This window comes from Acanthopagrus latus, chromosome 3 (assembly GCF_904848185.1).
Source record: "Acanthopagrus latus isolate v.2019 chromosome 3, fAcaLat1.1, whole genome shotgun sequence".
NCBI lineage: Eukaryota > Metazoa > Chordata > Actinopteri > Spariformes > Sparidae > Acanthopagrus > Acanthopagrus latus.
The window spans coordinates 20,967,826-21,102,775 of NC_051041.1; the positions used below are offsets into that span (position 1 = coordinate 20,967,826).

General features: G+C 41.2%; 5 protein-coding genes and 2 long non-coding RNA genes across 16 annotated transcripts; 4 read left to right on the forward strand and 3 right to left on the reverse strand.

Moving 5' to 3' along the window:
- The first annotated feature begins 4,058 nt into the window (after positions 1-4,058).
- Positions 4,059-8,016, forward strand: c3h5orf49 (chromosome 3 C5orf49 homolog). Its single transcript, XM_037093451.1, has 3 exons — positions 4,059-4,289; positions 5,024-5,140; positions 7,754-8,016. The coding sequence occupies exons 1-3, from the start codon at positions 4,107-4,109 to the stop codon at positions 7,928-7,930; spliced, it is 477 nt and encodes a 158-aa protein (XP_036949346.1). The 5' UTR covers positions 4,059-4,106; the 3' UTR covers positions 7,931-8,016.
- Positions 8,017-9,924: 1,908 nt separating this feature from the next.
- Positions 9,925-64,633, reverse strand: adcy2b (adenylate cyclase 2b (brain)). 7 transcript variants are annotated; one of them, XM_037093444.1, is made up of 28 exons: positions 64,559-64,633; positions 63,431-63,540; positions 61,311-61,441; positions 60,639-60,802; positions 58,980-59,748; positions 50,639-50,836; positions 45,182-45,343; positions 44,074-44,223; positions 36,579-36,727; positions 34,555-34,666; positions 31,570-31,697; positions 29,884-30,042; positions 28,544-28,676; positions 25,479-25,655; positions 25,350-25,393; positions 25,176-25,256; positions 24,747-24,816; positions 24,364-24,461; positions 23,601-23,685; positions 21,593-21,733; positions 20,841-20,972; positions 20,204-20,388; positions 18,599-18,683; positions 16,402-16,560; positions 14,510-14,656; positions 14,214-14,321; positions 11,977-12,091; positions 9,925-11,879 (listed from the first exon to the last, which is right to left on the reverse strand). In XM_037093444.1, the coding sequence occupies exons 5-28, from the start codon at positions 59,241-59,243 to the stop codon at positions 11,518-11,520; spliced, it is 3,444 nt and encodes a 1,147-aa protein (XP_036949339.1). In that variant the 5' UTR covers positions 59,244-59,748; positions 60,639-60,802; positions 61,311-61,441; positions 63,431-63,540; positions 64,559-64,633; the 3' UTR covers positions 9,925-11,517. The 7 variants fall into 7 exon arrangements, with proteins under 7 accessions (XP_036949339.1, XP_036949338.1, XP_036949340.1 ...); XM_037093443.1 differs by having other exon boundaries at positions 60,639-60,812; XM_037093448.1 differs by lacking the exons at positions 60,639-60,802; positions 61,311-61,441; positions 63,431-63,540; positions 64,559-64,633 and having other exon boundaries at positions 11,518-11,670; positions 11,755-11,879; positions 58,980-59,243.
- Positions 64,634-73,017: 8,384 nt separating this feature from the next.
- tent4a (terminal nucleotidyltransferase 4A) lies at positions 73,018-91,923 on the reverse strand. 2 transcript variants are annotated; one of them, XM_037092335.1, is made up of 13 exons: positions 91,069-91,923; positions 87,882-88,005; positions 86,247-86,293; positions 86,028-86,148; positions 84,990-85,097; positions 81,240-81,368; positions 80,843-81,056; positions 80,054-80,180; positions 79,865-79,968; positions 79,417-79,598; positions 78,815-78,973; positions 78,654-78,707; positions 73,018-76,471 (listed from the first exon to the last, which is right to left on the reverse strand). In XM_037092335.1, exons 1-13 carry the CDS (start codon positions 91,896-91,898, stop codon positions 76,307-76,309), a joined length of 2,364 nt encoding a protein of 787 aa, XP_036948230.1. In that variant the 5' UTR covers positions 91,899-91,923; the 3' UTR covers positions 73,018-76,306. The 2 variants fall into 2 exon arrangements, with proteins under 2 accessions (XP_036948230.1, XP_036948229.1); XM_037092334.1 differs by having other exon boundaries at positions 78,528-78,707.
- On the forward strand, positions 90,689-91,549 carry LOC119016497. The gene is made up of 3 exons (XR_005074176.1): positions 90,689-91,151; positions 91,229-91,294; positions 91,418-91,549. It is a non-coding gene; the product is annotated as an uncharacterized LOC119016497 (long non-coding RNA).
- On the forward strand, positions 91,780-96,242 carry LOC119016495. Of its 3 annotated transcripts, none has more exons than XR_005074175.1 (3): positions 91,780-91,914; positions 92,980-93,118; positions 95,892-96,242. It is a non-coding gene; the product is annotated as an uncharacterized LOC119016495 (long non-coding RNA). The 3 variants fall into 3 exon arrangements; XR_005074173.1 differs by lacking the exon at positions 91,780-91,914 and adding an exon at positions 92,368-92,506; XR_005074174.1 differs by lacking the exon at positions 91,780-91,914 and adding an exon at positions 92,368-92,506 and having other exon boundaries at positions 95,945-96,242.
- Positions 93,466-104,610, reverse strand: srd5a1 (steroid-5-alpha-reductase, alpha polypeptide 1 (3-oxo-5 alpha-steroid delta 4-dehydrogenase alpha 1)). Its single transcript, XM_037092337.1, has 5 exons — positions 103,844-104,610; positions 103,545-103,711; positions 100,072-100,173; positions 96,854-97,004; positions 93,466-96,735 (listed from the first exon to the last, which is right to left on the reverse strand). Exons 1-5 carry the CDS (start codon positions 104,152-104,154, stop codon positions 96,669-96,671), a joined length of 798 nt encoding a protein of 265 aa, XP_036948232.1. The 5' UTR covers positions 104,155-104,610; the 3' UTR covers positions 93,466-96,668.
- Positions 104,611-104,706: 96 nt separating this feature from the next.
- Positions 104,707-116,273, forward strand: nsun2 (NOP2/Sun RNA methyltransferase 2). Its single transcript, XM_037092336.1, has 19 exons — positions 104,707-104,965; positions 105,633-105,790; positions 105,976-106,080; positions 106,166-106,271; positions 106,485-106,556; positions 106,737-106,821; positions 107,591-107,783; positions 108,438-108,512; positions 108,688-108,818; positions 110,469-110,542; positions 110,727-110,857; positions 111,708-111,804; positions 112,025-112,227; positions 112,685-112,777; positions 112,867-113,002; positions 114,051-114,131; positions 114,695-114,833; positions 115,300-115,339; positions 115,427-116,273. Exons 1-19 carry the CDS (start codon positions 104,903-104,905, stop codon positions 115,707-115,709), a joined length of 2,265 nt encoding a protein of 754 aa, XP_036948231.1. The 5' UTR covers positions 104,707-104,902; the 3' UTR covers positions 115,710-116,273.
- The last annotated feature ends 18,677 nt before the right edge of the window (positions 116,274-134,950 follow it).

Genomic DNA, 134,950 nt, shown 5'->3' on the forward strand with positions numbered 1-134,950 from the left:
ATAGATTTTGCAAATTTGTTGACAGACCCTTAACTTGATTGTCTTTATTTGTGCCAAAGCTATTATATAGGAACATTTTCAATGGAATGAATGCACATTCACTTATTTACAGTTGGTGACAGAGTTGAGTTCTTATCAAAATACAGCTTTGAGTTTAAGTTTGATTTTATTTACCATTTAAAAAATCTTTAAGATCCTAAATGACTGACCGCACGTTTATTAGAAAGAAACTCTTTTTAAATTGACATTTAATATTTCAATTTGTTGCTCCCAGTGTTCATGGTGTTTTGGTTGACAAGAGCAGTGAATGTATACGTTGATGTGTTACTTGTCATGTCCAGCAGGGGGGAGGCTGATACTGGCGATCACCTGGCTTTCATCCACACAATGATTTTGCTGCTGGGTGGTGAAAGAATGAGAAGAATATCCCTCCTGCTCTCCTCACAGCTAGAGAAACAACATCTTTAAGCATAACCTATTGTTTTCAGGTAATCTGTGTCCTCAGGGCGGCGTGGGTGCAGTTTAATCACACTGATTCACACATGGTGCCAACACAAACAGACAGCCTCTTAACTGTCATCGCGTCTTGATCGGGGCATTCTTAAGCCCTGAATGGTGGACATCGTGTTTTTTTAACCCGCCCACCTGGAATCGATGAGTAAAGACACAAATACAGGAAACTCATATGTAGAAATGTGTCAGTGTAGGAGGCCGTCATTTGAAATGTGCTGTTTTTCAGTGCAGTACGTTCTTATTTCGATACCTTCTGAATGTCAATGTTATTTTTGAGTGTGTCGTTGTATTATAAGTTTTATTGTTGAATAATCGTAACCATTATTATGCATTGTTTGTTCAGGTGTGCAGGTTCATCCTGATGACGACTTGTTAATGTGGGTTACTTCAGTGAGGATCACAACATTGTTACATGTTTTTCTTCAACGTACAACATAAAATTGTTGTGACATAATGAGTTTTGTTTGCAGTTGGCACCTACACTACGTCTGGCAAATTGTTACAGACCTGGGATCTGTATTTACCAGAATGGTGTTGCACTCAGAAACTGTGGGGGCACACAAAATGCAAATTTCTATGTAATTGTCACAGTTACACCAAAAGTGTAACTGCAGACAAACAGAGGCAGGCAGGTCGCAAAAACAATAAGTGAGCTTTAGTGAGCTGATATTCAGTATTCAAAAATCCCAATCCGAAACAATGAAATGGCCGGTGACAAAAACTGGCAACAAAAAGGCAGGAGAAGAAAAATATGGAGGACGAAGCCATAAAACCACGAGGAGCAAATTGGGAACACAGTGTGAACACAAGGAAGGGCAAACAGGCACAGATTCAAATACAGACTTAACTAATGAGGGGATAAGGAGCTGGTGGAGAGACACTGGTAACAGGGCAGAGCTAACAAGGCTGCCAAAAGACAACTGTGGGGGGGCCGGAGAGGAGCAGGGGAACACAGGGAAGGAAACAGAACACTAGGAACACAGGTGAGCAGGAAGTAGCAAGTAACAACAAGAAACCAGAGGATATAACTACAAAATAAAGCAGGAAATAACTAACCAAAACCCCAAACCATGACGGTAATGTTGCGTCAAACTGATGTCCTTTGTTGTCAGGGAGTCAAAATGGCAAAGACGAGCTTTGATGACAGAGCAAGAGTTCGTTTTTAACCTCTAACATGACAGTGCCGTGATAGTTTCACATTTTAATAGTATAAAAGAGAGTGCTTTCTTTACATTTTTATGTCAAAATGTATACCTTTTCAAAGAGTACTGCTAATAAACGTAATTTATTAATAGTCCAGAGAGTGCTCCCAACATTACATTTTTCAATGAGGACTTCTCTTGCAAAGAGGCCAGCGTAACATTCAAGTCTTCATGAATAAAACATCTGAAAGAGAAAGCAGAAAAAACACACAGATGGAAATGAGGCTCTGTAACACTGGTACCTTCCTTTAATAGCTCAATGAATGAGTGAACCCTGCCCTCAGGTGGTTTCATTCCCACAGTGAATCTTGCCAAATAGCAATATATCCCTCTGAAATGTCGCCAGTAATTACTCCTGTCCTCTGAGACAACCTCTAAAATGAAAAGAAAGCAGGTGTGAGCATGCTCCGTCTCCCTCTCTCTGTCTGTCTCTCTTTTCTCGTCCACCCATCGCTGCTGTCCTCGGCTACGTCACTGTTGCTGGAAGCCTCTTGAACCGCAGAACTGTTGGCAGTTTCATCATAATTTGTGCTGCCCTGCTCTCAGAGAGGTTCATGGCTTTGTATTGTGGTTCTGTGTGTGTGTGTTTGTGTGTGTTGCAGTCGGGGCCAACAGCACAGTGAGTGGCTCTTATTGGCCACCCCCTGCTGTTTTGCCGTAATTACGTGGAGGGAGAGAACAATAACAGCAGGTGGGACAGGCTGACACACACAAACACACATGCACGCACACACAAAATAAGGTGTATGTCACGGCTGTAATCTCCTAAATGGAAAAAAGCTTAGAGGTTAACTGTCCCTCTAGATTACGTGGCAATGTAAGCTTTCTGTAATGCAAGGCACACACACTCTGGGAGGTGTGAGGTCAAAGAATGTTTGTGCCTGTGTGTGAGGCATTGAGTCACTCAGACACACTCTGAAATAGTGTGCCAGCAAATAAAATTAAATGACTTTTACTTGGCTTTTCATTTTTAAGTCAACTCAACCTGTTCAATGAAAACAAACACAATGCTATTTACTGTTTTGTATGTTTTTCGTTTTAATGAGGAGATATAAGGACATTTTGGAAAATTGACTTATTCCCGTTCTGCACACAACTGTCACCTCTAGATCAGGCCGGCTCTGCAAGGCAGGTCTGCGCTCTGCTCTGACCAGCCACATTAGTTATGCTTTATTTTAATAGTGAAATCGTGGAGGCAGAAAATATTTATTGCGCATTTAAGCATGAAGCTACAATCAGCAGCCAATTAGCTTATTTTAGCATTGAAAGTGATAACAACTAGCCTGGCTCTGGCTGACACTCACAAAATGAGGACACCAGCACCTGATGGAAAAAAACCCCCCAAAACATAACATCATGAATTGGTCATACTCACGGAAGTTGTTCTGCAACTTTCCCAACTGGACTTGGATTACCATGAGGTGCGCCACCTGTACTGCTCAGGGACTGGGAAAGTATATACACTTTATCTGAAGTCCTGGCAATTGGACTTTAATGTGACCCATAACCAAACCAGATATTCCACACTGTGCTTCAGGCAGAGTCTGTCCAATGTTATAAATTGATTCTGCTGCCAGAGTCACACAGCAGATGCAGCGAGAGACCTTCGCAGGACCTTGAGGGGACAAGAGTTATTAGCATAAAGGAACATACTGGGGCGACTGTGCAAGGATGTGCTGTGTGCACTTTATTTTTGTGGTCCACTCTTGACCCAAAGCAATGATTTAAAAGTGAAACAGACAAACAGACAGTTTTAATTGGTATATTCCTACTGAATATCAGCATTCTTGAGCTATAATATAAAACTGCATAATTCTATAACTATTATATCTGCATAAATACACCCTCAACCAGACTGGCCCACTTTAATTGGTAGGTAATTTTGCATGCTTTCAGCCATCAGGGTTATTAAATAATGAATAAAAGTTTTTGCCATAACTTATACTAAAATTGAGGAATCAACTAGATAAACCTCATCCGTGGATTTCTCACTGGGTCAGAAGTGTGTCTATTGGCTAAATCTATTGAAATTAGACTTTTAATAATAAAGGGGAGCAAACTTGAAATAATGAAAGCCTAAAGGCTCAGGAATAGACTAATGCTCCCACAAAGTTTGCAAAAATGTGCATCATAATATGTCACAGTGAAAAAACATAACGTCCTGCTGCAATTATTAGTATTTCCCACTATATCAAAATATAAAATAACTTTATTTGGAGGATGAGCACTCACGATGTGTGCCTAAAAGCAAAAGCACTTGAGTTAGGTGACATCTGGCATTATGAAACTCTGAAGTACTGACAAACACAGAGGACTTGAAAGCAGCATATCAGCTGGCGCTGTCAGTAACCTAGCAACCACAGACGCGAGCGCTCTGCGTCGTCCAGCTCGATGTTTACTACTCAAATTTTTAATTTTTTTTTTTACTTTAAAAAAGCCTGTTTTTTAGCTTTTCAGATGGACGTGAAACTCGAGGCACAAAAGAGACCGCTGGCTACGTTGTCCTCATTCAGCTACATTCCACCACGACGAATGGGACCAAAAGAAATGTCAATCTTCAACAGAGACTCAAGGGTGAGGTGTCGGAGTTAGCAGTTAACGTAAAACTTTGTTGCCAGGCATGCTAAGCTAATGCCACTGCTAATAAAACTAGCCAGTTAGCTTAGTAGCTCATGGGACATATTTTAATTCATAATGGTACTGTAACAAAATCACAACTGAGAGTTGTGTATGAGTCTCCACTTAATGCTGGTAATATTTGGAAAGGTCACAGAATTGGGCTTAAGCTAAAGTTAGCTGTCTTATATATGAAATAAATATTTTTGAAATGTAGCTTAGATACAAGTGTCCCTAGAATACAGGCTACAGGCTATATGCTACAGGCTAGAGAATAATGTCAATGACTAACAACTTTGTTCACTTCCATTAAGATAATGATTTGCAAATGTTTCCCCTCACAGCAAACCCAGTTGTAAGTAAAGTTAGTGAATAATACACTTCTCTTCACCACTTCTCTATGAGCAATGATAAATCTAAAGATCATATCAACACAAGAGAAAGCTTTGATATTGCTCTCAATACCATTTGAGGGTTTCTTTTGAACAATTAATTGAAATACCACTGGTGACTGAGTGCTGTTTGTTTCGCTGTAACTCGAACCAATTTTGAGAAGAGATTGCTGTGATTGTTGGCTTTGGTTCCACCTCTACCTGCAGGCACCTTGCCCAAAGTGGAACAAAATGAACCCCCCTCTGTTTGAGCACGGGCTGTGAATGATAAACACCTGTTCGTTGCCTCTCTGTTGGCAGGTCCCAGAGGTCTCCATGTATGACCAAGTGTTCCACCAGGCCGAGGGTTATGATATGAGACTGCACCGAGACGAGAGGAACCACTATAAAGCAGGGGGATTAGAAATATACGAAGAGGTAATAAACATCATTTATTGACTGTTTTAGTTCTCAAACATCTCATCTAAAACTGTTTTAGCTGCTGATGAGCGCAGACTTGAGTTATACAAATCTGACTAGTGTTTAAGATCTATTTAGATGTTTTATTGAAGCAAATATATGAAAGCCATGAACAAAATAATGAAAATGAATGAATCCCCTCTTTTTGCCGTGGACCCTGTAGAACGCTGTCATTTTTAAGAGCCAGTGCACTAAATAAGCCTGGCTATTCATTAGTAAAAGCCCTTGAGCTGCTTTAAATGCACAGTTTCTCCCTTGTAGGACAGTTGCATGTGGAGCAGATCGTCTTGCCACATGTTGGCTAATGTGACCAAAGGGCCATCCTTGTTTGAAAACAGTGTGTATCTTTTAATCAATTTCAGAAATGATAGGCGTGTCATATTAGCACACATAAATGTGACTCATTTGCTTAAATTAATCCGACATGTTGATTTTCATGGACACAGACATGCTTCAAGTCATTCCTTCCTTTTGAGTTGACCCACTGTTGAATTGCTTTGCTGTCAGGGATGACTTTCATAATATATTACCCCCTGGAGGTAACAGGCTGAAAAGGACTGCATCACTTTTATCATTTTTTCTGAAATCACGTCAGGAACATTGTCCCAATCAGGGCCTCAACTAATAGTTATCTTTATTATTGAATTGTTTATTCAATAAAATGGAATGGAACATGCTCATCAAAATTTCCCAGAGCCCAAATTGACTTATCCACATTGCTTCTTTTGTCCCATCAACTATCCAAAACCCAAAGACTCCTTATTTACTGTCATAGATGACAAAGAAAAGCAGCAAATCCTGACATGTTAGGTTCCATACTGTAGAAAATAAGATTCCTATGTATTTTATTATTTTATTACAAAGTAGGTCTAGGTGCTAGGTTAGTTTACATGTTGAGTGCACCAGACGACAAGCACAAGTGAACCTTACATAGCTGTTTTTCAGTACGATGTAAAGCAAAACTAATGTAATTAGTAAATTAACAAATTTATTACAGTTCTTTGCTTCTCTTGCACTCATGACATCAGTGGACACTGTCTTAAAGCACTGACCACCTACACACTTGGCACTCAGACCAGTGTACATTATAAACATTACAGCTCTTCTCATCTAATAACACCTTCTCCTGCTGGGTTTTTCCTCAACACACTTCCATGCTCTAGATGATATTGGCAGGAAGGCTTTTGGAGTGTTTCAGAAATGTAAATGTCATTTCAAACTGTTCCATATTTATGTGTCTGTTAAGATCTTTTCTTTTTAGCATGCAGTGGCTGACATATATCTCCAAGTTTTATGACATTTGTTTATGGCTCGTTTTGAAGCCACTTCGTCTCCACAGAGCAATTATTCATGTCAAGAGAAGTAGCTCGCAGTGAGTTTCTGGGTCACTGAAAGCAGAGAGGGTGGTGAACAAAGCAGCCACACACACTGCTGAGCTTGTAATTACTGCTAGCTGAGCGTTCGGCTGACAGCTCCCGCCGAATTAGGACGTCTCTGTTGGGGAAATTCACATTTGAATATGGATTTAAAAGTTGTTTTTTTTTTTTTTATTGTTTTAAGTGTTGAGATGATAATGGGAATGTGTTGGGGTTTTTTTTGTAAATTTTTTTTTGTTCCACTAAAGCTTATGCAAATATATGCCCACCAGTGAATCTGCCACAGCCAGGAGCAGGTACTGTCTGTTCTACAGATAGTCAGTCTGACCTCCCTGAAGTCAAAAATCTGAGCGAAAGCTCACAATGACACACACTGCTGCCTCGGGTAACACATTTTGTAGCAACACAGTTTTCCCAATAAAACATCTCGGTGTAGCCAATAGTTTCATTAGCGGGTTGTGGCATTAAACAGACATAATGATGAAAGTCAAAGCAGAGACGGAGTAACAATCATCTCTTCACCTCAGTGCTGACACAGTGCTCCAACTGCAGTGATTATGGCTTCACAAAATCACATGTTGCCAGAGTGTTCTATATTGTACCACAACAATGCATCAGAAGAGTTCAGTGCAAGCACAGAATACAGCACCTGGAGCTCCATATTCCCCAACGTGAATATTTTCTGCATATTAATTGTTTTTTGTGCTTGTATGTGCTGCCAACACCTCACTTCCCTATCTGCACGTGTACGTACGCACATGGACACGCCTCCACAGCATCTTACTACTACACAATGGTTTCACTGTGCATGTTCACGCAATGTGAACTGGAGAGTGAATAAACTAAAAGCCAGCAGTATACTATGGAGGACCAAAATTGTCAAAATAACATATAAGTAAAAAAAAAAAATTACTTAGTAAATTAATTAAATGTTTCATGCTGTGTAGAATTGAAGTGATCGACCGCATTGGTCATAAATATTAAAGATGTCTTTTTCACAGCAGAGGATAGAAAACAAACCACCCCACAGCTGACACACCTTACTGTTCTGCAGCCATCATTAAAGCTATTAGTAACACCTGTGCTTTTTCCCTGCATGTCAAAACAAATTCTGTGAAAAAATGATCTGACTTCCTTTAATCATTTTTGATATTTATCCTGAACCTCTCTGCCTTGTTGTCCTCCTCGACCTCAGGAGAAGACTCGAGCTGTTCCTATGCGATCCTCTTCAGAGTACGGTCATCGTCCTGTTCCCGTCCTGTACCAGCCGGGCCGGCAGTACGCTCGTGTGGCTCGCACAAAAGAATTTTTCATGAAAAACGGGATCATCTGGAATGCGGCTGAAGGGTACGGATCAGTGACCCCTGTTTGAAAGCCTTGAAAGTATCACAGCATGAGATCAAAGTGTTTGTTCTCACTGTGGAAGCAATCACTAATAAACCAGTGTTGTAGAGTGTAGATTTGTAGCTTATTTGATAGGTCCATAGTTAACATACAAACATAACTGTATTATATGCTGGTGATCAGCAATTCATATAGCTATTTTCAGTATATACTTCATGACAAAACTATGTTGAAGACAGTGAGACTTTCTAAGAAGCTCAAGTTTTCTCATTTCAGACTGAAGTCGCTCCATCAGTCTGAGTGTCATTTACAGGTTCTGCTGGTGCAGACAGTCGATAAATCACAAAATGTCTTCCAGTTATTGCAGCTCAATATTGCGCTTAATGTCAAAGATTGGGGTGTTGCTGCTCAGACTTCAGTGTAATGGCTGTTTTTAATGATGAGACTGAATGTCCTGGATGACAGGCACAATGTGATTTCTCACTCTGGGAGGATTTCTCCATTAAGGATGCCACTTACTCCTGAAAGATGGGCTAATTTTGGATGAATTCACACAAACTGAAGAAGTTAAAAAAGGATCGCCTCAGCCAAACTTACAGTTAGCACATTCATATTTATATTTACCACTAAACCTGGCCTGTATTTGATCTCCTCTGTTTTCTCTCATGTACACTTTCTTTATGCAAACACAGCTCTGGTCGTGCATCACTAACCTCTCTGATTTGCAAGTTCTTGGATTCCTTTTTGAGTTTAAATTCTGAACCCACACAGCTGAGAATGACCTCCTACATAATAGGATGCTTTTGAGCACAGACATCTCTCATTCCTCTCGTTTGCCTCAGCCTTTGTACTCTGGCAGAAATAGACTCTTTATTCTTAGACATGATACAGTATTTGAATCTGTGTGCCGTTAGAGCTGCAGTGTTTATAAAGGAGGATTAGAAGCTAATTCATAAGGCCGTGTTTCCAAAGTAGAAAGAGAGAAAATAACTGAGTAAAATGAAAATGGTGAAATTGGTATTTGACCACAGAAGCCTTTAGAAAACAGATTCATCCTCAGAGATTTTTGCTGTAAATGTACCTTATTGCATCATAGTGCATTTCACCCAGGAAGCATATATTTTTACTGAAGTACTGGCTGTACATATCATTTCTGAATGTTCATATATAAAAGACCAATGTGTAGGATTTAGTCCATGTATAAGTGAGGCTGCAGATTTCAACCGAGACACCCCTCACCGTCACCCTCACCCTCACCCTCCCCTCTGGAGGCTGCTAAAAATGACAAAAACATGAAAAGTCCTCTTTATAGTCGGTCAGTTAGTTTGTACATTCTGGGCTGCTGTAGAAACATGGCAGCCCTGTGGAAGAGGACCAACACGCTGGCCTTTAAAGAAGTATTCTACAAGAAACGACAAAACTGCCTCCGATGAGTTATTTATAGTAAAATTCATAATGGAAATACAATGTAGTGATGGTAACAACTGGTATTTGTAAGCCAGAGGATATATTTGTAAATGTGATAGTTACACAGATGTTAACATGTCATCATGTTATATATCTAAGAATAGTTTCACATTCTGACACACTTTGTCCCTTTCTGTTGGGGAGTTGGATGAAAAAATGTCACGATCATATTTAGCCACTGAAGACAAAGCTCCAGCTAGCAGTCATATAGTTTAGATTAGCATAAAGACTGGAAGCTGGGGAAACACTTATCCTGGCCCTGTCCAATGCTCACAAAATCAGTGCTACTTTTTCTTCAAGGTTCCAGCATTTTTAAACTTGGGCCTTATATTTACATTTGTTGGTGTGTCAATGGTTCATACTTACTAAAAGTTTTGGCATCGGTCTGGTTGATCTCGTCAGTTGGCAGCCACAACACAGCCGCGACGTAATCCTTCAGGCAACTCCGACTGTCAAAGTTAGGTTTATTGTTTTTGTAACCAGAATCTCAAGTCTTGCTCTGAAATCTTGTGTGTGTGTGTGTGTGTGTGTGTGTGTGTGGGGGGGGGGGGGGTGTAACCACTGCTTCCTGGCAGTTCCTCTGGATAAACTCCTCTCTCCAACTCTTACTCACATTTCCACTGTCATCTTACTTCAGCAACTCATCTCTTGCAACATTTTCATATGAGATTTCTTCTTGAGCAAGAATTGTGTTTCTGGTAACAAGAAGGATGTTATTATTTAACAAGAAGGTCTATCTCTGTGTGAATCATTTCCTTAATGTAGACAGAAGCTTAGCGTAACAAACTCAGCCTGTCAGGGACAAAATTAGCTCTTTTTATAGACCTAACTTTGACAGTTACCCTCAAGGATTATGATGCAGCCAATTAAGCTGTGTCACAGCTGCCAGCTGGACTGGATTTATTCCAAAATCTTTGTTAAGTCTGAATAATTTACACACCAAAACATCTAAATAGGGCCCAGGCTTTTACTTATTGGAATACCCTTTGACTTGTTATAGCTAGCAAGTTAAATCTGTACTCAAATCAAAAGCTATAAAGGGATAATATGCCACTTTAGGCAGGCTGTTTTCCAGTCTTTGTGGTAAGCTCAGCTAACCAGCTGATGGCTATAGATTTATATTTGACAGAGTGAAATAAGAGTGGTATTAATCTTCTAATCTAAACTCTCCTACATATCACAAGACTCTAGATACTGGCCCTACTGTAAGATAGAGATCAGTATTATTAGAGCAGTCACTACGTCTGATGACTACATTATATACATCTGCCACATGAAAACCTGTATTGTCTCCAGTCATTCAAACTAATGATCGTACAAGCCTTTGACTCAATTGTGAGCACATCCTGTCAGTGTTTGTACTGTGACCAGCCTGTCACGGTGCACTTGTGTTTACAGCACTAAAACAAGCACACAAAGACAGATGAGGTCATTTTATATACAAATGTTTAATGAATAACAAAAAGATGGCAGTGAACATTTACACACATTGCTGATGGTCTGCTTCCAAATGAATTATAAAAAACAAACCTCCACTTTTCCTCTTGAATACTGTGCCTGAGTCCTCCTACTCCTGGGTGGGACACAAACGCAGCTCTAAAGCTATAAATACAATTCACAGGTTTTGGCAAACTATCCATCACGCTAGCGATTTGTTGGCGTCAACTGCTCTATATGACAATAAACTATTGTAACATCCATTTAGAATAAAATGGAAAAAACTGGCTCACAGTGCCAACCAGGCAGATAGAAAAAAGCTCGACAGGCAGCTCAGTTTGCTCAAGTGTAAGGCTCTGACGCACTGCAACACTGGCATGGTTAATTAGCTCCACACCACTACTATTGTACAGACGGGTGACTGCGATCCTTGAGAGCTGCACCAATTTAGTAAGACCTCTCTTTAGTCAGGCACTCCTTTAGACAGTGAAGAGACTCCTCAGAGTAAAGTCCTTGTTACACTTGATGTGAGTGTTGAAGGACTGGGGCGCGGCGCTTCGGCTCTCCTCTTCATTGTGTTGCTAAGGACAAAACTGGTTTTCCACAATTGTCTACTGCTGGCTTTTGGTAATGGGTTTTAGTTACGGAGCACGGAGTTACAGAGTGTGTGATTGTGTTCTCAAGTCTTATTTGTTCATTAGTGTTGCATGCTCAAGGCATCACGGTCCCTTGTGACAGAGATCGGGTCATCTCTGTGTGGACAAAGTAGGTCTTCAGGTCTCCTTTGCCCTTCACGTTTATGATGCCTCGACATGAACACATGTACCCTAGTGTTGATAAAATACCACTCGTCTCCTCTGTTACCTGGACAGAAAAAAACATGGGTAGAGTAAGAAGTTTACAGGCACGCTGGAGGTCATTCCCCTGTGGTTTTGTAAGACGTCTCACCTGTATTTTTCCCAGCACACCAGTGGTCTCCATCCTACTGGCCACATTCACACTGTTTCCCCAGATGTCATACTGAGGTTTCTGGGCACCAATAACTCCTGCAATAACTGGTCCATGGTTTATCCCTAAAAAACAAAAACAAATCACAAATCACATGGCTTTTACTTCAGCTCTTCAAATCATATTAATGCTCATATTTGTGCTGTGAAGAAATGTTCTCACCGATTCTGAGTCTGAAGTCGTTGAAGGAGTGTTTGTTGATGACATCCAGCTTCCCAACAAGAGCAAAGGCAAACTCCACCATGGTGCCGATGTGCATGTACTGTCTGTCATGTTCCTGAGGGAAATGCAAGGCGGGAGGAAAAAAGTTAAAAGAGCTATCTGACCCATGTTTATATATGTCATATTTAAAGCAATAATTTGGGGTGACTGATCACCGTGATTAACAGCCTCAATTTCATGCAGTGAATTACTATTATTGCTTGTATCTTTCAGAACTGAAACTTGCATATTGTATATTTATAGCTTTGAATGCACTGTGAGGAACATTGTGTCTTTTCAGTTTTGTGCTGCAAATCAATACACTTTTCATGGTTGAGCAACCATAATAGCCCCTGACAGACCTGTGAGGCTTTGGATCTCTTCACATTTTGAAGTGAGTGACACAGCATTTGAAGATTTTGGAAGTATTTTTGTTTTCATGTCACCAAAGCCAAATAAATTTGTAAGGGCTGTGCTCATTGTAATCCTTATTGTTTGCTGTGAACATTTACATGTTAACCTAATGAATCTCCTACCTACAGCGGTGACAGAGTGTTACTTCCAGCACCAGCAAACACATCATTAACTACAGTGACTTACAATGTTGAGGTTGTGTTAGTAAAAGCCCCAATCAGGAATGACACATTGTGCAGGAGCTGGATGCTATCAGGTAAAGTTAGCAGCTCTGTCCATGGTCTTATTGGACCCAAGCATATAAGAGAGTGCTACAATTTCCAAATTCATCACAACCCTTTCTCTTATTGTGAATGTATTTTTTGAACCAGAGTTAGCATTCAAATAAATCTGCATGTGAAAGCTGTCATTTCAAAATGGATGACTGAGAAACCTGCTTCTGTGTGAAATCAAACACAGCTAAGGGTTAGGGTCACTTTGTGTTGGAACGTGGTGGGGACAAAAGAGCTTGGATGAATAGACATTTCTTGAATGGTTTTCAACAAGTGCCATTTTAGGCAATGTAATGGAAGGATCATGTCAGAGTAGATATAATAAATAAAATAACAAAAGGTTACAAAAGGGTGTAATTAAGGCTAGTCCAGTGTCGACAATATGAAAATACTCAGCATAAAATGTTGGCCATCTATATGCATCAGATCCACAGCTCGCACCATATCAACTGAACAATGTTAATATTGTATCTACCACAGCGCACCAGTGCATTTCAGTCTGCCACTTGATAACTTTGTATATTCAGCATCACTGGCCTAAATACTGAGAGAAAAGCAAAGTGAAAAGAAAATAAATCAACCTCACCTGGATATGGTAAACCTACACACATTTCTTACTCAAGTAGATGTACAAATACATGTGTAAAAAAAGGCTGGTGAAAGTAGAAGCACTGATTCAGCTTCAAGTACAGGATCTGAGATGTTGTCAGAGTGTCAGAGTAAACATCATGGCAGGAAATTTCTTTCTGTGCAATGCCAACTGAACCTCATGTAAATTTAAAGGTAGTTTAGCTGTTCTTGAACTCATCAGAAAGAGAATGGATGGTTGAGTCTCATTCCCAGGATGTCAAATACTGTCAGTTTGCGTTGGTAATGCACCCTGAGCACAGAAAGACTATACCAACAAGTCTGTTCTAAAAATGTAAGGAGAGGAAAGTACAGATAGTTGAAGCTGAAGTTGTACAAGAAAGTAAAAAGTTGTCAGAAAAATAAATAATCAAACACAGATGCCTGATAAATCTACTTGAGTACAGTCAGACACAAATATTAGTACTTGGCTACTTCCCACCTCTGACCAGCATACTTTTTTTAAAATTACAGAATGAAGTTCACAAGAGTTCATGAGTCAAATGTCTCCGTGACAATTGCTTTTGCTTCCGGCGATGTATTCAACCCAGTGTAGTAATGAATCACTGATGCCTTAATGCTACGTGTGGCATTTTTATGACACAGCCCACACAAATTTCCAAATGTATTTGGACAGCGATTAATACTTCTTAAGTCTCATTGTGTTTTATTAACATTGATGAAAAATGACAAGTTGATTGGAAATGAGCTCAGGCTGCCAAAGCTGTTCTGGCACTCTGAAATGAGGTGAGAAGACTCTTGTTTTTTGCCGGATTTTTGATTATCAGATATGAGCTCTAATAGTTGGTTTGTCACTTTGTATCCAATGTGAAACACTGTGGCGCTGGTCTGCTCGTGTGTGTGCAAGTGTGTGAAAAAGCATGCCTGTGTGCACTCTGGTCCCAGTGTCACATTGAGTCCAGTAGCAGCCATGTAGGTGCTACCGATGGTCTTTATCTTCTCCACGCCGCTGAACTTCGGTTTGGACAGCAGCTGAGGACACACGAAGGATACAGAATGTAACGTACACAGCAGCAGGAAACCTCTCTTCCAACTACTGGCAGTATTTATGCTGCTATTTTAGAGCATAACCTTCCAGCGTGGCTGCTTCTCAAAAAATCAGTAGGACATTATTTTTTCACATCTTCAGGCAGCAGAGATTATTAGTGAGAGGAGTTTACCTCATCAAAGTCTGCTATGATCTCGTTGAGAAGACGGAGGCACTCCAGTCCTTCCTTATTGACATCAGACTCTGTATAAAACTCTTTGAAGTCTGGGATGGAGGCGAACATCACACACACTGACTCGTATGACTGATGATAAAGGTCCTGATAACAAGCAAGAAGAAGATATAACAGCTGGATGTGTTGTATTGATCGGGCACTAGGGAAGGAAAGTAAAAAAAAAAAAAGAAAAGAAAACAGATGGTCTGCAGAGGGAAGATATATGAGCTGAGTACCGAACTCTGAACAATGACACTGACTCTTTAAATATATAAAATGAAACTTTAATCATCTCTAGGAGGGGTCAGCACAGCAGCAAAATAGTAACAACATTCATCATTGGACACACACAGCGGAAGACAGATGTAATAATGGAGGAAATGAGGGTACCGGGTGTGAAGGAACACGTACAGCACTGGAACGAATTAGGAGAACTACAGGAATGGAAAGTGTGTTAGGCGAGCAGGCCACATCAATTACAGCATGTGTGCAGAGACAACATGCAACAGCAGCAGAGCATTAAAAAAAATTATGCATTCAACATGAAGCAGTCCAGAAAACAAAACTATAAGTTGAGTTTTTATATTAAATTTATATACACAAATGTGTTTTCTGCAGTATGATTTAGGAAGGCAACAATGAAACATAATATTAATATTTTATATGTATTATCTGTTTCTACGGTAGCCCAGAAAGGACAAGCTAAACACTGACTCTAGAGAGGGCCTTTGGCATTTTTCACAGGCACCATAGGGAAGGGTGAGGCGAGGGGTGTTCAGCTGGTTGCAATCTGCAACGAAACAGTGATCGATGCATCTAAATCCTACACACTGGACCTTTAAATGAGAAGGTCAATACCACAGCAGCCATTTAGCGTAGCTTAGCACCAACACTGGAAACAGGGCGACCGCCAACCTCGCTCTGTCCAGAGGTAATGCGACCTTACACATTCATCTTATCACTGTTTTCCCTACGCTTGTGTTCACATGTTTGGCAGGGGTTTGTGGTTCCTCCCCTAAGAAGACACCAAAAATTTGCAATTTAACATCAGTCGAGACTGTTATTTACCATATTTGTGTTCAAAAAGTTGAAAAAGCTACAGCAGATAATAAATTATTAACACCCAAAAAGCTTAATGATAAAATTTCTTAAATAAGTCCACTGTGGATTAAATCCATTAAATCTGTAATTTAGTTAGTTCTGATGCTCCCCACAGCTTTGGTGCTGCAATTAAGCCTCAAAAATGTACTTGTTGATCCATAAAAAAAAGGATGAATGACATATTGCTCTGTTACTAGAAGGTATGTGCCAGATGGGTTCTTACCCAGGCACAGTAACTTTTGAGAATCCCTGCTGGTTGCAACATGACAAAAATGCCACTGATTCCTCCTAATCCGGTCTATACGCTCAGCTAAATTAACCGGCTTCAGCTACTACACACACTCTTCAACTCACTGTTGAACTTTTCCTTTAGCATATAGATTTAAAGAACCCATAACATTCTCAATTACAGGTTCATAATTTTATTTTGGGTGTCTACAACAAAATCTTTTCATGGTTCAATATTAAGAAAACACATTTTTTATAAGGTCCATTGCTGCAGCACCTCTATTCACCCTCTGTCTGAACACTCCATATTAGCTCCTGTCTCTTTATAGTCCCCTTCAATCAAAGCCCAGTCTGCTATGACTAGTCAGCTCAGGCCCGAGCAGGCACCAACCAACGTGTTTCTGCACAATCTCTGCCAGTGTTTTTGTAAATATAGCAATACTGGGGCCATCACTTTTCTAGCATATAAGACCTATAAATAACGCATGAAAGCAGAGGTCCACCGCTCAACATCAATTCACCTCATTTTTCCAGTTGCGTCCCAGGAAGTGTTCAGCAACATGTGCAGGTAAAACGTTCTCCAGCAGAACCCGGTTGAGGTTCTCCATGGTTTCGATCTCCTCGCACTCCCTCTTGAACTTGTCTCTCCACAGGAAGTCCAACCTACAGTAATATTCATTCTGTTACAGAAGGACACAGAGTAAAGAGACACCTGTGTCATTTAAACCCCGGAAGCACTCTGCTCCAAAGCTACAGGCCGTAGAAGAAACCAAAAAAATCAAGAAGACATACTGAGTGGAAAGTTGTAATTTCCATGAAGAAATAGATCAGTTCTGACATTTGCTTACGACTGGAGGTTGATCAGAGAAGCGAGTCAGCCTCCTGTGCAGAAGTCCTGCAGCTACAGACATTTGTCCTGATAGCCGAGTGTTTCTCACAGATAGACTGCCTGCATTCTGCTCTAATCTTTGCCACTAAATTGTGCAGGATTCTGGGGAAACATAACCAAGTGAAACTGAAGGGCTTGCTTGATATTCATAGAAAATTAATGTCCCAATAACACAACAATAAAAACAGTTTGCGAAGCTCCGCTCTCACTGTTCAAGGAAATGGCAAGCAGGCAGAAGTGATTTGCATAAAAGATAGCCATTGCTCCTTCTTTTTCATGTTTTGGTTATTAATGCTAGAAGGACTTTTCTTTCTACATCCCAGGAGCGCGCGTGCATTAGACAGGGTCCCCTGAACTCGCCATCATTATGCTCGTATATATTTGAAAGCTCCAGGCTACTAGTGGGCTGACCCCTATATTGTGTGAATGGATGTGTGTGTGTGTGTGTGTGTGTGCGTGTGCGTGTCGGTGGGGGGTTAGTTTCAGTCTCCTGTGAGATATGTCATGTGTGTAGGCAGCAGGATGTATGTGCATACTGAATACTTTCCCCCTCGAGATTAAAGAATGGTGCCAATTTAGAAGCTTCCAACAGTGTAGGCCCATGCTGCTCTGTGCTGAGATCTGGTGCTACAGTGTTGATTGCTTGAGGCTGAAATAGAAATATAGACTTAAAGGCCTCTAAGGAACCATTTGTGCATGTATACATATGTGCATGTACAGAGAGGGGAACGGTACCTCCACGAGTCCAGAAAGTAGGCCAGAGGAAATGTAGCTCATTCCTGATGCCACTGAGAAACCAGCTAACAAGCCTGTAAATGAGCTTTGCTCCATCATGCATCTGTTCTTGAGGGATGAATTACAGATGCCTTCGTTCTCCTAACCTGCTTTCCCCTCCCTCTGACTAAACGGTTTGAAATTGGCTCATTAGGATTGATGATGGAAATTCTTGCAAGGCAAATGTGTTAATAGCAGACTAAAAGCTTGTAAAACGGAGGCCTCTTGCTCTCATATCTGGCACAGATTTATGTATTTCTGGGTCAACAACCTCAGATGACGCCACTGAACACCTTTTGACCTGTTTCCAGAATTATTTTCATGTTAATTGATGAATCATTTTACCTGTGTAATTTATACCCAAATTGCATCCAGAAGGGCGAACCAAATCAATCCTGAAAGACCTTGATAAAGTGCAGGCCGTAATAAGATTTGGAAGTTACAAAGAGTTTACCACAACAAAGTTATGTTTCCATAACAAATGCTCCCCTCCCTCCTGGAGACAGTGACCCAGAATGAGAACAACACATGGAGCTGTTTGAACCAACTGTGGCTCTCAGGGGAGCCCCAGTTTCTGGTACAGAACCTCTTCTGGGAGAATTTCTGTCCTGAACATCTGCTCTGGGGTCAGAGCTGACGGATGGCACCCCGAAAAAGATAAAAAAGATAAAACATGCACACTAAAATGTGTGTCAGCTGAGTTTTGTCTGCATGTGAAGTGAGGGTGGTGGACACAGAGGAGATGGAAGCGCTTGGCCTGACTGACTGCTTCATCACTGCAGGAATGTCCCTCTGAACAAGCGTTTTGATCTGTGAGCACACTGAACTGAATCCTGAAACATGGATTCACTTGCTTCCAAATTTAATTCTGGAGAGGAGTGACAATTAACTGCACTGGTATCAAGTGTCATTAACAAAAACCTCCTCATACAGCAATTTTTCAGTAAAACAAGATAAGATAAGAGAGTAAAGATACATAAAGTTATAATTATATATAGCTGTTCAGTAGTGAGTTCTATTGAGGTCATTGTGGCAGCTACTGTAAGTTTACTGACCTGCCTGGCTAACACCAGTAAAGTGATGAAGAAGATAAAAAGAGACACGGAGCCCATCGTCTTCAGATCCTTCAGTACTCCTGGTCTGCACAGAGAGAGAAAATACAATTAGCACGATGTTAGTTGTCGAGTGTGAAAGTCTGGTCATATTGTAGAATCAACAAATTCAATGATAAAACAGAACCAACAATGATTGCATCCTACTAACAGGTATTACCACTCCAGAAACCACTAAAAACAGATAAGTGACCCATACTATTACATGGTCGTTGTAGTTTACCTCGACTCGAACCAATGTATACTATCCTGGTGCCATAAATACTCTAAGTGTGTCAAATGTTTATCAGTTCACAGCTGAAAATAGCTAAAAACGACAGTTCCCAGCTGTGTTGGAAAAGGAAGTCATACCTGTGATACCTTTAAAGATATAGAAATAATTGAATGGTTTAAATTGTTCAATATCAAATAAATGCCACAGATGGGGAAGAGAAGTCAAAAAGTATTAAGAGACCAAGTAACACACTGTTTTGATATTTCTATGGCACTCGTTTACATGAGAAAATTATAGCTATGCTATTTTAAGCCTTACCTGACGTCCTTTATAATCAACTATAATTTCAAACATTAACAGAGTAAATGTGGACTTTCCAAGATAACCTCTTCATGGGTTTTATTTGTGTCAACTGCAGTGTAAGGCGGCATTAACGTGCAGTCATTAAAAAGGCATAGCATCATTGCCATAAAGAACTGTATATGATTACACTCAAGCAGTCATTATGTTTACTAGGATCGGTTACTTCTCTGCACTGTAAATAAATTGGACAGAATCCTTCCTGTATTTTAACTACAAACAAATTCAAAACAGTAAATGTCCCATTCAAATTACAAGAGGGGTTGAAAAAAAATCTTCTCGATTACCTACACATATAAGACTAAAAGATGATTTATTTATATTTGTTCTGTACTGTTTGAGTAGATCATATGTTGGCATGCATCAACTTGCTGATACTGGTGTACATGAACCAACGTAAAGTCAGTTAACCAAGCTGTTGTGAGCTATGCCAAGATATCTGAAGTGTAAACAGATGTATTACAAGAAATAAAAATATTAGACAGTCCTAGTCTATTTTCTTTTAATTTAATAGTGTATACCTATATTCTTATTCATATGTCTCAATGCTTTGGAAAAAATAATATATTCCTCATGCAAATGAAGTCAAGTTGAGAAAAAGAAATGAAGAGAGAAATATGAGGGATGGAAAAAGTATTTATTCACCAGCCTTTCTTTGAAATCTTTTTGCGTAATGGGATTTTTTCCGTAGTGAGACTCTTGCTGTCACTCAAATGTGAGAAATGAATTCAGCTCCACCATCACAACCTGCTGTATCTCATTCTGCCACAGATCATCCTCCTCTCCAGGGGTTACACTTAATCGACAGTCATATGGGATATTACTGCCTCAGCTCAACTGATGCAGGCAGGCTTCAGGGTCAGAGGGGGGTGGAATCTTTCAAACAGATAGTATTGACCTTAAGTGGGCTTAATAGTTCTTCCATTAATGCCTCATATAAAGAGGAGAGAGTGTGTGTGTGAGTTAACAGGTACCTATTCAGTGTATCGGTGGGGTAGGGTGCTTTGCTAAATCCATCCAGCAGGGAGGCGTGCGTCTGCAGGATGATGATGTTGTAGATCACCACAGCAACCAGCATCACTACCATCTTCAGCTCATAGTTGATCCTCAGGAACACAGAGCAGGACACCAGGCCCAGTATACAGCAGTAGATAAAGTACTGGAGACAGACATTCAGAATGGTTGTGTAAGGCCTCGATGTTTGTATGAATAAACAGGGCAATGAATGAAAGCTTTGAGCTCTAGCAATTCCCCCATGAATCTTGGTTTCTCTGGAGTGACTTCTAAAAAAATGTATATAATGAGCTTATTAGCTCCAAAACAGCAATACTAAAGTTTAATTTTAAAACTGGAATTAACTGACATAAGTACTTCTTTTAATATTTTTTTCTTTCACAGGAAAGAGACACTGGCCCAGCAGTGGGTTTCTGTTCTGTGTCACACCAACATGTGAGCATAATATGTCTATTTAAATTTAAAGAATGCCGTGTACATGTCATTTAAGCTGTTATTTTGGATACTGGTGGTCAGTAATTTGACTTACATGACAACATGACAACATATTTATCCCCTTTCAGGCCATGTTTGCTAACCGCACCCTATTATACTTACTGGCAAATAAAACTTGTGTTTTAATCCTGAGTTTCCCCACTCGTAGTCCGGCAGGCTGTCGTTAGTTAGATTCACAGGTGGAGTAGTTGTTTGGCTGTCCTCTGTGGATCCTCCAGGATCCTCCACAAAGAACTAACGAGCAGAACATAAAGGATTGAGGGCAAAAAGTTTGAGCCATGGTTATTCTGTCATGGCATCCAGGACTGACAATCGTAACATTTTCCTAGAGGATATATTATTTAGTTCAACACTGTGAGACTTGATGACGTTTTGATAATATGGACAAAGGACGAAAAGTAAGATGTGGTTCAGCCATATTATTCATTAAGTGATTACTTTCCATTTCTGACACAAATAATATATAGATTGTATTTACAACTAAACCACATGAGCTGTGGAGATTAACTTTTGATATAGTTATCTTTTATACATGTTACACTGCTGATGCATGTGAATCCATTAGTATCACAAGTATGTATGACGTGACAAGGACATGCAGAAGGGAACAAATGTTGATGATATTGAACATAAAGGCCTCTAAATATAATGTGAATGTATTACTGTTTGTGCATCTTAACAGGATACCTGACAACACTACTTCTCTGTCTTAGTGTGGTACCCAGGATAGCACCACCACAGTCTGGAGACTTTATCATGTCTCATGCAATTATCAAAAAGAGTAATTAAGACATCATTTTAAAGCCTTGTTATAATCACAACCACTTCATCTTAATCTGAAACCAGTTTCTCACCATATTGAAGACGGCCATCACCAGTATGAGAGCAGTGGTCGTCATGGTGAGGACCAATCGCAGCCAAGGATTATTGGTGACAATGATGCGAGAGGAAGTGGGGAACCAGGTCAGAGAGCAGAAGGAGCCCTTCCTTCCCTGCTGAGGATGCAAAGAAACAGAAGGAGTGATTAGAACAGGAGGAAGAAGCAGTGGATAGACCCAAGGAGCAAATAATACAGTATACAAGATGCAGTATACAACTATTCTGTATATATGACTGTATATTTATACAAATATACAGAGATTTTCTGCTTGATGGTTGCAGTGGCACTTTCTACTTAGCAACAGCTGAGCACATTTCATCTTGAAAAGAGATTTTCCAAGAAACGAGTTGGATAACGATAACCATCTAATGCAATTTTTATAGAGCAGAGAACATTATTTAACTATAATATGCTCCATTAAAAATAACTTATAACACAAACCCAGCACCTGGAGGTCAAGCACACACACAACCACACACACACACACACAATGAAAATGTTAAACACGGCTCATGGTTTATCTCTAAATTGAGTGCCCTTTAACAGTGACCACAACAGCTTTTATTATTCACCTATAAATTCCTGTTTCACAATCACTGGCTCTCTGTTCTCATTGAGGCAGTGTACGAATCTGATATCTGGGTCAGTTTTATTGATAACTCTCCATGACCCACTTACTGGGTGATGATACTCTCTTGAGAAGCAATAAGGAAGAAAAAGGGCTCTTAGGGGGGCAATCTGTTATTGACTGTCCATAAAACACATGTCACAGGAAGCCTGTAATTAACACCCATCCCTCCACTTGTGCTGGATAACAAGCAACAGCAGTGAACTGATGGATGAAGGAGAACAAATGGTAAATCAGCTCAAATAAACCTCCTATAGAGCGGCTGCTAGGCTCCAATGAGACATGCCATTGTTGAGTTGTGTTGCCGGTACAGAAGAACCGGTCCAGACAGAGAGCCAACGGAGCTTCTGCATGGTTTTTTTTGTTACATGGCTGCTGTCTGTCTGTCAGACTGGGAATACATACATTTGTGGAGTCTGCGGTAACTTTCCCACACTGGGGCACCAGTATATCAACCAACAATTACTCTTTTGCAAGAGGTGAAGGAGAGAGCAGCCTCAACAATAGAGCAATTAGGAACGAAATGTATGGATTCACGAGCAACACAATCTGACATGGTGTTAGTGCTGGTTCCTGGAACATCATAATTGATGCTCAAGGACCAGGATCACTAAAATCGACCAATCATGTTTTAGCAATGTCATTCGGGTAAAAATACACTCATGGGAGAAGCTATTGTTTCATTGTCTTTTTAAAACCAACCAAGTATGTTTGTTGCCTAAACCTAACTGAACAGCAACAGAAAATGAAAATAAATAAATTGAAAAAAAAAAAAAAAAAAGGGAATAACATAATAGGTGAACAGTACTATCATGCCTTCCAGCCAGGATCCAAGCCCCTGTCTCCTGAGTGAAAGTCCTATATTCAACCCAATTAACCATGACAGCCTGCTCTAGATAAAGTTTTGGTTGGTGTTTTGTAATTAAAAATGATGGTCCTGGAGCAACATTAACTGTGATATTTTAGGAATAACACCAAAACAACGGTATCAGTCATAAGCTTGTCAACAGTTGTTGCTTGTTTAACCACTCAGACTGCCTGAGGGGGGAGACGACAGACCCGCAATGCAGTTCTAAGTTGCTGACAGTTCTGCAGGAAACTTTATGACGTGTTTAGAAGGGTGTGTGTTCATGACATCAACCTTGAGGAAAATTATTGTTTTGTCAGCATTAGACCATCACAGCACCATGTGCGTACAGGATTTCTCTAATAAAAGAAAAAAAAGAAACAAAAAGAAAAAGAAAAAAAAGACAAGAAAAGGTGCTTTCCGTTGTTTTGTCTCTAACATACTTCTGGCAAAGGCACGTGCATACATGCAGGTATGTGTTCAATAATAAAATTCATACAAACCCACCAGAATATGACCAGCAAAGCAAAGCAGCAGGATCAAAGCCAGCAGCAGGAATGCCAGGCCAAAGGAGATCCCCAGCACAGCAGTTCTGAAACACACAGACACGCACACATTATTCTAAACCCTCTTGGCACCTCTCGGCCCTCTGCAGTTCCATTCAGGGCAATAAATGTAATGAAGGTTCTAATGTATTCTACCTCAGACCTGCAATCCATTTACATTAAGCAGCAGAACTGCGGACTATACAGCAGCATACTGTGTGTGTCTCATAATGCAGTTATGTTCATGTATCACTTTTCCTAAGGAGGAACAGAGTATGGCTGATGTAAGGATGCCTGCAATAAAAAAGATGATGTCACGTCTAAATGTGCGGAGCAATGCCACGACAAACAGAGCCAAGATAAAGAGAGTGAGAGAGGGAGGGGTGAATCAGACAATCAATGGCCTCTCAGATGCTGAATTACACCTTTGGCTCCCAGTGGCAGTAAATTAGCATGACTGTGAATTTCTCTCCTCGCCATTAAAGAGACGACACACTTTGATTCACCTGATCTATAATCACTAGCAGACATGGTGCCCTTTCATCTCCATCTGCTCTTTAGCATTCTGCCTCTTGCCCCCCTGCCTCTTTCATTTCAGCACCGTCCTGTTGATGAGACAGCTGGCGTCAAATGGCTTTTTCACATCAACCCGCTTGCCACAGCTGGAGTTTGCTGATGCTACGGGGACTGTGCAGTGTGAATCCTGTGAAGGGCTGCAGACTTACTTGGGCAAGACGAGGACCTGCACTATGAATATACAGCAGAATATGAGGCAGGCACAGGTGATGTAGTACTTGAAGGCTGGCAATGTTGTGGATCTGTACTGTTGAGACAAGAGAAGGTAAAACCTTAGAAAACTGGGGACGACCTCATGAGCATGTGTAGTGTCGCAGCAGGAAAACATGATTAGGCAAAGTGAAACTGACACTGAGCATGCAGTATGTAAAAATATACCAGACTTACATGTGAAATGAAACAAGAATCTATTGCTGACAGTCTGTGCCTGATAAGGTTGTTCAGTCTCTTGTTTCACTGACAACTATACAATCCCATTGATTTGTTTCCCCCGTGAACAATGCTGGCTGGTGGTTTGTATGCATTCGCCTACCTCTTTCTCAAGAGCTTTGTTGTGAAAGAACAATGAGATCCTCTGGATGTCTTCAGATTTGAGCCACTGTCTGGAGACACAAGCGAGCAGACAGATTTAAAAAATATAGAGGCACCAGGCTCTGGGTTGTGTCATTATTTTATCTGAAAACTATTCTGTTACCCTTCATGGTGCTGTAATGAGCCAAATGTATCTGTACCAGTTGGAACATAACATTACTGTTTTCAATCTTTTAATTATTAAACTTATCCCTATTTCATTATTTTATTAAATCTGCAACAATGCCTGATTTTCTAAAACCTTCTTTGACATGCTGACTTCTTGAAGATGTTTCTTCTAAGTTGATGTATGTACTATTCAGTGGATCTTTAACTTTATTTGAAGGGACAGTGCATGAGCTGTAATTGTGAAGAGTGATACAATGCTTACTTCTGTGAGTTGATGCCATCGATGGTGCGAATCATTCGCTCGTTGAGTTCTTCTTCAAACCTCCTCCTTTGAGATTTGGACCTGGGATGGAAGAGAGGGGAGGTCAGATTTAAAAAGCAAAGACAGATCTGTGAAAATAGACTGATTACCAATGCATTATTACCCCTAACTCACCTTTCTCGTCTCGTCTGGAAGTGGTACTGCCCCATTGGAACATCCTGAAACAGGATTCAGACCCTCATCTATTAATGACCAATATCTGTGTTTATGTTTAAAAGACAGAGAGCGCTGCATTGTACTTACAGTTGTGTTGATCTTGCCATTGTCTGTGGTCATGCTTTCTCGATGATGGAGGTTAGCGAAGGGCTTGGCAGCGCCCCAGGACTCCAGGTATCGTGTCATTCTGACAGACGCTCTCATCTTCCCGCCGTCTAGAGAGGGACGAGAGCGCACGCCCAACAGAGGGCTGTGCCTCTCAGTCTGGGAAATAACAACAAGAACAAAGAAACTCAACACAGAACTGTATGTATGTTTGCTGAACAGCCGTCACTGCGGTTACGTGGTTAAGTGTACATGGTGTACATAACAAATTCCAATGTTTACATCTGCAAACTTATTTCTGACCAAGCTGAACAGAAGTTTAGATTCACACTCACATAGTACGTGTTAAAGTAAAAGGACTGGATTCTCTGGTAAGAGTGGTCAATTGACAGCTCTTGACATCTGTGACCTTCCAGTCATTGTTTAAAGCTACTTAAACCACTTTTAGCAAGTGATGCAGCTCTCCCTCTCCCTTCACCTCGTACACTGAGTGCTTCGCTCTGACAAACACCACTTCACTGCTGACAGAAATACTACCCTGCACTGAACTGAACTACAGCAGTGACAGTCAAAGTTTTTTTGTTTTTGTTTTTCTTTTCCTTCTTGAGAAAGTAAACCTAGGAGGATTTTTCACACCATGTTCCTCTGGTGATTGATTTCAGGTATTTACCCAGCATGGCACATAAGCCTATCAGAATTGGAAAAGACACTGTCGATAAAGGCAGTGTTCATTTCCCATGGCTGCAATGAACAGCTCTGACAGTGACAATCAATGACAATGACAGTGAAGATGACACCTCCTGCGCCCCACGCTCCATATTTGGCCTTGATCCACTCAGGGGATTCTTGAAAATGTCAGTGAGCACCCACAGCCTTTTTCCAATATCTGATGGGAAATTGAAAAGCTATCTTCATTGCAGTAAATGGAGGAAGCAATCTGTCCTGTAAGGTCATTATGTTATACTGTAAGAAAACAAGTTACCGCAGTTTATACACCCAGAGGCTCAGCTTTGGTCTAAAACTGTTGGTTTAGTTAATTACTGTTGGGCTGCCTGGAGCCAGACTAAATTAGATTTCACAACTCAAGTGTTGCTACTCTGCATTCACAAATGAGATACCGTAAAATCAAGAAAAAGTCAGCTGAAGAGAGGCAGCTGATAATACGCTGCTGGTGTGATTGCCCAAATAACCTCTCATCGAGTAGAGTTATAACGGCAGATTGTGAAAACATGTCGCCTGCTGATAAAGTGTGTTGAAATATGTTATATATGATATGTTTTTGAAGTCAGGAGATGACCTCTTCTTCATTTCAGATTCTGACAGATGATAATTATCCCAACGTATCAAATTAAAATGATGCAGTGACTTTAGCTACCAATCCTTAGTCATGAGGAATTAGAGGGGAAACGGGAAGACTAAAGGGAGCCAAAGGACTGGATTTGGAGGAATCAAAGCTGAAAAGACCCTGTGGCTCTGCATGTTAGTTACTGATGGCATTTTAAAAACATTCACTGAAGGCCTTCATTCTTCAGAAGAGAGATGCTTCCCACAACCCTGAAGTTTATGAAGCAAGCAGATAGTAAATGCAGGATGCCTGAAGGAAGAAGGTCTTGGTGCAGATATTTAAGGAGGAGGGTGCATCTCAGCCATGTCATGGAGGGATTAAGAAGGCAGAGGGGTGTTTTTTGTTTGCCAAGCCAAAAACACTGAGCACGTACTGGATGCCAACAACATATTCTATATAAAGACTTTCTTGGCAGAAAGTTCACAGAAGAGACAGATCTCATAAAGGTTGTGAAGCTGTCCTTTATAACCTGGTTTGACAGGAAGAGCTGCACTACATCACAGGCAACTAACAACACTTCAAGCAGTGAAAAGGGAGCTCAGCGGAGAGATTGACAGAACACCGGCCCAGATGTTGTTAATTTGATAATACACTTTCATTGGTTCACCAAACAATCAAATTATTTTTGGATACTTGACATTCTCAGGTTGTTTAGCTGCCTACTGTGCTGCTGGCAAGTAAACCTGACCTGCACATCGAAAAGTTTACAGAGCTGTGGTGCTGAAAATAGACCTTTGTATTTTTACTTCCATGCTCATTATATCATCGTGACCACAAACACACACACTGTAAGCAGATACTTCATTGATACAACAACACAGATACAATACACAAAACAGAAACCTACCCGAATACACTATAAATAGCGCAGACAACAGCAGGACACTAAAGAGGGGGGAACATGGCGAGCACTTTTTTGTTTGGTTTAGTGACTCATGACTTTACTGAAGTGTGCTCCATGTACCAAGTCTCATTTTGTTTTTTGTTATTTTGTCTCGTGCTGTTTCTCTGCTGTTACGCTTGAATGCATTTCACTTGATTTTTTTATGTTCATGAACCAACTCCATGCGTACGCTGCTGCTGTGGGACAGTACAGGAGAATTAGAACAGTAACTTTTATCAGTATGGGCAGCCCCAGTGCAACAAAGAATTCTGAATGAAAGAAAAATAGATTCAACAAGAAATATATCAAGGTGCAAACAAAAGAGCCAACAGCCAGGCTAGTGAGTCTGTGAAGCTGTTTAGACTAGGGTCACGATTCTCCAAATCCACAATTGATTTGACTTTGATTTTAAGGTCACTATTGGATTCAGTTGGTTAGGGTTAGGGTTAGGGTCAATGTTGGAAGGTGGCTGGTTCAAATCCTAGATCCCCCCCAGCTGTAAGTCGAAGTGTCCTTGAGCAAGATACTGAGCCCCAAATTGCTCCTGATGAGCAGCTGGCGCCTTGCATGACAGCCTCCGCCATCAGTGTATGAATGTGTGTGTGAATGGGTGAATATGGCAAGTATTGTAAAGCCCTTTGAGCAGTTAGTACCCTTGAAAAGAGCTATTAAAATGCAAGACCATTTAAAACACTTTTTATATTTACCCTCTAAGTGACAAGCGCCCACATTCTCTGCTTTTTCTTGCATTCGAACATCCTATTCAACGATGCTTTCTGTATGTGAATGTGTAAAACCATGCCAAGGATGTTATCTAACCTTGGGGTTGATGACAAGGAAGGTGACCACTCCATGCTCCTTCAGGTAGGAGTCTCTGCTCTGTCCGTTTCCAGGCTCCACCTTATATGAGCCCTTCAAGTGCTCCAGTGTCACGGAGGAGATGTGGACCCTCCTGAGGACAGATGATAAGAGGTTAAGAGCGTGCGTCATTGTGGTATCAGCAGGTCTGTTAAACATTTTATTTACTTTCCAGTTCTATAATAACACTAATCTCCTTTGTTGTCATCTTACAAACAGTGACTGATGAGTGATGGGGACGAGAATGTGTTTTTTTTCAGTGGGCATATTTTTCAGATTCCTTTCAGCAGCATAAAAGGAGACAAACCATTAGCAGTCCAGCGAGACAACGTGGAGGCCCTAGAGAGCTTATTTTCAGTGTCGCACACTACATATATCCACTAGCCAATTTTCCCATGCTTGTTACAGTACTGGGATGGCAAACCTAATGGCCACATAACAAATTTGGAGCTGACTGGTCAAATGAGGTGGCTGTAATTGTCTAAAATTATAACTGGGCAGAATTAGAACAAATGTATCCAGTGTTCTGTGTCAGAGTGAAAACTTGTGTTTTTCCGGATGCAAAACAAGTTGGTATGGAGAAGGAAGAAGTGATTCATATAGTGCACTTGTATATAAATATTTTCAGCTGAGTGTTGTGTACGTGTGCTTGTTCTTGGTGCTTCTGCAAAACGTCAATATGTTGTTCCCTCAGGTGTATTTGGTTTTTAGGGGGTGGTGTACTAGGTTTCAGCCAACATTGATTTTAGATACTGATATGTATATTTTTTTTAGGTTGAACTGGTCTATGATATTTCATGCCAAGTACTTATAAAGTTAACCATTTCACATCCCAGAAGTTAAAAGAGCAAAAAAATTGTGAATTCCCTTCTTTTAAGGGTGAAAATGCCTGACTGAGACACAGACCCCCTCATGGAAACTCCAGATAATGACGCTATGATACTGCTAGCCTCTGGGACATGTTCACTTCTACTTCATGGAACTGCAGCAGAGCAGATGGGAATTCACTGACTTGCTAAAGTGCAACTCAACATTAATCACAGAGAGAGCGAATTGTGTTAGTCGATTCCCAAGGCATGGCTCCCTGTCTGCTTTACCAACTAAAACTAGCAACCTTGCAGGTACATCCCTCCAGTTTGCAAACTGCAAAATAATGCACACCAGCATTGCAACAGCAGTGAGATCAATGAATCATTCTTTGCAGTGTTGGTTATATCATACAACTGAACAGACTGTAAAGCCCACTGAGGCAATGTGATTGTGATTTGGGCTATACGAATAAAATGAATGATTTGATTTACCCTGGCAAACCTCCCGCCTCCATATGGTTGGCTAGTGTTACATCATGTGACCACACATCGTACTGCCACTTCCGTAGGCCAATCACACCACACAGGACATTCCCAGAATGAACACCAACACGCATGTTGATATCGACTCCAGTGGCGTCTCGGACCTTCCTGTGAAGAGTACAGAGCAGATTTCATCTTTTAAGGAGAAGTTCACCAATGTGGAGAATGTGCTCATTTACTTTTATAACAAGAGTAAGATTGTTGAGCATAGAGCTGGATTTGGGATGTAGGTAGCTTAGCACAGCATAAAGACTGACAGCAGAGGGAAACAGCTAGCCTGTATCTTTTCCAAAGCTACTAATAGACACCTTGAAAATATATAAACATATATAAACATATATGAGACATACAACAGTATAACACCCTTGATCATCTCATTTTCAAGTTGGTCCTGTTGTAATTAAAGAAATAAGTTCTTCTGCAAATGAAAATTTAGTCATAACTGTCAGGGTAAGTTTTAGAGTTCACAAACTTTCTGGAGTTTTAAATAGCGTTTCAGCATTCTTCTTTCTTGTAATATGCTTCTGGTTTTGTAATATTCGGTCGCTGCTGTGACAAACACATTTCCCCATCTGTGGGACATTAAAGGATTTCTGAGCATTCTCCTAAACAACTGAAGTAGATGGGGACCTATTTTAAAATGTAAAAAAACAACAAGCTAGACAAGCTGTACGGAGCAATTTTATGTTTTTATTTCCGTTTTTTTATCCAACTACTTCAGCTGTTTACAAGAATGTTGTTTTGCTGTGAAGCTCTGGAAATGTATGGACTATGAAACTCCATCAGACTTCCCTTTGGCATGGGGGTGAGTAGATAGTGACTGTATTTTCCTTTTTGGAGACCCTTTCCTTACATGTTTCATTTGTTTGTACACAAATCGATCTAAGAATGACAGTTTGGGGTTTTATTTGGAGCAAAACCAGCGAAATGTTGAACATATTAGTTTTTAAAAATAATATTTCCTAGTTTTTATATAATTCATAGACTGCCATTATCTAAACTACCCACAACCAGTAATGTAATTTGTTACAGATAATGATGATTCAGTATTTCCCTCTAAATTCAGGGTAGAAAAATCCTCCAGAACGGCACTGAAATACAGACTCCTTTTCATCATGTCGGAGGTGGACCACACTGGATAGGATCTTTAATCTGATTGTGATTAAAGGTCAGTCCCTGCAAGCAAACATAAAGACCTATAAATGTGTGTGTGTTCATGCATGAGTGAAAGACATCGAGGCAGAGAGAAGGAGGGGGAGGGTGTGTGTGGGGGGGCTGAAAGGGAATACTTTTTCATTTGTTTGAAATTTTTATTTGTTCAGTTGGGAGGCTTATCATATTAAATTCACATTGTGTTTACTCTCAAGTTCAAACAGAGCTGAAATCGAGTCTGGCATTCCTTCTGCTCAATCTGTTTGACAGGCGTGTGTTTGTTTGTGTTTGTGTTTGTGTTTGTGTTTGTGCATGCATGTGTGTGTGTGTGTGTGTGTGTGTGTGTGTGTGTGTGTGTGTGTGTGTGTGTGTGTGTGTGTGTGTGTGTGTGTGTGCGTGTGTGTGTGTGTGTGTGTGCGTGTGCGTGTGTGTGAGAGAGAGACAGAGGGAGAGAGAGGAAGAGAGGGAGATCTGGTATTTTACTTGATGGCCTCACACATATCCAAGCCCATCTTCACGCAGTTCCTGGCGTGGTGAGGCAGCGACTCAGGCAGACCAGACACACAGTAGTAACAATCTCCCAGGATCTTGATTCGCATACATTCATTTTCCTTTAAAGAGAGAGAGAGGGAGAGAGAGAGAGAGAGAGAGAGAGAGGGAGAGAGAGAGAGGGAGGGGATTAAGTGAAACATTTATCACCAACCTCCATTAGCTGTCAACATTCATCTATATCTGTACTAACAGTTAACTATTTCATTTATAAAATGCTTGTTCCAGTGCTCTGTCACCTCAACATGTGCACACACACACACACACACTAAAGGTTCACATCCATCAAGCCCAAAACCATACACCCACACACCTGACACATTAGCTCTTATTCCACATGTGGGATGTGTAACAGCTCATCGTTGGATCAGGTTTATGTAACGGCAGCTTCATCAGGCGGAAGGACAGAGCTGCCGGACACGGAGCTGAGAGAGCCTGACTCAACTGTTTAGTAGAGCACCCATGAGACGCTAGGTACACTCCGACCAGCCCACACGGCTACAACCTGAAGCTGTTAACAAGCACTCTGGGAAGGTACAGTACGGAGGCCGACACTGGCCGCGGGACACAGAAAACATTCATTTCAAGGTTCATCTGATTGACAGCACAAGAAAGGCTGTTGACTCTTCTTGGTTATTTTGTAATTAACCGAACTGTGCACAGTATTCAAATTAGAATTTGACTGTAATAGAATTCAGGTAACATCAGCTGAAAGCCGTATTTGTGAATCAAATCACATTATTTTATGTCCTGAACATCATCAATTCATGCCTTAAAACCAAATGAATTCTTGATGCCGTACTGTAATTTCAGAATGATGCATGTTCTGTACGGCTTACACAGTCACAAGGAGTTTACTTATCCCAAATCTATGGAATGGAATCAGTCTCACAAGACCACAAGCTTCTTCTCAAAACCTTAAGATAGTTTAGCAATTGTGGCCTCCCTGAATTTTTTATTAAATGCAAGGCTGTATTTTGTTGTGGTACAGTACTTGACAGCAATATACATGAAAATATTTCCAATATTTTGTCTCTGTCAATCACATCCTCTACAGAGAGGAATATAAACACTGCACAGTACAATATATCTCGATCCAATACATGACCACAAGAAAACACAGCCTCATACACAATAGGGAATATAAGGAATTACTCGAGATGGGTGATTTATTGGTTTCGTCACCTGTGTCAGGACAAGTCAATTGTGAGCTTTGCCATTGTTTGGGAACTGAAAGGGAATTGTTTACTGTTAATGAAAGCATGTTGGCACATTCCATAGTTGATGTGGTTACTTTTAAAGGACACTCAAGAGAAACTGTGTTAACATTTAGCTGATTAAACAGCCAGAGTGGCATGTTGAATGTGGAGAAGTGTTTGTCACGTCGCTCTTCATGGAAATGAATCCTGCAACATAAGCTCAGCTGGCTCTGTTGTTGACGTAACACAAAAGCTCCTTCTGGTCCCACATCCTTGTCAACATGCCACGTGTAACACTGACTATAGTACTTAAATATTTTTGGGGTTTTCTGCTGTTGAGATACCTAATCCTACCTCCAGTCTAACCCTGAGAGTCAATCAAATTATTGGCAGGCTACTCTTTCCAATACACATCTCATTTCTATGCACTTTGAAGCCAATAAACACACGTTTTCAATGTCATTAATTTCATGCTGGATTGGATTTGATTGGGAAGTCTTTATTGTCCCCTGTCCCCAGTATACATCATCCTAAAATAACACAATAAACAGTGGCATAATACATATTATATATAAAATACAGTGAGAAATAAAAATGAAGATCAAAGAGTGTATCAGTCCTTTTATTTAGTGCAACAGCAAGTGGACCTACAGCTTGTTTAGGAACCCAACAGCTGATGGAACAAATACTGTCAAGTATCTGTTTGATTTGGCCCTCCTAGGGAAAACATACCTCCTCCCTGATTGCAGGAGGGCACATCTCGAAAATGTGCACCCAAATGAGCATGAACAGCCACATCTCGACTCATATTTTTCACTGTCCGCCACAAGCTCTTTGTCTGCAATTCGACAAGAGGCGTACACGAAGAAACTTGCTTTGTTTATATTGTTCATACTGTATCAGTACTGTAATGAAATATCAGTACTGTAATCAGTATCATTGATGGCATGGGCTTCAGAGAGTTTTGTCAAATTATTATGTCCTGATATTGACATAATGCGCAAATATAGATATTTGAATTGTTCAAACCTATGTGTTTTTTTTAGAGCAAATATTCAAACGTCATTTTGGAGCAATTTTGACAGCCCTATCATCTATCTGACTGAAGTTTGTGCATATTAGAATCTACGGTCCCAACCATGGCTCAGAATTATAAGTCGCTCAACTGTGCTGTGTATTGAGAAATCCATGGCACTGTCCGTGGTGCTTAAATAACAGGCGGATTTGTTGTTCTTTTCCATTCCAGCCCTTCTGTCAGTTTTGTCTTGGATCAATTAGTAGCATCTGTGCTGCTGAAAATACATTCCTAGACCAAACCATTGCTTTGATAAAATATTTTAGGGGATATTTATGTCTTGTTATGCATTTTTGGTATAAGTAGTTATGCAAAAATGTCCTTTGGCAGCTGTTTATGGGTATGTGTGTGTTTTAATTAGTAGGAGCCCCCATCAAGAGCTTTGTTAAAAATGAACAAATGTTCAACTTCTCTTATCAACACCTCTCTAATACAGAGGCATTTTTCTAAACTATCATAATTTAGATTTGGGGAGAATGGGCATCCTCTTACAGTGTATGTATCTGTGTTTTAGGGCCCTTCTGGTTTACACGTTTCTATTCACTTCTGCTGTGATTGTTTTCATCTGAAGCACAAAGAGTGTCCTTGTGCATGAAATGTGATATAGAAAAGAATGAATGAATGAATTTGCTTGTTTTGAATTACCTTTGCAATCTGGTCAAATTTGCCGAAGAGCTCATTCAGCATGTGCACAAGTTCACCTGGGGAGCAGTCGCTGGCCAGTCTGGTGAAGCCGACAATGTCAGCATACAAAATGCTGCAAAACAAGGGAAAACAGTATCAGTTCAGTATCTTACCCAAGGACAAGTTGACATGCAAACCAGGGGAATCGAACCAGCAGCCTTCTGATAACAAGATGCTGGCTCTACCCATGAGCCCCAGTTGCCCCTTCATTCTCCGAATAGAACGCCATTACTCCACAACATTTTTATATGGCAAATAGTCAACTGTTGCTATATTGATGTTCAAAATCAAAATCATGTTCAAAAAGGTGAATTCCAAAGTAGGAATCATCTGCTAAAATTCAAGAAATTGGTAAGAATTCAATAGTTTAGAAATATATTTAAATTCAGTGACCTGCAGAAGTTAGACAGAAACTAGTTGGAAATTAAAATGGTCCAATCGCAAACATTAAGTAACTAGTAATGTAATACATAAATTACCATATATTCATAAATCTATTTGTAAAAAACAGAAGAATAGTATTATTAAAGCAACATTATGTCACTTCTTTAAATTAAAATAATGTCTTCAAAATCATTGTGATGGTACAGTGTCTTGTAATAGGCTGAATGTTGTCTCTGTCTCATCCACTCTGCCATCCCATCACTTGTATCTGCCTTGTGTAACCTCAGTGAGAGGGGAGGATCACAGCGTTACACACATGTTTATTTCAACATACACATTTTAACACAGGGCTTTGATAAGATGTAATGAGTTTTGCTTGTAGTTAGCAACAACAGTACATCTGACCAATAGTTACAGACCTTGGATTTGCATTTATGACTGTGGTGCAGCACTCAGAAACTGTGGCGTGCACCCAATCAAACAAATACCAGTTTCTACATAATGTTGCTTTAAATAATGTTGAAGTAAGGCTCAATTACATTTTGAGGTAATTGTTGTGGTCATGTCAAAGAAATGTACCACTTACTGTTCTTAAAATGAAATTTGTGGACATGTAAAATTTAGTGTTAAAACTTTTTCTTTCTCTTAATATCTGGCACACTGAGCACGACAGATAAAACCACAATGCATTTGCTGTTTGCAACAGAAATGATGTGCGTGTTTCTCACATATAGAGTGTGGAAGTGAGATCTGATCACAATTGGCCAATCAAGACACATGTGGAGGTTCGGTATGATGCAAGATGCACTGATACTAATACTTACAGCTGACACTGTCTCATTTCCAACTCATCAAATAATGACACTGTGGGATTGTAGGTCAGGTTGGCTACCATCCAGAAGAATCAGTATTTGAGTGAGACAAAGAAGACCTTTAATGTCAGGTGTAAACATGGCCAACGCCACCTGTCCTTGGGTGTCAGCTCTTTGTTCTCGAGAGATTGTCCTCTTCGCAGTGAGTGAGACAATGTGAGAATTTGTTATCATTGGGAGGATAATAGGCAGATCAACATGAGCACACACACATATGCACACACTCACCCACACACACACACCTGGTGCCTGTATAGCAGAGACACATTTTCTCCTGTGAAGCTCCAGCATGATGGGTTTTTCGAGGACAATCTATGGAGAGGCTCTTATGGTTAGCCTGGATTTGTGGCTATGATTATCACCAGTATAGAGAACAGAGGACATAGACTCCTCATCGTTTGGCAAAGTGACCTCAGAGCACAAAGGAGGTGGATTAACTCTCAAATGAATTTGGCCATGGTAATGAAAGGGAATATGAAGAAGATGGGATGTAGAGATGATGAAGTGAAAAAAAAGAAGAGGGGAGAAGAATATAAAAGGGAGATGACAGAGGATGAAGAGTATAGGAGCAATCCCATACTATAGGAGCAACTGTGAGAGCGGGCAGAGAAGAGTAGTAAAGAAGATGGGGGGAGGACAGGATGGTATAGGAGCAATCAAACGCCAAGATGAGAGGGGAAAATAATAACCTTTATGAAGTGGAGGGAGGCAAAGACAAAGGATCCTCACCTGACATTGGTGTGCCGTTGCACATAGAGGTTGTGGAAGTTGTTGGTGCTCTCAGTTCGACCAAAGTTTGGTCCCTGCAACCTCTGGATGATCTCAGCTTTCATCACCCTGGCTATGTGAGCCGGCAGTAAGGATAAGAGTAATCGCTCCTGGAGACAGAGAGAGGGGGTCATGGTAGGGATGAGGGCCAAGATGAGGAGGAGTCAAGAAACTCGGGTGTAAGATTGAAAGACAACTATATTGCCATGTTGAACACAATGGAAAAAATACTACTACTACTTCCAGTTCACAGTGTTCAGTTTGCCTCCTGTGCTCCTCCCCAGCCTAATTGTCCCCCATATAAGCCTCGTTAGCTGTGCCCTGTTCCCAGTCTCTCTCCACCTGCACCTCATCTCCTCATTGGTTAGTTTGTATTCAAGCCTGTTTTGTTCCCTCACTCTGTGTTGGTTCGTCTGTTCTCATCAATGCGTCAGTCCTGTTGTTATCCTGTTTTCCTCCACACGTCACCTGTGCTCATGTGCCTGTTCCCCAGTCCTTGTGTGTTTCGCTGCGTTCTTGATTTGTTCTTGATGGTTTTCTGCTTTTGTATTTTCCTTGCCTGCCTTTTTGTTTGCCAGATTGTGTCGCTTGCCATTTTGTTGTTTGCACTTTTGCCTTTTGTTTTACTACCTGCCTGCCAGTGTGTCTTGCATTTAGGTCTTTTCTGTGTAACTGCGACACAGATAAGTTACTGATGCCTTATTCTGCGTGACCATATTCTACAATGACTAGGCCATTAACCAAGAGTTTTCCCCTATTCACCTCCTAATTAATGCTTACTGAATGTGAGTAAGGAAGTTGTTAATTACCTTAATTATGATCTAAATATGCTTTGCTCAGCGTGGACCTATAAGGTTGTAGCCATTCTCTCTAAATAACACATTATACATTTTGTCTATTCCGACATAACAAAACACAAAACTACAAGGGTTAGTATTGTGCAAATAACTCTCAGTGAAGTCTTTCTAACTCTAATAATATTCTTGTTACACCCGCAAACGTAATAACTGCCCACAAACGTAATAAACCACAAACGTAATACAAATCTGCAGCTTTGAATGTAATAATCCCGCAAATGTAATAAATTTCCCACAAACGTAATAAAATTTGCCTACTGCAAACGTAATACTGAATTTCCTGCAAATGTAATAACTATTACATTTGCAGGAAATTATTACATATGTGGGAAAGTGAAAATCTGTAAATGTAATAACTTCCCACAAATGTAATATGAGACAAAATAATGATCTTTGTGGTTGTTGTTGTTTATTTGTTTACTTATAAACCTGCCAATAGTGACTGAATGTTGACAAGCAACCTGCAGGTCAGGTGGGGCAGGTCAGAAAGTGACAGAGCAGTGTTCTAAGTTATTAATAACACACACACACACACACACACACACACACACACACACACACACACACACACACACACAGGTCATGCTCATAATTTTAAGGGCTATGGCTACAAGCCTATGCTGGTGGCTTATGAGAGCCAATGTTTGAACCATTTAAGCTAGAAGATCCGCGGTTTGCGTCCCGGTTGGGACGCCTGGGATCTTTCTGTGTGGAGTTTGCATGTTCTCCCTGTGCAGCGTAGGTTTTCACCGGGTACTCCGGCTTCCTCCCACAGTCCAAAAACATACTGAGGTTAATTGATTATTCTAAATTGTCCATAGGTGTGAATGAGAGTGTGCCTGGTTGTTTGTCTCTATGTGTAGCCCTGTGATAGACTGGCGACCTGTCCAGGGTGTCCCCTGCCTTCGCCCTAAGTCAGCTGGGATAGGCTCCAGCCCCCCCGCGACCCTGCAGAGGATTAAGCGGCGTACATATAATGTACAGATAATGGATGGATGGATGGATATCAAAAGCCAAAAACTTGAATACATAGTCCATTCTTTGAAGTACGCCTAATGAAAACATTTGTCAAGATTTAAGACTGGTCCATGTTCTTTTTGATAGTAACATGGACCAAGACTGTCTGAACACTGACAATTAAAGTCTTGCAAATAAATAATGACTGTAACTTAAATTAATCTACCATTGTGAATGCAGGAAAGTGAGAATTGCCATGTAGGCTACCGTAAGTAACAGAAAAATTCCCAATGTTACATTATGTTACATTATTTTAAATAAACGGCCTTTCAATTAAGTGTGATGTAATTGTTGATGATTTGTTGCTGCAAATAAATGAATGAATGGGTATGCACCACCACTCTGCCAATCAGAACAAAGAAGACGCACTGACAGGCTACAACTTTGGCAGAACTTTTCACCCCTTTCCCGGTAAGTCAGCATGATGTATTTTGTATCGATGAATTCATTGAAATCTCAAGATATATGATGGTTTCGCAGTAGTTTTAAAGCTCAGTCCGCTATATTGTCAAAAGTGTCCCTCTTGTATTTTTTTCCTCTTATGTAGCATGATACTCCAACATAATTAGCTGCACCACATGCCAGCTTAAATAAAGGTCTATAGTCACTTCGCGGTAAAACAGCAACAACTTTTCACTCCTTACCCGGTCAGCAAGCATGATGTATTTGGTGTCAATGGATTCGTTGAAATCTCAAGATTCATATAATACCGCTGGTTTTGCGCTACCTTAAAAATTGAGTCCGCTAGATTGTCAAACGTGTCGATGTAGCATTTTTTTCATGCAAAGTTACGTGTTTAATGCGTATTATATTGCAACTTGCCCAATTGCACACTAGATATAAAGTGCTATTTTAATTGCACAATTCTCAATACATTTTACAATAATTAAAAACCAACAATGGTAATTTTATAATACAGAGAGAACTAGAACAGAAATATAAAGTGCTTGTTGAATTGCACATTGCTCTACTGCCTAAGAATAAAAGATGATAGAATTGCAGACTTATTACATACTACAATAATTCATTAACAGTTATAATTTGTGAGTACCCAACTATGTGGACATGTAAAAATTAAACATTATAATATACAATAGATAATAACACACAACAAATCAGCAGCAGTGGACAAGTTAAAAATGATCACAATTAGTGGCAACAGGTTTGATTTTCCAAAGTTTAAGATGCTTGGAAAATGAAGCAATAGTGGGTAGATCAGGCACTTGGTGTGGAGTTCCAAGAGTTTGCCGCTCGATAGGAAAAAGTTGCTTGACCAAAAGTACTTCTCCTTAAAAGAACAGTGCAATCACCCCTAGAGCCTGCTCACTTTCCTGCATTCACAATGGTAGATTAATTTAAGTTACAGTCATTATTTATTTGCAAGTCTTTAATTGTCAGTGTTCAGACAGTCTTGGTCCATGTTACTATCAAAAAGAACATGGACCAGTCTTAAATCTTGACAAATGTTTTCATTAGTCCATTCTTTGAAGTAGGCCTATCTATTCAAGTTTTTGGCTTTTGATATCCATCCATCCATCCATTATCTGTACATTATATGTACGCCGCTTAATCCTCTGCAGGGTCGCGGGGGGGCTGGAGCCTATCCCAGCTGACTTAGGGCGAAGGCAGGGGACACCCTGGACAGGTCGCCAGTCTATCACAGGGCTACACATAGAGACAAACAACCAGGCACACTCTCATTCACACCTACGGACAATTTAGAATAATCAATTAACCTCAGTATGTTTTTGGACTGTGGGAGGAAGCCGGAGTACCCGGTGAAAACCTACGCTGCACAGGGAGAACATGCAAACTCCACACAGAAAGATCCCAGGCGTCCCAACCGGGACGCAAACCGCGGATCTTCTAGCTTAAATGGTTCAAACATTGGCTCTCATAAGCCACCAGCATAGGCTTGTAGCCATAGCCCTTAAAATTATGAGCATGACCTGTGTGTGTGTGTGTGTGTGTGTGTGTGTGTGTTATTAATAACTTAGAACACTGCTCTGTCACTTTCTGACCTGCCCCACCTGACCTGCAGGTTGCTTGTCAACATTCAGTCACTATTGGCAGGTTTATAAGTAAACAAATAAACAACAACAACCACAAAGATCATTATTTTGTCTCATATTACATTTGTGGGAAGTTATTACATTTACAGATTTTCACTTTCCCACATATGTAATAATTTCCTGCAAATGTAATAGTTATTACATTTGCAGGAAATTCAGTATTACGTTTGCAGTAGGCAAATTTTATTACGTTTGTGGGAAATTTATTACATTTGCGGGATTATTACATTCAAAGCTGCAGATTTGTATTACGTTTGTGGTTTATTACGTTTGTGGGCAGTTATTACGTTTGCGGGTGTAACAATTCTCACTCAATATAAGATCTTGGCTCAGAATTGATTCACTAGTTAACTGGTATCAAATAGCTAGGGACTTAATTATGACTCACAATATACTTAAGTGGAAAAATTGTATGATCATGGAAAATTGTTTGGCTCTGTGACTCATAAGAATGTTCAGTTTGTGTGGTGACATGGGGAGGAAGTCACACATGCTCTGCCAAGATCTGCATTGACAGAATTGTGTTTAAATTAATTGTATGTACTTCGATTAAGAACAACTGAGGCTCATCCAATTTGGCATTTTCTAACTTGCTTATGTCTTTACTTATTATGACTAATCTCACTGTAATTCTCAAAAAAATTAGGAAATGCTTTTGCACGTTCAAACTATGTGTTGGGCTATATGTAGAATTTGTGTGGGAAATAAGAAAATGTTGCTTTGTAAGATGTTAATTTGTTATTTTTAATACTTAACCTACTAAATAGATTTGTACATCCCATTGGTAATGGTTCATTGGAGCTCATTTCTCAGCAATGAGTCAGCTAAAGTACATTGGAGTGACTGACACAGATACATCTTCCTTGCTGGAATCATGGGTCTAATGACAGAGGATGTAATTTGCTGTACAGATTGTAAAGCTCACTGAGGCAATGTGACTTATTTTGGGCTATAAAAATAAAATCGATTTGATGTGATTTGATTTACACCGAGCAGGCAAGATAACCAGTTTGTAAACACTGTAGCAAATCCCCATATGCAGGAGCTTCTCATACTTAAAGAGAGAAATTTCTCATGGTTTAAACACACTCAGGTGGCTGTGTGCTCTCTTTAGCATGTCTACCTCAGTTGATTTCCTCTCTTTTTGTAGTTTTAATACCGTTGCTGTAAAATGTGACATCAAAGTTTGATGGTTGATGTTAATGTTTCAGAAAGCTGACACAGAAGTTCACTGACGGTATAGCAGCAGTGGGAATATCTGAAACATGCCGTTGTATAATATGGTCAGTTAGCTGGAGGGAAAACAAAGATGGAGAACCAGAGATGCACTATCCATTACACATAGCTGTTGTGTAACCATGCATGTTGTGGGTTTTTGTGTGTTTTAATTTAGCACCATCCACTGGACAGAGGACTGTTTGAGGGCGATTTTCGTTTGCGTGTGTGTGCCTGAGTGTTTCAGCTCGTGCGTAAGTGTGTGTGTGTGCATATTAGACAGAGTGACTAGCTGCCTGAGGGGGTGTGACTCATAAATGCGGCTCACAGCAGAGAGGGTCATTACATTGTTCACACACCACGGGCTCATTTCCTAAAACACAGCAGCAAATTAAGTAGAGAGAGGAGTTTGGGGGGGGTGCGGTTGGGTTGCACTAAAAATAGTAACCCACACCACCTGAACTTATTTACTTATTCAGCACAGAAGCAATATGAACACTCCACTGTGAGCGTGCAGAGGGGGTATAATAGCCTGGAGAGATGTGGGTTTATTAATCATGTGTTTGATTAATGAACTCAAGTGATCTTCATTTGGCTATTGAATGAGATTTGGCATTGTTTAGTAAGCACTGGCATTTGAAAGCATTGTAACACACACACGTGCACGCACATAGACACACACACACACACACACACACACACACACACACACACACACACAGGTGGCGGGTGCAGGTGCTGAGAAACATACACCAGTAAACATGTTGTTGGTCAAAGTTACAACTCACATAATATTCAGAGTGTGTGACTGACCAGTGGGGAGAAATCTCTTACAATAAAAACAGCAGATGAACACATATTTGTCACGTATGAGACTGATGATGTACATACTACCATTAATTTCTGAGATAATAATACATTATAAATATTTCAACAGACATTCAATTAAAAATGATAAATTGTTGATTAAATATGCGCTTCACCATTTGCAAGGTAATACTTCAAATTTCGCAATTCAAAAATAATTATAGCTAATACCCACTGAGTGGACAATTATTTATTAATGTGAAATTTCATGCCATTTCCCCGGTCGAAAAGAATGGTTAATGTCAGGGCAAAGACACTAATGTCAAGTAAATGTCACTGCATAATGCCACTTTAGACATGACTGACTTACCAACTCCTCATCCCTGACAAAACTGATTAAATATTTTGGCAATAAAACAGAAAGAGTTTGAACTGAATTTCATATGGAGTTCTACCAGGGTCTGCAAGAGAGGTGGGACAAGATGAGTCTACAGCCAAGCTAGTTGTTCTGTCAGGCTGTACCTCTGACTGTATATAAAGATAATAGATTTTAAACAGAACCTTGGGCATACAATAAAAAAGTTTTCGAGCTTTCAGGTTGTCTGTTCTGTGCATAGACTTTACACTGTGATGAATCTATAATTCGTGCATTATAAAGATGGATGATTTGATTCCTCAACAGAGAATTCAAAATATCTTTATCGCTACCTAGTGGCTGGCTGCAGTGTTGGTATAAACCCTGTGCCCTCTGTGTTAGCACAAGGGACATGGGCCAAACTAAAAACCCCCAAAAATGTCCTATGCTTCCTGTCATTTTAAGTCATTCTTATCATACTTATGTATTCTGAAGTGTTCATTCTTCTGATGGGTTTAGTTCTAAATCTTTACTTGATGCAAATGTATGGGCAGGAGTTCTACACCAAGACTCAAACACACACGCTACTACTCATACTCTGACTCCAAATGGCATCACCATCGCAAGATGGCGGTGTTCTTATCCAGAAAATGAAGGTGCACCTTCCATCTTTATATACAGCAGTTGGGTTGTACAACTGTGCTTTCAGCTAATTGCTAATGTCAGCATGCTAACCTACTCACAATGACCAGGCTAACACTATGAAAAATGTCTACGAAGTTCAACATAGTTAAGTGTGTTAGCACGCTAACATACTCAAACTGACTATGGTAACACTATGAATAGCAGGTTTCAGGTTTTCATTGAAAATAAAATACTTAAGGACCTGGTGATGGTGCTAGATGACGAGTCAGTTCCTCACTTCTTTCCGGGGTACACCTTTACCAAATTTTAAAGCAATCCATCTGTTAGTTTCTGATTCATTTCAATCAAGACCAGAGCAATCCCGACAGCAAATAACAATGGAGTGTTTTAGTAAACAGATGCATAGGTAATCACTGTCTCATACAGTTCTAACTAAGGTGTTAAAATTGTCATTGGCTAGATTCAGATCAGTCTGGTTGTTTGTGTACCTGTTGGTGCTTCTCAAACTCCAGTTTAATGGGGGACTTGATGCAGTTGCAGGTGTCCTGATAAGTCTGTTTGAGAGCCAGGTCCATCAGGTGTTTGTGGTATGCCCCGGCAAGGTTTCCACAGGTGAAGATGATCACATTGGCTAAGATCTGCCACATATACCACATGCACACACAAATAATAAGGCATTAAAATAATGTCAGGAGGTGACGCATGTTCCAGATATGCCTGTACATGTAATCACCCCACTATCTGCCTGCTTCCACTCAAGTCTACATCATTACCTCGTAAAAGCTGGCCACAGCACACAGGACTGCGCTTTTACAACACCATGTCAACCTCGGGCTCTTTAAAATGTGTCCTTGCATATCAATAGGAGGTCCTTGGTGCTGTATCCAAGGGCAATGACTGTATTATATCTCATTTTTATTGTCGGTGTGCTTTCCACTGAGCATATCTGTGTGTGTGTGTGTGTGTTTGCGTGTGAGTGAGAAGAGGGCACCGTAGTTTGACTGTTATCAGTGTGTTTACTTTGGTGGTCAATTAGAAAGGGTCACTACGGGTGCATATGTGCGTGCGTGCATGTGTGTGCGTACGTCAGCCTCAGACTTGCACGTGGTGCAAAAATTAATTCAGTAAACAATTTGACAGAGTTTTTTGCTCATATTATTGCTGTGTGATGTTTGTTGTTTGGTGCCGTAATTGAAGCACTATGAGTTCTCTGTTTTGTGGAGGGACTGCTTTGTGTTGCTGTACCAAGAGTCCATTCATTTAGAGCCAGTATTGAGCTGAGTACATTAAAAGGAAGTTCATCTGACTCTGGGGACTCTGCTGAATGTGCAGTGTCATCGTGATACAGGACAGGTTCACTGTTTTACAACCGAGTCCTTATCAAAATATTGTACCTCATCATTTTTAATAGTGCATGGAACAGCCTAACCAATTTCTTCACTAAATCTAATGAGGCAATCCTTTGGGCCTCCAGGAAAAACAAAAAGGGAAGCTCATCTGCTGGAGAAGCAGGAATTTGTGTAAACTGTAATGTTAAAAAGTTCCATACTGAGTTGTGCGTTCCAAACTTTGTGTGTCAACAATTATCTGTCTTACCTGCCAGACCAAAGGTTCCAGTTCTGACACTTTGGAGGCCAGACAGATGCTGAGGGTGACGGTGTGCGAGGAGCAGGTGATAGCACTGGCGATGATGGCTCCTCTCATGGAGAAGGGCAGCATGGTGTAGACAACAAACACGATAAACAGGAAGAAGGACACCTGGACACAGGAAACAGGAAGATGCAGTTTGATAAAGGGGTAGATTTTTCTGAAAGAAACCAGATCTCAATAATTTGAAAAGTTCTGGTAACTTTTTTGATTTTTCTTATGTTTTTAGCTTCTTAGGTCTGAAAACACAAGTAAACAGAGAGAAACATTAAATCATTCATCAGTTATTTGAGAGAAATGCAGGCAAAAAAACCACCATCTTAAGCAGCAGTCTAGTTTACAGAATTGTGGGCACAGTGAGTGGACAGTAGAAATATTCCTTAACATTATCTAAGTCAGCATCACGTGTCTGCCAATTCTGGGTTGATATGCACAGTCATACAAGTGCAACTGCAGTGCCAAAATAACAACAGAACCATCCAAATATAGATCATAAAAATGCCTGCATTTCAATCCCACCAGAGATTTATGTTCTGTATCTTCTCTCTCTGTCTGCTTTTTGTACAAGCACAGAATATATTTTTTATAATTCAAGTGGGCATCCCACTCTTCTTCGTGAACAGATCCAATGTTTAACTGTTGATCCTATAATAAATTATTAGAGATGAGGGGGCTGCACACTCAGCATGACAAAAAAACTAAAACCTACCTTCAAGACCAAAAACAACACACTGCAGCATCTCACAAACACAGATATATGATGCAATGACTGCTCAAAGGTTTCTTTTTAATAAGTGTAGTACTGTGACACATATTAAGATGGCGTTTCCTGCTTGTTTATTTGCATCCATGCTTGCTCTTTCCAAGTTTCCATCAAAACCTCCTACTCTGACCTCCAATCTGATTGGACTGTGGACGTGTGTGTGTGTGTGCACGTTCCTGCGTGTGTGTGTTTCCTTCGTTCATTGATACCTTACGCCACGACCTCCTGCTTCGTCCCTGCTCACTTCCCCTGTCAGTCCACCCCTTCCTGTTATGGTGGCGACCAGCGTGAGTGTGTCACAGTTTCAACTGGGACACCAGATGAACTCTGACCTTCCTGCCTGTCTGTTTATTTCCTGTGTCTTTCAGGTTCAGAGTCTGTCTGAAAAAAGGAGTGACAGCTTGGAGTGGATCAGAAAAAAAACTTTGACAGGAACTGACATTGTTGATACCTGGACTCAATGTAACTTTCATTATATCAACATGTTCTCATTCCCAGCTTGTCAACGACAGTTGCTTTGGCTAGTGGCCCTATGCTTCAAGCTAGTACACTGTAGGGACTCTTTTAATTTGCAGGTGTAAGGCATGGTTATACTTGAAAAATATGTCAACATTGTGGTCAAAACAAATCAGTTAGATTTCATAAAAGACTGTAGTCTGGGCTAAAACAAGTATATAATAGGGTTGAGCCAATAGAAGATGCTATCATATATCACAGATGGCTGAAGTTCATCAGCTTCTGTGATTGTGAAGAGACAGTACATAACATAGTGTGCCCCTTTAAAGTTGCTGCCAGGCAGGAATTGTTGGCATTTGTGACATGTGGGAGAAAGAAATATGTTGCTGCTCAACGCACTGATCTCACATCTCCCTGTCCCGTTTTCTTGGTAAACCAGCTAAGTTAGGCGAACACAAGATGCTTGATTACATTGGTGGCAGCGGTGTTCTTTTTCTGTTACTCTCTGAATCGTGCCGTCGTTTCTTAGCTTAGCATCCTCAGTATAGCCAGCTGGTTAACTGACTTAAGGTTATAAATTATGGGTTAGGGTTGTGGGACACTTTTAAACCTGGCAGGTAAAAACAAACTACTCAACTAGTCTCAAGTAAACAAGTCTCACGTAAAGTCAAACGTCTATAACATCCAAGTCAAATCTCAAGTCACTTGGGTTGCAAGTCATCAAAAGAGTGACTTGTGTTGATTAAAATCAAAGTTACAGTGACTTCAGTCTACGTCTCAGCTTAAAAGTCAGTAACACCAACTTTTTGTTAAACAGAGAACTTGAACTGAGGTTTCCTGAATGAAAACCCTGTGTTTGACCAACCCACACTCATTCTAGAATAACCTTTTCTGGCTCTTTATACTACTTCACTAGATGGGCGCCTTCAGTAATGGTGCAAAAGAGGACTTACTGCATCATAGTTTAAAGTGTTGAGTGGCTGCTCAAGCTGCTGTATTTGAGTGAGAACAGGCTGTATTATACATAAAAAAATAGATGTTTATTGAAATACTTTTGTCTTACTTTTTTTAAAGTCCTTTTCTTCCTTAGAGTAAGTTGAGCAAGTGCATTATTTGAGGTGATAGAGTACTCAGTGATGCATTAAGAAGATATTATTACTCCTGCCACTGACATATCAAGACTAGAACATTGGATGTAAGTGATTGTTTGCTGGCAAAGTTCCTTCTAAAAGAAGACTTGAACACAAAGGGCAGAGAGAGAGGTGTTTTGTGTAGGCTTACACTTGATGTGTTGCTAAGGGAACCATTATAGGAAAGGATGCTGACATCGGAGTAGATACAGTGTTTTGAAGGTCTTGTATATTTAGCCATAACCTTCAGCCGCTAACCCTGAAATTCCACCTTTAAGAAAAAAAAAAAAAAAAAGGAGGACACAGGGCGGTTGGTGTGTGTGACGTCAGGTTTGTTTGGGTGGCTGTGAGAATCGAATATGGCAGTCCAATTTCAGGTGCGTCACCTGCTTCTGTCTGCTACGCAGGCAGGCAGACACACTCCATCTCCACAGCACTCTGGCCTGAATCCTAATACACCCTCAAACACCTCCAGATGGGAGCGCCTGCAATCATCTCACTTCTTCGATGACTTTTTTCCCCCCCCTCTCTCTCTCTGCCTGGTCCCCTGTGCTCACCCCTCCTCTGTGTTTCAGATGGAAACAGCACACGCTCAGTTGCCTCCAAACACACACAGACATGCACATATGCACGCTTGAATACCCGCTTCACAAATGTTTTGCTCTTTGCTCATTTTAGCATTTAGAAGTGTGAGCAGCATTTTTTGGATGCAAGCACACCCTCAAACGCAGGTCAGTCTTGATTCTGGGGAACCAGGTGTGTTTAATCTGCCTTCTAGAGAGTGCCATGGCCTTCAGAGGAATTGAATAAAGGCCAGACTAATAGGGTAATGCAGCTAGATGTTGGCAGACATGGCTTTTACTGTATGAGGACAAGATATTTTTGGGTGCGTGTGTACAAAAAGCCTTTGGGGAGGGTGGAGGGGTTAAAAGTGAATGACGGAGAAACAGTTTCTCTCTCTTTCTCTGTCTCCCTGTTTCTCTCTGTGTTTTAGGCCCTTGCTGTTATTAGCTCTGTGTGCTCCATCAGACACGCTGTTCTCTCAGTAATCACAATCAATCCAACCCACTGAGAGCGAGCAGCATTTCCAGCTGTTCTCTTTTCACTGGATTTCTGCTTCCTTACAAGTGCAAGTGTCTTTCTTTCTTTCTTTCTTTCTTTCTTTCTTTCTTTCTTTCTTAGATGGATGGATGGATGGATGGACGGATAGATAGATAGATAGATAGATAGATAGATAGATAGATAGATAGATAGATAGATAGATAGATAGATAGATAGATAGATAGATAGATACGTGGGAGAGACATGGGAACAGAAGAGAGCGATTAATAATGCAGAATGATTATGCTCTCACAGGTGGCTGATGGTAAAAATATCTCCACCCCAGAGGAAAGAGGGAAGGGGTGGATGGGGTATAAAGAGGGAAAGGTAGAGGACATTTGGGCATGATGAGGTGGGTGGAGGGGAGGTCTTAACAGGAGAGGAGGGGGCAGGTGTAGAAGCTGGGTAGAGAAAATGGGATTTGATGAATAGGGGGAGACAGGGCGGTAGCATGAGAAAATAGGATTCCTGAGACAGAGAGAGGAGTCTGGCACCGAAAACTAATGTGTCTGTCTACTGATCTGCTCACCTCCAGCTTTCATCAGGCCTCATTAACACTTGTCACATGTGGAATTAATTCTGCGCTCGCACCTGAGCGCGTGAGAGCACAGTTGCACACACGCACACACACATTCATGTTCAAAGGCACTGATGGATAGAAGTGTAACAAAAATCACACACACACACACACACACACACACACACACACACACACACACACACACACACACACACACATTTGACTGGTGAATTGGCACTGTGCCCTGTGGTTCATGACTTTTCTCTGACTATCAACTATTTACTCACCATCATGCCTCAAACAGTGATTGTTTAATCAAAGCAGTAACCATATCTAGCAGAGATGTCAGTTGTGTTTAACTTTTCTTTAAATAGCCAGGCATCCATTCATCTGTAACTAACAGGTCCATTATAAAGACAAAAACGCAAGAAGACTTGTTATACAAAATGTGCATTCCTCTTAGTCTGGTGATCCACTGACTCGATGAGCTCCCTCGCACTGTCAACTTTTCGGCGGGGCTGTCTGACCTGTGCCAGGTTCAGAGCTCTGAGTGAGGAGCGCAGTCTATCACAGCTGGACCAATTTCCTTCTTTTTCCCCCCACCTTGAGCACACTGGACTCAATCTCCTAGTCAGCACTGATGAAGTTAGATGTAGTTGTGTTTTTTTGTGCGAGTGACTGCGGGACAGTTTTTCTGCCCTGACTAGCTTGATCAACCCCAAAACAGATTTGGAAAATATGAACGCAGCATGAATCTAATTCTGTCTTGTTTGGCCCTTTTAATAGCTAAGCAGTCTGAGATAACAGTCTGATCTTAAGATTATCCTTATCATACTCATGACACTAGGGCTACCATGCTCTCCATTGCACACTGTACAATGGAGACTGACTTTTGAAATGGAACATAAAGCTTTAGCCGTGGCCTTTCATAATACCATGATAGGCTGCGTGTAGCCATCAAGTGAGCCAGAGCGAGTCATACAGAAATGTTAAAAAGAAAGCTGGAGATGATATAATCAGCTTAATTAGCTATAAAATTGCTAAAATTGTCCAGCAACATTTCAGAGAGCAAATCTGACGGTCGCTAGTTAGAAATATAAAGCCTACTTTTACTGTCTGAAATCAAAAACCCATTGTTTGAGAAATGAATAAGAATTTCAATGGTCAGTCTGTCATCACTGTTGTCAGTATAATCAGTTTAAGGTGTTGCGCAAGAACAGAAAGCTTGACAGGCATTGCAAATATAACTAAGAGGGGTGGAGCTAAAAGAAAAAAAATCAATCATATTCATTGCAGACATACAACATTGCTTTTGTATACAGTTTGGCCCACAGTTGCATCTGCATGTTCTTTTAGACTCACTCGCTTTTAGACACACACACACACACACACACACACACAAAACAAACACAAAACAAACACACAGATGTATCTACCTGGTCCCAGGGGCTGAGTATCCCTCCTGAGAACATGAACAGGTAACCCATGGTGACAAGACATGCCCATATAAGGAGTGAGAAGAGGCCGAGCATCCGCTTAAAGACCGACTCAATGCAGACGAGGATGAAAATGGACAGGAAAAGGAACAGAGCAGCGGGAACCGTGATCAAGAACGTCAAGTGGTCCTCTGTATTCTGGGTGGAGAAAGACAGAGAGAGATAGGATTATTGGTTTATACAATTTCAGGGTTGGTGAGTTAGGCTGAACACAAACATACTGATGTGCATTTTGCATATTCGGTAGGCTACTCACACACAAATACACTTGGTCTGACTATGGAAACGTCTTGCAACTCTATAAAGTTATGAACTCTGCACAGACCTCAGCACTGTGTATGCTCCAGAGTTATCATGGAGGACCACAGAAAGATCTACCAAAGACACTTGGAGTTCTGAGTATGCTTTAAATGTGAAATAATAGGAATTGGCCTCCTTGAATTCATTCCAACAAATAGAGGCCTGCTAACTGCTGCTAACTGTATTTTGTCTATACATCCTTAACTTAAGCTACCTTTAGCTTGTTAGCTCAGTTAGCCATGCAGCTAGCTGGAATTCAGGTGTTTACACCACTAGCACAGAAGCTTTGGACCACTGCTAGAATGAGATTTTCAGGCACAAGGCTAGCTGGATAGCATGCTAACTTATGTGGACATCTCTTCAACACAATACATAGACACATTAGTCTTTGACACAACATCTACCTTGGTGTTTCCTCACATTCTGTTCATAATTTTAGTTAACATATTAATAACAAAAGAATGTGTTGTGCACTAATGAGGACACTCACAGCGTGCACACACACACACACACACACACACACACACACACACACACACACACACACACACACACACACACACACACACACACACACACACACAAACAGACGGCACACAGATTGGCAGACAGACAGTCTGAGCCCTGAGAATGTGCTACTGCATCACTTCTGCACTCACACAGTCAAAGTCAGCATTTAAACACTGTCAACACACACGCACACTCACAATCTTGATCTCTTTGTCACTGAGCAGACCTCCCTCACCCACCTGTTCATCCTCTACTGCCTCTGTCACTCTCACTCACACTTGTTAATGTTCAGAAAATACTTGCACACCAAAACTGTTCATCCTAACCGGTCAGTTCTCTTAAAAAAGACATGAAGCTGGTGGTGGCTTTGCCTCACGAGGCAGAGAATTTTTGTCATTATCTGCTTCACTCTAGCTTGATATTCCTGTTCCTTTTTAAATGACCATACCCAAGTCCAAATGATCTCACATTTTCATTTGTTCCAGGAAAAAATGACTTCATATCAGACATAATGACTCATGAAAACTTTTTACAGCTTAAATGATATTTCTGCCATTTTCATAATCACTACAGCACATTTTATGATAAGATGAATATTTCATGGGTCAATTAAATGGCGGAAATATGGACACAATATGACCCAAAGTGTGTGCAAAGATTCAGGTGAGATGGATTCATCTGTGTCTTTGTGATAAATGATTTGTGTTAGCAGACGATTTGAGCGACTTTCAGTTCTCATCCTGAGGACTTTCGTCCCTTTGACCTGTCCATAACCTCTGCATGTGTATGTGCTCAGGAGATTTCTAATCATACATTCTATGACCGAAGTACCTCTTCTGAGTTTGACTGAAAAACATATTTGCAATCATGCAAAAAACCCATCACACACAAGCACAAACCACAAACAGACACACACACAAATGTGTTCGAGGGTGAGAATAAAACACTCTCTTCGCCCTTTTGCCCTCTACATGCTGTGTAAATTATGGAACAGGAGCCAAATCACCATCATTTGCTCAAAGAGAGGACTGAGAGCTTCCACACACTGAGTGCACTTTCCTGCCCAACACCCACGTAAACCATATAAAGTTATTCCAAAGTCATGATTGCACTGACAGGTCCAGTAGATGTAGATGTTAAATTAGCAAACCACTGTGTGATTAGATGCCACAGAACATCAGAGTGGGCATAGAAATGTGTTGGATTCTCTTCACTGGAGCAGGTTTTATGTAACAGAACGAAAACGTGCAACAGATTCAACCTTGAATTTATGGCTGATTTGACAGTTTGTTGACTTGTTGAGTACAGCAGAAGCTATTTGGCCCGAGCAAGTGCAGGAAAAGAGATATTTGCTGTGTATTAGTGTAGCAGCAAAGTGTAGCAGAGGTGGTGTGAGTCAGGGTCTGGTGCTTGGATCCCATGGGATCCAACTGCTGACGCCATGCCAGCTATACAGTCAGCCTGGAGCGCAGACAGAATCCCAATGAGGATGTAAGCAAGGCTGCAAACTCTAAACACTGCAGGGATACCTGAGTGGACATCAGTGACAAAGACCCTTCCTTTGGCTGCATGCTCACACACAATCATATACACACAGGTTACAGGGGGATGGGGCTGCTTTTGTGTTTTCATGTATTTGTGGTAAGAAAAAAGGAAGCATTTGCACTTTGCACATTTCTGATTGTAGGCCATCTAATCCTGTTAAAACCCTTTTGAACCCATTTGAAGCTACTTCCCTTGACATGGCATAGAGGGCGGGAGTAGTGCCTGCCTGCCATAATATACTGCATTGTCATCCAGAACAATTATTTCCTTTTTTAGCCCAGTCTGGCTTATCCAGCTATTATACTGGGAGGAAAAAGGGGGGAACGGGAAGATGTGGCAGCAGCAGCAGCAGCAGCAGCAGCAGAAAGAGAGAGGGTGATGCAGTAATCTAATTATACAGCAATGAAATGACACAAACACACCAAATACTGCATGTCAGAAAAGTGAGGAGAAATGGAGAGGTGGTACAGATGCTTATGTTGAAATCATGACAGTGTATGCACTTTCCATGTTCTCGCTTGAAATGTATCAATGCCTGAGGAAGCAGCACTCAAGGCAGATTTCTTCTATCTGTTCTCAGTCTGGTGAGGACAATAATCAACAAACCTTTCCTCAAGTGCTCCATTTGTGGTGTAGAGGAGTGTTAATGCACTCAGTTAAAACAGGTCACAGGTTGCAGAGTGTCCAACATTTGACACAAAAGATTATGAAATCAATTATTAGAATAACACTAAAGCGAATTTGGAAGCCAAATAACTTTTATAGAGAACTTACTGTTCTGTCGGTGATACAGTTTTTATCATACATGCATTCATCACAGCACCCGAGGGGGAGGATTCATGGGTTCATCACAAGGCGAAGAAATAGTCGTGTTATGATCAGACAAAAAGATGCCAGAGGTCACAGCAGCGACACAGAGCTGCAGTAAATCTAACCAATTTGAATCACATGCATACAAGCAAAGACCCCCACCAGCCGAATAATAAATAACATAAATGTGAGGTATGGCCATGTACGAATAGTAACATGGTTACTTATGATATTGTAACTGAGGTGACGTGGGTATTTTATCAACAATAAAAATTTGGGGGATATCTAAATTTTAACTTGAAGGCTAGAGAAATTACTCCTGAACTAAAAATCACAACCACGTGGAACTATGGAACTATTTCGCAACCTAAAAAGCGACACTCCACATATTTTACACATCAAAGTCAGTTTAGTTGTCATGGGAAGTACAAAATGCGTCATCTGTGAAAATGGTTGTGTTGCTCTGGGGGATATTTGTAGAATGAAGACCTAAGAGAAAGTCTGTGTTACAAGTTGAGGCTTCAGTTAGAAAGTTATGGCTGTTTACCGGACAGGCAGCTTCTAACAAAAAAAAAAAAAAAAAAAAAAAGACGCAAATGATATCTATTAGGGGAAGTGTAGTACTTAACCTTTTAGGAGCTTGACTGATGCCATTGAATAAATGTCAGAATCAAGCCCCTGGCTCTCAACCCAATTTGACATAGTAGCCATCGTGTAATTACAACGCCATGTGATAAAGTTGCCTGAAAAGACTTTTTCATATGAGCTTATATTGTGAAAGAAGAGACTGTAAAATAGTGGATTCATTTTTTAAGCATCACAACCCCTACAAAAGGACTTGTTTGTTGATCATAATTTAATCTATTAAATACAACCGTATTTCGAAAGCCTAGAGGAGCCACACAATTAATGCGTTTCATCCCAATTAAAGTTAGCGGATGGTTAAAGTTAGCCAGCTCTGCTCGTCTCTATGAGCCCCACATTGAGGATGGTGTGGGCGGAAGATCTAGATGAAGATGGAGTAGTCCTTCAGTTATTCACTAAGGGAGATCAAGGCTTTTTGCTTGTAAGGTTGGTTGGCTTGTTAATGGCACACACTGTAGTATTTTGATTATATTTATTTGCGCAAGTTTCACTTCAACTATGTGGTCCTACATACATTTATCACAGAACCCTGGGGTGGGGGACTTCATCAGCACAAGATGAAGAAATGCCTGTTTCATGACCAGATAAAAAAATGCCAGAGGGGACAGCACAGGCACTAAGCTGCTGAGGTGGATCGAACCAGAATGAAACACACTCATACAAGCAAAAACCAAGGCAAATAATAATTAACTAAAGATAGGCCATGAGAAAGTGATAACATGGCTGCGAAACTGTTACTGAGAAAGTGAGTGTTCTATCAATGGTAAGAATCTACAGAAGTCGTAATGTTAGCTTGAAAATGTATATCAGAGTCAGACAAATCTAACCTTAGTGATGTGCTGACCATTTTTGAAACAAAGGTCCCTTTAACCTCAACAACATGCTTACTTGAACCCAAACCATGCTTAACTTTTCAACAGTGATTTGTAAGTGTTCAGTGAGGCACAGAGACATTATGTTGTTCTACTGACAGGGGACAGGGGGAATTTGGGATTTCGATTTGCCATCTACTTTCAGAGGACTTTTGTTTGGCCTTTTTATCCTGAGGTCACCATCATTAAAAAAAAAAAAAAAAAAAAAAAAGTTCTTCAAGAAGTAAAACAAATTAACTTGGCTGTTAAGAGAACACCACAGATTTATCTAAAACATTTAATGAGAATAAAATCATGAGCACAGAATTGTGGAAAATTAACAAGATGTCCCATTTTTTCCAGAAAAACTAAAAAGATTTTGGTGTGAAGAATCTCTGGGTCGGACTTCAGTGCATTGTGGTGTGGCAGCTCTGACCACACCTAAGCCACTGATGTCACAACACACAGTTTGCCACATTCAATTACCTTCCTACCCCCATGTAATAGAAATGTGATCCATCATTACAAACGCACCCTGCTCTCACTGCCCTGCATCAATCAAACTCAGACAGGTGGTGCGAAATATGTGTTTGCAAAGGCTATTTATATAAAATCAACAACTTCTTGAAATGCAAAGACTCCAAATGTGTTGAAAATGATAATAAACTGGAAAAACTAGAGCTGTAATGATAATTCAAATCAATAATTGAACATGTGCTGATGTAATCAATTGCAATAAATCATTCAGAGAAAGGGAGCTCTTTTGTCTGATTTAAAGATTTCCAATGTTTGATTAACATATATTAATAATGATCTCTATTAAAACTGTCAAATGCCTTTCAGTTAACATACTGCCATATAACTGCTGGTACTGTACAGACATTAGAGCATAAAAATACACAAGCATACACACATATACCCACACACTTTCCAATCAATTGTCTTCAAGACATTTTTCTCAAAAATCTTTAGATAAGCCTAAGGAAATTAGAGACTTCCTCAGAAAAACACACCCAAACAACACACACGGTCAGAAAAAGAACATGCATGCAAGCACATACATGTACACACACACACACACAGAGTATAATATGGGTGGAGGAGCCTTAGAAACACCACATTCACGCACCCCAGGCCCGATCTGAGGAGAAAGATAACAGTCTGCAGTAATTTTAGGAGCATTAGTGCTGCTTTGGTCGGGTTTCTGCCGGCTCACTGATAAAGCCAGAACCCTTAGAACAACATCCTCCCCTCCCTCTGCTGCCCGGCCGCCAGCTCCAAACCTACCCTCTATTTATTCCTGCCATTCTTCTTCTTCCAGCAGCAATAAATACACACGGCTCACTGAACAACCACTCCATAACTACAGACAGGTATGTCTTTCATCTAATAGAAACAAATTTGGAAAAAAAAGACTGAAATTATGAATGATGGGAAATTATTAGAGGAGATTGTAATGTAACCTGTGAACACAGCCGGAGAAGAAGAGAAGAACCTGGAGAATTAAATCGACCAGCTGGGGCAATAAGAGCTATTGATTTGTCTTAAATAGGAGTAAAGGGTTCGATTTAGGTGGAGGTTCCCCTGGGAATGAATCTGTTAGGTAGTTCAATTGAATATATCAGGACTTCAGAGCCTCCAGTAAGCAAGCTAGAAACAGGAACAAGGGGTGGGGGCGGGGGTTCATGTCCTCCCACTCCTAGAATATGAAAAATAGAAATGTGTCCCCCCCAGTATTTGTCATCATGGCCAGTCATTAAATGCCTCCAAAAGCAAAAAGAAAAAAGCTGATCACTCACAAAACATATCTATTCTTTTTTGTATTATACTTGAGGATTTCACCTACCCCCTGATGTCTGACTGATGGTTTCAACCTTGACCTCCATGTTCTTCTCTGAGCGCACATGACGCACACAGAGAGAAAAGCTGCAGATCCCGCGGAACATATAGCAGTGAAATTTTGATCATTTTGAAACAACAACCACAGCAACGAGTGGGCTTCCTTTTGTACGGTTATTTCATAAAAACACAAAAGCAATACTTGAGAAACAATAGCTTGTGTTTGTGGTGGAGTGTTTGTGGCCAAAACAACACTTTTCACTTGACAAAAGCACCAACACCCACATAGCTGCGAACTAAACTCTCATCCCGCTCTTGATCCACTCTGCAAACCCGGCGTTGCAATTAAAGTGCCGCTTCACGGCCACTTATCTTGTCACACATATTCATACACATGCACATGGGCCTCCCTGTCTCATTCAGTCTCTTGCTTAAACTCTTCTTCTATTATTCTATATAACACTTCTCTGTGATTGTAACAAAAAGGCTAATGAAACATAGAGCTTATTGCATCCACGTTGCAACATTCCACCACATTTAAAACACATGCTGACCATTATTCTGACTTTTTAAAGTGCACTTTGATTTCCTTTGATTAATGGAGGTTCATTACAAAAACACATTTAACTTTGGTCTTGCTCTATGACTGCAACTCTGATCATCACTTGTACTAGAGGGAAGCAAAGAGGAATGAGGCAAACAAAAATAGCTATCACCTCTCACTCAATGTACGCATTACTGTCATGTTCACTTGTTTGAGTTTCTGTGGGTGGTGCACTTTTCTTTTTATTGGTTATTGCTATTCTTTGTTACATGTGTCTCTTGCGAGTTCCTCAACCTTATGGAAGTGCAATACTAAAAAGATGTATTGCACTGCCTCATTGTTGGGCAACAGCCAGCAGATACCTGGATCACCAAGAACTGATATCTGGGCCAAGAATGCTTCTTCTGTGTGCCGTTTATTGTTCATAGTCCAATTAGCGACTTAAAATACGAGAATGGAGTTGGAGTTGAGAGATGACTAATCTCTATATATAGATAACTGCATATGACACATGCAAATAATTTCTTCAAAAAACTCAAATTGTTTCTTGTCATCAGACAATAGCCAAGGGTTTTCCAAGAATGCATTTCGGTCAATGCATTCGACCTTTTACAACCTCAATCAAAATCAAACCTGCAATCAAAGCCCTCTCAACTGAAGTAAGTCAATACTAATTGGACTACAAACAGTTTACTAACATCCTGTGCATAGTGATTGAACAAATATGTGTGGAAAATATGAAATATGCAATCATAAAACTTGTTGATGTGTTAAAACGGTAATTTTGTATGTTTTGGACAAAGACAGGCTAACTATTTCCTCTTGTTTTCAGTCTTTATGCCAAGCTAACTATGCCTGCTCCACCTTCATGATGATTGAACAGTATCTCTCTCTTAGTAACTCTCTGGATAAAAGCAAATAAGGACAATTTCCAATATGTGCAACTATTCCTTTAACTACAAAGGGCTTCTTCTATTTACTCTTTAAACCCTGAAGAAGAGTTTCTGGTGACAAGAGTGCAAAATTTGACAAAATGTTGAAATTGTTACTTTTGTGAAAATGTTGTTAAATGTAACAGTAATCAAATACCCTGTTTATTGGCGCTGATGTGCTGCATTTATATTTCAAGCTACAATAACCTCTTCCTTCTGGATGGATAAACTTACCCACACCTATAAACACCTGTCTAAACACTCACGTCTGCACACACACACACTGTAAACACACACTCACTCACCAGTCCTGAAGCAAAGAACACAGCCAGCAGTGCGAGGCAGGTTCCCATGACGATCAACAGCAGGAACACGATCAGCGGATGCTGCTGGCTCATTCTGTAGTAGGACTCGTACAGCCAGTCCTGGGGCTTCTCACCCTCCACGCACACCTCACCCTGAAACCCTGGACACCCATCTCCCAGGATCTCGGGGCCCTCGCCGCCCTCGCCGCCATCGCTCTTCTCCAGCAGGTAGCGTCCTCGGGTCCACAGAGCCTCCTGCCACATGGGTAGTTGCCTCTGGAAGGACGGTCCTGCTTACTGACCGACCAAAACACGTCTGCACAAAAGTGAACAGCGTGAGGGATGCTGTCTCTCCCCTTCCTCCTCACCCTCAAAAGTCCTCCTCGTCCTCCTCCTACTCCTCCTCCTACTCCTCCTCCTACTCCTCCTCCTCCTGGTTTAAAAAAAGTTTGGTCAGCTGTGTGGGATGGATGGACAGCGGAGTGAGACAGAGCCAACTTTTCAGCTCCTCCGGTTTCCTTTGCATCCTCTACCGCTCCCTCCGCTCAAGGCGACAAACTGAGTCAGGACAGTGTGAAAACTGCTCTTCCTCCTTCTCCTCCACCTCCTCCTCTTCCTCTCAGAAAAGGTGGTTGGACACCGGAGAGGAGAGATGAGACTTCCCTTCGTCTTGCTTCTTCTTTATGTTTGGTCAGGCAGTCTGTGCTCGCCGCTCTGCTCTCTGGCTGCGACGAGGCAACATGTAACTCTGCTGAGGTGCAGATGAGGACTGAGGGAGAGAGAGAATGTGTGTAACTGGGAGGGAGAAGAGAGAGCGAGAGGAGAGAGGGTGTGTACCAATATGTGTGGTGGGGAGAGCTAGTGGGAAAAAGTGTGTGTGTGTGTGTGTGTGTGTGTGTGTGTGTGTGTGTGTGTGTGTGTGTGTGTGTGTGTGTGTGTGTGTGTGTGTGTGTGTGTGCTGTACCTATCAGAGCGAGTGGAAATGTGAGAATGGTGATGTGTGAGATTAGCTAATGTGGAGAGAACTGGTATATGACTCAAGACTCTGTGTGTGTGTGTGTGTGTGTGTGTGTGTGTGTGTGTGTGTGTGTGTGTGTGTGTGTGTGTGTGTATGTTTGCAAGGTGCAGAAAAGAGAAGAGTTAGACATTTACATAAGAGAGAAGCAGAAGACAGTGTGAAGTTGGCAGAAGAGAGGAAGAAGAACTGTGTGTGTGTGTGTGTGTGTGTGTGTGTGTGTGTGTGTGTGTGTGTGCTAGTGTGTGTGTATGCATGTGTGCATGCGTGCGTGTGGAAAAAGCAGAGTGAAGTGAGTGACTGAGTAGGGTTGTAACAGCTGTGCCAAACCAAGAAGAGCAGCAGAGTGTGGAGGAAAGAGAATAAAATGCCATCCAGCAGCCGGTGACGAGATAAAAAGACGGGCAAGAAAACACACACACAGAAGGGGGAAGGACGGGGAGGAAGAGGAAGAAGAAACAAAGTCAGGAAGGAAAAACCTCCAGAGACAGACAGAGTGTGGGAGGAAAAGAGATTGGTGCTTCAAACGGGGGGGGGAAGGAGAGGGAAGAGAGAGCTGGTAATGAGTGAAAGTTTGAGAGCGACAGTGTGTGTCACTGTCTGTGTGTGTCGTCTTGGTAGGAGTAAAATAAAGTCTGACAAACCAAAACCCAAATATTCCTCTCCTCCTCCTCAGAGCTTTCATTTCTCTCGTTCTTTCATCTGCCACGGCGGGCTTCCTCTCCCAGCTCTTGCCATGCTACATGTGATGATCTGTGAAGTGTGAAAACGGCCATGCCACTTCGATGTGTCAAACCCACAGTTCCCTCTGAAGCACGCTAACCAGAGAGAGACAGAGACAGAGACAGAGACAGAGACAGAGAGAGAGTCAAAGCATGTAGCATATCTGATAATGATAAATACCGTCCATAGAATTGAAGGTCATCTTTAGAAATAGGGTTTATGTCGTCAGATAACAGCTGAGTATTGAACTTATCCAGTGTGAAAGTGAAGGCAACAGAATGTACCTCCGTCCCAGAGCACACAAAAATACAAGCAGCCATAAGCGAAGCAACAAATATCTCATCCCCAGTGAATAATGCACCCAGCCGGTGGCAAACTGGTACCAACTTATACAGATGGAACAGACTGTACAGACGTGCAAGCAGCTCTGTGCTTTGAAATTGGCCTGTTAAAATTCTTACAACATGTGTATTAAAATATCTATTTGTATTTGTTTTATATTTGCAGGTAATAATATTTACCTGCAAATGTTAACCACACTTACTATCTTTACTTTACTTCAGAATCTTCAGGCCCCTATATAAAACACTAACCTCCAACATCAAGCTGCATAGAAGGCCAACTTTTGTGTCGCCTCATGTTTCCTGTGTCTCAGCCAAAAAGCTGCAGTTGAACACACTGCAACGACTACAGCTGGGGGCCAGCACACTCACACGTTCTGCGCCTGCATGGAAGGAAATACCAGTCAGCTGAAATACAAACCATTGTAATGATTAGGCATCATTTTTTGATACCACTTAAAATAGCAAATATAGCCACTCCTAATGGAGAATACATCAGATAAAAGTTACAAATGGCCCTAGCAACGAGGCGGATGACGGAAAAAAGGGGGAAAACAACGCCAAATGGATAAAAAGCTGAAGGCTTCCCTTTCTGTTTTTGTTTCTCTTTTCGTGCACAGGTCCACTTAGCTGAGCAGCCAATCGGTGTGATTTCTCTCACCGATTCTAAATGCTGAATCGGACAATAAGCCTGCAACAAGGGCCGTCCCTGACAACAGGAGCATCAGGTGTGTCAGGTCTTTTATGCTAACATTTGTCAGTAAGCCAATGTGATGAAAAGATGAGGCTGGTGGGAACGTCATTGGTTTTTTGGCGATATATCTAAAAATGTGTTGGGGGGGGGGGGGGTAATGGGCTTTTTTCTAAAGATATATGAGATGAAAATTCTGGGAATCATCACAGTTAATTCTGAATGGAACCTGAAAGACTGAACTCAGCTGACTGAGATATCTAGCCAGGGTTCAACATTAATTAAATTAACAGAGCCTTCTCCATAGCTGCACCGTCCCTCTGGACCTCTCTCTCCTAACTGCGCCAACCTGACCACATTTAAATCACATCAAAACTCACCTTTTCAGAACGGCTTTTCATGTGTGGTGGTGCTGTTTCTCTACATGTATTTAATGTGTTGGATTCCTTTTATAATGTACTTTTTAAATGTAATTTTGCAAAGTTTCTTTGAGGATCATGAAACGCACTATATAAATAAAATATGTAATTATTATTATTTCTATTATTATTATTATTATTAACATTAATGCTGAACTGTGCTGAAGTGAGATGGCTCACTCCATAACAACTTCCATCATCAACTCTGGAAAAAAAAAAAAAAAACTATGTGTATAAAGATTGATTGATTGATTGATTTTACAGCTTGCTAAATCAGGCAGGTGAGTTGCAAGATTTATTACCCTGGTGTGACATTTGACTTGCTCAGGACAATCAGACAGTGATTACTGCTGAACCGTACTAACAGGGGAAATCTTTAACCCACTCAGAAGGATTAATTCTCAGGGGACCTTGAGTGTCTGCACCAAATTTCATGACAATCAATCCAGCTGCTGTAGAGACATTTACTACAAAACCAAAATGTCAACCATGTGGTAGTCTGAGTCATTGGATTTAGACTGTTGGTACCAATCTGCCATTGGAAGACTCATTTAATCTAAATTCTCTTCCCCTTCTGCCCTCTGCTTGTTACCATTTTTTAAAATTGAGACGAAAAACAACAACAAAAGCCTCCAAGCTGGTAACCTACACGCTGGAAATGGCAAGCTGTCCTAACCTTAGGCTGGTCACTAATAGGATAGAAGCATTTACTTTCTCTTTTGTTGGGATTTAGCCAGTTTACTGCCAGGACTCAATTTCCCACATGCAAAACAAGTTCAACCCAACATTTTTTGGCAGGGGCGACATCACTGCATCCTGCCTATTGTGCTTGGTTTTTGTTTTTGTTTTTTAAAAAAGCGGAGAACCATTTAGGCACACAAAAACACATTTTCATGGCAATTTATATGACATTTGGTCTTAACAATCACAAAACCAACGCAACAGTACGATACATAGAGCCCTGCTGCTAGCTTGGCAACACAGATGCAATGTGACAGTCTATTCACAGCATTTGTGTTGTCTTGTTTTGATTGATTGTGCACATGGTGTAGTCAGTATATAAACACAAAGGTCCTGAAGGCAGATCATTACAAGAAGGACACCTGGGTTCATCACATTTCATCTTACTCCAACAGTCCACCCCCTTCAGACATTCAATCTCACTTTGAAAATCCCAGAATGCAAAAGTGAGTGTGTTATAAAAATCTGATTAGCAATATGCAAGATTTTAGTAAAAGAGATAGACACATGAATGGACTTACTTGGAGATTATGGAGTATATGGAACTGTTTTTGCACCGACAGCAGTACAGACAGCTGAAAATTGAGTGTGCTGAGCTCAAAGCAGCTGTGACCACTCACTGTCCGTCTGACTGGAGAAAGAAAAAGAGGCCAAGAAAGAGACCTTTAACATCAATTTTCATAAGAGTGTGGAGCAGGGAAATCAATCACTGTAGAGAAAGTGGCAGGGTGAAAAATGCACTGAGAATCACCATCTAGTTGGGTAGCATAATGACAATAGTGACAGAGATAATGATAACGACACCGGTATCATCATGTCCTGCTGTACATTAACCCTCAAACTACCAACATATTTATCATCTTCATGATTTGTCAGATAAGTGACCTTTTACAAAGAAAGATTATCTCACTTCTGTCATATTGTATTATACAAAAACAAACCTCCATGAAAGTCAATAAGACATGACTAACTGATTAAAATACTGTTTACTAGTTTATTTTGATCCAACTTTCAATCTAAATTTCAAAACACAATAATTTCTGATAAAACATTCAATACTGATTCTACCTTTTGTCCACAGTGGCTTGCATAGTGTGAATGTAACATATTTGTATAGTGAAAATGGAAATATTAATCATACTGAAAAGGGTGTCAAGCTGTTGATGGATACTGAGGAGCTTTTTCCAGGCAGATATTTTTGACAAGCCACAGCAGGAACAACACAGCTGGCTCTCACAACACTATCTACTCCATTCAGGTGTGTCTGATTTATGGGCCTTAGTTGCACCTGTGCTTTTTCGACTATGTATTTAGAGTAAAAAAATGTCTGCCATTAAAAGCTGTGCTGTTACACAAGGGAATATACACAGACGTATAAGCAGCTACTCACAGGTGTAAGAGCTTAAATCAGTTGTTGAGAAAAAACATTTCCACAAACAGAAAATAAAAGTAAGCTTCGGGCCAACAATCAGCTTTGTTTCTCATGAGTGCACAATGTTAACGTTAGCATGTCAGCGCCCCAGTATTACTCACTATTCCCCCTTTTGTTAATGTTTTGTTCAGATGTTAGTAAACTAACAATGCAGTACCCTCTAATCATTGTACATGGAGTTGGTTTTTACTTGATAGAATAAACTGTGTGAGCTTACTTCTTGCTAACACCTGAGCAAACAGTTGCCAGTTGCCCTCACTCCAGCTCAGTCTCTCTTCTGCTGCTGGGCAGGAGGGCTAGCTTGGGAGAGAAAATGGCCGCCATCTGTTGGCATCTGGAGTTAATGAGAACCGAGAGACTCAACGAGGCAGTTGGCTGTTACTTCTCCGTGGGATCAACAAATGACGAAATGAAGAATATAATTAAATGCTAAGTTAATAAATGTATCTATCTTTTATTAAAATTATGCATAGTGAAAAAAACGAATGTTTTCATACTAACACTAGGTGCTGTATAAATACTGTGAAAGTATGAAAAATGCTCAATCAGCAGAGAAATGCACACAGACCATATTAAGAAAGTGCGTCTTCAAACCAGCTCTCAAGACCTCCATTAGGTTGTGATGTCAAAGCTACTCACTCACTGCCCTCATGGTTGTAAAAACAAAAAGGCAAAATGGAAGAAGAAACAAGCTAGCCGGTGCAGTCTCAGGCCTGTGAGAGCTAGCCAATCAGATCAGACTGAGGCTGTAGATGTGGACAGTACGACACAGTTTTTTTTTGTTTTTGTTTTTTACATTAAAAACCCAAAATGAGCATGAGCATGTGGGACTTTTTAAGTGTTTCAGTAACTTTGGGCTTTAGGTATGTGTGGCCTAAATCACTCTTTGAATAATATTGAATCAATCACTGACAAGTCATCAAAAAACACCCAAATGAGCTGTTTCAGGATAAACATCAAACTCCCTCTTTCCTTTTAAAACGACACTGGGTTGAAACTATAACTACTCTGAGGCAAAAACAACTGGACCATTGCATTCTGCATTCTGTTGAGTTATGTACTAACATTATCTTAATGATCATTCCACCGATGATCAAACCCAAGGTGACGGTGCATTTCATCTGGTTGCCTGTTGCTATAACTTCCAGAAGAGCGTCAGCGTGTGAGGAGGGAAGTCAGCCAACGTGACTAAACGTAACGTGAAATAAACTTTAGTAAAACACCTCATCCATGAACATTTCGGCCTGAGTCACATCAGCCAGATATTCATCCGATAAGGTGGTTGTATAACAGTGAAGACAACAACTCCCATTATCATACTTACATCTTTTGTTTTGTTTTGTTTGAGAGACCACTATTAGCATTAAATACATGCTGTGAGTTTTAGTGTTGCATAACAGTGATATGATTGATAGTTTAAGTAATTTTCGATACTTGATAAAAACATGTTTTGCAAAAGTTTAAATTGGTTGTGCAGAATTATTCAATGAAACAGTATTAACCACTGTGTATCATTCAGCTCTGTTAAAGTGAGCTTAAGCAACATGGTAAATGACTGAACACAGCTAACTGCAGTCTCAGAATGACAACTACATAACCTAAGATGCTCCAGCGGCTGCTCAGAAGAGGATCAAGTTCTCAGTGTCAGTAACCTCCTGAATGTAAAGCAGGGCGCTGCTGTCAAAGACGGCAGAAAGATGAGGCCTTCTGGAGCAGCCGAAGCCCAAATATTTATTTTAGTAACAGGAAAGACGGCAGGGAGATAGAAGAAGGAATGACTGACGCCAAGAGACACGCATCGCAATAACCCAGATTCCCCCTGACAAGCTGATAGCTGTGTGTGATGTATTTGCAGCCATTCAGTGTTGCTCATTCTGCCTCCTGTGACCGGCAGTCTGCGTAGTCGTCGCTGCGGCGGCGCTCTGACCCCGCGGACATTGGTGCGAATCTGAGTTTCATTGTCACATCAAATCAGCCTTCTGGTGCTAACAGAGGCATTTGACAAACGAGTGATGAAGTCTAAATCTGCGATGTTTGGTGTCTGTGTGTACGTGTGTGTGCATGTGTGTGTGTGAGTGTGTGTGTGTGCTCAAAGCATATTGCAACATTTCATGTGCTATCTGCTTGGTTGCCTTGAATTAGAGTGTGTAATGTAATCTAATTAGGTCTGCCTTGACACAACAAAGACAAGATTAATGAACTGAGCTGAGCTCCTTGCATACAAATACACACATAACCCCCATGACAGTTTAGGCGTGTGTGTGTGTGTGTGTGTGTGTGTGTGTGTGTGTGCATGCGTGTGCGTGTGTGTGTGTGTGTGTGCGTGCGTGCGTGTGTGTGTGCTTGAACTGTGAGCCTTTGTCCTTTATTCAACTTGGCTTTCGAAAAGTCTGATGTTTTTTGAGTCCTTGAGCAATGTTACTCAAATTTAGGGGAATCCCAGTTTTTAGCAAGATTAACACACACACACACACACACACACACACACACACACACACACACACTCACACATCTTCTCTAAGCGAGGGGAGAATCACTGTGGAACTAATCTGTTAAGTGTAACTTGGACTGCGAGGGGAGAAGGAGGAGGAGGAGGTGGGAGATAAAATTTGAGGAAACAACCCCCAAAGATATCATACACAAAAATAAACACACACACATACACACACACACACACACACACACACACTCTGACCAGCGGATATGAGCAAGTGTGTGTGAGACAGCCACAGACAAACAACGCCTGTTTGTGTCATGTTGTCAAACCACATCCCATTCATCATCCATGTGTGTGTCCAATGTGCTATAAATGGAGTATTCTATATAAGCTCTGATACTCCATCACATTAACAACAGGTGTGGTTGTGTTGACCACCTGCTACCCACTCCACACGCACACGCACACACGCACACACACACACGCACATACCCAGCGCTAAAGGCGGTGACAGAATGAGAGCACATTGAGGAAGAGTGGCCTTAACACACTAATTCTGCATCAACACCCTCCCACATACAGACAGAGGCAGGGTGTCAGGGTAGAAGACGAGGAAGCAGATGGAAAAAGGACGATGGAGCTATGCTGCCTTCAAGTGCTGTGGGAAATACTGCACCTATGAGATAACCCTTAATAAAGTGTCAAATACCCATGTAAAGGTTAAGACTGTGAATGTCTTAACTGTTATCATACCGTTTCTGAGAATTTCCTACCCAAGCAAAACACAATATTAAATATTATCACCTGATTCAATTTTAATGGTCTATCTTCAAAATAAAAAAATAAAAAAAAAAGATTGATTCTCTGGACAACTTTTGTCATTTCCTCTTGGCAGTAAAGCTAGCAAGATGTGCACTATTTCATTTTAACAGTAGCCTAAAGCCCATATCACTTGTGTGCAAGCTGTTAGCTGCTAAAACAATGATCTATGGACAAAAAAAAATTCAGATAAAGTCTGCAAATACTCTTGTAGTACGCATAGATTCTGTCCACAGATATGGCATCTGCTTATGAGTTTTGCTGGCATGTAAGCTATAGTAACAGTTGCCTATTTACAGCGAGCCCCTGGGAAGAGCTTCTGAAGCCAGTCTGACACAGTGACTAACTTGTGGTAATTGAATTTTCACGTGATGCACAGCGGACCAAAGCAACTCTTTTCCCACAGATCTACATTGTGACAGAAGCAGCTGTCACAATGTAGATCTGTGACAGAAGTTCGAACTCTTGTGGCTTCATGCACCACTGAGCAGCTCTTATGTGACTGGACAGGACTCACCATCACTGCTCAAGTTCTCATCATTCGTCCATGATTTACACATCCAGCAGGCACAAACTTAGGATATCATTTCAATTTTTATCAATTATCAATTTTTAGCTTCATCACAGATAATTAAACAAAAGGAAAAAAAAAACAAAAAAACGGGATGAATCTCACAGCCTGAGGAGGGAAGCTGCTCTGTAGTCTGGTGGTATAGCAGCTTCTGTACCTTTTGTCAGATGGCTGCAGGGTTTTGTCTTCTGCTCTGTGCAGTCATCTCAATTATTACTTGAGCTGAGGAGACCATTTCACTGAAACGTTTGTCTGCAGCTGCTAGAAATTAGGATGAAGTGAGCAAAGAAAGAAAGAAAGAAAGAAAGAAAGAAAGAAACTCTTCATTGTTGCATCAAAACAGAAACTGACAGTCATAGGATCCATGATCGATCCGGTGTGGTGGTCATGGTAATGGTCTACTCCAAACTGAAAATGCCTGCCGACAGCAACAAGTCATATTCATGGAAAGGGAACAGGAAGAAAAACAGTGAAGCCTGAGGAGCCAAACAACAGCGACATCTGACCTGCACATGTGCATTGTGATGGAGATACATTGTATTTGTGTGTTCTGCTCTGCTGCACATGCGCCTGTCGTTGTGCTGCTTTAATGCCCGGCTCCGAGACATTTCTTCTGTGTTTAAGAACCAATTTCTTTTTTTAAAATTTTGTCTTCGGTAATCAAATAATTAGGATGCACACTGCTGGCAGGCCCGCTGAGAGAAATCTGCAGCTTGTCACTTTTTTAAATAGAGAGCAGCGTGAGATCAGGAAGAACAGAGAGAATTATGGCTGGATTCTAGCACGGCTTCCTCTGCGCGTCGCCGTTTTATGTCGACCAAATACAGAAACAGACATATTACATCCATCAGGACTGTCAGAAATCAGCGAGTGGACAATATTACTGGGCCGGCTTGATGTCACACATCCACCTTTACTCATCTGGGAAATCAGCAGGGATGGAGATCAATCCCGTCTAATGGATTCACTGACGCACACTCGAAATTAAAAGGTCAATACCGAATGTGCTCCTGTGTCTCCAGTTTATGATATAAAGGTGTTGAACGTATTAAAAGGCTAAAAAGGATCTAGGTTAAAAAGCATCTTGTGAATATTGAACTGGAGCAGCTGCAGCTGAGCACGAACAATGATAATTGCAGCAGGACTAACGAAGTGGGCCTCATCACCTAACTGGGTCTCTCGCAACCCAGCGGTGATTAAAACACACCGAGATGACCTAGATAAGTAGCAATCAAGATGGCAAGGTGGGTGAGAGAGAGACAGTGATGAAGAGAGAGAGAAAGAGGGAGAGAGGGATGCCACCCACACAGAACTCCTGATTCCTCATTAAGATGAACACTGTGGGATTCATTAGGTACCACACGCAATGTTTTTCTCAATCAAACACAGTTATTTAAACTGCGCTGTACACCCGACCTGTTTTGCATTTGCTCCCCTGACAAAAACACTCCTTATTTCCTTATTTGAGAGATACACAAAGTATCGGGGAATCGACGAAATGCTAAGTTAATCAGGCGTTTAATTGCCGTTGATTGCTATTCTGCAGGGGATTCTTACAAGGCTTGTTAAAATGCAGTTTGGCTCTGTTTGCTACAGCACAAAGTCTTGAGAACTGGATGATCATTGAGATGGAAGACTCCCTGGAAAATTATTGGAGCTTTACAACATCGTTAAGTGCTGGAGATGGTGTTCTCTCTCCTGAACTGTATACTGTAAATACAACACTAAATGAGGTGGTTTGGAGCAAATGGCTACTGGCTCATTACAAGTTAAAACAAAAAGTATAAGAAAATCATATTTATTGACACAAAATCATAACTTGTTACAACTCACTGCCTTTCAGCATCAGTGGAACATATTACTGTAACCATGGCTGATTATGTTAATATTTTAAGCAATGGTTCCCAACCAGGTCACAAGATCAATCTGAGGAATGGAAGGTAATGCTCTTGAATCTGTAAAAGAATATCTTGATTTTTTCTCCATCAATGTCTCCAATCTCTCCACTTTCCATCCTACACAGCCATATCAACATGCCACATGTTAAACAACCCAGGAAAGGTTGAAGGAGTTTCATTCTTTAACTACACTTGCATTAGCAGAACCTGCCACCTTACCAGCTTCTGGGGACCTTGTTTTTCTCTGACAACAGCTTGTTTATTCGGTTAAGGAAAAAATTAATTGTTGTGAGTGTGTATTATGACCTCATTAATATTGTAGATAACACAATTCTGAGTTATAACTTCTCCTCCAACACTTCATAGTGCCCCTTTAAGTTGATATGGTGAACTTGTTCACAGTGTTTCTTTTAACAGAGCAACATTCACATTGGAGTGGAGTTTCCTCATCCTGCAGAAAATATAACACACACATACATTCTATTCTGAGTTGTAAAGAAGTTTTAGTTGCTAAATGTTCCAGTATGTTCCCCAGCTAGTTGCTAACTTCACCTGTCTGCTGTTTAGAGCTGGTTTTTGGAGCTTTTTTCTATACAGAACAGTAAAGTTGGAGGCCGAAAAAATCAAAAACAGTGATTTCAAAACGCCAAAATACTCCTCAGACTGAAGTGAACTGCAGAATTGTGTGATAATTTGTTACGCCTCTCGTATGAAGTATGAAGTATTTTGTGAACTTGTGAAACACCCACTTTCTTTTCACATGAGGGTGAAAATATAGTAACAACCTTTTAATTTATGGGTGAACTTACCCTTTAAAAATGTTGTACAATTTGTACAACATGCAGACAACAATGCTGGGGTCTCATTGTCTCAGTCCACCACAAATATGCTCCGTATCACAAGCAGAAAAACTACATTTTAAATGATGAGTTAAAGTCCCGCAGGAGAAGTCTCGTCTGCCTGTCCTCTCTCTGCTCTGGTTTAAGATTCTAGTGCGGACGCAGCTAATCACTGACTTGTTCATTCAGCCGTGCATCGAGAATTTCAACGCAAAGCTGTTTAATTCAGCTGTGGCTGAGGGGAGACTATTGGCCTGGGTCATCGGGCAATACTGCTGGCACTGCTCTGACATACAGAAGCCAGCAATCTGTTTACTGGACAGATTCCTCTCCAGCTTATTCATCAGAGATGGTTTTCTGTCGGGTTTCTGTGAAAACACAGCCCTCTTTAAGTTGAATAGACAGGTTTGACATGATTAAAAAGAGGAGGTCTTCACTTGTCCATCTTTCTAACTTTCTTATTGGTGTTTTTCCCCCTTAAAAGCATCCAGACTCCTTTGAGAGACCACTGATTCTCATCTCTTCATATTCTTCCTGTCATCCTCACCTGCTCTGAACACTAATCCATATGTCCCACTTTCGGGCAGGTAGCTGCTTTACGATTCAAATGATCTTACTTTCTGGCTCCTTTACCTTGTTCAACCTGAGCTTTTGGTCTAATCTTTCCAGACTCCCCGCTGTAGTTCAGCTTTAAGCCTGTTCAGAGTTCATGTAAGCGAGGTTAAGACAAGGGGATCAGGATCGTCACGAAGATGCCTGAGCAGGTGCCTCAGAGCTGGCTGGATTTGTGCTTTTCTATCATGAGAAGCAGCGCCGCCAGTACACCTAATCCTGAACAAAACCACAAACACACAAACACCTGACATCCACCAAAGGCCCATGACTGAATGTGAAGCTTGAGGACAAAGTCTGGCAATGTGGAGTTAGCGCCTCTATATTTGGTTTTGGGGGGTTTAGGTGTACTGAAGACACCAAAGAGCTCTGCAATGTAGAGCAGCCTTATGTTTGACACGGCTGGGCTGATGCAGCCCCAGCAGCAGAACAGTACATGTGCACCACCCAGTGTTGATGAGGAGAAGCACACGTCGATCTTTACAAGACACAAGAGCCACGCAGTCTCGGTGGGAGCCAAGCACTAAACCCCAGGAGTGCAGACTCATGAACAAGTTTTCCAAAATGGCAGGTTAAATGGGCACTGTGTAGTTTTGAAGAATTTATTCTAACTCAGAATTTTAATATCTACAGTGTTAATGATAATGACTGTTTTTTTTTTTTTCCCCACGACTGAATAATCAAGCTGTTGTCAGAGGAAACAAGATCCATAGAACACTGTTTGAAGCTAAAAAGATGGCAGGGTCCGCTGCATACAAACAAGGTAAAACAGTTTGAAATTGTGTTGTCCTTTCAGTTCGCTTTGTTTATTCAGTTTATCCAGTCATGAATTAAAACAAGTCATACATTAAAAAGCCGCTGTGGCCCTCCTGCTCAGTGCAATGACAGAATTTGTAAGAAATGGCCTGAATTTGATGGTAGCTCTGAAACTATGGTGGGCAGCATAACCGCCTCCTGCTGCTCAGTGTGGTCATTCTTTACTATGCTGAGTTATACTGACTGGCTGCTGTTGGCAAGTAGCTCAGTTAGTCGTGATGCTAAGTAGGCCTTGTAGCTGGAAAGCGTCGAGCTGGAAAATTTTCCACGTCTGAGGATTTATTTTGACCAAACCAGAAGTGACTGTAGGAAGATGGACCACTTAACGTCAAGTTTGAAAGGAACATTGTTTGATAATGAGTATGTGAGGTGTTTAAGCTTGTCTTTGTGTGATAAAAGAAAGGAACTGTTACATGTCTCCTTTCTTTACATACTGTGAGTTTACTTTGTTTAGTAAATAGCCGAAGCATTTAATTTGTCACTTTTACATCTCAGAATTAAACTACGGCGGCTTCCACACTGTTGCCTCCTGTGGTACAAAGTGGGATAAGGAGTCAGGATGTGCTGGGGCGCTCTGGATGGCAACACAACACAACACAACACATAGACATCTTTGTTTGCCCCTTAAATGCTGCTTAAGTATTCACAATATCACACTCACTTATAAAGAAAACACCCGCTGAATGGCAGTTTTAAAATGTTTATTAAAAAATAAAATAGAAAAAAATATATTTACATAAAAATGTCAAAAAAAACAAAACAAAAACAGAAGCTGGGCAGTGGTTCCCTCGGGCCACCGGTAGCTGGGTGTCCGTTTAGAGGGCCACTGCTCACATGAACCAGCCAGGACACAGAGGGGCTGCCACCTTTCTCTAAACAGCAGCCGCCAGTTTAAAATCCCTCATTGTATTGCAATGAGGGTAATATTACATTGCATTTACATGTACATGTGTACGTCAAAGTCTCAGTGGTCCGAGCCACTCTGTGGTGCTTCCCTTTACTGTCACTTAGGTCAAATAGGTGTGAAGTGAAGGCAATGTGCCGGAGCACAACCAAGACCTTTGTTTAACCGTTTCCACCACCATCGGATAGAAAGTGACAAAGGAAAAGTGAACACAGAGATCTACATCGGACTGCTGAGATGCACAGAGATTTTAATCCATACAGACTTCTTAGGATACTGCATGTCAAGTCTTTGCAGTGAATAAGCAGGCAACTCTTACCCAGTCAACAACCTTCCATTACCAATTTAATTTTCAGCCTGTCATCAATGCTGGTTCTGATCTGTAAAAGCAGACGTGGCTGTCAGGGATGCAGTCTGAAAAAGCTGAGAGGGTTTGCTGACTACATCCAACTTGTTATCCAATTTATCCTGGGCTAGGATTGCATGGAACTGAGCATTTCATGCACTAACGTGATCTCCTTCATATGGATGGAAGTAATAACGAAGAGGGTTATAACCCAATTGGGAATAACAGGGTGGAAGGGTATGATATCATGGCTGAGCGCATCAATGATATTTCTTGGTCAAATCATTAAAAGGATATTCTCTATCTGGAGGTGATGATTAGCTCATAATCTGTCAAAGCAGAAACTCTTCATTTGAGGTCGAATTGATGCCCGGTGCAGTTTTGACTGAGGGATCAGAGTTGCCATGGTTTAAAGAAAAAGAACATGTAAAAAGTGTAACAGTACTGACAGAAGTCTCAGTAAAAAGTAAAGAATTGTTGGTGGACACATTGGCCCCTTCTATAGGTGCACCTGCAGAGGGCAAGTCGCTCTCTGGGTGCACCTGCTCATGAACCGCCGGGCGTCTGATTAAAAACCTGTCGTGGAACGACATGACTCCTAACACCTTCTCACACACGTTTCACTATGTCACACACTACACAGACCCAGACCCAACCATTGACATTAACAACCCCCGTTCCTTATATTTGACGGATACATGTAGAAAACTAGACTTTGAAACATGTCAGGACCTTCATACAAATACAACGGGGCTGTGGGGACGCGGTTGGAGTTCAAATGAGTTGGCTTGCAAGTCTGACAGTCAGTAACATTACTCTAGTCCAACAAGCTGCATTTTGTCATTTGGAAAGAAAAAAAAAGAAAAGAAATGGAAAGACTAGAGAGTTGACACAATAATTAGAGGAATCCACTTGCATAGTAATAACACCAGCGTGTGTAGTGTTCTGGGCGAGTCACAGCCTTCGACAGTCCTGTCTGTGAGTGTGTGTATTTGTTTGACACGGTGTGCTCGCAGAAAAATACGACGTACACACACTCCAAGTAAACACAAAGAAAGGCATTGCAAACAATTAGCGGAAGTACCTGGCAATCAAATATACACAAGATTCCTGAATGGAATCAAAATATAATTCCCTTTCACTAGGGTCCTTGGTTCAGGAAGACTCCCCCTCCCTCTCCTTTGTCCAGGACCACGAAGGAGAAAACCTTATCGCTGAGCATCTTAGTGTTGGTCTGCACTGATTTACAGCTGCGGGCGAGAGTTGACCTCAGCCTGTGGGGATCAGATTTCCGCGACCGCGTCCCTCGACTAGAGAGAATAAGAGGATTTCTCTGACCTGGAATCAGTGGCTTTCTGCCCTCTTACCCTAATCTTGATCTTCAAATTCAAGTCAGATAAGCTGTTGCCTTGTTGGCCCCAACCCTCCTACAACATGTAATAAAAAGGGACAAGCACAAAAATGAAAAACACACTAGCATATATGTTCAACAGAACAGGCTCTTTCAGACCAAAATCCTACACTGTATGGAAGCTTTACTTTTAAAATGGCCTCCAGCAGAGAGAAAGACGGCCAAGACAAAACTAGCAGGCCACTGCCAGCATTCCCCTGACTGACAAAATATGGCAACAACACAGTCCCGTGAGGGACACACACACAGAGATAAACACATACACACAATCTCGAGGTGGCACTGCTAAAGCTCTGTCTGCTCAGGAGCTACCTCTTCTAAGCCAGAACAGAAGCACGTCCTCTCCCTTCATGTCTCAGGATATCCCAGGGTGCAATTTTCGTCCCTCCACTTCCCCCCAGGATGCCTTGGACTAAGTGGACCGAGGAACAAAAGTTCCACAAGGAATTTCATGTTAACCTCGCCCATTTTCACAAGACAGATGAAGGAAAAATTAAAGGGATTTCGAGACAAAGCGTTCCGTATCCCTTCCTGTTCCTGCTTCCCTTAATCAAAGAGAACAACACAAGTCAAGAGAGGAGAGAAGAAGAGAAGGAGGGGGGGCCATCTCAACCTTATGACAGACAGGTGCATACACTCCCGCTTACACTCAGAAACAACAAATGATGCACACGCACACACACACGCACACACACACACACACACACACAGTCCAGAGATGCTGCCTGGGGAAAGGTTCCGTAAACAAAATTTAAAATTCTACAAAAATAAAACAGTATAAAAAAGCCTTTACATATACACACATAAAATTAAATAAGCATTTACTTTAGTTCCAAAAAGAAAAAAATAACAGTATTGCACAAAATGAAAAACCGTTTGTTCTTAAGTATATAAACTGTAAAAAAAAAAAAAAAAGTAAAGTAACACTGAACCACAGGCAGCTTGGCTGCAGGGGTCAAGACGAGGTCAAATGAACATGGCAATGGCATCACCACCAAGTCCCACAAAAACAAAATAAAACAGGAACTGACCTGAAGCCAAGTAGAGGAAAAATCAAAATACTGACAGTAACATAATACTGAAACTACCAAACTGTGAACAAAAGTCATGCAGAAATGGAAAGGTAGAGATAAGTAGGAGGAAGATGCAGAGCTGAGGGCTGTTGCTCTGTGTGGCGGCAGCCCCAGAGTGAAAACTGCTGGTCTCTGGTCCTCTGTCTGCCCGTCCATCCTCCGTCGGGACGAACGAAGAGCCAGGCTCTCGCAGCCAGAGAGGAGAGGGAGGAAAAGTGGAGGGGGAACAGGAGTGGTTTCTATCTGCTGAGGCTAACCGGTAGGCTGTCCCTCTTTCTGCGTCGCCAAGTGTTGCGGTGATATTGTGTGTGCGTGTGAGCGTGTGTGTGTCCGCGGTTAGCCAGAACAGGGTTGTTGACAAGCGGCGGGTTGTGGAAGCCCTTCACGTTGAACTTGACTCCGTTCTGAGGAGTGGAATGAAGAGAGGGAGAAAAAAAAATATACATCAATTAAACTTTCATTTTCTTTACCGACAATGCACCAAAGGAGGAAAGGAAAGTATTGTTGCCTTTATCATTGTTTTATGGAACAGAACCTTTAATCGTTTTTACATTTATATATGCAATATATTTACTCAGCTGTTCAAAAGAATAGTATAGAGTTTTGGAAAATATTTTACTCTCTGGCTGAGAGATTGATGAGAAGATCGATACCACTCTTATGTCAGTAAACTAAATATGAAGCTACAGCCAGCAGGTGTTTAGCTTAGCATAAAGGCTGGAAACACCATTAAAACTGCTAGCATGGCTTACTCCAAATCTTTAAAAACAATTTCAATGTCACCATCTCGAAAGCTTATTCATTGAGATGCTATATCTCATTTGGAGGATTCATTCGAAAACACATTAAGAGAACAATTGGTTTTATAATCAAAAATTCCAAGAATATTGAAGATACAAACTCCATGTGAATTAACAGGAATTTATGGGACCTAACGGGAAATAACAGAAATACAGTGGCTCATGCTATATTTACCATCATGTCATATGCAGATCAAAATGACCCTTTTACTTCATCATAAGTAAAAATTAGTGGACTGAGAAACTTAGCGCTTTTTTGTTCTTTTTATGTACAGTTTCAGTTTAAAGTGAAACTCTCGTCAAAATGCAACCTAGGTTTTGTGATTGAATATGAGTCAAACCTTCATGTAAAAGCATAATTACAACAAAAGAGGCACTTTGAAGATTTACCGTATTTTCGTTTTCGGGTCACGGTCATTTTCTCAGTGCAAGGGGCACTTTTACGATAGCATCAAAATTTCTATTTTTTTAACACTAAGAAGGCTCGACGTAACGTGAAACTTTGCTCGTAGTATCACCAGGTTCTCTACACATGAACACGAGCACTGAGAACACTGTTTGTGTACATAGAGTTTACTAAGAAGAAGGTTTTCCTACCAACTCATGGCAGCCGAGAAGTATCGATCTCAGAATGCAGCCCAACTTTGAGGACAGTTAAGGTAGACCGCTTCAAGGTCAGTATTGTATCTTGCTAACAACAAAACAATAACTTCTCTGTGCATTTATATGGAACTAAGCTTTAGGAGCGGTCCACCTTAACTCAACTCCATGTTACATCACATTCGGAGATCGATACTTATCACTGGCAGGACGGTGACAAGTGCAGGACAGATCTGCTAACATGAGTTGTCCAAAAATGTTCTTTTTTTCATTGTAATTATGCTTTTACACAAACGTTTGACTTATATACATTCCCAAAAAAACGAGAGTTTCACTTTAATCTGAGTGGAAACCCACTACACTTAAATAATGCACAATAGTTTTTACGATCAGCTAATGTAGAGGAGTTTATTAATGAAGGCAAAATGTGACAAAAGTAGAGAAAAGAAACTAACTTGGCGTACACTACATGATACACTAAGAAGAATGTTACTTAAAAGGTACACTATGAAACATTTCTACAGTCCTATATACAAAAAGGGGACGGGGCTCTTGATACGTGGAATAGCAGTTATGAGAAACTACAATTTGCCTTAACTGTTGGCCAACTTTAAAGTCATACATTCACATTTGTTTTTGTTAACATTAAATGAACTGAAACAAATTGCTGCACTGTTCCTTTAAAAAGCCAGTAGGCTTTTAATAATAAACAACTGGATTTCACTGTTATGTTTAATGTTCCTTTTTATGTCATTCCCATGGCAACAGGTACACACCAGATGTTGGAACATCAGGCCTCAGAGCTGCACTGATGGTGTTATTGTTTACAGATCAGTTATTGACTACAGATGGCAATTTCAATTTCATGTAAGCTGTTGATTGATTGAAGAGTGGAAAAATTGAGTGTGACACAGAGAGAATTCAGACACTGGACAGAAAAAGAAGACCACTGAGGAGAAACAGAATGTATGAGATGGAGAGAGTCTGAGAGAAAGTGTGTGCGTACGTGTGTGTGTGTAAGACAAGTTTGCCTTGTGCGTTTGTGGCATCCGGCGCCTACCTTGTGTGTGTGGCTGGAGTGGGGGCTGGGCGGAGGCTGGGGGCTTGAAGGGGCAGGGGCATGAGCATGGGCATGGGCTGGGGGGGGCATGTGGAAGAAGGGGGGGAGCCCGGTGTCTATACACACCTGTCTGCCAGGTATGGAGTGCATTGCTAGACCACCGGGCAGTGAGACGCGAGCCTGGAGGACAGGGGGGGGATAAGAATTATTTACAAGAAAGGGCAACAACTTCTAATGTCTGAACATGTCCGCTTATGAAACACCCTTATGATTATGTGTGTGCCTACCTGTGAGCCTGGATGCATGAGGAGTGGGTGTCCTCCCATACCGTGCTTGCCTGTGCCCATGCTGAGGCCTGGTGGTAAAGCTAGGCCCAGGGGAGGGAAAGACGGGTATGGAGGCATGGCTGGTGGAGGGACGGGACACGGCAGCGCCGAATCAGAGTCCTGGTAAATCACACAAAAAGGACGAGATGATGAGCAAGGCCAAGTACGCACTGTAGCTACTGCATGCTCCTATCTAAACGTAACAATTACATTTGATGCAAACTGGGTCTCAGCGCATCAGAGGGGTTGGAGAGAACAGAATCAGGTGGGTGGCAGTATTACTCCATCTTGTCTGGTGTCAATTGCAAAATCACCAGGATACTTACTGTGCTTCTGTCTGTAGCAGTGACATTTAGCAGTTTGTCACAGTCGTTTCATGCAAGTAAGTGCTGACTGAACAGAGCTTCTCTTATCAATATCAATTAATTCTTCACTCTGTCTGAATTTACTTGACAAACACTGTATTTTTCAAATGCTTTTAGGTTAAAACTCTAACCCAAAAAAGCAAAAAACAAAGTGCTCCAACAATGTGCGCCTATCTGCTCATCTCTGTGTTTTCTTACGTTGTCTGATCCGGACAGCGAGGAGACAGAGGAGGCTGAGGAGTGCTGCTGGGGGCTGGAGATGGACATGGGGGAGTCTGCACTGTGGGGCGACACCGAGTCCCTTTGCTGCTCCTCCGGCCCCACACCACCACCGAGCACACAGGGCTCCTGCTCCGATGTCGGCTCCTTGGGAGGTGAAACTACACAACACAGATGAAAAGCTTCAGTTATTCACTTTTACACTTTTTACACTTATACAAGCTTTTCACAGTGGATGTTATTATTTATACACAAAAGGATATCATTTTCAGTCATCTTCTGTATGCTCAAATGTAATGCAAAAATTCCTTGAGCTGCTGAGCTGTAGTAATTTTTCTTTTATCATAATAAAATACTTAGAGTATTAGAAACATACCGCTCTGTAATAAAATAGAAACTACTGGAAACTAAGTCTGAGGAGCCCTACCTCTGTTGTCAGTTCGAGCCACATCCCTGCCCCCCCACTTCTTAATGATCCATTCCCTGTAGTCGATCACTTCCTGGGTCAGCCTGATTATCCTGCCCAAGGTGCTGAAGAGAAGAGAGGAGAGTTTTTAAAAAAGCACCGCTTTCATCTTGGGTATCTTTCACGCTGTTCAGGGGATTCAGTACTAACCTTTCGCAGTCTTTGTTAGGATACGACCGTGCAAGCGGGGATACGGCATGACTCAGAACAGTGTAGGCATAGTCAAGCACCTGCTTGACATGCATGGCACCATAGGAACCCCTCCCCACATCATTACCTACATGGAGCACAGACAAACACAGCAAAACAGAAGTAAATATTGAGGGATCGAGAGATGTTATCTGGCCCAGCAATATTCAATATTCTTTGATTCATTTGTATTGCTTATTTTTTACTTTTTCTAAACTCTGCTGTGGGTTAAGACATGCTTGTACATAGACATTTCTAATAACACATTATCATCATTATTATTATTATTATTATTATTATTATTATTATTATTATTATTATTATTATTATTATTATTAGTAGTAGTAGTAGTAGTAGTAGTAGTAGTAGTATCATTATTATTATCATTATTATTATTATTATTATTTTCCTGAGCCAAGTAAAAGAAAGATGATTTGCAACATGTATTGATTTAAAAAGTTGTTCTGAGCTCTGGTGACCTCTAACATGCAGATATTTTGCTCAGAGGGCTAAAAAAAACAAAAAAAAACAAACAAAAAAAAAAGTATGTTAAGTACAGCTATAGGATTTTACAAGGTCCGATTAATTGAACAGGAGTTTCTTTTGAATTCTCAGAGAATATCCATGACATGAACTGCAAAAAAGTTTTGAATTCTAAGTGAGCTGCCATTTGGACTGAGTTATTCATTGAGTCAAACTTTTTTACCATTTATATTCATTATATTCATGCTAAAGCTGTGGAACACACACCTGGAAGCAGTGGGTCCTCTATGCACAGCATGGATGGCCTGTATCCATTAGTCATGCCCTTCATGATCTCCTCTTTGGCTATGTATGCGCCTCCATTTTTGATGCGAATCCCTGTTTTCAAGTAGTTGAAATGGCGGCCATACAACTCAAAGAACTCGATCAGCAACACGCCCAAATTCTCGTTGGGGTTTCTGGCATCAATGCGAGGATGGAGCTGAAGAGACGGCACAGAAGACTGGATGAGGATTTATTACAACAGGTATTACGATGCATTAGTAAAGATTACAACATTGCTATGTGCGACACTGGCTATGTGAGGAAACGCTAACTGCAATAACACCCTGCACCAGAACTACTTTCTGCATTGGTTTGGGGTTGAGTTTTTATCGTTCTGTACCTGTAGGAAGCTGATGACCATGAGGATGAGACTGTAAGAGCTGATTCCCCCGGTGAACACTTCGTTCAGATCTCTCTGCAGCAGAAACTGCTTTAGCACAAAGATCAGGTAAGGCAGCACTGGATACATCTGAAAGAGACAGAATGAGAACAGTTAATTCAGTCAAATTCAGGGCAAGAAGAAAATCCTAATGAGAAAAGGAAAAAAAAAAAGATTTATATTTCACTCATTTGTAAGACTCACTGAGCAGACGTGGGGCTTTCTGGTAAAATGTGTAGGGCTCATTGAGTTAAGAGACGAACAATATTACATTCAAAGTTAAGAGCAAATTATTCAAATAATACAAACAATTCTTACCCATCACTGACCAGCAAGTTTATTGTTTCCTTTAAACTTTGAGCCAACTCATTTTACAAATCGTGAATTAATTCAGCTTCTATAAGGCAATCTGGAACCATTAAACCCCAACCTTTAAAAAGACATTACAGGTATCCATCATGACAAATCTTGCACTGGGTTTTGTGAAGCTTTCTGGCCAAACAATCAGCACTACCAGCAGCCTCAGAATACAGTCATTCAGACATACTTTTTACAGATAAATTGCACATTACATCCGATATTCATTTACATGAAAACTGAGTATTAAACTCCCCGCGAGGTTTACAGTTTTAGTGCACTGATGTCATTTTAGAAGAAAATGTTTATTATGAAACTGTAACATGTCTTTGTCACAAGTGTTTGACAACTTAATTTGAAACATCAGTACAAAAAAAATGTATCACTAGATGATGTCCCCTTAATAAACATTACTAAATAGAACTAGATATGCTAACTAACATTGAGACTATGTAAGTGTTAACAAAAAAATAATTTGTAGGCACATTTAAAAAGATAAAAAGCATTACAAACACATTTACTGAGTTTAATTTACTTACTTTTTGTTGATTTATTAATATTGAAACACTCTTTATTATGTATTTATTGGGATTTAATTGTGTTTTTTGCTGCGACCAGAACTAAATCTAAACAATGACTCAGTACAATAACAGAAGGCCAAAAACCTCCCCGTCTACTACAGTAACGTCCAGGCCTTAAGGGCAAGTTCAATGTCAACAATGTAATATTGTTAAGTAATTTGTTGATTTGAGTAAATGAGTAGCATGCAATAATATGTGCATTACTTTTTGGAAGGAACCAACAATGATGATACCGATTATAAGTTACTCTTTTATTAATGTTCTTAAGCATCTATAACTGTCAACAAGTTTATCATAAGTGCTGATAAATGTTTTATAATCTATCAATAAATATATGAATGAAGCTATTATTAACAACTACATAGCCTTATTAATGGCCATCAATATCTTATAAGGACTTACACAGGCCTTAATCACCTATTAACTACACTTATTACAAGGACCTTATCAAAATGTGTGCATCTTAGCTAACATACTGATTGGAATTTTTTACTCCCTAATATCGGTGTTGGCCCCAAAAACTGAGTATCTGTCAGGCTCAACATTAGCCGTGTTTCCACGATAACTTTGATACACCATTGCATACTGTTAAGGAAGCTTTGTGCTGCCAAACCACAAAAGAAAACCCTGCTGATGCCACAGCTGAGAAAATGATTCAGTCTTATTATTTTTTTTACTAAGTCGCGGCAGCTGAATAATCATAATTAGTAATCAGTGCTACACATGAATTGCTACCCCCTTACTGAGCAAATAAATACTCATCTAGCTTCCAACTGGGCCAAACGCTCTTAAAAAAGGTATTCAATGAGGCTTCCTAGAGCCTGTGACTTGATAATGTGCTCAAACCCCAGAGGGCCTGAAAATGGGAATTACAAATATGTTCATTTTCCAATTGAAAAGGAAGCATGTGCTGCTGGCAGTGTGTGTGTGCATATGTGTGCCAGTGGAGCAGCAGGGCTTGGTTGACTTTTCAAATATGCTTTTAAGAGGTAAGAATAAGACCTGGAGGGTAAACGCTGCTCCAACTGGCTTCATGGGAACTTGACATACCAGGATTAACTCAGAGGTGACCCCTCGATGACAAGACAGCACTGGAGTGTGTCTCGCCCCCGCACTAACAACTATCACTGGATTAATGCCGAGCAGAGCTGTCAACTTTCAAGCAGTGACATGTTTTCAGAGAGCAGTGATACAAAAACTACAACAACAGGAGGACAAAAGCCAAAACCTTACAGCATGCTGGAACATCAGCACCTGGAATTCCTCCCCTGCATTAGCAGCTACTACAACCATGACTATAGCAGGCAGAGATCCACCTTCAGCAGGAATCCTGTCAAAACCACAGGGTGGATTTCACCTCCGCTGAGTACATTTGGCGAAGAGGTTTTGAGCAACACAGAGGCTCAGTCTGAAATAAGATTACACTGTGCGTGGTTGCTTGGGTTTGTTCCAACTTCCCTTTGGAAATGAGACGAGTCAAAGCGAGATTGGAGTGAAGTAAAGTGTCATGCTTTAAAAACTGCTGGCTTCTGAATCACAGAGGGAATTTCCAAAGTTCTGTATATAGACCGCACTGTAAAATGGTAATTATGTGACTCCTCTGGTGGCTTTTATTTAAATATGTCTTCATGACCTTTCCCTGCTCTCTTACTCCATCTATGTATTGCTTGTAATGCGAGTTGTGGAACAATTTGATTTAGTCCATGAAGTCTTAAATTCATAATCCATAACTGCTTTTAAAATGCAGCTATGCAAATGGATTTTTTTTGTGCGTCGTGTGATTCTTTCTAATCTGATTCACCCATTCAAACACTACATAATGACCATCATTAATAAATGGTACTAGTTAATAGTTACATCACTGTTAAACAAAAATAGAGCTTTATTAAGCAATTTTAAAGGTTTCTAGACAACAATTACAACATTTTAATAGCTATCCATGACAGCCATTATAGCAACTACAATAATTCACTGTTTATTAATGATGGTTGTTTAAAGCATTACCAATAGTGTGTTTATTTAAGACAAAGCTATTCAGCTTTTAACACCTGGCCCCCTCACCTTCACAAAAACATGATGCAAGCATGGCTGCATATTAGCATTATTGTTTTTGCCTAAGCGTGTTCCACCTAGTCTTCTGTGGGGTGACTGGCTAGCACTACTGTGCTGCAATGTGATGGAACTGCAAATAGGCCCATTTATGACTATTATTCATATTTGATCTATGGTGGTTTTATATTCGTACAAGTTTTCTTGAGCCGAGAAAGGCTAAAAATGTGTGACACCATCACAATGCAAAATCTATGGGCAGAGAGGTAAATTAGCAAGCGGGGCCAGAAAGAGAAACTTCACTGAGTATATTTAGTGGGCCGCATAAACAGAGAGTAAAGCCAGAAGCTTGAAAACATTTTGGGTGTATGCATCAGGTGAGCGATTCTCACTGGAGTGACTAGGAGCCATCATTGTGTTCACAATGTGACTCTTTTTCAAATCCATAGCCTTGCCTGTGGCCAGAAGTTGACACTGACTTGTAAGTTTAAGACTAAGCTGACTCGTCATTTTCTTTGTATTCTTTTTATTTTCAGTTTTCAGTCTGTTTGGTTAGATTAAGGGACCAAAACTACTCAGTTAGGTCACAAACACATAGGTGTTAATAGTCTAAATTTTATGCATATATCATCTGTCTTGAAACAAAAATAGCAGTAAGATAACAAGAGTAACCATAAGCTGTAGATCCCGACAGCGACATCACCACAGATACTGTATTTCTCACCTTTACATAATCTTTAATGAAGCTTGCCGCCTTGACTCCAGTCTCCACATTGAAACTGATGTCCACCTTCACCTCAGTCTCCTGGTCTGTCAGCTTGATGATTGGCACCTGGGGGAACAAAAAGTGAAATGTATCAGCAAACTTAACAGTCAACTCATCAGCTAAAGAGACTTTCACTGTGTGCAGAAATCAGAGGGGAAAAAACCCATCTGTCACGACTGACAGCCTCATAGAAGGAATCCGAAATTCAGCCATTAACTACTTATTGCTCTGTCAGTCAAGACAGTAATGCAGCTTGCAGTGGTTAGCCTGGTCGTGTGCACACTCCATGGAGTGCATGCAACAGAGCCATCATGCTGCTCTGGCATTACGTTATGTAGCTTTCAAATTAATAGACAAATAAACAGTGATGTGTCACAGACTCAATGGTGAATAACTGATGACCAGTTTTAATTTTGGGTGCACTTGAGCAGATACAGTATCAACTGCTCTTGTAATATGATTTGACAGTGGGTATAAAAAGTCCAACTGTAAATTTAATGTTGAACAGAAAAATTACCACACAACTGGCAGTCTGCCACTTGTCATGCAAACAGATGGAAGAGACTAATTGAGAGTCCTCTTTCCCCCTCATATTTCCATGGAGATAAGAGTAAAAGGTGCCAACACTTAATACTTCTAACTAACCATCTGAAGTTCAAAGGAACTTTTTTTTTACGAATGTAAATGGGGCTGCCAATATCGGATTTGGCTGGGTTTATTCCAATTGGTCTCCCACTTACTGGAGCTGTAATATTTTTATCACTGACTGTGAAGAAGGAAGACTAAAATTAACCGTCAAACAATTATATTGTGCCAGACCTTTAATCGTTACATCAGTGCACATGCAATATCATAATATCATCGTCAAGTTATCAAAATCACTTGTGTATTTGATGGGCATCTGTTGCTGTGAACCAGTGTGGCTTTTTTTAAGGTCTTGATATGAACCCAGCATGACGTGTGTCTGTAAAAACATCTCCCGGTGCCACTACTCACAGTAGCCTTGTCCAGCACTTTGATTGAGAAGGGTTCAGCCACGTTATGCTTGCGAAGAGCTTGTTCCAGCTCTTGCAGCGGGGGGCGCTCCCACTTCCCGAACACCACCAGGTCAATGTCACTGTGGGCAAAACAGAGAAATCAGAACGTTAAAATACCAGCCAGAAAATCACACGAAGTAGAAACATTTGTAATAGTTTTTTCTTCAAACATAAATACCTTGTTGGAAGGTACAGCCCTGTGCTGAAGCTGCCAAATATTTGGACCTGGAAAAAAAAGTGTTGAAGACATTTGAATACGATGAGCAAAATCACTGTAGTTCTACTGTTAGCTTGAAAAGACAGCACAAATGTATAAAAGAAAAAAAAAGTTCCTCACCAATTTCACCTACTGGTGTCCTATCACATTCTACCTATTAACGGCTTGGCTACATGCTTCTAACTGTTACAGATCCTGTATCAAACCACAGCTCATTTGTCATGATGTTTGCAAACTATAAGGAACTAGGTATTTCCAGGTTCCACTTCTGAGACAGTAATGGCTGCCAAGTTGAATAACCTGCCAAATTAAGTGTACAATAGCTAGAAAAAAAGAAAAGAAGTGCTGCGTCTGGGGACAGCAAATGAAAGTTCTCAAAAGGAAGCAAAGCGGGGCTCTCTCCCTTCTCGTCTGGTAAATACGACAAGGCAATGGCACTAAGACAGGCTGGGATGAATAGGTTGAAATGAAAAGGGAGGCTGGTACAAATCACAAGCCTGATCCATTTACCTGACAATCTGACTCACAGTGGAAGAGGGGGAAGACTGGCAGCCAGCAAATCACCACAGCGCGTGTTTTACATGATTAAGTAATGAGAGGGGGCATTACATCAACCCTACATTGCTGCTCTACCCAACCAGCTGCAGGACCCTCCATCACTATTTCTGCACATGCACGGTGAGTGCACGTCAGTATATAAATTGATTTGTTTTTTCAAACACAATGACTTAAAATTACTTTTGATTAAATTACCCTCTGCAGCTTCAACTCTGTGATGTGTTCATTTCAGTCTTGGCAGAATCAGTGTAATGCACTTCCTGGTTAGCTTTAAGAGGAATAACACTGTAAGCCAAACTATTTCCTGGCCAGGACGGATTGCTAGGCAACAAGTAGAGACTCCAGGAATTTTACTATTCCCAAACAAGGAAACAGTCCGGCACATAGCTGCCTGCAAATAGCCATTTTCAGAATTAGTTTTTTGTACATATATAACAAAGAAGATACCAGTTAGATATGCTGGTACATGTATGTTGTTACCTTTGGACAAAGCTAGGCTAGCAGTTACCCTTGTTTCCACCCTTTGTGCAAGGCTAAGTAAGCCAGGTGCTGGTGGTTGCTTCATACTTAGCATACAGATGTGACATCTTCTTATCCAACTCTTGGTAAGAAGGGAAATAAGTTGACTTCCAAAGATTGCTTCCTTTAAGTTTTAGTTTAGTTTTAAAAAATCCCAAGCAGCTACAAGTGTCTCACTTCAGACTATTTTATACAATTATGATAACTGCAAAACAAATTATATACTTTTGGCAAGCTCTGATCCGCCTCACTCATGTGAACTAGTTAGTACTTGAAAACAGTAAATAAATATACAAGAAGTAGGTGTTATCTTGGACAAACAGTACCTTATCTTTAAAAAGAAACAGTATCCCAACAAGATTTATGAGCAATCTGAGATGGCAGTTTGTCTGTGTGCCAATTTATCCTCCTCCACGAGTGGACTGTGTGATTTAAGAGATTGCTCTCTAAGATATTAAGAACCCGTAAGAGGGAAAGTTGATCCAAATAAACAGAGACGCGTGCGTGTGTGTATCTTACATCTGCAGTGGGCCACAGCTCCTTGATGATCATCTCTATCCGGTTCACCACCTCCTTCCTCATAGCTGCTTCCTCTGGCCGAGGAGACATGAAGTTGTAGAAGTCCATCACCTCCTCGTGGAGTCTGGACAGAGAGGAGGAGGACAGATAGGGGTTAATCTCACCACAATGGAAATTCTGCTACACATGCAACATAGATTAAAAGACAAGGAATTGTATATCATGTGAAATATACAATCACATGAGGTTATCGTCCAAACTTGACTTGCGCACATGCTAGATTTGGCTCCCTTTTTGGGAGAAAAAAAACAAACTCCAGATGGCCTGTGATATGCATCCCCCTTATCAGCATTCTGATTAACCCCTCTCATGCCAGAGCAGGGGAATCAAAGAAACGGCAGACTCTTGTACTGAAAATTTGGTTCTTTTTGCATCGTTAGCTTCTGCTTGCCTCTACTAAACTTGTCAGATTGAAAAAAAAAATGCATAGCAATACACTGGATAAGTATTGGTGCTGATACTAAATCAAATTAAGTTTATTCGTTAAATTTCTCTTTAAAATCTGAGAATCCATAAAACTATAATTACTCTTCTTGTAGCATGACTACATTTATTTTTTAAAGCTACTTCATTATTTCTTTTTTCTTTTTCTCAAATACTGTGACAAAACACATGCAAGTTCCTCCTAATTTTCTTTTAGGATCACTAAGTCTATTTCTCTAACCTAACCTTAATGTTATCCATAGCCCTAACCATAACATCCACTTTAACCACAGCTCTTAACATAACCACAAGCCTGGAAACAACAAAGAACTTAAGTGATCATGAGGGGGAGGGAGACTTTGCAGAATTCTTCTTATCAGTGAGGACATTTTGGTCTTCATCAAGATACTGGTAAAGGGACATAAACCTTTGAGGTCTGTAGAGGAATGTGAAAACAGGCCTTTGTAAACACTGAGGGCCATATCATCCAGACTATGCCTGAGGACTCCAAGCCCTTATTGTTATTGCTGATATGGTCCTGTATGGCAGCGGGGCACATATAATGTAAAGATTTCCGACCAGTCAAATGCCTCCGAACAGAGGAACTCTGTTCAACCCTGCAGCCATTCATTTTTCTAGGAATGCATGCCATGATGTCAGTTTGAAATACAGAACAGGGAGACTGTCAGAATCAATTACCAGAGCCCTGGAGGAAATGCAGTCAGCCCATGTGCCCACTCTTTTGGTGAAAACTCTCTGCCAGCGAGCTGGGGCGTATCCATGCCAATAATCCACCACTGTCAGAGGGCACGGTTATTGTTGGGCCCCACACAGTGAAAATAAGAACTGTTACTGAAGCCATCCCTGACAAACTAGTTTAAAGTCAAACATGATCTTTTAAACAACATTAGGGTTTGTTGTGTTTTACTGTGGAATCAATGTTTCTACTGCCACAAAAACATAAACCCAAACATCATCCCTGATTATCAAAATGTCAATGCAGCATAATTACATCATTATTTATTTTTCCAATTTGGAGAGCAAATCCCTCTTCGTGGGACTATAAAGGGTGTCCCTGAAGGCAAACTACTGCAAGGCAAGTCAGTGCACACGCCAAAACTTGCATCAGAAAACTTGTAGAACCACAAAAAAATGAAATATGTTGCTCATTCACTATTTTCAGGACAAGGTATCAATGAATAACTTACATTTCCACATAACTTAATGTTAAGATTATTGTTGAACTCAGCCTCAAGCATGTGGAAGAGCTTTGACGACAAACACAGATTCCTTGTACAGAAAATTCCCAGATGGGCGCAACCAGCCATTACAAATATCACAAGCTCCTGCAACACAGCTGCAAGTTCCTTGTCCATGTGTTGTTATGTTTTTTTAAAGAAGGCTCCTGACAGAGCAAAATGACTACTGTTACAACTGTGTCAAAAACATGATATATTCACTGACAGGTTTACCTACAATCCTAAATATCAAACTATAAAAAAGTCACATTAACTAAAAACATGTGCTCGAGTTAAGACGCAATCAAATTGTGTTCAAATACATTATTATTTTCTCAACATAGGAGAAATTTATCAATTAGACATTGTATGTACATCAAGTCCCACTTCTGTCTGTTTGTCACGCTGACAGAGAACTCTATAGAGTTTAACTTGGAGAAAGAGAGAACAAACTGTGACTGCACCTAAAAATGACTTCTGTGTAAAATTATCCAGAATTAAATAAAGTGGAGCAACTCAACATCCTGATAAGTAGTTTTAAGCCATTTTGTGTGTAATGAGATGTAGGGGGAAACCATTAAAACATATAATATATATCGTTAAGCCCAAAACTCTGACCATATTCTAACTATTATTGATTGATTATTTTTCATAATCACGCAGATGAGGATCGTTTAGACACATTGTAGATATCCCGGGGGAAAGTGCACATTACTTACAAACCATTACACAAGTTAAATGTTATCCAACCCGTCAGCTAGTATCTGGGTATGTTGCACAACTTAACATTTGTTCTTGTATAGTATTGTAAGTTTCGACTCTACTTTCAAAGTCGACTGAATTTCATTTGGTTGACGTTAAGGTTGATCGTTTTTGTCTTTAAATAGCCGGTTTCCTAACCTTAATAGGGAGCCAACACTGTGAACCGTTAGCTAAGCTATGTCAGGCTAACGGACTACACTGAAAGGCACCATATCCGGTCAAAACCTTCTAAATAAACCCCCCCCTCCTGGAAACCACTTCTCGATACAATTCAGCGACGTGATTTGCTATATCATTATGCACAGTCACGTTATACACGTTTTGTAACCGTACTTGTCAGCAGTTTGTTGGCATTAGGTGTTTTTAATACGGCTCAGTTTAAACTTCAGCAGACAAAACACAGAACTTCCGGTCTTTCTTGGGCGACAATCGCCGTCTTTACGCAACTGATCTAACGGTAGCTTTTTAATAGCCATCCAGCAACCAGCCTAACTCCAATAACGTTACTCGGCAATGCTGGACACACTGTCATATCTAACTGCTGAGGGGAAAGGCTACATCGCGTTTTACGTACCACAACATTTAACACACACTATCGAGGATTATCAGTGGCCTTTAACAATTTTAACCAGCAGCAAATGACACACGTTAACGTTAGCTTTTCGATCCCCAAGATGTTAACGCTTTAGTGTTCGGCCACTCACCCGAGGACCCCAGGGTTGTACTTCCTCGTCTTCCAGGGCGTCCAAGTGCTCGCATAATTGCCATTAGTGCAGTTTGAAAGCAAGTAATTCATCCCATAAGTGCTTGCTTTGTTGTCACTTTTCCTTCGGCCTGGATGGTGATTATGTGTGTGATTTACAGGTACCGAGGGGTGAACCTGATGGCGCTTCGCGCAAATCTGCTGTAAATTGAAAGCCGGGTGCTCCTGTAGGTGACGGTGATGATGGTGGTAAAGGTTGACATTATTGTCCATGCTGTCGCTCATGTTGAAGAGCAGATTGGCACCCCCGACGTTTTTATTAATATTGCCCGTTACATTTCCACCCATAGTCCTCTCAAGTGAGCAGCTGGAAGGGGGGCTGTCCGTCCCGGATTCCTGTGAGGAGGACGAGGAGGAGACGGATCCCGTCTTCTGGGGCAAGGTTTTCCCCTCACCTGGTTCAGCTCCGTTTGCCGTGGAGAAGGAGTTATGTAGGTTCCCGTTGGACAGTGCTATCCCCAGCGAGGACATCGCAGTGCCGTTAATACTCGTAGTGCCGTTCATGATGCTGTGATGGCTGCTGCCGTTGCTCAAACTGGCAGCAGCGTTACCGTTGCTGCTGCAAATGCTCTTACTCGATGCCACCGCGGTCGCCACATTTTTTAAAACATCCAACGCAGCGTAATTCACGCTCTGGTTGTGGTTTTGATTGTGGAGCTGCTGGTGAGCGGAGAGTGTCCGTACTCCCTGAGAGGTCTCCCAGACGTGCATCCATAAGGCGTTCGCAGGTCCTTTCTGTTCGGGCTGAATCCAAGCTACCCTCGGATCCATTCAACTTCTTCCTCTGGTAACCCCCTACAAGTATCTAACTAACGCTAGCGAGCCCGTCGTGAATCCGCGCCGCTTCCTGGACCTTTCAAAGGTCGCTACACTGTCCGGGGTAATGAAAGGAGAAGTATTTAAACATTAATCCGAATTAGGACCATTGATAAAGTGGCCCCGTTACACCGCTAGCTGGAAAAAAAATGCTAGCCGTTTCCTACGGGAATTCAATATGGCGTATTCTCTTCAAATCCATGCGCATGCGCTCTGCGAGGGGTTTCTTAAACGATGACTGCGCCCCCCCATCCGCCCACTCCTTCATCACTCCGGCCGGTTGATGAATTGCACAGAATAAACAGAATTTTTATTTGATAAATATTTAATTGGACAACAAATGAAGTACACGGTAAAACGTCAGTAATGAATAAGGGTCCTGTGGTCCAGTGGCTCCTTAAACAAGGAGTGGGAGCCCAGAGGTCCTTGAGCACTCTATCTCCACCTCCCGGCCATCAGAGGTGGGTGGGTTCATCGGGGATCCCCCATCAACTTGTGGACAGTGGCTGAATATTGCAGGGATGACAGATGACTATTAACATCCTTGTGCCTGATAGCTACCTGTAAGTATCAGCACATATTCATTAACCAAAAATAAATGTTACATATGTATATGCAAAGTTATGGGTTTAGGGGCCATTAACAGGTCGGGACCCCAGGAAGTCAGTCTTTCTCTGTGGGTAACCCAGGCTTGGGTCCACAGCTTCATGTGCCTCTGCTTAGAAAAACTGACAGTAACAAACGCCCACTGTGAGCATTTGAAATTCTTGGAAATAGAAACTAGAGCAACATATCTCCTCAGCAAAATACAATTTCCATAAACATTAGGCAGAGAGGGAGACCACACTGTGATGTCAGCTGGCATCTCAAATCCTGCTGGGGGCCCTAATCACAACCTCTGGCCCTTGAGATGCTGCTCACATACAAAAAAACAGGCAGAACTCTCATACTGCATTCCACAGGGTATCACACATACAGGTCCTTTTCACTGTCTATGCGTATATGCAGCTCTTTCTTCTTCTGTTTATTGTTTCAGATGAAGCTATGGTGCGGCACGGGAATCCAAATGCTCATTTTCAAGGGGCAATGCACAGCAGGTGGTGTTGATCATTCCGGCACCAGCAACAGCCATCTCCCAGCCCATTAAGCGCCATGATGGAGCGGAGGCAGGCTGGGTAAGGCATAACCAGCACCGACTGGGATGCGTATGCATGTAAAAGAGAGAGTGAGAGAGAGTGTCTTGCATAATGCCCGCCCCCCGCCGCTGCTATTCACGTGCTGCATGTGACAGAGTCAAGGAAAACCCCCCAGAGCAAAGTGTATGCCAGCTAGGATATGTAGCTCTCTGTATAACACACGCAGGCAGCACACACACACACACACACAGCTGCTCACTCCCACTGTACGCCTGTGGAAATCTATGCTCCTCTTTCTATCTCTCTCTCCATCTTACACTGTATGAAATGCAAGCGTTGGAGTGACACACCAGATTGAATAGGTTATTCCTCTCATCTCCCATGCATCACAGTTTCAGCTCAAGCCTAACGCCAACACTGACTGTGTGCCAGTGTGTGCGTGTGTGTGATTTCAAGGCTGGTTTGCCTCATTGTCAGCTTTTATGGGATTACCACATTGGTGACGACTGGACCATGGCTGACAGATGCCTAACAGACACACACACACACATACACACACATATATAAACAGAGACAGGCCAGGAGGAGTAAACGGTATGCTCCAAGGCTTAACAGTAAAAGCTGATAATATTAAGGAGGCAGGCAGCAGTCTGAGGCTGCATGTGGCTCGAATGATAATGAGGCCGCAGCATGTTCCAGATATTTAACCCACATTAGTGGAACGCTGCATTTACTCTGTTATATCAACAGCCATTTCACATCTCTACACAGGAACATATTGCCTGTGGGCATGTCAGCTGCACAGTTGGGTTATATACAGCATAACAAGGATGGTTATAATAGGCACAGTGACTAGAATCTCAGCAACTACAGAGCAGCAGGTTCAGAAGTGAACCTGGCCCTGCAGGTCCACTCAACCTGCACCACCTGAAAAAGAAGCAACAACGGCAGTTTAGACCTGAAAATGTGTAGTAGGCGACTAGATGTGTGCCATCTACAGGCACGGAAAACATCGTTCGATTTAAGCATGGAAATTAGCATTGTGATTTCACCATAATACAACAATGGCTGCCTGATTTTTATCCACACATTTTTTGATTGACCTAATTTACATACTTGTTGTTCTATGACATATAAAGATGGACAACACATTACATGCATGTAAAGAATAAAGCCAAAACATCTTCATTGCCCCCTAATGGCTCACTGCAGAATATTTAATTAACCCTGCCCTTCCATGTTAGCAGATTGGACATGGGACGAACAACTCCAAGTCACTTGAGTCACTTAAGGTCTATTTCGTGAAACAAGTTAGGGTCAGAAAGACCAAAAATCAAATCACTTCTATTTTACATTCATTTAAAAAAAAAAAAAGCCATTACAGATGGTATCAGCAATGATATCACAATATGTGAGTGTAAAATTTAATCGTTGAATAATGTCCATGAATGTCAGAATATTTTAGTATTTGGTATGTCTCCCTTTTGTTTTTATGGCAGCATGCACCTCAGCTGGCATGGACTCCACAAGCTGGGATGGGACAATATAATATTTTGTCACAGACTTTGATGAAAAAAATTCAAGATAAGTTGCTCGTGGTGAATTCCATTATTGGAATATTTGTGAATATCCATATGAGTGGCTTGAAGATGCTGTCTAGCTCACTAAAATACAGCCCCAATATTGATTTCCTGAGAGAATCCTGCATCTTGACAGACATTCCATAATCCTAAACCTGTAACCATGGCTTGTCCACAAAGTTAAATCAGATATTTTCATCACAACATGCTTTGTGGAACACTGTCAGATCCTGCTGGGCTAACATCAGGATTTACACAAAATGGTGGAGTCCATGCCAGCTCTTTTCTTCATATAGGTGCCACATGTTGGTAAGTGCAAATTAAATATACGAAGAATCTGCAGCTTGCATGAATTAAATTAAGTTTAAGAGTTAAAAGCCATTCCATTGAAATGCTTTGCATATAGAAAAGAAAATCGAATGGTGTCTGTCGGAAGATACATGGTGTTATAGTCAGCTGGCAGGCACAGTAAATACAGGCTATGTAATATAGTGCTGCAATTATGAGAAGCGTGGATAAAGAGGATACACAGAGGAAATAGCCTGGAAGAGAGACAGAGACGATGGGGACCGTGAACATGAAGGATGTCACTCTGTGAAGCCTTCAGCGACACACAGCCTTCATTTTTCATCACAGTCAGACACAACGGTCCTATTATTTATTGATGACTCCATGTGTAAAGGCGATGACAAAATAAATTGATTTCTAGTATAACACATTCTTTAACATTCACAGTGACGTGACCTTGGCTGTGATTGGTGTTGGAAATGTCCTCCACAGGGAAAGGGATTTGAGTTACAGGAGGAAACTGCAGCTGACAGCTGTGGAACGCTTCAGTAAAAAATTCAATGCAACCTGTGTCATGATAGCTGGTGTCATTATTACTTGCATGAGGTTATCTTGTGAAAAATGTTACCAAAATGATGAGATAATTGCACTTGTTTCCAGTCTAAACCTATTTTGAGTAACAGTGAAAATACTGAAGATCACATTGTAAGTATTAAAACATTAAGACTTGACTCTCAGAGAAGAAGATAATTTGGCTCATGGTGAAAGTAATCATGACACAGTAATAGAATAAAAGATATGTTAAGATCAATACCAAGGTTTCCCTTTCTCCACTTTTCTCTCAGTCTTTCATTCAATCACATACAGTCATTTATGCTCGACATAACTCTCAATACTTTCCCCTTTCATTACTTCACTTCTTTTCCTTCTTCTCTCTTTCTCAGACACCCTGCCAGGAGTGATGTGTTGAGGCCGTGCTCTCATCTTCTCATTTCAGGCATGGGTGAGTTATTGAGGGGCCATGCTTGATCTCCATTTGACTTCCCTGCAGCTCAGTAGCCGTGGACCGGTCTGCTACAGTCCTCTCAGCACAGAGATGCAGTTACCATTTGTTCCAAAGTGGCTTTTGTTCCCGCAGCTTAAGATGAGGTAGAGTAGAAGAAGAAATCTCTTTCTCGTGACACCCAGAGCAAAACCAGGCGGGACTTAATTCAGGCACCATCTTTCATCTGTCTAATTCAAATAGATGCGTTGCAACAGATGATTCTTGAGAAGGAATAAAAACTTTAAATGTCTGCTTCACATTTCCAAGTTTATGCTCCATCTGGGAGAATATGCAGATCAGCAGAGGGTCTTAAAACTGTTTATTGCTGGTGCAGAGTGTTATAAATCCACTGTGTTACTGCTGAGGTATGCTCAAATGACTATCTCATATCCTCTGGATCTGTGCTAAAACCTCTTCCATGACATTCAGTTGATGATTGTTTGTGCTTCGTAGACATTATAACCACAGAAATGATAACGGTACAAGTCTTTTGAACATGATGGATTTAAACTGTTGCTTGCTTGCAGATCAGATGAAGGAAAAAACAAAATCTGTATCTTCAGGGTTTGTTCTGACATCAGAGCTTTCCTATATTAGAAAAAAAGATCATGGGTATATTCTTCTCAGGCACCGTAAGAACCAGTACCATCTCAGGCTTCCAGTACCCACAGTGTTTTCAGAGGAGAAAGGGAATCAGGGCTTTCCTACTTTTAGGGTAGTCTTCAAACTTATTGAGGTACCATCTGTAGGAAGAGAAAAAGGGAATTTTGTTCTATTAACACAAGAATTTGCTCCCAAGTGTGGAACACACTCTGTGAAAACCGTCTTACTCCGTGTGTGTGAGTGTGTTATTATTCTTACTTGTGGTGGGCCACAGCTCTGCTGGCGAGGACCACTGCGGTAAAGATGGCAAAAGCTGAACTGTGAACAGAGTGGCCGGCCAGAGCGAAGCCCGCCCACTCTGTTATCTCTCCTAGGAAGTTGGCTCCAGACACATATTCAAACATGCCACCTGTGGGTGGAAGACAGGAAACAGGACAGGTGTGATCATCCTTTCTTTTTTCCCAAGAAGTAAAATCGACCCAAATGTTTTACCCTGGGAAAAACAATAGATTTTCACTTACGACCATTCAATTTCCTCTCTCAATGAAATTCTGAGGAGGCATGTTGTTAAAAACTCGAAGTGCATCCACACAACTAGCTCCACACTCACTATAGATGGCTGAGCGCACACTATTTGACTGCAGGTCATGTGTCGCGTTGCTCCACTCTATGTGAAAGATTCTTGGCTGAGGAGATTCCAGACGTGCCTGGAGGTTCATTTGGAGCAGTGCGGCTCACAGCTTCCTTCTCCACTTTATTTTCCTTCAGGGCCCGGGATGGATTGTTTCAACAGGTTCACCACGAGTTCAGGCTCAAGGTGCTATTGTTGTGACTATGTTCTCAGTCAGGGGAGCCACTCGCTCTGTGTGAACGTGTTATGATTACTGATTCATTTAGCAAAGGAAAAAAGAAATCCAGCGTATGGTTTGAATTTGCCAATTATGTGACCCAAGAAAAGCAGCAGTATAGATTTTTATCTTGCTTTTCCAATACATCCCATCCTCAAGGCTGTTTGTCAAACGGAGACATTTGGAGAAGGGCCAACATCTTGTTTACCCAACCCCACCCCTGTGCTTGTCACATCTTGTAGAATGTGCATCCATTTTCCCATGGTAAAGGTAACACACTGCAAAAATGTACCATCAAAACAGTCTTTCATCTGTTTTCCATAATTGACTTGATATTGAATGTTTTTAATAATTAATTTTCTTAAATACAAGTAGAGTAATATGTCCTATTGATCCTTGTTTTAAAGAAACAGTTCAATAGATAAACTCGTTTTCTTTCTGAGAGCTCGGTGAGATGATCTATGCCACTCTCACAACTGTCCATTCAGCATGATGCTGAAGCAAGTAGTTAGCTTAGCTTTGACTGGAAATATCCTGGGATTGTAAAACCTCAGTCGTTGTTTTTTTTTTTTAAGACTGATTGATTGGTGAGCTTTAGCAGTCCTGGGAGGCAGATTTTATTACCTCTGCCAAGTTTGGTTAATTTGTTGGTTTGTCAGCAGGATTACACAAAATCTACTCAACAGATTTCCAGACATTTGGATGAAAGATGGGTCTCGACCCAGAATAAACCCCAGTAACTTTTGGAGCTGAGCCCGAAATGGGTGAATCGAGGAATTTTTTCTCACTTTCTTTAAGAGGGCAGTATGTAGTTTTGGAGAATAAATTCAAACACAGAATTTTAGTATTTACAATATTAATGAGGTAATATTACTCTTCCTTCTTGCTGTATTAAAATAAGGTCCCCAGAACACTGCTTGAAGCTAGAAAGGTGGCAGGGTCCGCCACATATAAACAAAGTAAACAGTATGAAACTGTGTTGTCCTTTAATATCAACTTGTTTATTAAGTTTGCTCAGACATGAAATCAAACAGAGTGTGTTTGTTTAGTTTGTTTATGCCTAAATGAAAAAAGTCAATGAAGATTGTTCTCTTCTGATTAACATGTCTTATCCATAACTACAGCGCACCTTGAACGTGGCGAGGTAGGTCTTTCTTCTGCCCTTAATTTTTGTCACTTATGAGATAATAACGCCTGGATTTTGATGAAAAAAAAAATGGTGGCTGGTGTCTATGAGTGAGAACATTCTGATGCAGATCCAAATAAAAAACCTGGATCTAGTGGATTAAAAGATATTGATAGTGGATTTAGGCTTGATTGAATTAAAGGGGACTGCTGCACCGTGGGGAAAAGTATATGTTTACTAAGTGCCATTCTAACTTTGTTGGCGGACAGAACCAGGCTAGCTGTTTCCAGTGTTAACTGCTAAGTTAACATAACTGTTTGCTAGCTGTAGCTTCATATGTACTGTGCAAATATGAGTGCTGGAATCAAATAGTGCTGCAATAATTAGTAAACCAAAATAATATTAATTGCCAGGCATTTAGATAATCAAATGTTTTAGTCATTTTTTTTATAGAATTATTGCATCTCAACTATCAGAATTATTTATCCATCTCATGAAAAAGAAGCATTTATTACTTAACATGAAAGTACTTTTTAGTATTTTTTACAGTTTTTAACAGTTCTCATCATCTTGTGGCCACAACCGAGACAAGGTTAGGTCCTCAATTTCATGTTGCATGTGTCTGCCAACAACATCAATGTAGTTGAGTGGTCCTCATCCTCTACTAGGTCACAGAAGTCTATATAACATCTGATATGAACTGGTTCAGTACGATAACAGCTGCCCTTAAAGCTCACTGGCAACACAGACTGAAGGCTTTGTACCATAAATCCAGATTCAGTTTAGTCAGTACATGTACAGACATATAATGTGCATGTTCCAGTATAGGGCTGGCTTACTGTCCCACACGATTACAATCAACGCTGTGCGGTTTTCGAAAATGTGTCACGTAAAGCAAAACTACACACTACAAGTATTGTGAGTCACTGACACAGACACTGAGTTGGACCATATTAGAGAGAGAACAGGGAGAACCTTTTTAGAACACTAATGTAGGGGCTCACAGAGAGTAAGGCACAGAGGAGAAGATAACTACTGACAACCTGTGATTCTGCTCACAGTGTGATCCTGTATAATCATGCGACCACACTGGAAAATTAGCATGTAGCGCTGCGCACAAAGACCACAGAGCTCGGTGCCATGATGTGATTACTGCTTTCTTGACTTTCTTGTCACCCCACAGCAGTGGTGGAAAAAAGACTCAAACTCTAAATGGAAGTAGAGGTAATATCACAATGTGAAATGTCATCAACAGTATATGTCCTGGGCTCAAAATGAAAAATACTATGAAGAATGGTCCCTTTTCAGTTTGCTAAATAGAAGTATTTTAGCATTTCTGTACAATATACAATTATATGCTATATATATATATATATATATATTGTTATATGACATAAAGATTTCCTCTTAAAGATTTCAATGTACTGTAATAGGAGTATAAGACTTGTTGGCTGTGGTGAGAGAAATAGTTCCGCCCAGCACTTCGTGATAAAAGCCCTTACCTGTGGGAATCTTGTAACCAGTCTCTCCAGGCTTTCTCAGGTTCCTCAGGATGTGGTCAGAGTGCACATTCACCAGCCAGCCGACCAACCACAGGACAGACCCTGGAGACCAACCAAGCAAAAGCTGCTTCAGCATGACATTTTACTGACCATGAGCCAGTCAGGCAACTTGTGTTTTTGATGAACAACTCTTATTTTCTTCTTTTCCTGGAGTGGGATGAGCAGATCAATACCACTCTCATATCTGTGTGATGGTAAGCGGTTTCCTCCCGATTCCAATCTTTATGCTAATCTCAGCTAATCGCCTCAGGGCTCCAGCTCCATGCTTCATGCACAGACACGAGCTTGGTCTGAGCCACGTTTTCCTTTGAATGCTCAGAAAGAGAGGAAATGAGAATATTTGCTGAATGTGAAACATTTATTTAAAAGTTACAACACTTATTCACAGTAATAATTGGCCTGAGGGTAAAACAGATTCAGATGCATCGTGATTCTTTCTTCAGAGATTATGCCTCAATGCAGAAAAGTCACTAATCAACATTTTACAATCCAGCTGTTGTTACGATCACCTGTAAAAATTAATGTAACAAAGGTTGGCTGAGTGTAAGTAAAGACAATGGAAGTAAATTCATCTGTTTAGACAAGAAGTCACACAGCGAGAAAAGATAATCATGTATGGAATTTAAATTTTTTTGATGTCCTCTGAATCGGAGAGTTTCCTAGAGTAGACCTTGGACTGTTTGGATAACTTTGGGTTCAGGGAAATTGAGATGAGCATTTTTCAAAAGAATCTGACAATTAACAATAAACGAATAATGACTCAATCATAGAAATAACTGACATAATAATCAATGAGTACAATAATCATTGGTTGCATCTGTATTGGTGCTGCTGTGACCCACAATGCTTTTTTTTTTTTAAATTAAAATCATGTTGATGGTACAGTGTATTGTAATGGGGTGAATTGCATCTGTCACACTCTGTCCCCCTGTCACTTGTATCTGCACTGTCAAACTGTCAAATTGCACAGTATCCCAAATTCTACATAATACTGATTTAAAATAAACTTCAAATGTCACACTACATGAAGACTGCGATAAAATCTTTCTGTAAACACCTATCATGTTCAGTAGGTTATATTAGGGCTATCTATGACCTAAATCTATATCTTCGATTTCACCTTTATACTGAAACATAAATCATAGTTATTTAAAAAATAAAACACACATTATGTGATATTTCAGTCCTTGTTACTGTCACTTCTGACCTTCTTTGTCCTCATTAATTACAGTATAACAGTATGGACTGTGGGCAAACTGGGCTAATCACCTAATTAGTGTAATTACTGGTTATCAGCCTGGTTCCAACCTGGAAATGGCCTTGCACATCAGAGATTTTCTTATTTTAAATAAAATGGCAGTTAAATCAGATTACCAGGCTTTGATTTACATATTGACTGAAAATTGGAATATAAATTTGGGTAGATAAGAAAGTCATAATATTGCTAATTCAATGTAACTGTCTTGCTCCATTTACGCAAACTGCTCATTACTATAGAAAATCAACAATATATTTACTGTGTATACATGCATATAATATCTATTGTGAATCTCCTTGTCCTGTGCAGGATGGCGAGTAAATGTTGAGGTAAAAAACTGAACTTAAAAACTGTAAGTTGAAGCTGATTGAAGGTCTGAGAGAGACTGTAAGGGCAGTGAAGGGACAGTAACAGTGAGAAAACATACAGTATACCCTAAATTGACAGTTTCCTGCATTAGCCAACTGGAGCCAAGAAAAACTGCTGAGCACTTTGAGGTTTGGAGAGTGTGAGGAGCACCTGCAGTGGAACGACAGCCAGGAGACGACAAAACAGTTTGAATGACAGGTGTGTTTTCAAGCAAAGCCCTGCCATTTCATTTCATTTAAAATGAGAAGGGATGAAATGTTGTTTATACGCAGATAACAGACTGATCCGGATAAAAATCTTGACCATTTGGCATCAGTCTGAAATTTTTTTTTCCTTTTCTTTCAAAGCTGGTTTAAAAACAAATCCTGAATAGTTATCAAACCAATGTGACCTTAAATCCAAATCTTCAAAAGTTTCCTTCAAAATGTAGGAATTACATGAGATCATAGAGGTTATTATGAAATCACAATGAGCTGTGGGTGTAATAATCACAACTGGATTCATAATGAGTTCAAAGAGTTGACTGTACTTTTACATGTTAAAACTTAATAAAAAATGAATTAAATACAAAGAAATGAAAGTTTACTAATAAAGACGACCAAAACCAAATGTAGTTTCACAAACTGCAAAGATGAACAAACTCAGCTAAAAGATTGACTGTAAGAAGACCAAGTAAGTAATTTAACTTGAAATTAAAATAGAATTAACACTAACACTTGCCAACTGTTTTAACTGTAGAAATCACTTTACATAAATAATTTGGTTTTGCTCATGCATTTACATCAGCTATTTATAAGATTTTAGGAAGGTTTACTTTTTAGTGGGCTTATGATTGCCACTGAAAAGCATTTTTTTTCCACATGCACTGAGAACCAGCACCCGTTATGAACTAATATCACTGGTGTTTATCAAATTCACTGGTAATATCTGATCTTGTGGGGCACAATATAGGACAAAACCACAGCACTAATAACGCAGGACCTTAGACATTTACTGCCTCTCACTAGTAGCTCCACTCCCCCTCAGTCCTTGGTATTATATAACAGAATACGTCACACAGAGGCCACTTGTAGAGCAGAGGGAAAGTGGGCGGGGGATTTAAATGGAATCCCAACTAGATAGCAAACTATTGCTACAGCTTGATCTTCCAAAACAGCAGCTTCTTCGTTTGAAGACAGTTTTAGGAGTAAGCTACAGAAATAACACAAGTGGAATAGTGCGATAATCTAACTATTCAACTGCAATTAGTTTTATGACGTTAGTAAAATATGCTATCAACTGAGATGTTCTTGCAGGAAAAGTTCATCCAAAAATTGGAATTCTGGAGGCTTGGATTATGCAGGACAAGATGATGGACAACTTTTCTTTTTTTTTTTTTTTCAGAACAAGTTCTTATCTACTTCTGTTGTTCAGGTGAACATTGCTACTTTTTGATGTGAAGTTACAGAAATATCTTGTCTTGATTGCAAAATAAGAATGCACTGTTATTGAAGATAAATTAGTTCAGGCTTAACAAATCAATCCTCAATCCCCTTTACTTTCTTACACTCTTGTCATGAGATGTAACAATGAAAGAATCCTGAGCTCTGCCAATTTGCAATACAACCAATCCTCTTGTAATCCTATGCCCCTGTAACATACATCAGTTACTGCTAACAGCGAGGGATGTGAATGGCAAGGCAAAACTATCTTCCACAGAAAAAGGTGTCAAGCTCTCGTGCAAAATCAATGCATCATATTTCCTTAGAAGAAAGTTGGATTCCTGACACACACAGAGAACACCTACCTGCAATGAAGCAAGGATGTGTAACCCAGTCTGCAGGGTACTCAGCATAATGGCTCAGGTATCTGATCTGCATGTAGCCATTATAGATGCAGAAGACAAAGGCCAGGGCAAACGAGACGACTGGTGTTGGTTTACCTCCGCGGATTAAAAATGGATAAATGAGGGATCTGCAACAGAACAAAGATGTCAAAGATGATTTCAAGTATTTATTTTGACATACTGATGGAGATCAGCTAGCCATTACTGATGTCATATTAAATACAGTGCAGCTTGATTGATAATTGACTGTAATTACCTACCTCTGAACATAGTGGCAGAAATACATAGCAACGAGCAGCTGGTTGGGCAGCAGTGATGTTTTCGCACAAGACGTCCAGACTACCAGACACAAAGGCACCAGGAAGGCAGGCAGCTCCTGAACGAACCAAGCAAACTTTACATTGACTGGAAAGCCATATCTGCTGCTAGCATATCGGCCGTATGGGACGTTTTCGAAGAGCAAAGTCACGAAAGTGCAGGCTGCCATGAAAACCATGAAGTAAGCGAGACAGTCCAACACGTACAGCTCCTCGTTCTCCGAGGAGAAGAGCCTGGAGAGCAGCCAGTCCATGACGACTACTGCACAACTAAAAATATCAATATTTTAAACGTAACGAATACTTAAAACAATTTAAAGATATGCTGTATCATAAGCTAGTACCCATTCATGCTACGTATGGCATGCAATATTATATGCACGCAACTGACGCATTGGCGTCCCGCCCCGGACCAATCACAGGTCCCTGAGCATACAAAGTTGGATCCTATCAGCCAATCATATGCTCGATTGGGCATGGGCTGTCTGATGTCATCACTACATATTCATATACAGTTTGCATACATTATTTGTTGTAAACAATAACCTGGTCACTTTGTATGTTGCTCTATCGTTTGTATGTTAGTCAAGATTGAGTGAACGCAATGAAAATACATATAAAATAAATAAATACAATACAATGAATACATTAAATACGTAAAAATGTATAGATGAATTCGGTCACTGTGTAATACTTTTATACAACACTAAAGCCGGTTAATTCAATTGTTGTTGCTGCTGCTGCTGTTGTTTTCAAAAAATCTCACAAACTGCCACGAAGGTGTTTTACTTTTTTCTCAGGCATATTCCGTGGCCACCCCGACTGGGTCCTGATTCACGTGCGTCAGAGGCAACACGTTTCGAGGATACAACACAACGCAGCGGTCCTTCCTCAAGCGTTCAGCAGGCTGAATTTATTTTATCCGAGTCGTAGGTTACTTCTCCGCTTTCACCCTCCACGCTGTTCTGCAGACTTTTCTCCAGAGTTGTCTGCAGCTCCAACATGGGGAAAAGAAGCAGGCAACGGCAGAAGAACCAGTCTGGTGGCAGAGACGACAGGGACAGCGTAAGATTCACACTTCTGCTGCAGCAACTCTTGCTAATGTTGGGTGGAAAGTGCTCATTCAGGCCACGTTTAATTAACTTCATTTACTAGATGCGATGTGAGCTGTGAAGATCGCGGCTCTGTGTCCAAGGTGTCTTTACTAAACGTGGCCATTCATGCTGCTGTGGTGCTGCTAAACAGCTGCAGAGTGTTAGCCACCGTCAACTCTGCTAGTTTTTAAAAGCCAGGTGTGACTGCCTTTTTTCACATTAAACATTAGTCTAGATACGTGCCTGATTGTTTTTGTCAGGAGAGATTGTGGGCCTTCACCAGACATTGCTCAGAAACGTGGTAATTTTAAGTGGCCGTGCTTTCCAAGTCTGATAGCCCTTTTCGAAATCCTGTCGAGGGTTGAGAAAACCTCAAAAATGTTATTGAAAAAGTAATAATTATGGATTACAACATGCCGAATTGACCATTAGGCTGTACCAAGTTGTAATAGGTCATATGACATGTTCTGCAAGTTATTTACACGGCACCATAAGCATGTAAACATGAAATTGTTAGAATCTTCAATGATATTCCGTTTATTTTTTAAATTGGTGCTTGTCCAGGTTGTTTGCTAAAAGGCAGTTCAAATATTCAGTTTATATGACCCCTAATGATGATCATACATCCATGTGTTCAGGGTTGGGGAGCTGGCTATGCTGACATTGTCAAGGAGAATAAGCTGTTTGAGCACTACTACAAGGAGCTAGGCCTGGTGCCTGAAGGAGAGTTTGAACAGTTTATGGAGGCGATGAGGGAACCGCTGCCAGCAACCATCCGCATCACTGGATACAAGAGGTGAGCTGTGCAGATTTATAACCTGGATTCAGAAGCTTTGCTTTGCTCGTAAAAATTGTCCCCATACATGATGTGTGAAATGAATGTGTCTCTTCTTTCTCTGGTATTGATCTAAGCTCCAGTATCTGGGCTTGTAAAGGGGACAGTGGTTTGATAATTGGATTTCTGCTGCTTTCTGTCTTCAGCCATGCCAAAGAAATCCTCCACTGTCTGAAGGAAAAATACTTTAAGGATATTCAGGAGGTGGAGATCGAAGGCCAGAAGATTGAGGCTCCACAGCCTCTGAGCTGGTAAGGTCTCGTGATTTACCCTAGTTTAAAAGGGCACTGTGTTCAGTCTATAAAGTCAGCACACACTGTATCCTGTCCACTGCAGGTATCCAGATGAGCAGGCCTGGCACACCAACATGAGCAGGAAGATTATTAGGAAGTCTCCTCTGTTGGAGAAGTTCCACCAGTTTCTGGTCAGCGAGACTGAGTCTGTGAGTCAAACACAAACCACACAGGAAATTAACCATAAACACCTGCAGCCTGTTGAAAACCTAATTTAAAACAGCAGTAAGGCAGGCTTGAACATCCGCCTTGATCACAAAATGTGGTCTTGATCGGTTGTTGAAACAAATAAAGAGGACACAATGTCAGTAGTCTTTACAGAAATGAAGAGAAGAGCATCATGTTTGTGTTTGTCATGGCAGGGCAACATCAGCCGACAGGAGGCTGTCAGTATGATCCCTCCTCTCCTCATGAAGATTGAGTCCCACCATAAGGTAAAAGCCCTCTTTGGAGGTTAAGAATAAATGTCTGTCAATGCTTTATCCATTTTGTATTCATTATTTTTTCTCCCATGTTCTTCCTTGTAAAACCTTTTTCCTGTGGCTTGGAAAAATATCGGTTTTCCAAAGAAAGAAACTGTTCTGAAGTGTTCATTTGCATGTGATTCTGTGCAGATCCTGGACATGTGTGCAGCTCCAGGGTCAAAGACAGCCCAGCTGATTGAGATGCTCCATGCTGACATGGATGTGCCATTCCCAGGTAAGACACACAGATTTAATACCAGGAACCAAAGTGAAAATCAGCTACATTACCATCTTCATTGTGTCCCAGCTGCTTGGCACTCCCAAGCTTGACAAAGCCTTTGTACAAAGTCGTGAATGTTTTTGTAATTCTTGATATTGACCACTATGTTAGTCACATACTTGAATTCACTCATGTACTGTAACCAAAAATCCTTCATATTTAAAATGAACCAATCTTGTTGTATTGGACTGGATTGGATTTGTTGCACACCTCTTACAAAGTGTATTTGCCTAATTTAATTCCTGTGAAAAATACAAATATCACTTACAAAGTATCATTTCAGTGAGATAAACGAGGCTTGTGTTTTAGAGATCAATTGTTTTACTTGTTAGAAGCTAGAAACACCTTCTTTTCTGCCGTGAAAATTAAATCATTAAGGAAGTTCACATTTAAAATGTAGAATTAAAATTCATGTGAACAGGTGAATTAATCTTTTGACAATATTTGCTGATTGCTGTGGGTATGAAGGAATTCTGTAATCTACATTTTAGCAATTTCATCTATTGAAACTATTTAGATGTAATTGTAAAAGCTTCAAGAATCTGCAACAGTTTTGTTTAGGCTCATTGAAAGTGTTTAAAAGGGCTTGAATTTGATCATTAAAACTCTGTATGAATCCTCTATATTACTTAGTATGAATTAACCTAGCGGTAAACCAGCAACTCTTGCCACTGTGCCCCCACTTTAACAGTAGTTAACCTCAAACCACTCTTCTTCCCTTCAGAGGGCTTTGTCATTGCTAACGACGTGGACAACAAGCGCTGCTACCTGCTTGTTCACCAAGCCAAGCGTCTCAACAGCCCCTGCATCATGGTGATCAACCACGACGCCTCCTGCATCCCCACACTCAAGACCGACGCAGATGGCCAGAAGGACATCCTCTTCTACGACCGCATACTGTGTGACGTGCCCTGCAGGTCAGCAAAAGGCTACAGGACAGGGTGTCACTGACACATTCAGCACTGTGGGAGAAGAGGGAGAGAGAGAGAGAGAGAGAGAGTTTGGAAGTCGGGGTGGAACTGGATAAAGAACAGAAATATAGTTGATAAACTGTGCTGTATGTGTGGGCTGGTGAGGACATTATTATGTGACAGATGGTGATGATACTTCACTCAGTCTGTTAAATGCAGGATTAACATGTCCTTTAAAACTGACTGACTGTAGTGTTTTGTTCTTATTGTTTCAGTACAGGCTTAGTGGTTGAACGTCCTTCTCCTCTTGAAATCTAGTGTGATTTTATGGCCAAAACAGAACTGCATTTGTTTGCAAATGCTGCCTGAGTTTGGCCAGCTGTAGTGCTGAAGCCAGGTGGCCCTGCCAAGCACAACATAGGGAGAGGGAGGGGAGGAAAAGCCGTAATGAAGACCGAGAGAGGCGGGCGGGCAGGCAGGCAGCAAGGCAGCAGTGATGTGAGCAGTCAGCTAAAGCCCAGCGTTTAGACAGTTTGTGCTTGGCAGACAGTTTTTGCCCTGTGAGAAGTGGATGAGAGGGGGATCTCTGGTGGATGCAGCGCCTCGGGCCAAACTGGGGATGTGTCTGACTGGTGCTGCTGTCTGCTCTGTGTTGTGTAGCGGTGACGGCACCATGAGGAAGAACATAGACGTGTGGAAGAAGTGGACGACCAGCAACAGCCTGCACCTCCACGGGTGAGTGGGGGGGGTGGGGGAGTGTGCGTTTGTGCTTTTGTGACAACAGAGGAATCCACGCGCTTTTGTGGTAGACCAAATTGACAACACGACAAGGGAATGGAGCGTGTTCATTTGGTGCTAATTAAAAAAAGTTGGGAATATTACAGCGCGCGCGTGTGTGTGTGTTCACCAGGCTCCAGCTGCGTATTGCAGTGCGTGGCGTCGAACAGCTGGCTGTAGGAGGGCGGATGGTCTACTCCACCTGTTCACTCAACCCTATAGAGGACGAAGCTGTCATCGCAGCACTGCTGGAGAAGAGCGAAGGTAACAAACACTCACAGGGCTATACAATTAAAGCAATATGTGGCAGAGTTTTTATTTAAATGAGCTCACTTTTCATTTAATTTATCTTCAGTTTCAACTGTTATTTCCTTTTTATTTGATGTTATTTCAGTTTTTGTTTGTTCCATTTCCTGCTTGTCTGTTACATTCTCTCTTGCTACTGCTGGCTGTGAAACACATGACAAATGTCTCGGCCTTGATTGTTTCACATGGCCTGCTATACATTTCTCGGAAGTGGGATCGCGCCGCCACATTTACGAGGATTTCATGTGGCCTGACTCACCAACATCCATCACAGATGTCTGATTTAGAAGGCTGAGAAGGGCTGCACAAGTTGATTTTTTTTTTTTCCCCAAATGATCGACATTTTCAGTAATATTGTAATCAAGTCGATATGAATTCAGTTACACTGTGAACAGGAGTCTTTCCTGCACAAAGTGGAGGAACAAACAATGTGGTGATTTATTTGAAAAAAAAAAAAAAAAAGATCTGTGATCAACCTTCACTCTGAAGTGCGTTTCATTATCTGAAGACATTTCTTCATCAGAAGTCAAACGACGTAGTTTTGTTTGGTTTTAGTGTTTGACTTTGACTTCAGTACAGCTGTCACCACAGTCTGGCACCAAAGCGAGAATCTGTGACGTTCTGACACATTCAGACACATTACTATGGAGTGCAACAATGCATGAAATTGACGCTGCATAGCTTGAGGCATCTGCAGCACATCTGTGTTCGTATGTTTGCGTGGACAATTTTTTTCTGCCCTCACAGCCAGTATAAATCATGTTTACAGCTAGCTTACCTTGTGTTGCAGAGGTAACTTGATGTTTGGATGCTGAACAGTTTTAGGAGCACTGTAGTTTAACCTATCACTATGATCGGCAAACAATTATTTTTTTCTATTTTCGATTTTCTCAATAAATCTTTGTTTATCTATGAAATGGCAGAAAACACTGACAAATTCTGAGGTAACATCTTGATATGGCTTATTTTGTCCAACCAACAAAGTAAATCTAAACAATATTCATCTTAATGTCATATAAGACAAAAACAGTATGTTATCACCGTAGAGATCTTGAAACCATACAACTTATGATATTTTGTTTTGAAAAATGACTGAAATAACTCATCTCATATCTAAATAGTTGCTGATAAAAGTCTGATTTGTTGGTTTTGGAAGCCAGCTATCACAAACATTACAATAACTGTGGCCAGGATAGTTGATGACATCAGATTCTCATGTCACCCCACGCCCAATCCAGATGTAGTCGGGCACTCTGGACGAAGAAATATGGTATTGGCACACATTTGAGTGCTCAGTAAGAACATTTCTGTTATGATATAATACTTTTAAAGACAACCAAGGACGTCTCTTTTACCTTTCTGCCATGGCACTCTTAAACACTGTAAAGGTTGTGTGTGTGTGTGTGTGTGTGTGTGTGTGTATCGTGTCATAAAACTGGGCAGATGAGACACAAAACACAAGGCCTATAACTGTAGACCTACAATAAAACTTCCTTCACCTTTGAGCTGCTAAATGTATCTGAATAAAGTATATGAAAATCACATCTAAATATAACAACTCTGTCTTTTTCTGCCAAGTTGTAATGTCTTTCCCATCCCTGTTGCCAGGAGCGCTGGAGCTGGCCGACAGCTCAGCCGATCTGCCAGGGCTGAAGTGGATGCCTGGGGTCACTTCCTGGAAGGTACTGGAACGTTTAGTCTTTGGCGGTCATTACGACAAACCAACCGCTGCAAAAACAACCCAGACAGGAAAACAGTGTTTAAGTCATGGAAGCGCTTCAGCTGTAAAGTCTGACAGCACTTGGCAGGACAGCGTCCTGTCTAATTCAGTTGGATCACACACTTAAACGGCTGTTGTCTCCATAGCTGATGACCAAGGATGGCCAGTGGTACTCGGACTGGTCCCATGTTCCGAGCAGTCGTCACACACAGATCCGCCCCACCATGTTCCCGCCAACAGACCCCGAGAAGCTTGCTAGCATGCATCTGGAGAGATGGTACACACACACTCACACACTAAAAATATGTACTCTTATAAACTGTGGAGTACTTCAAGACTTTTCAGTTCTTTTCTCATAACTATAACTTCCCCAAACCTTCATCTGTAAATCCACACATGGTGGGCTCTGCTCTCACGACTTTGCTCAAGGCAGAATCCTTGTTTGACGCAACTTTGATTTGAATGAAAACAGTCAGTGTAGTCTATTGGTGAGTGTGATAATAAGGAGCTGATTATGAAAAACTGAATCATCTTTCTCATCAAGTTCTGCCCCTGCTGGAATTTCTTCATTGTATAGAAAAGGAAGGGCCAATTTGACGTGCTCCAACCCTCCCCCCACCAGACCTCTGTCTTAATTTAGCTCATTTTGTCTCGGCTTTTTAGCCTCCTCAGAGTAATTTGTTCTGAAATCAGAAAACAAACACACACACACACACTTGTAGTCTTTTCTTTTTCCATTGATGCCAAATTCATTAGCCGAGTAATGTGTCTGATTTATTTTCTTGGCACAGCTTTGCACACACACACACACACACACACACACACACACACACACACACACACACACACACACACACACACACACACACACAGTCTTCATGGATGCACATACATGTACACACCTGTACTCTCACTTAAAGGGGGATGATGTCATTTCTGCTCTGCAGCTTTTACTTTAATGCACATGCTACACGATGCCGGCCAGCAGATGGAGCTATTGTCACACACTGTTTCAGCACCTTTTTATTTAATGCTGAAAGAAATCCTTGTTTATTTACACAGTAGGTGGCACCATAAAACTCACTGGCATGATTTGTGATGTTTGTGTGTGTGTGTTTTAATGTCAGTATGAGGATTCTGCCACATCACCAGAACACTGGCGGCTTCTTTGTGGCAGTGCTGGTGAAGAAAGCCCCGATGCCTTGGAACAAAAGATATCCCAAGGTACGTCCTCACAAGCACTCACAGTTAATGGATGATTAGATTGTCAGTCTTACTTGAAGAGGGAAATGGAGCAGAACTCCCCCCATGTGGGTATGTTTGTTGAACCAGCAGCAGTCCCTTTCCCCCCCGCTGCATCTCTCACCTGTTCAGCGTTACTAACCACAGCTGGGACTTCGTTCTTTCTTCTTTGTCTGCTCATCTCCCTCCCCGTCGTCTCCAGCTGAGGAAGGATGTCTCGTCCCTCTCCGCAGCCCAGACTGGAGACTCTCCAGCGGCCTCGACCCCTGTAGACACTCCTTGTCTGCCTGAGAGTGCTATGGAGGAGGGGCAGGGGGGATGCCCGGAGGGAAAAGTAGACGAGGAGGCACCCAAAGGAGCATCCCTAGCCCAGGAGAGTGCTGTGAAACAAGATGGAGTGTGTGGGTGAGTCATGTTGGTCTGGTGAGCTAATGAACAAAGGAATACTGCAGTCTTGATTCATTACATAAAGAAGAATTGCATTAGTGTTTAACAAGTGCAATATCCAAATCAGAGTTAAGGGAACATGCTTGGTGCATCAGTACAGACCCCAGAGAAAAAGCTTATCATCGTTTTACAGTGAAAATTAAATGCATAGATTAGCATATCCACTTATATCATCTTTGGATTTCATATGTAATTATTGAAATATCTGTAAAATCATTTGAAATACGTTTTGTTTTGTATGAGGCTTGGGCTTTGTATCACGATATTGTCCCGCCCAAATATCACAATAGACAATATTATCATCTTAAAGGGGAAATGTGTTTGTGATTTTACGCTACATAATAAAATGTGTTTGATTTGTAAACCTTAATAATTAATTTGGGCCATACATTAATTTGCGTCTCTCCTTCCTCAGGCCTCCAGCCTCTAAGAAGATGAAGCTGTTCGGTTATAAAGAAGATCCCTTTGTGTTCCTGACTGAAGTTGACCCCGTCTTCACCACCATACAGTGAGCGTCTCTGTGTGTATTCGGCTTGCATGCGGTTGTGTGTTAAGCACTTATGTGTAGCTAAACTACGGTTCTGTTTTTTTTTCTAGATCTTTCTATGATCTGTCGCCAGACTTCCCCAAACTGAATGTTCTGACCAGAACCCACGAGGGCAAGAAGAGACACTTGTACATGGTGTCCAAGGAGCTGCGCAACGTGCTGCTCAATAACAGCGAGTGCATGAAGGTGCGTTTGCATTCAGATACTCACACACATTCAAACCTGGGTTTGATGGTGGTGATGATGATGATAAAGTGTTTCCTAGCTTGTTAATCTGATTTAAAAATAGCAGCAACAAATCGGGTCAATTCTGTTCCAGGGACAATGAATCAAGTATTGATCTGACAGTGTAGTCAAACTCCGTTATGTTTATTTTAGCAGTGCACAGACCAGGCACAGACATATTGGCTTTACATTGTTACATCAGTTTATTTTTGTAGTGTGTGTGTGCGCGCGCTAGCGTGTGTGTACATGTACTAGCCCACCAGAGGGAACGAGCAGAACAGATGGGACACTCTCCTATCCCAAATCCCTCTGGTCCTCCACCCTGTAGCACCTGCACAGGTGGCTGTGTGCGTCTGTGTTTGTGTGCCTCAGTCTCTTTGTTGTCCTCCTCGTGTTTAATGTTCCTCACTTTTAGCCACTTTCTGTCGGGCTAAACCACCGTGAGTTGCATCCCTCCACATGATTCCATGTTTTAGACGTGATGATTAATAACCCAGGCCCTGTGTTCTCTTCCTCTCTTCTTCTAATATAGAATTTTGTAGAAAATCGACATAACTGGGATTTTTTTCCCCAGTATCTTAGTAGTTTGATTAAAGTATCTGTTCCTCCCGCCTTACTATTCTGATATTAGATCATGCAAATCTTATTTTACGAGCTTCACGTCCCTTAGGTTTGTGAAGGATTCAACTTGCATATTTATTTCAGAAATTTTTCCTGTGCAAATCACTGACACTTGCCTCCCACTCCTGCTGGGACACCAGAGACCAGCTGCACTGTGTTTACACACCGTTTTGTAATGGTGTACATTAGATTCCTTGAGCAAAGCATTTTTTTTTTTACGTTAGTAATACACCACAAGTAGCTTAATTAGTCTTGTATTTTTTTATTTTATACAGCCTTTTTTTTCCAGAGAGATGTTAATTAGTGGTGTTGGCCAGAAGAAGTTGTCATCCTGTGTTGTTTTTGTGTGGAGCCATATGTCAGCATGCTTGTTTTACTTGTTTCTCAGGTCATTAACACAGGGGTGAAGGTGTGGTCTCGCAACAGTGATGGAGAGGAGTTTGGCTGTGCCTTCAGACTGGCTCAGGAGGTAACACACACACACACACACACACACACACACACACACACACACACACACAGCATTTTTCACCACAGTAGTGTATATATGATTTTCTGTAAATCCGGCTGCTCTTTGTCGCGCAGCGTCTTTTTTATTAATAGAAAGCTGTGTCATTTTTGAAAACATAACATTCTCTGTTCACACCGTAGCTGCACATTTTCACACTACTCCCATAATCTCCTTTTTGTATGCAAATCAACTTCGCCATTTGAAGCGATTCACGGGTAGATGCATAGTGATGATAGCTTATATTTATAGGACCTCAACACCTCAGAAATTATTTGATTGTCTAATACATTTCAACGTAAAAGCAGCTCCTCAAACATGCAGTTATTCTTGCCATCATCGCTGTATTCCCTGCAGATGTGATGAACACAGATGAAAAGTAACAAGAGAGGCAGACAGCAGAGTTCGCACTCAGATATGCTTATAATGACTTCATCTTTTATCCTCTGTGTAACTGTAAGGAATCTGGATTTATTTTGTTGCTCTTGAGATTGTGAACAACTTTCTCTCCTCTGTCCTTGAAGGGTATCTACACTCTTCAGCCTTACATTCGCTCCAGGATAATCAGAGTGAGTGTGGAGGACATCAAAGTGCTGCTGACCCAGGAGAACCCCTTCCTCAGCAAACTGGAGGACGACGCTCACGCTCAGGCCAAGAAAATAAGTACGCGTGCCAAAAGATTTTCATCCCAAAATATAAGTCATGTATTCCAACTAGATAAAGAATTTAAAGTGTAATTAATAGGATTGTGCTACAGCAGGTTTCCTTTTCATAATGCCAACAAAAGGGTCTGAGAAGCAGCCCAGAGGTGAGAGTAGCGCATCAGTGACTGGGAGGGTTCTGGCTTGGCTGGCATTAAATGAAAGAAGGAAATGAATGAGTAATGCTCGATCTTCCTCAACAACTGGTGTTCAGCTGCCCTTGAGCAAGGCACTGACCCAAAAACCTCAAAATAGTAGCTGAGCAGTCCCAACAAAAGAAAACTGTACTTACACTGAGCACTTGTCAGATATGAATGTAAGTAACTGTGCTTGGCGAGCGTGGCAGAGTATCTTCAGTTGAAATGAGTTTTTTTGGAATAACGCGTTATTGATTTCTAGTTATTATTAATCTGTTATTTTCTCCACAGATATGGGTAGCATTGTGTTGAAGTACATCCCCAAACCAGAGTAAGTTGTGTGTTTTTTGTAAAAAATATATTTTAAAGTAGTGTCCTTGGTCATTTCTGAAACTCACCTTAACCCTCCGTTTGTCAGTTCCCCAGCGGACCCTCAGTGTTCCATCCAGCTGTGTGGCTGGAGGGGAAAGACGTCCATCCGTGCTTTCGTCCCCCGTAACGAGAGGTTTCATTACCTCCGAATGTTAGGCGTGGAGGTCTTCAGAGACAAACAGGGCCTCGGGCAGAAACAGAGGGATGAGGGTAAGGGAGAGGAGGAAGGAGCGGCTGAGAATGAGGCGGAGCTGGACTTGGAGAACAGTGATGAAAATGGATCATCACAAGCGAAGGCCAACAGCGGCAACCAGGGGACTAGCAGCTGAGGATGTAGTGACAGAGAGGAAGAGGAGGAAGGATTGGCTGAAGACGTGTTGGAGCTCTAAGAGCCGTTAACCAGGTCCAAGACCACATTAAGTGGTAGAGGAGGGTTTCTCTGTCCACCACACTGCCACTGCAGAAGAATTCCCTCCCAAAGATGGACTTCCTTGGGAGTTTTAATTTTTGGAGCTCCTCCAGCAGACGGCTTTTAGTTTAATGCCTTGTCTTATTTTATATAGCTGTTTTTTATGCTTTAACAAATTATTCTACTGACCGAGTGGCGTCAATTTTCTTTCAGTTGCTAATATTTTGAGAGGTTTGTATTAACTGCCATCTCATTTTCTACATCTGTAATTAAGCAGAAATATGGAGTTGATTAAAAGCGTTGAGGGTTAACTGTGTCAACGGTCAAATTATTGACTTGGAGCTTATTCTTGGCTCTTGAAGTGTGAAAGGCATGTTTGAGATGGTGTTGATTAGGTTCTGAAAATAAATGACAGAATGAAACAGCTATGAGGTAAAAAAAAGATTGTAAAAACATAAATAAAAATACGTTGGCGTTTAGTAAAGGTGTTGCAAGTTCAATTTTTCATATTATGTTTTCAAATGTAGAATAATGGAAGAAACAAGCAAAAACCATCAAACTCACATGAAATATCATGGGTATGACTGATGACAACAGCTCAGTATTGCTGGTTGCCATAGTAACACAGCAAGGTCTCCAGCATGCAAGTTTTCCAAGTTCAGAGTTTTCATAAACAGAAAAGTCGGATCCAGCAGAAAAGACAAAACATGTCTCTTTAACCAGGTAAGATCTCTCTGTCTTTTTATAGTTCTTGTCTTCAACTAACTAATATATATAAAAAAAACACAATCTGTGTCTTTGTAAACATAAAACTGAACAATAAGTTGTTTCAACCAACTGGCAGATTCCTGGAAGGTGCCGTAAAAATAAATCTGTATTGAAGGGGCAGTGATGGCCTCCACTGGAGGGGTTCACTGTTGGTGATTAGTATGTTTGTTAGCAGTTACGTTAGCAACAAGTAAAGCTAACGGCCCGGAGCTGCTCGAGGCAGAGCAGCCTGGGGGCAGCAGAAGGAAACCCAGCAAATATTCTCCATAAAACATGACCCAGTTTCACCCAAAACATTAAATAAAGATATAAAGTTGTCTTTTTTGTACACTTACCCATGGCGTCAGTATTAAACTGAGAATCTCTCTTAACCTGTTAAAAGTTCCTTGTAACTCTTTATGGTGATGATAAAAAATAAGAAAAACACAAGATGAACTTACCATGATGACAGCATACTAGCTGTGTCTTAACTGTGCTGGATGGACGGATGGACGGATGGACGGACATCTCTCCTCCTGTTTATTATCCAGTCCAGCTACCATGACAACAGCCGTCATGACAACCAGCCCCCTCACCTCTCTCTGGTGTCGGGAGGGAACAGAGGACAGAGGGACCACAGAGAGCATCCTGTACTCGTCTGCTCGCCTCTCTTTTTTTCTTCTCCCAACTCCCTCCTCGCTTCTCTTCTCCATCCTCTGTTGGCCCTTGTTCCCATCCTTTTTTTATTTGATCTGTGACCTCTAAAGTGCACGGCAGCGGGTATTACTGCTGTCATGTCAATTCTCTCAGCTGTGGATATGCCTGCGACAGCGCTGTTTGCAGAGGCGGACAAGTCTGGGACAAGAAGAGAAGACCTAGTGAGACAGTAAACCCAGTTGTGCAATATTTTTTACCTGCTTTTTATGGTTTTGTTTGCCAAATTAGGCTGATTTCCACCATCCCTCACTCACAGCTTATATAAAATAGAAGGATGGAAATGCCAACATTGCCGAGAGAAGCGGGGGAAGGTTTAAACAAGATCAAGGAGGGATGAAAAAAGGGAGGTGGAGATCTTTTAAAATGTGTAGAAAGGTATTTCAGAGTGAAGGTGAAGCCCTAACAGAGGAAAGGGAGCTGCTGCTGGAGTCAGTCAAGGATGAACAAGGAGAGAAAAACGCTCAATTTTTTCGAGCTGAGTAGAGGAAAGCGCATGAAAATGGAAGGAGTTGAAAATGATAAAAGCCTTGGGAGGATGAAGAGAGATGAGTGGATGGAGGGTTAGGGAGAGGGTGGGGATGAATAAATTGAATTGGACAGATAGAGAAAGGTTTGGAGATAAGGCAAAAGTTGTTACTGAGTCACAGGCCTGTCTGTGTGTGTGGGTGTGTGTATGTGTGTGTGTGTGTGTGTGTGTGTGTGTGTGTATTTGAGTTAAGCGTGCGTGCGAATGTGTGTATGCTTCAACTAAGCTCGTCTTTGTGTGTTAGAAGTGTGTGCGCTGGCGTGTCAGTGTGAGTGATGCCTTCCGCCTTTTAGCGTCAGCGTTTACTGCCAACCTACTAATACTAGTAATGACATCAGCTCGGCACAGGGACACATACATTAACTTTATGTCCTCTTTCTCCTTCATCCTCTCCTCTCCTCTTCCTGTCCTCTGCTTTCTTTCTAAATTTTCCAACCGGTCCTTGTCTCTAACTTTATTCATAACGAAGCTCGGGTTCTAAAATGTTCTTAAACTGTCGTCTCGATTTAAGTCTCTGCTTTTAGCCGCCCCTCAATACACCAGCGCTGTTCTTCCATCTTCCGTTGTAAAGCACATCCAGATATGTTTCAAGGCTTCAAAAGCCATCGTGCCATATATGCAAAAAAAAATTTTTGTAGTTTAAAAGAAAAGTCCATTTGTCCTAAATAGATTAAAATATCCGCTGAACTCCATCGTCCCACTCAAAACACGTCAACCACCAACAACAACATGGCCGCCAACTCAGCAAAGGAAAAGTAACTAAAAAAGGTGAAAATCACAGTAAATCTGCCCACATTGACCACTGCACTTATGTGAGAGTTGGTACTGTGCAGGTAATACACAGGAGCGGCTCTGCAAGGTTTTAGTTACAGGTCACTAATCTGACTGTTGGCTGTGCCGTCTTTATAATGACATATTTTCACAGTCTTATATTTCATTAGTTTTCTGACAAACTACGACTTTATTGAATTGGAAAGTTGTGTTTTCAGTTGATAAACATCATGTGTGAACTTCATGGCAGGATCAAATGATCAATGATTTGTCTCTCTCTGTTCGCTACCATACAAAGTTTTTCTGAAATAAGTTCCCATGAGGGGAAACTGGAAGTGGAGTGACTTCAGCCATATTCACATGGGAAGCTCAAATGTCACACAGCTGTGTTCCAGGTTGCAAGACCAGAAACTACAGGGAATCTGACAAACTGTCATCATTTCACCTCTTTCTTATCGATCAGCAACTTAAAAGACAGTGGAGGGTGAAAATCCAGGGTGACATCGGGCCATATTTCAAGGTCAAAGAACATATTTGATAATTCCTCAGTCCTTTATCCAGCAGTTAAAGTTAGTAGTCATTATTTTACGGACCCGGGGGGGGAGCTGGATTACATGGAAGTAAAATACAATTATACAACAGATAACTGCCACCCTTCCTTATGTCCAGTCCACTCTGTAATATACTAAGGTAACATACGTTAAAGCCACCGTAATTTGCAGTCTCCAGCAGTTGTCCACTCGCCGTCCCCACAGCTGCAGTTCAGCCAATTTATCATCCGACTTGAAGACAGTTGTCCATCTCGGTACATGTAGCTAAGACATTTGTTTTCCACTAATTTTAGCTAGCTTGAGGGCTTATTTTTTGGGTATAACGTGACTGAAACAGGTACGTGTCAAGCGTGTCAAGAGGAACAGACAGAGGTTATTGACCTTTGAACTTAGAGAGTGTGAGCGTCAATATAATGGAAATAAAATAACGTATTTATACTTTCCAATCGACAGACGGACCGGTACCGGTCCATGGCCCGGTGGTTGGGGACCACTGGTTTAGGGCGTCGCTGGTAATTGACCAATTCGGTTGTTTTGGTGTGAGGACGTGTTGCATGGTGACATCTGCACTTCCTATGTCACGATCATACCTGGTCAGTGGCCACAAGATATGCCTCAGAAGGACCTGCCGCTACCCTGTGCTGATGCCAGCAGCTACCGACAGCAGCTGTGAGACACAACAAGCGAGCACTACTGAAGGGGACAGTCGCAACACAGCAGAGGACTCTTCAGCCAGTCATTTCACAGGTCACACCTACAGCCATCAAAATCAGGTCTGACGTTTTATCTTATTGCATCTATCGACATCATCTTGACTCGCCACCTTACACAATTTAATAATATAAATCAGTTTAAATCATCATTAATGAATTGACAGGGATAAATGTGTGATGTCATTAGAGCTCTGATCCAGACAAGAAATGTCCTCAGCAACCACTGCAGCGTGGATGTTGTCCCCCGATCACCCCTCTCCTTTTTCTTTTCCCTCCTCCTCCTCCTCCTCCTCCACATCACCCCCCTCTTCAGTTCGATGCTCTTGCATGCTTCATGCACTCTAGCCCTCAGCCTCGTGGACATGCATATATGTTTGGGATTATATAATCAAGCTGTTACGCAACGCTAAAAGAGACTGAGGGAGGCAAATTTGCACACACACTAAGAGGGAGAGAGAGAGTGACAGATAGGAGGGGTGGTGTGGTGGGGGGGGGGGATCTTGTGTTTCATGTTTGGATTAAGCCAAATCCCACACACACACACACACACACACACACACACACACGTGCGCGAACACACAACCGCTCGCCCTTTTAAAATCCGCTGGTAAATCTCTGGTTATGGATGTTGGCTCTGTCTGATAGTGTTATTGTGCAATGCCTGTGTGTGTTTGTGTCCATGTGTGCACGTGCACCCTCACAATATAACAATTTTAAAGCAGCACTCTTCCCACTCCACACATGAACAGAGACCTGTGCGGTTTTATTTCTATCTCTGAAACACACTCCTTTCTCTAATGCATGATGCTGCAGCTTTTACAGGCTAAAATCCTTTTTTTCCTGTCGTCCTCCTTCCGGGACTCATGATAAATGTGTGTGTGTTTGTGTGTTTGTGTGTGAATGTGCTGTCTCTCAGGAATGCATCCACAGTTTAAACCTGAATTTACCTCTAATGTGTAATAAAATCATCTCTCGTCGGGGTGAACAAACACCCACTCCCGCATTAGGCCAAATGAATGCCTCAAGAGGTATACTTGAGTACCTTTGCCATTATTATAATCAACAGCTGAGCAGCACCCACATTACAATGACTCTCTCTGCTTCACATATCTGCTTCAGATGTCAGACTATTATCAAGCCAGAAGCCATGTTTTATTGATCTAGTTTGGTCATATCAGTGTATAAATGTGACAGTCTTTTAAAATAATTAGGTAATACATAAAAGTAGGGCCAAAAAGTCTGAAACAGGAATCAGAAGATATTGATTGAAATACTATTTTCTTTTGTTTTCATTACAAATGATAATATTTGAGGTTGAATCTTTGAAAAATATACATGAATTTCAATATCTGGTATGTCCCCCTTTAGGTTCAGCATGCGCTTACTCTGGCATGGACTCCACAAGTTTTTGTAAAACCTGCTGACTCCTGTTGTTGTGATGTCACCGGATGATTGGCTTTCTCAGTCTTCAGGTGGCCCCATAAATGTTCAATGGGGTTGAGATCGGGTGACTGTGGAGAAAAGAAGCTTGTTGGTACAGATCATGACGGGATATCATGATATCAAAACGGGGAAATAATAAATGCAAACATTCAAAAATTCATGCACATTTCTCAGACTTATATTTATTATATATACTTATATATTTGTCATTAAAAAAAAATATTGCCTGCTATTGTTTAATGAAAGAAGGGTTTTGGAGGTTTACAAGCAAAGAATCCCTTCTTATCGGTCACGGCCCGGTCCAGGGTCATTGCTTACATACTGTACTTACTTGCCGCCTGTCAGGTTGACTGATCTCATATATGGTCCGAAGATGTATCCTCCTGAGCAGCGCAGAGAGGAAGATGGGGTAGTATGTCAGAATGACAGTTTGAGGTTAGTTTTAGCTGCCTGTGCCCACAAGTGCGCCTTCTTGAACTACTGCCTCTCTCTTTCCATCCATCTCTGTCTCGGTGTAACCTCAGCCCTCATCCTCTCTCAGCTGACAAATCACCCAAAGAGAAATAATAATATTCTCACTGTAAATTAATGGAGGGTTCGGGGTGGAATCCAGGTGAGGGCCGGGTCACCTGTTCGCCTCCAGCATCAATATGGGATTTCCCCAGCGCTAAATTGGCAGCAATGTCTTCGCTCATAGCCGTCTTTCATAACAGATATAGCTCACCGGACCGCTCAACCTCTCTGCACTTGATACTGCACTTCATAAAGTGGCTAAAACAATCTTCGACAAGTACAGTACCAGAAAATAGTTCTGGAGGCTTTTACCATCACAGAACCCTTAAAGAATGCATGAACTGCTTCAGATAGGAGCTGTGTTAAAAGAACAGTGGAGAGAAAGATGGAGAGTGTTTCTGCGGAGGCGGTTTGTCCATGCTGGTTTATTGGTGCTCTGAAGGAGTTCAGAGGCACTCTGCATGCAAAATGATAGAAAAACATGGCAAAAATATGATTAAGGACATTTTGAAAATAAAATAAAAAGCCTCCATTACCTGTACTAAAGAACTACTTGTGAACGTAGAAATCAACCCACCTCCACGCAAGTTATTTGCTAAGGTTCTCCTTGAAGAAGTAGAATTTCACTTTCCTTTTGTAATAGACATTCGATAAAGAATTTTATTCTTTGAAAGTGCCTTGAAGCACTTACTGCAGCTTTACAGAGGCAATCAAAATGTGCATATATGAGTCAGAGACTGCAGGGTTTTCTTTTAATCCGCGTGGAAGTGCCAAGTCTGAAATGCTGATAATAACATCTATTGACAAGGAGCCGGTCACACAAGGTCTTTAGTTTTATTCCTGACTGTAACATGTGTTGTGGAAATTTATATAATATGCTAATATATATAATGTTTACCACCTTCAACCTTACCACCTTTAAGTTGAAGTTATGCTATTCAGATTTCCGATAACAGGAGAGTTACATAAAACTCTGCTCCCTAGAGAGATACATGAGCCCTCCTGAGAGCTCTGAAATGTTCATTTTTGGTTTATTAGCAAATGTATATATTCCTATATATCAGGGTCCTGAAATAAATAGCAGGATAATAGTAAAGCAGCTGCTGACAGGTATATATGCATGTTACAGTTTCCTGATTTGTGTTCAATAAACACAATGCTGTCGATTCCTGCCGCTGACGTCCGTGTGCAGGGGTGTACAGAACACACTATCCACTGGCTTTTCTCCCTTTTCTCTGTGGAAAATGAATGTAAAAAAAACATTGTGATGGTGAATACCACAATAGCACGCATGGGTCTTGCAGATGTGGGTGTGAGTTGCGTCGAGAAGTCACTACGTCTAACTTGTACCCGTCCCGCTATCTGCAGGACGTATGTGTGCTATCTGGGTTTAGTTCCTCTGTCTTGTTTCAGGCTGGCAATTCTCTGGATGAGCTGCAATGTAGCTGTGTTTACTCTGCTATAATGCATCTGTTAAAGCTGGCTTAATTTGATAGAGTTGTGCAAGAGGTGTGCAATTTATCAAGCAGTGGTTTTCAAACTCGGGGTTGTGACACACTAGTGGCGCGCAGCATCGGGACAGGTGTGTCGTGGGAAAGCTGTAATGGCTGTAATGCAGGGTAAGTAAGAAGAGAAGATGGAATCACACAAAAAAGTGGACCTAATTATTTATTCCAAGGATATATCTTGTTAATCTTATTTAACAGTGATAATTCTGTCATGTGAGTGCAAGCAAAACCATCTAAATAGGGGAATTAAATTACACATCCAAATCTTAATAACCTTGTAAATTAATAAGTACATAAATAAATGAATAAATAATAAATGAATTTTAATTCATTAAACAGGAGTACTTGTGTGAATGAATCATACATCAGCAGGCTATTAATTAGAGGGTACATGCATCCCAATTAAATAACAATACACACAACACTAGACTGAGTTAATAGTCAGCTGAACCTTCCAGCAATTCATCACTCATTCATCACTTCGTCACATTAATGAAAAATCCTATAGTGAGTGACTGCTGCCGCAGACGTTAACACCACACAATACAATGAGGGAACTTAAACACTGAAAAAAAAGGGTAGGAAACACTCCCAAGATTGTCAGTACACAAAAAGTGTAAAATGAGATTCCCCCCTTTTATTCATTAGAGGCATGAATTTCCATGGCGCAGCAGTGGATACATAAAAAACAAAACACGATATGGGAGGAAAATTTATGGGGTAACAAAATGAATCTTGATCAGTTTATTCATCCAGATGTAACAGTGTGTAACAGTTTGGATCCGTGTTTCTTGTTGAGGTAGTTCGTACCGCCACACTCGTACTGGGGTTTCCACAGTGCTGGATGTTTATTATTAACATAAACGTTAACTAACTATGCCCAGTTGTACGGCTACTATTTTATCATACATTAACAAAAATATAAAAATTGGCATCCGTCCATGACATGTGCTCTGCGTTGCTCTCTAGTATCTAGGCAACACAGCACACAGTCTTAAAGGTTCAATATCAACTTGCGCATGTGTACATCTAAAACAGTGGCTCTCGCACATGCGGGGCTCTCCGGCGCTGCAGTTCGATGACACTGGTTTTTACAGTGGGATGCCAGATCTCTGCCTCTGCAAGCGACTGATTGCCGCTGAACTCCATCTACTCCTTCATCTCCGTGTGACTCGACCTGCAAACAGAAAATGCTTTGAATCGCTTAGACCCAGAAGACTTCTTGCCCTTCCTTCTTGGTCGATCTACGTCTCTCCTTCACCTTCTCTGGTCTGAACTGCTGGACTTCCTCTTGCACTGAGGCAATCTCTTCATCGTTCTTGTTGACCGACTTGAACCACTGTGAGACAGTCAGATTCTTGTCCTGGACGGCTTTGTGCAAGCGGTTGATCTGAGAATCCTTGGTTTTCATTTCCCTCTCAAGATCCAAGAGTTTCTCACGGAGCTCCTTATTTTCTTCCTACAGGCCTTCGTCCTCTGAGCTCTGACTTCCCTTGTCCAGAGGGAACTGCTGTTCTGTTACAGACCTCCTCTGCAGTTCAGTATTTGCCACATAACATTAGTTTAGGATTGTTTTTATGATTAATTTATCAATTTAATGTGTCCACAGTTTACAGGTCTCTTATGTGAAGTCTGCTAAACAATAATACATATTAGGCCTATTGTGGATTATCACGCTGGGGTTTATATGGGGAAGCTAAGGAGACAGGAGGTGGACCCAAACGCAGTTACTCACAGGACAAGAGGCAGGATTGAGGGAGAACAAAGGGCAAACTTTTATTTAAACAAAAGCTGCATCAAAAAAAAGGAGCATGAAAGTCCAAAGACCAAGAAACAAAATAACAAAGAAACAGCAAGACAAAGTAATAAAATAAAACAGTTCAATGAAGTGCAAAGAAAAAAAAGGCAAAGTACAAATCAAACATGGGAAAACCAGAAGTCACAATCCAAAAAACACATACCACTGGGGAACTAGAGACAAAAGGAACTCTGGGAGGACATCACACAGACAGAAACAGAAGCAATGAACGGACAAAGAGGGAAAGCAGAGACTAAGCACACAGACACTAATGATGAGACGAGGAACAGGGGAGGAGAGAGAGGAGGGAGGAGGCCTGGAGGGGTAACGAGGGGGGGAAGCACAGAGGAGAAGACACTGACAGACAGAGGGAGGCGAACATGTACAGAGGGAACACAGGAGACACTGAAAGGACACGAGAGGGCATAGAGATCAAATACAAGACGCCACAACACACAGAGCCATGACATGTGTCACATTTATTAGGACATTTATTGTAACAATATAATTTGAACAAATTTGCCTCCATTCCTACAGTTAATTATGTTTTTGATGTATTATTTTGGTGTATTCAAAAGAATCGTAATAACACAAATTAAAGTGTATGTAAAGTAAACTATACTATATATGACCATTATAGGTTATAAGACCATGTTATGCAGTTAGGCACAAGCAGTCCACTTTCTTACAAACAGCCCCCTTCAAAACTAGCTGGTATTTACCCAAAATGTAGTGGATGTACGAGCAGCCTGTGCAGCCCAACCCAGCGGATAACCTTGTATCTCAGTTGCCTTTTCTTCTTCACTCATTAGTGGTAGGAGAACGTCATTATTGTCGATTTGGCGAGAGTGAAGCGACTGTTCGGTCCAAAATGATGGAAGTCCTTGAACAAAACACTGCGCGCTGTAATGTGATTTACCTCGCTAACTGCATCCCTAACCTTGTTGATTTTTCTTGTTTTTTCAAACCAAGGAGTGCTGTCGTTCCTGCTCAGTGTCAGACCAGAACCCGAGAAGAAAAAAAAAAAAGAAAAAGAAAAAAAGCCCGCTTTCAGGTGTGTTGAGGAGGTGATGGAGGAGGAAGAGGACAGCGCCACAGGAAAGAACAGGAAAGTAATGGGTGCTGGGTGGATGGGGTGAAGGGGAAGGGTCCTGGAGAGTTGAGGGATGAATGAGAGAAGGAGAGATGGATGAGGTTGATGAGGAGAGAGACAGAGAGTTAGAGTTGGAGTTAGAGGCGGGTGGGTGAGTGGGTGGGTGGGTGGGTGGGGGGGGGGGGGTGAATAGTGGGTACAAGGCTTTATTTAGTGCATGCCTGCAGGTGTTGCCTAGTAACAGAGAGGAAACAGATCGAGGGAAGAGAGCTGGAGAGCACATCTCCCTTTATCTTTCTCGCTCGTTCTCTTTTCTGCTCCTGGCCTTACACTCTTCCAAAATCCCAACACAGGCACGCACCATACAAACAAAGACACTCTCTCTGTGTCTTTCTCCCTCAGACGCTGTCACACACACACACACACACACACACACACACACACACAAATAGAAAAAAGCCCTGTCCCTCATTAGCAGTCAGGATGGCTGCTGTCCTCCTGTCAGGAAGAAGCTAGGAAAGGAGGGCAAGGAGAGGCAGGAGGAGGGAGATGAATTAGGGAGGAAAAGTAGACACTGAGGTGAGAAAAAAATGCAGTGAAATCCTCCTGTAAACATCCATCAAGCCAAGCATGTGTTGCTCCACTCCACTTTCTTATCATTTCTCTCTGTGAGAGCTTGTTTTCCTTTTTTTTCATCTGTTTTTACGGGTGTTCTGCAGTTCCAACACACAGCACACATCCGACCGACGCGATGGCTTTTAATGACTCTGATTTATCTTGCCGGAGAGCTTATAAAGTGAGTGAGGGAGGCGGCTCAGCGAGGCACTCGATGTGCAGCCGTGGCTCTCGTCCAATCGTGACCCCTCAAGGTTAGATTGAGGGCCCTCTGGGCGCGAGAGTGTTTGTGTAATCGACCCAGTTATCTACAGCCTTGTTAAAAAATACAGGAGCTAACAGATCAGGTGTAAAAAAAGAACAGAGAGGCAGGAAACCACAGTGTGTCTTTGTTGGTTCTACAGACTCAAAAAAACAGATCCTCTAATGTCCGTGCACAGAAACAAGCAAATTGCATCACTGATGTGTCTAATGTCTGGAATACCAATGAGTGGCTCTGTTTTTAGAAAAAAGCCTTTCTTTTAATTCTCAAAAGGCAACATCTTCAGGTGTTTGCGAGGCGCTGCTGGCTGGGAGTGTGTGACCGACCGCTGTCTGCTGCTGCTCATGTTCATGCATGCATGTCTTTGTGGCCGGGGGAAGGGTGTGCTTTGCATTTTAACATCCCATCCCTCACTCACGACGTCTGCAAAGGCTTTTCTCTCTTCCTATTCTCTGATTTCCCCCCTCGCAGTCCCTCGGACTTGCGCCGTCAGTGTCTCTATCTGCCTAATTGTCCTTTGGGAGAGAGGGATCACCTTGTGCATAATCCCACCCACGCTCGGGACGCAGGTCCTTAAAACCAGAACTTTATTGAATTTAGAGCTAACATAGCGTATCCTACCTTAAAGGAACTCATTGAGAATCAATGCTGTAACTGTTGCCAGTGCGCAGCAGTCAGGGCCGATCGAATGAATCAAGGCTGACGGTGATGCACATGCGCGTACACATGCACAGACGAGGCAGAGGCAAATTAATCCACACCAAAAAAGCTGTCTGGCTTCACACGGAGCTGGCTTCTTGTGAAAGCACAGAAAAGGGGCTAAAAATACATTTTTCCCACATGCACTGTGCCATATAAAATATTTATAGTGAGCCCCAGCCTGCTAAGAATGGCAAAGATGCTACAGAGGGGGAGAGAGAGAGACAGAGAGAGAGACAGAGAGAGACAGAGAGAGAGAGAGAAAGGGGAAGTGGCTGCCAAAGCTCGCGGTAGCCTCCATCCTGCTGCCAGAGCTTACATAAGAGCTAACTGCAGTTTGAGCGAGACGAGTTCAGAGCTTTAGACTCTCAGCTTTTAACACACACACACACACACACACACACACACGCATACTCAATCAGACAGAAAGTGACAGAGAAAGATGGACAGGAAGAGAGAGCTGACTGGTTCTACTGTGTGTTCTTTCTCCAGGAATCTATATTTATCACCTCTCTGTAGCCTAGAACCCGCGACGACGCATGTCCTGATTCTACCGCGCTCACAGTTGTGGGAGTTATTCATCACTGAAAGCCATCAATGTGTGTGGCGAGAACACGACATCATGATTCAGATTTTATTCCTATGACATTAATTGCAGGGGTAAACAATAAAGTCAGGTGTGCTGAAATTACAAAGACAGTAAAAGGAAATAGCATGACTGCACAATGAGCGTTAGGCTGTGTTTGCTTTCGTATTTGAGGGGTTTTCAGCGCACGTCAAACCTCATTTCTCATTTCTCACGAAGCTGTCAAGTAGAAAATACCCCTCCTACCAGCTTCACTTGAATGGCAGTCTAATAATGAGGACTGGCAATATTTGTACTCTACCTCTCTGTGGGAAGTTGTGGACTTTTCAGCAGCAAATTTACAAATCAGCTCACAATCGTTTATGTGACCAGCACGCACAGGATGACGCCGCCGACAGACGGTCTCCCTCAGAGTGGGAGGAAGTGCTCTGAGCTTCTGTTGAAGAAAAGAAAAGAAAAGAAACATTTTGAAGAATTAACTCTGCAAAATGTCACAATAAGACAATTTAGGATTAACCGATGATTCTGTTTTATGCATGTGTAGTTTTGTGAGAAGCACGGCTGAATATGGAAGCATATACTGTTTTTATATGCACCAAAACTGAGAACCCTTGCAAATATATCATGATTTAAACATCCATAGATACTAACAATACATTTTTCATACATCTGAAGACAATCGTTTGTTTCCGATGTCAGTTCAAAACAATATTCAGTGAGCTCTGGTAATGTGATTTCAATACTACGCCGTGATTGCATAAAACAGTTTAGGCCGACATTGACCTTGTCTGTCTCCTGATCTTGTGTCTGGCTGTACAGTCTGGACACCAGCCCAGATGAAACAATATCCTTTGATAGTGTTTTTTTTTTTTTTTTTTTTTTTTTAGCTTGATAGCAATTATGTCAAAGTAAGTAATCTCTGAAGGGATTGGATATGGTCTGATGTCCATTTAGCCTCTGGGGGCAACTGCCTGTGTTTCGGGGCTTCCAGTGTAACCAGCAGACATCTGGATGAGGGATATCCAGGCAACATGGAGGCCACACTGGACGCTTGTGTTGTGCGTGGCAGCTGCATTACTGAGCTGCTCAGTCGCGTGTTCGTGGTGACATAGGCAGCTCTGGTGCCTCAGAGTGCAGAAGATCTTGGTCGTTTTATAACTGGGAGGTCGAACATTTTTACCTTCACGTGCCAAAGAGCACCTTTGATAATCACTGAACAAGGCCCCACCTCTGACGCTTCACCCAGTTTCTTCTCAATACATTCATGTTTAAGATGCCAGAATGGAGCTGAGAGATTTCGCTGCATATGAATACACGCTCTCTTCACAAAAGCTCGTTCAAACTTGATTGGTCAATAATACTGCTACAGTACCAAAATCTCGTCCCTTGCCTATTCCCTGTAAGAAATCTTAGCAGTTATGTTTCTCCATACCATTGATACATTCACATATGTATCATAGATGACATATCATTTCAACATTTGTAAGTGTGAAACCAGTGAATATTTTCAAAGAGACCTTCCAGCAGCGTTTGTGGCGACATAACTGGATATCTTCATTAGGACATCTCCACAAAAACAGGTATTTTAAACATAAACAAGATGTTTTTCAGACCCTATCCAAGTGTTTTTATGCCTAAACCTAACCGGACCACAAGCACAGTGTTGTCATGAGATAAAACTGAAAATTGAACCTAAACCTCAACACATCCGTGGTTTACACAAATGTACATTGCCATCATTTATTCTGGTGATTGGGTTGCTACAGACTCTGAGAACTTTGGACTCGCATGTTGCGGCAACAGATCTGATTGAACATGAAGAAAAATGGTCCGATGTCCTAAAAAACACTGAAACAAAAGACTTGCATCAGGCTCTTACATTATACGGAATATGCAGATATTGTATATATTGTACACAGTTTCATTCTTATTTACTTTGACTTCATGTTGTTTTCTGTTGCTTTTACTACAAGACTGATGCTGAGCAGAACTGAGGATGGGAGACTTTTTCCATCGTCAGTATCATTTAGAGCCCATGACCAAAATTAGCCGCTAGCTTGGTAAGTGACAGCAGCTATGCCCACCGAGCGCTGACAGAGCTCCATTTATTTTGCTCGCCGTAAACAGCCTCCATTCTCCACACAGCTTAATTTACCAGGCAGATGTTTGCTCATGAGGCAAAATCAATTTTTGATGGACCCACTTATTCACACACATGCACAATGCCCACATTATCTATATGCAAATCTTACCCTCATACATATACACAGTCCATCTTATCCATATGTTGGTGTATCAACAGAGAAAACAAATTCATTATTTAACGCCATATTTCCAAGGAAGACACCAGTGTGTTAGGCATAGATGCATAATGCATGCAGGCTGTATAGAGTGAAAGAACATCTCCAGTGTCCGTCACTTTGCACTGTAGAGCCTCATCTCATCCGGCGCTGGAGCCACTCAGTATTTCCTATTATTTCCCAGCCTGCCGTGGAGGAGAGGAATCCTCCAGCTCATACTCCGCTATATGATTTTCTAAGACAGCATCATTGTACATCATCCTGTGGGAATTCGCATGATCAACAGATAATATATTATGTGTGATCTATATATCATTGATGCCAAAGGCACCTCCAGTATTTCATGCATTTTGAAAGACAGATATATACATCATTGGCTTATGTATGAGAGGGAGGGACGATCTATAATTCAACACAGGCTTTTTGACGGCTTCTCCCGGGAGGTTTCTGGCCCCTCTGGTTTTTCTTCTCCGACCCTTTTGCGGCCCCTTCCTGCCTCTACTGATCCTCTTGACATTAACTCTGTCACCAATCGAACGGCAAGCTTTTCGACGCGCGAGTGTGCTCGACGGTGTTTATGTCTGTGTGCTCCGTGAGCAGCGAGCGTCCTCTTGCCACGCTCTCGGCATGGTTGATCTCCCACAGAGACGTTCTGGGAAATGTGTGTGTCAGCGAGGAGAGGGCAGCGGAAATGGGAGCCTCACAAATCACATCTTATCTAATGAAGCTAATATAATTCAGACAGAGAGGAGAAGCTAACCCCCTGCTCCTCTGGCTGTGTGGCCTTATTTCACCATCTTATTACATCCCTTTTTGTTTATTAAACCCCGTCTCTCACTGTGGCTGCTTGCTTCATGGTGGGTCACTGTTCCTTTGTGTTCTCCAGTTGGACCAAAATAATAAGCTTATTGAGTGGCCGACTGACAATTAATAGACTAAAATACTGATAATCTGCAAATATTATTTATAGGTGCTTTAGTCTGAGACCTTGTTTAAGATTTAAGTGATAAAATGACCAATGTTAGCTCATGTAAGAGAACAGCTGAGAACAGCACTGTCACATTATACAGTCGTCATCCGCATAACCACGACAGGCTATGTCAACCGAGAACTAACTCTGATTTTCGAAATGAGGACATTAGCCAGAGGAATAATTAAGGCCTTATTTATCAGGCAAAATGCTGTTTGCCGGCTCTGAATCAGAACTGTTCCTCTGTTTTATGTCATCATTAGCCTCGCATTGTAAGTTAAATCTTTCTGTGTTTTTGACTCTCAGTCTGACAAAATCAGTAAATTAGAGGCTGATTGTAAAGGTCATTCTTTCATCTGACACTGATAAAGTAAGTCTATGTAAAAAAATAGAGAACATTAGCAAATGTTAGCTACTGTTAGCAAACTTAAGATAGTGCTTTCTATCGACACACTACATTTTGGCAATAAAATGTTTGGCGCAGTATGTAATATATTTTGGTTTACGTTTGGTTTAAAAAAAAGTACAATTAAAGACATGTATTGTGTTGCCAAGATATCTACTGCTGTTAGCATCCTAGCCAGCTAGCCCTAGCCCGTTCTGTCTTTTAATACCACTCTGACCTCCCTGTCTGGACCACTAGCTGCATGGCTAACGGCAGCCACAAATAGCAGCTACTCTGGTTATATGCTGCCCCCAAGAGATGGCCATGACTATTTCATAACGAGCACAGCTCTTTTTGCCAGCAGCTAATGACTGGCAAACAATGTGTAAGCAGCCACCTCTGTATGCAGAAATCTACAGGCTACTTTTAAGGAAACCATTTACTTAATGTCGAAAACAACAACCATAGCCTTATCTAACACCCCAGCGTGCTATTAGCTGCAGTTACGTACCCGCTGATGTTATCAAAAAGATTTATGATACGTCTGAAAACGAACAATAAATGTGACTAGACTACACTTAGGAGGTTTTCCCCTCCATTTCATCTTTAATCCTGAATAAAACAATGCTCCAGGTATGACAACACCCATATAAAACAGCTTATCACCATTTCCTCACCCCTTAAAATCCCATTTCAACTAAGCTTGCCCCATGAATGCAGGTGCCATTATGCTCTCATCTCTCAGACTGCTGTGCCGCTATTTCATCGTGCTGCGTGTTACTGTTACAAATCACATAAACAGCTTCCTGTGTTGGGTTTTTAGTTTGGGGGGGGAAAGTAATAACCTGAATACATAAAACACGGCCATGGTCACCTTCCACTTAGCTTTCATTCTCTTCTCAATCGTGTTTTTTTCTGTCTCTCTGAGCGTCGCCGAGGTTTGTTTTGGATGTTTTTCTGTGCTGAAGTAACCTTCAGGGGATTGAGTCTTGTTGTCTCACAATTGAATAATGAATGTTTTTGGCTGTTGCTTCCACTCGAGCAGTGGTGCACGCACGCACGTACACGTACACACACCCAGGAACTGGCTCTTTGTTTTTTGTTTTTTTCCCCTTTTGCTTGCTGACTGTGTTAACTAATCAGTCAAATGAAGCTTCTTTGCTTGCTGCCATGTCTCCAGAGGATTCAGAATGGTGTCATCAATATCTTGCTCTCTCTCTCTGATCCATACAGCAAGCAGTCTCTCTCTCTCTCTCTCTCTCGCGCGTCCTAATGAGCAGCGGGGAAATATCAACTAGACAAAAACAAGAGTGCTCGGGGATCAATTAATGGGATATGTCAGCAATAATGATAGCTGTGTGTGTGTGTGTGTGTGTGTGTGTGTGTGCGCGTGTGTGCGGATGTATATGTGTCTTTGTTCAGATTTTTACAAAATTGCACAGACAGCAGATATAAGTGCTGTCTGACACCTGCTGCGTCGAGCAATTGTTAAGCATTTCCAAGACTGCTTAACAATTCCTTTAATTGACAGGCCTGCTGCTGTACAGGTAATTGAATACTTTTCACTGCAGACGTTTTCACTTGTCATTGCAGTAAAAGCACAGGTGAAGGTAACAGCGTTAACAATGCCTCCAGTTCATTTCACTGACCGAGTGAGCCATCGGCCATATTCTAACATTACTGTATGATTACATCCAGTGTGTTTTCTCTTTTAAATAAATGTTCATATTACTATGCAATAGATCCTTTTCACGGCAGACTTTTTCATGAGTCACAGCAGGAACAGCACAGGTGGACTTTATTACATTAGTTAGGTAAACTAGTTTCCGGGTATTGTATGTCTACTCACTGGCATGGCCTCCAGGGACGATCAGAAAATGGAGCCGTCGTTAACGTTTTTCCTGATGTCTTTTCGCTTTGACGAGTCAAAATGTCTGCTGTGAAGAGGGTCTGTAACAGGCCCAAGCATCTAAATTCATCCTGTCATTTACACCTATATGTTTCCTGCTGTGACATGCACAATGTCTTCAGGGACAAGATTTCCACTCCACAAAAAAAAAAAAATGACGGTCATCTGGTTTAATCTGCTTTATCTGGTGACATACAAGTATCTCACTGTCATCAATATATTCACTTGTTATAAATGTCCTTGTGGAGCCACCCTGGACATCAAGTACTAATGAGGATGAGGGCACAGTCACACATGTGCACAGGCAGGTGAGTGCCTGTTGCCTGCTGGTGCTGAGTGCAGGCAGAGCAGGATGTGACACACACAGAACTCACGCTCCGCTCCAGTCAGAGTAGGAAGTCGGAAGACCACAAAGTGACAAAATCTTGGCTGAGCGTCACAAAATCATGTCTCTTTCCATGTGAACGAAAGTACAAGTGAACGCTTCGCATGGCAGCTTCCTTAAAACAAAATAAGAGATGGAAATGATGCAAGACACCATCATATATTTTGTTTTTTGGCACCTTTACACTTGGAAACATAACTAAATCTTCCATTCATGATCCTTATGCAAACACTGTCGTCTACACTTACACCTTGCCTTCTCACCATGGGTGCTGCCACTGTTGTGTGATGTCAGACAGCTGCTCCCTCGGATTTTGCTGCAATCCATTGCACACAGAATGGATTAGTCGTCTAAGTTAAACTCAGATACCAATCACCTTTTCATCCCCATTTTTTTTTTCTCACTTTATGTGATGTTTGTGTTGTGAAACCTTCTGTAACAACTTTCATTTCCATTCAGGTGATTCATGTTTGGTAGAGGTCTTTGCAAGCATGCGGCAGGAGCCTCCTCCCCCTGGCTCTGTTCAATCAGCTGCTGTAGTTGCTTGAGAAGTTCGTGGACAAACATCAGTTTACTGCGTTTATGTTTTATCGACTTCAGACTTCAGCCTCGAGTTTACAAGTAGGGCTCTGTCTCGGAGTGGCTTCTTATTGTACTTTTCTAGTTGGAG

Bases quoted from the DNA above. Each gene is read 5' to 3' on its own strand.
- adcy2b (XM_037093444.1), bottom strand. From the start codon at position 59,243: ATGTGGCAGGAGGCTCTGTGGACCCGAGGACGCTACCTGCTGGAGAAG. The intron at 23,686-24,363 runs GTAAGTCTGCAG...TGTGTGTTTCAG, and splicing joins CAGGTCCTCGTCTTGCCCAA to AACTGCTGTGCTGGGGATCT. The intron at 20,389-20,840 runs GTAAGTATAATA...GTCTGTCTCCAG, and splicing joins AACACAAGTTTTATTTGCCA to TACTTTATCTACTGCTGTAT.
- srd5a1 (XM_037092337.1), bottom strand. From the start codon at position 104,154: ATGGACTGGCTGCTCTCCAGGCTCTTCTCCTCGGAGAACGAGGAGCTG. The intron at 103,712-103,843 runs GTAGGTAATTAC...GTTCTGTTGCAG, and splicing joins TTCTGCCACTATGTTCAGAG to ATCCCTCATTTATCCATTTT. The intron at 100,174-103,544 runs GTAGGTGTTCTC...GTTGGTCTCCAG, and splicing joins ACATCCTTGCTTCATTGCAG to GGTCTGTCCTGTGGTTGGTC.
- nsun2 (XM_037092336.1), top strand. From the start codon at position 104,903: ATGGGGAAAAGAAGCAGGCAACGGCAGAAGAACCAGTCTGGTGGCAGA. The intron at 108,819-110,468 runs GTAACAAACACT...CCCTGTTGCCAG, and splicing joins ACTGCTGGAGAAGAGCGAAG to GAGCGCTGGAGCTGGCCGAC. The intron at 112,228-112,684 runs GTGAGTCATGTT...CTCCTTCCTCAG, and splicing joins AAACAAGATGGAGTGTGTGG to GCCTCCAGCCTCTAAGAAGA.
- c3h5orf49 (XM_037093451.1), top strand. From the start codon at position 4,107: ATGTTTACTACTCAAATTTTTAATTTTTTTTTTTACTTTAAAAAAGCC. The intron at 4,290-5,023 runs GTGAGGTGTCGG...CTCTGTTGGCAG, and splicing joins TCTTCAACAGAGACTCAAGG to GTCCCAGAGGTCTCCATGTA. The intron at 5,141-7,753 runs GTAATAAACATC...CCTCGACCTCAG, and splicing joins GATTAGAAATATACGAAGAG to GAGAAGACTCGAGCTGTTCC.
- tent4a (XM_037092334.1), bottom strand. From the start codon at position 91,898: ATGGATCCGAGGGTAGCTTGGATTCAGCCCGAACAGAAAGGACCTGCG. The intron at 88,006-91,068 runs GTGAGTGGCCGA...CTCTCTGTCCAG, and splicing joins TACAACCCTGGGGTCCTCGG to ACTCCACGAGGAGGTGATGG. The intron at 78,708-78,814 runs GTAGGCACACAC...CCTGTCCTCCAG, and splicing joins TCATGCATCCAGGCTCACAG to GCTCGCGTCTCACTGCCCGG.